The sequence below is a fragment of the Somniosus microcephalus genome, chromosome 3 (assembly GCF_052327205.1).
Source record: "Somniosus microcephalus isolate GS21.2 chromosome 3, FLI_Smic_1.0, whole genome shotgun sequence".
Taxonomy (NCBI): Eukaryota; Metazoa; Chordata; class Chondrichthyes; order Squaliformes; family Somniosidae; genus Somniosus; species Somniosus microcephalus.
In genome coordinates this window covers 364,837,267-364,971,946 of record NC_140989.1, presented here as the reverse complement: position 1 = coordinate 364,971,946, position 134,680 = coordinate 364,837,267, and the positions used below count along the sequence as shown (strand labels likewise).

The 134,680-nt window shown below is 46.6% G+C and overlaps 1 protein-coding gene across 1 annotated transcript; it reads left to right on the top strand.

The window, feature by feature from the left end:
- Nucleotides 1-42,114: 42,114 nt before the first annotated feature.
- LOC147122397 (vitellogenin-like) lies at nt 42,115-114,984 on the top strand. Its single transcript, XM_085983519.1, has 31 exons — nt 42,115-42,378; nt 42,474-42,622; nt 42,894-43,044; nt 44,906-45,060; nt 46,692-46,857; nt 48,571-48,696; nt 48,785-49,003; nt 51,136-51,353; nt 51,458-51,555; nt 55,808-55,932; nt 56,061-56,162; nt 57,008-57,127; nt 57,254-57,443; nt 61,591-61,675; nt 67,013-67,198; nt 68,546-68,678; nt 70,852-71,071; nt 71,165-71,316; nt 78,408-78,629; nt 83,649-83,702; nt 85,661-85,753; nt 88,708-88,920; nt 89,902-90,044; nt 90,131-90,260; nt 90,375-90,504; nt 103,640-103,832; nt 105,183-105,274; nt 112,330-112,424; nt 112,519-112,669; nt 112,771-112,932; nt 114,218-114,984. Exons 2-31 carry the CDS (start codon nt 42,612-42,614, stop codon nt 114,325-114,327), a joined length of 4,245 nt encoding a protein of 1,414 aa, XP_085839645.1. The 5' UTR covers nt 42,115-42,378; nt 42,474-42,611; the 3' UTR covers nt 114,328-114,984.
- The last annotated feature ends 19,696 nt before the right edge of the window (nt 114,985-134,680 follow it).

Below are 134,680 nucleotides of genomic sequence, written 5' to 3'. Positions count from 1 at the left end.
TTCCTTGTTTTGGTATTCAATGCCTCTACTTACAAAGCCAAGTATCCCATATGCTTTCTTAACTGCCTTATCAAGTGCCTCCTTCAGGGAGTTGTAAATATGCACCCCCAGTTCCCTCTGCTCTTACACTCTCCTCAAAATAGTACCATTTAGATTATACTGCCTCTCCATGTTGTTTCTCCCAAAGTGCATCACTTCACACTTATCTGTATTTAATTGCATCTGCCATGTGTCTGCCCATTTCACCAGTCTGTTTATGTCCTCCTGAAGTCTGCTACTAACCTGCTCACTGTTTACTACATTGCCAAGTTTTGGATCATCTGCAAACTTCAAAACTCTGCACCCTATACCCAAGTCCAGGTCATTTATATATAACAAGAAAAGCAATGGTCCTAATACTGATCCCTGGGGGTCCCCACTGCACACTTCCCTCCAGTCAGAAAAACATCAATTCACCACTACTCTCTGCCTCCTATCCCTTAGCCAATTACATACCCAAGTTACCACCACCCTTTATACCATGTGCTTCTATTTTCTGAATAAGTATTATAAGGTACTTTATCGATGCCTTTTTAAAGTCCATATACAGGAAACTTCACGATATCCGGCACCGACGGGACCGGCGTGATGCCGATCTATGAAAACTTCCGGACAGACCAGCGCTAATGTTGAAGGATACGGAGGTTTTCATCTCCGTATCTGACAACAAACACTGTTGCTTAGCAACAGCTTGTAAACAGTTGGCCCGTACCTTGGAAGCGTCTCTGTAGCTTAGCAACAGCTTCAGAGAGGCTTTCCAGAGACTGACTTTAAAAAAAAAATGCTAGGAGAAGGAAAAAAAAAGAAAAAAAACCTAACAAAACGGCTGCTGATTTCTGCCGTCAGATCGAGGTTTCCGGACATGCAACCTCCGGATAAACCAAAGTTTCCTGTATACATCTGCTGCACTACCTTCATCAACCCTCTGTTACTTCATCAAATAACTCAATCAGATTAGTCAGCTTTAACAAATCCATGCTGGCTGTCCCTTATTAACCCATACTTCTCCAAGTGAGAATTCATTTTGTCCTTGATAATGGTCATTAGTTTTCCCACCACTGACATTAAACTGATTGGCCTGTAGTTACCAGGTTTATCTCCAGTTTTATTTGAACAAGGATGTAACATTTGCAATCCTCCAGCCCTCTGGCACCACTTCCATGTCTAAGGAGGATTGAAAGATTGTGGTTCGGGCTTTGATCTCCACCTTGGCTTCCTTCAGCAACCTCGGGTGCATCCCATCTGGACTTGGTGACTTGTTAACTGAGTGATGCCAACCTATTTAGCACCTCTTCTATTTTTTTTTATCCTATCCAATACCTCTACTCACCACCCCCCCCCCCCCTCTACTGCAACATTAACTTCACCCTCTTTTGTGAAGACAGGTGCAAAGTACTCATTGAGTACCTCAGTCATGCGTACTGACTCCACAAGAAGATTTTCTTTTTTGTCCCTAATTGGCTCCACCATTCTTTTAACTATCCTTTTACTTTTTATATGTTTTATAAAAGATTTTTGGGTTCTCTTTTTATGTTAACCCCCAAATCTTTTCTCAGTCTCTCTTTCTGCCCTTGTATCCTTTTTCAATTTCACTCTCCACTTTCTGTATGCTGCCTGGTTTTCTACTGTATTCTGTACCTGATATTTGTCATAAACCTTTTTCTGTTTTTTTAACCTCTATTTCCTTTGCTATCCAGGGAGGTCTAGTTTTCAAGACCCCATCTTTCCTCCTAATGGGAATATGCTTGGCTTGTATCCAAACTATCTCAGCCTTGAAGGCCTGCCTTTGCTCATTTACTGTATTCCTGGCCAATCTTTGTCTCCAGTCCACCACTGAAATTGACTCTCTGCCAGTTGGGTATTTTTACCTTTGATTTTTCTTTGTCCTTTTCCATAACTAGTTTAAACCTAATATTACGATCACTACCCAGATGTTCTCCCACTGCACACACTCCACTTGCCCTACTTCATTCCCCAATATTTTTATAGTCGCTATCGATGCATGTGATTAAAAAGATCTGATTCTTCCTGCCAAGCTTTGTGGTATTTTTAAGACTGCTGTTTTCATGAGTTGGTGCACATGTCTTGTTTTGTGTGGCTTTCATACAGAGGGATTTGTTAGAAAGATGCCCTGAAAGTGATCCAGAGAGAAACCAACAGAGGGAGATAAAGATGAAAATAAGGAAATGTCAGGCATGTTAAATGATAACTACTGTCTGTATTTACAGTAGCGGAAGAGGATAGTATGCTGGACACCCCAAGGAAACTAAATTTGAATCGGGGCCGGGGACTCGCCATAATTAATGTAAACAACTTAACAGTAAGGAAGAAAATAATGACATCCCCAGGACCAGATAATTTTCATCCCGGGTTTTAAAGAACATTGCAGCTGCCCCAACTATGATCTTTCAAAATTCTCTCGATTTACGAGCCGTTCCTATAGATTGGAAAATTGCACGTGTCACTCCGCTATTTAAGAAAGGTGAGGGGGAATCCAGGGAATTATAGACCGGTTAACCTAACAAGGATAGAGTGAACACCTTTTTAAAAATTTCAACTGATCAGAGAGAGCCACCATGGATTTGTAAAGGGTAGGTCATGCCTGCTGAACCTGATTGAATTTTTTGAAGCGATGACTGAAGTAGTAGACAGGAATGTCTATGGATGTTATTTTATATGGACTTCCAGAAAGCATTTGATAAAGTCCCTGCATCATCCCTCTCTTCATCTCTTCACAAAAGAGTGGGACGATGCTGACACTGTAGTTAATGTGTGAAATATTAGATGAGATAAACACAATGAGAGAGGAAATATTAAGGGGTTTAGCATCTTTGAAAGTAGATAAATCACCAGGCCCGGATGAAATGTATCCCAGGCTGTTAAGAGAATTAAGGGAGGGGATAGCAGAGGCCCTGACCATCATTTTTCAATCCTCTCTGGTTTCAGGTGTGGTAGTGGAGGACTGCTAACGATGTACCGTTGTTTAAAAAGGAAGAAAGGGATAGACCGAGTAATTACAGGCCAGTCAGCCTAACCTCGGTGGTGGGAAAATTATTGGAAAAAATTCTGAGGGACAGTATTAATTGTCATTTAGAAAGGCATGGATTAATCAAGGACAGTCAGCATGGATTTGTTTAGGTAAGGTCGTGTCTGACTAACTTGATTGAATGTTTTCAGGAGCTAACGGGAGGGTTGATGAGGGTAGTGCGTTTGATGTAGTCTACATAGATTTTAGCAAGGCTCTTAACAAGGTCCTGCATAGCAGACTGGTCAGAAAAGTAGAAGCCTGTGGGATCCATGGGAAAGTGGCAAGTTGGGTCCAAAATTGGCTCTGGCAGGAGGCAAAGCGTAATGATTGATGGATGATTTTGTGACTGGAAAGATGTTTCCAGTGGAGTTTGGCAGGGCTCAGTACTAGGTCCCTTGCTTTTTGTGGTATATATCAATGATTTAGACTTCAACGTAGGGGCTATGATTAAGAAGTTTGCAGGATACAAAAATTGACTCTGTGATTGATAGTGAGGAAGAAGGATAGTGAGGAAGAAGGCTGTAGACTGCAGGAAGATATCAATGGACTGGTCAGGTGGGCAGAAAAGTGGCAAATGGAATTTAATCTGGAGAAGTGTGAGTTAATGCATTTGGGGAGGGCTAACAAGGCAAGAGAATACATAATAAATGGTAAGATACTGAGGTGTAGAGGAACAAAGGACCTTGGAGTGCATGTCCACAGATCCCTGAAGAGCCTACCAGGCTGACGAGAAAAAGGCTCTGCCAATCAAGACCCAAGACTAGGTGAGAGTGCTGACGATTTGAACGCTACCAACCGAGGTTTATCGACTTGGGCTACCTGGATAGGAAGACGCTGCTATTCCAAGGGACCAGGGGCCTAGAGAAGATTCTCCAAAGTTGACGATGACTTTAAGGACACAGGAGAAGCAACTCTTGCAACGGTCGAAGAGACTGCACCATCCAATGCCTGTCCGAGATATAACTACCAGAGCCCCAGAACGTGGGTATGGAACCAGGTCGGATTCCACATGGGCGTGTGCTTGTAAATTGTTGTTATTGTCGTTACTAGTTTTTCTGTCTGTTAATCATTGCTGTATATATATTATAATTACGCGTGTCAATTGTAATAAAGCTAGCCGCATCTTTGATCAGATGATCAAACATTAAAATTCATGACTTAACGCAGTTAACGAAAGCTTCACTACCCTAGGGTGACTTCCACGCTTGGTAGACCTGTGCTTGGCCGCCCGTATTCACGAAATCAACCCGGTCCGCCTTAACACCCACTCCTTGGCCTGTGACGGTTCGCTAGGACTTGCCCCGTGGACAAGCCACGTAAAGACTTGAAATAGACACTCATTTAATGGGGCATCTGTCCCACGAGTGTAACAAAATAGCAGGACAGGTAGATAAGGTGGTTAAGAAGGCAGAAGGGATACTTACCTTTATTAGCCAAGGCATAGAATTTAAGAGCAGGGAGGTTATGCTCGAACTATATAAAACACTAGTTAGGCCACAGCTAGAGTATTGCGTGCAGTTTTGGTCACCACATTTCAGGAAGGATATGATTGCACTAGCGAGGGTAGAGAGGAGATTTATGAGGATGTTGCCAAACTGGAGAATTTTAGTTATGAGGAAAGATTGGATAGGCTGGGTTTATTTTCTTTGGAACAAAGGAGGCTGAGGGAAGACTTCAATGAGGTGTATAAAATTGAGTGGCATAGATAGGTCCTTCCTATCCACTCTATTTCCCCCAGCAGAGAGGTCAATAACCGGGGGGCACAGGTTCAACATAATTCATAGAGGCATTAGAGGGTAGTTGTGGAGAACTTTATCACCCATAGGGTGGTCGGGGTCTGGAACTCACTGCCTGAAAGGGTGGTAGAGGCAGAAACGCTCATCACATTTAAAAAGTACTTGGATATGCCCTTGAAGTGCCGTAACCTACAGGGCTACGGACCAAGAGCTGGAAAGTGGGATTAGACTGGAGAGCTCTTTTTCGTCTGGCACAAACACAATGGGTCGAATGGCCTCCTTCGGTGCTGTAAATCTCTATGGGTCGAATGGCCTCCTTCGGTGCTGTAAATCTCTATGGGTCGAATGGCCTCCGGTGCTGTAAATCTCTGGGTCGAATGGCCTCCTTCGGTGCAGTAAATCTCTATGGGTCGAATGGCCTCCTTCGGTGCTGTAAATCTCTATGGGTCGAATGGCCTCCTTCGGTGCTGTAAATCTCTATGGGTCGAATGGCCTCCTTCGGTGCTGTAAATCTCTACGGGTCGAATGGCCTCCTTCGGTGCAGTAAATCTCTATGATTCTATAAGGGACTGTTAGCTTAAGTTGAAGCTCATGGAATTGCAGGCAAAATATTGACTTGTTTAGGAGATTGGCTGAGCGGAAGGAGGCAGAGTGTAGGGAGAAGAGGCAGCTGGATGTGTCTAGTGGCGTCCCATAGGGTTCTATGCTGAGGCCTCAACTATTCACTATTTATTAACAACTTATATGATGGGACAGAGAGCCTGATATCCAAGTTAGCCAACGACACAAAGGGCGGCGGATTCGCTGATTCCAGGAGCCAGTTGAACAGAGGCAGCAAAGGTGCTCACCTTCCCAAAATGCAGCACGGCAGAGAAAACATAGAAACAAAGAAGATAGGAGCAGGAGTAGGCCATTCGGCCCCTCAAGCCTGCTCCGCCATTCAATGAGATCATGGCTGATCATCCAAATTCAGTACCCTGTCCCTGCTTTCTCCCCATATCCCTTGATCCCTTTAGCCTTAAGAAATATATCTAACACCTTCTTGAATATATTTAATGAATTGGCCTCAACTGCCTTCTGTGGTAGAGAATTCCACAGGTTCACCACTCTCTGGGTGAAGAAATGCCTCCTCATCTCAGTCCTAAATGGCGTACCCCTTATCTTTAGACTGTGACCCCTGGTTCTGGACTCCCCCGCCATCGGGAACATCCTTCCTGCATCTAGTCTGTCTAGTCCTGTTAGAATTTTATAAGCTTCAATGAGATCCCCTCTCATTCTTCTAAACTCTAGTGAATATAAGCCTAATCGACCTAATCTCTCTTCATACATCATTCCTGCCATCCCAGGTATCAGCCTGGTGAATCTTCGCTGATCTCCTTCCATGGCAAGAACGTCCTTCCTCAGATAAGGCGACCAAAACGGCACACAATACTCAAGGTGTGGTCTCACCAAGGCCCTGTACAACTGCAGCAAGACATCCTTGCTCCTGTACTCAAATCCTCTCGCTATGAAGGACAACATACCATTTGCCGCCTTAACCACCTGCTGCATCTACATGCTTACCTTCAGCGACTGGTGCACAAGGACACCCAGGTTTTGTTGCACGTCCCCTTTTCCCAATCTATTGCCATTCAGATAATAATCTGTCTTCCTGTTTTTGCCACCAAAGTGGATAACCTCGCATTTATCCACATTAGGCAGATGCATGGCAGATGCAGTATAATCACCCAACCTGTCCAAATCATACTTGAGTTTCTCTGCGTCTTCCTCACAGCACACATGCCCACCCAGCTTTGTGTCATCTGCAAACTTGGACCAGGAAACCATCCTGTATACACTTTAGGAATTCCTCCTCCACGGTATTGTTACTAATTTGGTTAGCCCAATCTATATGTAGATTAAAGTCACCCATGATAACTGCAGTGCCCTTATTGCATGCATCTCTAATTTCCCATTTAATGCCATCCCCTACCTCAGCATTACTGTTTGGGGGTCTGTGTAAAACTCCCACTAACGTTTTCTGCCCCTTGCTATTTCTCAGCTCTACCCATACAGATTCCACATCGTCAGAGCTAATATCCTTCCTTACTACTGTGTTAATCTCTTTAACCAGCAATGCTACCCCACCTCCTTTTCCTTTTTGCCTGTCCTTCCTGAATATTGAATACTCCTGGATGTTGAATTCCCAGCCTTGGTCACCCTGGAGCCATGTCTCCGTAATCCCAATTATATCATTTTACATCTGTTTGCGCAGCTAATTCATCCACCTTATTACGAATGCTCCTCACATTAAGACACAAGCCTTCAGGCTTATTTTTATAACACTCTTAATCCTTTTAGAATTATTATTTACTGTGACCCTGATTGATTTACACCCTTGATTTCTCTGCCTTCCACTTTTGCTTTTCTCCTTCCTGTCTTTTGCTTCTATCCTTGCTTCCCTTTCCTCTGTCTCCCTACACAGGTTCCCAACCCCCTGCCATTTTAGTTTAAACCCTCCCCAACAGCACTAGCAAACAATCCCCCTAGGACATTGGTCCCGGTCCTGCCCAGGTGCAAACCGTCCAGTTTGTACTGGTCCCACCTCCCCCAGAACCGGCTCCAATGTCTCAGGAATTTGAATCCCTCCCCCTTGCACCATTCCTCTAGCCACGTATTCATCTGAAATATCCTTCTATTTCTACTCTGATTAGCACATGGCACAGCTAGCAATCCTGAGATTACTACCTTTGAGGTCCTATTTTTAAAATTTACCACTTAACTCCCTATATTCAGCTTTTAGGACCTCCTCCCATTTTTTACCTATATTGTTGGTACCTATATGCACCATGACAACTGGCTGTTCACCCTTCCCCTCCAGAATGCCCTGCAGCTGCTCCGAGACATCCTTGACCCTTGCACCAGGGAGGCAACATACCATCCTAGAGTCTCGTTTGCGGCCGCAGAACCGCCTCTCTATTCCCCTTACAATAGAATCCCCTATCACTATAGCTCTCCCGTTCTTTTTCCTCCCATCCTGTGCAGCAGAACCACCCATGGTGCCAGGAAATTGGCTGCTGCTGCCTTCCCCCGTTAAGCCATCTCCCCCAACAATATCCAAAGCGGTATATCTGTTTGAGAGGGGGATGGCCACAGGGGACCCCTGCACTACCTGCCTGCACCTACTACTCTGCCTGGTGGTCACCCATTCCCTTCCTGCCTGTGCCACCTTTACCTGTGGTGTGACCAACTCCCTAAACGTGCTATCCACGATGTCCTCAGCATCGCGAATGCTCCAGTATGTATCCATTTGCAGCTCCAGCGCCTCAATGCGGTCTGCCAGTAGCTGCAGCTGGATACACTTCCTGCACACATGGTTGTCAGGGACACAGAAAGTGTCCCTGATTTCCCACATAGTGCAGGAGGAGCATACCACAGGGCCGAGCTGTGCTGCCATGACTTACCCTTTAATTAATTCAAATTAAATTAAATCAAATCAATACCACTAATTACACTACAATTAAATGATATACTCAAGGGCCCTTGTTTACTGGCACTCCCCGCTACACAACAGAGACCTTAGAAACGATAAACCACAAAAATTAATACCTTCTAAACTTTATAAACTATTAACCTTAACTGTCAAACTATAGAGTAGTATAAATACTCACCTGGCCGTACTCACCCAATCAGCTGCTTCCTCTTGCCCGCGTCACTTTTTGCATCACGACATGGCTCTGGAACGCCGCCGCTGGTCTGCGAGATTGGTAATCCTCAGAAAAAAGCCCGCGAAAGTGAGTTGAAATACTCACTGTAACGCCACTCTCCTGTTGCTCCCAACACCGGCCTCTGAGGAAAAAATCCCGCGAAAGTGAGTTTAAATACTCACTGTAACGCCGCTCTCCTGCTGTTCTCGACACCGGCCCCATCGATGGTCAGCTCAGGCCGCGCTGCACTCTGGGAGATCGAGTCACCTGACCTGGACTGGGGGGAGGCACCGGTGGCCACCTTGGCTTCCAATCTATGCGGTGAGATGCACTGAGCCCACAGGTCCCACCACTCTCCCCTCCCCCCACACCCACCCCCAGACACAGACACATAGTGGAAAATCTTTGAAAAAATAATCTGTGGGAATTGTAAGGAAACAAATAACTTAGATTTATCTAGATAGGATTCACCAAACTCCATGCCTAAGGGTGTGAGGTTAATTTTGGGGTTGATGTACAGACACTGAGATTTCCTCTGGTTCCTCTGTCTATTTATTGGAGACGAGGGTGAACCTTAATGGCCAGACTAGATGGGCTGAATGGCATGTTTCTGCACTCATTAAATCTTACCATTCTTTAACAGGGTCATTCTTTTCTCCGGCCAAATGTTACTGGCATCCTAAAGAAAGAAAAACTGAAACAATTCTCATTTCATTAAGAATAGCAAATAGAAATTAGGAGAGCGAAGAGGGGGCGTGAAAAAACACTGGCGGACAAAATAAAGGAAAATCCCAAGGTGTTTTATAAGTATACTAGCTGGGGGAGCCCGGCTTTGCCAGGGCTGTTTTGGGCCGGGCGGTTTAAATCGAGTGGCAGGCTTTGGGGCCTCTCTGTGTCCCTCTGTGAATCTGGTGCCGGGCAACATTTTAAATCGAGTCCCAGGCTTTTGGGCCCTGTCTGTGTCCCTGTGTGAATCTGCTGCCGGGCAACATTTCTACCTTTTAATACCTTGAAAGATGAAAGTGAAAGTACTTATAAAAGGTTTTTGGTAAATCTTATGTTATTTTTAAAAGAGAAACTAACTTTTTCAAAGCTGGATGATCAAAGGGCTTTCAGGCCCTGTCTCTCTCTCCCTGTGTGAATCTGCTGCCGGGCAACATTTCTACCTTTTAATACCTTGAAAGATGAAAGTGAAAGTACTTATAAAACGTTTTTGGTAAATCTTATGTTATTTTTAAAAGAGATACTAACTTTCAAAGTAGTTTGAGCTGGAAGCTGAAGTCATGGCAGTGAAACAATGGCTGCCAGATCCCCGAGATGAAAACGATTAGTCCTGCCCACACACACACACACCGATTGGCCAACCATCAGGGGACCGTACTGTAGGATTGGTCAATCGTGACGGCACAGGATTGGTCGAACCTTGACGTCAGTCAATCAATGCTAGCAGATAATGAGTTTAATTTTGAAGGTTTTTTGCATAAGGCGCGAACAATTTTCGTCCGACCGAAAAGTAAATATGCTTACGAGCGTCCCGGAAGCGTAAGCTTTCTTTGGAGGTAACGCGCGCGTAGGTACGCCGTATAACTTTCGAGCGCATAGCCGGACAGACGCACACCCGAGGACAGACAGACAGAAGGACAGACAGATAGACAGACAGACAGATCGATTCCTTTATATATATAGATTAAGGGCAAGAGGATAACCAGGGAAAGAGTAGGGCCCATTAGGGACCAAAGTGGCAATCTGTGTGTAGAGCCGGAAGATGTAGGTGAGGTTTTAAATGAATATTTTGCATCTGTGTTCACTATGGAGAAGGACGATGTAGGCATAGAAATCAGGCAGGGGGATTGTGATATACTTGAACAAATCAGTAGTGAGAGGGAGGAGGTACTATAGGTTTTAGTGGGTTTAAAAGTGGATAAATCCCCAGGCCCTGACAGGATGTATCCCAGGCTGCTGTGTGAAGCAAGGGAGGAGATTGCAGGGACTCTGACACAAATTTTCAGAATCTCTCTGGCCACAGGGATAAACCAGGGAATTACAGGCCAGTGAGCCTAACATCAGTGGTAGGGAAATTATTGGAAAAAAATTCTGAGGGACAGAATTAGTTTCCACTTGGAGAGGCAGGGATTAATCAGGGATAGTCAGCATAGCTTTGTCAGGGGGAGATCATGTCTGACCAATTTGATTGAATTTTTCGAGGGGGTGACTAGGTGTGTGGATGAGGGTAGTGCAGTTGATGTGATCTACATGGACTTCAGTAAAGCTTTTGACAAAGTCCCACATGGGAGACTGGTCAAGAAGGTAAGAGCCCATGGGATCCAGGGCAATTTGGCACATTGGATCCAAAATTGGCTTAGTGGCAGGAGGCAGAGGGTGATGGCCGAAGGTTGTTTTTGTGACTGGAAGCTTGTGTCCAGTGGTGTACCGCAGGGATCGGTGCTGGGCCCTTTGCTGTTTGTAGTGTACATTAATGATTTAGATATGAATGTAGGAGCTATGATCAGTATGTTCGCAGATGACACGAATATTGGTGGAGTGGTAAATAGCGAGGAGGGAAGCCTCAGGCTACAGGACGATATAGACGGGATGGTTAGATGGGCAGAACAGTGGCAAATGGAATTTAACCCTGAAAAGTGTGAGGTGATGCATTTTGGGAGGACTAACAAGGCAAGGGAATACACAATGAATGGTAGGACCCTAGGAAGGACAGAGGATCAGAGGGACCTTGGTGTGCATGTACATAGATCCCTGAAGGCAGCAGGACAGGTAGGTAAGGTGGTTAAAAAGGCATATGGTACACTTGCCTTCATTAGCCAAGGCATAGCATATAAGAGCAGGGAGGTTATGATGGAGCTGTACAAAACGCTAGTTAGGCCACAGCTGGAACACTGTGTGCAGTTCTGGTCACCACACTATAGGAAGGATGTGATTACATTGGAGAGGGTGCAGAGAAGATTCACCAGGATGTTACCTGGGCTGGAACGCTTCAGCTATGAAGAGAGACTGGACAGGCTGGGGTTGTTTTCCTTAGAGCAGAGAAGGCTGAGGAGGGACCTGATTGAGGTGTACAAAATTATGAGGGGCATAGGTAGGGTAGATAGAAAAGAACTTTTCCCCTTAGTAGAGGGGTCAATAACCAGGGGGCATAGTTTCAAGGTAAGAGGCAGGAGGTTTAGAGGGGATTTGAGGAAAAACCTTTTCACCCAGAGGGTGGTTGGAATCTGGAACTCACTGCCTGAAAGGGTGTTAGAGGCAGGAACCCTCACAACACTTGAAACGTCATAGCATACAAGGCTAAGGAATCAAGTGCTGGAAAATGGGATTAGAATAGACAGGGCTTGATGGCTGTGATGCGCCTCAATAACTCCAAGACTCGAAGTTAGCAGAATAAAACAAGGCTTTTATTAGCAAAGAAAAGATGCCGGTGTCTGCACCTAGCTTCACCTAGCGTGCTGCTGTTCTACTGCAAGACAAGCCTGGGCTTGTCTTAAGTAGGGCCAGGTATGGGTGGAGCCGACACACAAAGGGGGCGGTGCCCTATACACAATACAAGGTGCAAACACCGGAGCAGGCAATACAATATATACAGTTAACTACAGAGTCTGATGAATGGCATATTTCATCACATTCACCCCTTCTACAGATTTAGTCTGTCCGGGGGTGTGATAGTCCTCTGTGGCCGAAGTAACGGTTGCGGTGCCGCGGGTGCCGGCTGGGTGTCCCGGGTGGTCTCCTGGGTCTCTGCCGGGGGCGCCACCGGGGTTGTTGAAGGAGTAGGTGGTGGGGGTACTGTTGGCTGGTGTTCTTCCGGGGGTGATGAAAGAATAGTGGGTGGAGTGGGTGGGTAATAGTTGTTGTGGTCGTTGTTGCTGTTGTTACCGGCTGGGGCGAGGTCTTTTATGGACACAGTGTCCTCCCGTCCGTCGGCGTGCCGGACATACGCATATTGTGGGTTGGCGTGGAGTAGGTGCACTGGCTCCACGAGGGGGTCCGTCTTGTGGCCCCTCACATGCTTCTGCAGAAGTACCGGACCTGGGGTGGAGAGCCATGACGGTATGGATACGCCTGAGGTGGATTTCCGGGGAAACACAAACATTAGCTCATGAGGCGTGGCATTAGTGGCGGCACACAATAGTGACCGTATTGAGTGGAGCACATCTGGGAGGACTTCCTGCCAGCGGGAGATAGGGAGGCCCTTGGTCCTTAGAGTTAGGGTGACTGCCCTCCATACTGTCCCGTTCTCTCGCTCCACCTGACCGTTACCCCGGGGGTTGTAGCTGGTGGTACGGCTCGTGGCAATCCCCTTGGACAGCATGTACTGGCGTAGCTCTTCACTCATGAAGGCCGCCCCCCTATCCGTGTGGATATAGCTTGGCATACCGAACAGGCAGAACAGGCTGTTGAGGCATTTAATGACCGTGGCGCTGGTCATGTCTGGGCAGGGGAAGGCGAATGGGAAACGGGAGTATTCATCCACAATGTTCAGGAAGTAAACATTGCGGTCGACGGACGGGAGGGGGCCCTTGAAATCTAAGCTAAGCCGCTCAAAGGGCCGTGTAGCTTTGATTAGGTGGGCTCTATCCGGGCGGTAGAACCGAGGCTTGCACTCAGCGCAAGTGCGGCAGTTCCTGGTCAGAGACCGAACTTCCTCAATCGAGTAGGGTAAGTTGCGGGACTTTATGAAGTGGAACAGCCGTGTGACCCCTGGGTGGCAGAGGTCGTTGTGGAGGGTCTGTAGCCGATCCCCGGTGGCATTGGCACACATCCCTCGTGAGAGGGCATCGGGGGATTCGTTAAGGGCCCCCGGCCGTTATATGATGTCGTACTCGAAGGTGGAGAGCTCGATCCGCCACCTAAGAATCTTATCATTTTTAATCTTCCCCCTCTGTTTATTATTGAACATAAACACTACCGACCGCTGGTCGGTAAGTAGGGTGAAGCGTTTGCCGGCTAGGTAGTGCCGCCAGTGGCGCACTGCCTCCACGATGGCTTGGGCCTCCTTTTCCACGGAGGAGTGTCTGATCTCGGGCCCCTAGAGGGTCCTCGAGAAGAAAGCTACGGGCCGCCCTGCCTGGTTGAGGGTGGCCGCCAAGGCAAAGTCAGACGCATCACTTTCCACTTGAAAGGGAGTGTTCTCGTCCACTGCCTGTAGCGTGGCCCGCTCAATATCCTGCTTAATGCTTTTGAAGGCAGCATGGGCCTCAGCAGAGAGCGGGAAAGAGGATGCTTTCAAGAGGGGACGGGCTTTATCGGAGTAGTTAGGGATCCATTGGGCATAATACGAGAATAACCCCAGGCACCTTTTCAGGGCTTTGGGGGTGTTGGGCAGGGGCAGCTCCTGTAGGGGGCGCAATCGGTAGGGGTCTGGTCTGATTTCCCCATTCTCCACCATGCTGCCTAGTATGCAGAGGCGCGTGGTGTTGAAAACGCACTTGTCCTCGTTGTAGGTGAGGTTGAGTTTTTGTGCGGTTTTCAGAAACCTCGCGAGGTTTGAGTCGTGGTCCTGTTGGCTGTGGCCGCAGATGGTGACGTTGTCGAGATAGGGGAAGGTTGCCTGCAAGTGGTGGTCATTGACCATGCGGTCCATCTCTCTCTGAAAGACCGAGACCCCATTCGTCACCCCAAAGGGGACTCTGAGGAACTGGTAGAGGCGTCCGTTTGCCTCGAAGGCAGTGTACGAACGGTCCTCTGGTCTGATAGGGAGCTGGTGGTACGCTGACTTGAGGTCGATGGTGGAGAACACCCGGTATTGGGCGATTTGGTTCACCATCTCGGATATGCGGGGTAGCGGGTAGGCGTCTAGTTGGGTATAGATGTTGACTGTTCGACTATAGTCAATCACCATCCGCTTCTTCTCGCTACCCCTCACCACCACCACTTGGGCACGCCACGGGCTGTTGCTGCGTTCGATAATGCACTCCTTCAGGAGCCTGTCTACCTCGGTCGCGATAAACCGCCTGGCCTCCCAGCTGTACCTCCTGCTTTTGGTCGCTATTGGCCGGCAGTTAGGGGTAAGGTTCGCGAATAGCGAAGGCAGCTTTACCTTCAGGGTAGCCAGACCGCACACTGTGAGGGGTGGCTGGGTCCCACCGAAATTGAGCGTGATGCTTTGGTGGTGGCACTGAAAATCCAGGCCCAAGATCACGCTCACACATAAATCCTTCATAATTAACAGTTTAAAATTATTATATACAGTGTCTTTAACAGACAATCGTACCGCGCAGTAACCCGCAATAGTCGATATCTGGGTTTTGTCGGCCATAGAGATCCTGCCCTGAGTAGGGACTATAGTTAGAGAGAGTCGTTGTACCTGATGTGCCTCAATAATTCCGAGACTCGAAGGTAGCAGAACAAAACAAGGCTTTTATTAACTTAGAACAAAACACGTAAGCGAGAGAGATGTCGTCCTTCTGGAGATTGGGGCTAGACTGAAGCTAGCTTACAAACGGGGCCAGGTATGGGCGGAGCCCTACACACAGCACATTCCAGCACATTCCAGTATACAATACAGCACATTCCAGTACACAATACAATGAGGTCTGGGGGAAGGGAAATGACACTGAAACCGATCTCAGTCACAGGCAGTGATGAATGGAAATATTTCATCACATTCACCCCTTCTATAGATTTAGTCTGTTCGGGGGTTTGATAGTCCTCTGCGACCGACGTGGCTGTTGCGGTGCCGCGGGTGTCGGCTGGGTGTCCCCGGTAGCCTCCTGGGTCTCTGCCGGGGGTGCCGCCAGGGTTGTTGAAGGGGTAGTTGGTGGGGGTGCCGTTGGTCGGTGTTCTTCCGGGGGTGATGAAAGAGTAGTGGGTGGGTAAGAGTTGCTGTGATCGTCATTGCCGCTATTGCCGTGGTTGTTGTCGATGCCGGCTGGGGCGACGTCTTTTATGGACACGGTGTCCTCCCTTCCGTCGGCGTGCCGGACATATGCGTATTGGGGGTTGGCGTGGAGTAGGTGTACTGGCTCCACGAGAGGGTCCGTCTTGTGGCCCCTCACATGCCTTCGCACGAGTACCGGACCTGGGGTGGAGAGCCATGACGGCATGGATACGCCTGAGGTGGATTTCCGGGGAAAGACAAACATTCGTTCATGAGGCGTGGTATTAGTGGCCGTACACAATAGCGACCGTATCGAATGGAGCACATCCGAGAGGACTTCCTGCCAGCGGGAGATAGGGAGGCCCTTGGTCCTTAGAGCTAGAGTGACTGCTTTCCATACTGTCCCGTTCTCTCGCTCCACTTGGCCGTTACCCCGGGGGTTGTAGCTGGTGGTACGGCTCGTGGCGATCCCCCTGGACAGCATGTACTGGCGTAGCTCTTCACTCATGAAGGACGCCCCCCTATCCGTATGGATGTAGCTCGGCATACCGAACAGGCAGAACAGGCTGTTGAGGCATTTAATGACCGTGGCGCTGGTCATGTCTGGGCAGGGGAAGGCGAATGGGAAACGGGAGTATTCATCCACAATGTTCAGGAAGTAAACATTGCGGTCGACGGACGGGAGGGGGCCCTTGAAATCTAAGCTGAGCCGCTCAAAGGGCCGTGTAGCTTTGATTAAGTGGGCTCTATCTGGGCGGTAGAACCGAGGCTTGCACTCAGCGCAAGTGCGGCAGTTCCTGGTCAGGGACCGAACTTCCTCAATCGAGTAGGGTAAGTTACGGGACTTTATGAAGTGGAACAGCCGCGTGACCCCTGGGTGGCAGAGGTCGTTGTGGAGGGTCTGTAGCCGATCCCCGGTGGCGCTGGCACACATCCCTCGTGAGAGGGCGTCAGGGGATTCGTTAAGGGCCCCTGGCCGGTAAATGATGTCGTACTCGAAGGTGGAGAGCTCGATCCGCCACCTAAGAATCTTATCATTTTTAATCTTCCCCCTCTGTTTATTATTGAACACAAACGCTACCGACCGCTGGTCGGTAAGTAGGGTGAAGCGTTTGCCGGCTAGGTAGTGGCGCCAGTGGCACACTGCCTCCATGATGGCTTGGGCCTCCTTTTCCACGGAGGAGTGTCTGATCTCGGGCCCTTGGAGGGTCCTCGAGAAGAAAGCTACGGGCCGCCCCGCCTGGTTGAGGGTGGCCGCCAAGGCGAAGTCAGACGCATCACTTTCCACTTGAAATGGAGTGTTCTCATCCACTGCCTGTAGCGTGGCCCGCTCAATATCCTGCTTAATGCTTTTGAAGGCGGCGTGGGCCTCAGCAGAGAGCGGGAAAGAGGATGCTTTCAAGAGGGGGCGGGCTTTGTCGGAGTAGTTGGGGACCCATTGGGGATAATAAGAAAATAACCCCAGGCATCTTTTCAGGGCTTTGGGAGTGTTGGGCAGGGGCAGCTCCCGTAGGGGGCGCAATCGGTCGGGGTCTGGTCCGATTTCCCCATTCTCCACCACGCTGCCTAGTATGCAGAGGCGCGTGGTGTTGTAAACGCACTTGTCCTCGTTGTAGGTGAGGTTGAGTTTTTGTGCGGTTTTCAGGAACCTCTCGAGGTTCGAGTCGTGATCCTGCTGGTTGTGACCGCAGATGGTGACGTTGTCGAGGTAGGGGAAGGTTGCCTGCAAGTGGTGGTCATCGACCATGCGGTCCATCTCCCTCTGGAAGACCGAGACCCCATTCGTCACCCCAAAGGGGACTCTGAGGAATTGGTAGAGGCGTCCGTTCGCCTCGAAGGCGGTGTACGGGCGGTCCTCTGGTCTGATAGGGAGCTGGTGGTACGCTGACTTGAGGTCGATGGTGGAGAACACCCGGTATTGGGCGATTTGGTTCACCATTTCTGATATGCGGGGTAGCGGGTAGGCGTCTAGTTGGGTGTACCTGTTGATCGTTTGGCTATAGTCGATCACCATCCGTTTCTTCTCGCTACCCCTTACCACTACCACTTGGGCGCGCCACGGGCTGTTGCTGTGTTCAATAATGCGCTCTTTCAGGAGCCTGTCTACCTCGGTCACGATAAACCGCCTGTCCTCCCAGCTGTACCTCCTGCTTTTGGTCGCTATTGGCCGGCAGTTAGGGGTAAGGTTCGCGAATAGCGAAGGCGGCTTTACCTTCAGGGTAGCCAGACCGCACACTGTGAGGGGCGGCTGGGACCCACCGTACTTGAGCGTGATGCTTTGGTGGTTGCACTGGAAATCCAGGCCCAAGATCACGCTCGCACATAGGTTCTTCATGATTAATACTTTAAAATTATCATATACAGTTCCGTTAACGTACAATTGTACCGTGCAGTAACCCAGAATGGTCGATGTCTGGGTTTTGTCAGCCATAGAGATGGTACCCTGAGTAGGGACCACCTTTAGGGAGAGTTGTTGTGCCAGTTCTGGGTGGATAAAGCTCTCCGTGCTTCCACTGTCAATTAAGCATTTAACCCGGCACCCGTTTACCTCGATGTCCACCATTGATCTGGATAGCGGGTGCGGCCTGGTCTGGTCCACTGTGACCGATGCCACTGTAGGGCCCTGATCGATACAAGATGGCGTCCACACTGTCTGCTCACAAGATGGCGGACCCCACGAGGTCGGGCAAGATGGCGTCCAAGATGGCCGCTCCCACGGCGCACACGCGGCGGTGGCGGGTTTTCCGGCGGGGTTCCCTCTGCACACCTTCCCGAAGTGCCCCTTCTTACCGCACTTAAAGCAGGTGGTGCCTTTCGCCGGGCACAGGTTTCTGGTGTGCTTTGGCTGCCCGCAGAAGTAGCAGTTGGGTCCCTGACGCGTCGCGGCTGTCGTAGGGCTTCTGGGGGGAGAGCGGGGCCCAGCCGGTGTCGGGCTGTCAGGCGGGGAAGATGCCTTCCAAGATGGCGGCGCCCTCGGTGCACTCGTGGCGGCGTGGACGGCGCGGGCTGAAGAGTAGGCGTCCGAGTTTCTCTGGGCCACATCCAGGGATCGCGCGGTGTCCGCAGCCTGTTTCAGGTCCAACCCCGTTTTTTCCAGCAGTCTTTGCCGGATGTAAGTGGAGCTGAGGCCTGTGATGAAGGCATCGCGAACAAGCTCGTCCGTGTACACCGCGGCTTTTACATCTCGGCACTTGCAGTCTTTGCCAAGCATTTTCAGGGTGCTTAGGAACTCCTCCACCGATTCCCCAGGTCGCTGTGCGCAGGCGGCGAGCAGGTGCCTAGCATACACCTCATTCGTAGGCTGCTGGTAATGCACCTTTAAGATGTCGCAGGCGGCCAGGTACGTCTCGGCGTCTTGGATGAGGGGGTAAACCCGGTGGCTTACCCAATTCCGCAGAATTCCGAGTCTCATCCTTGCAGCGTCCGTAGCGTCTTTGACGGCTGCGGAATTGTCCAGGAAGAATTCCATACACTCAAACCAGTGTCCGAAGCGTGCTGATGCGTCCGGAGCATGTTGATCCAAATCCAAACGTTCGGGTTTCAGGAGTTGATCCATAGTGTTGAAAAATAAGTTAATAAAATTGATGTGCCTCAATAATTCCAAGACTCGAAGGTAGCAGAACAAAACAAGGCTTTTATTAACTTAGAACGAAACACGTAAGCGAGAGAGATGTCGTCCTTCTGGAGATTGGGGCTAGACTGAAGCTAGCTTACAAACGGGGCCAGGTATGGGCGGAGCCCTACACACAGAACATTCCAGCACATTCCAGTATACAATACAGCACATTCCAGTACACAATACAATGAGGTCTGGGGGAAGGGAAATGACACTGAAACCGATCTCAGTCACAGGCAGTGATGAATGGAAATATTTCATCACATTACCAGATCAGGGTGAATGAAGCTCTCTGTGCTCCCGCTGTCAATTAAACATTTAACCTTGCACCCGTTTACCTCAATGTCCACCATCGATTTGGATAGTGGGTGCAGTCTGGACTGGTCCACTGTGATCGACGCCACTGTAGGGCCCTGATCGGGACAAGATGGTGGGCCACACGAGGCCGGGTAAGATGGCGTCCACGCTGTCTGCTCGCGAGATGGTGGACCCCACGAGGTCGGACAAGATGGCGTCCAAGATGGCCGCTCCCACGGCGCGCACGCAGTGGTGGCGGTTTTGCCTGCGGGGTTCCCTCTGCACACCTTCCCAAAGTGCCCCTTCTTACCGCACTTAAAGCAGGTGGTGCCTTTCGCCGGGCACAGGTTCCTGGTGTGCTTCGGCTGCCCGCAGAAGTAGCATTTGGGGCCCCGATGCGTCGCGGCGGTCGTAGGGCTTCTGGGGGGAGAGCGGGGCCCCGACGGTGTTGGGCTACCGGGCGGGGAAACAGAGGCGGCGTGGGCCGCGCGGCCTGCTGAGTAGGAGTCAGAGTTCTTCTGAGCCACATCCAACGATCGCACTGTGTCCACAGCCTGTGTCAGATCTAGGCCCGTTTTCTCTAGCAATCTCTGCCGGATGTAATTAGAGCTAAGGCCTGCGATAAAGGCATCCCGAATCAGCTCATCTGTGTATACCGTGGCTTTCACGTCTTTGCATTTGCAGTCTTTGCCAAGCACTTTTAGGGTGACTAGAAAGTCCTCTAGCGACTCTCCGGGTCGCTGTGTGCAGGTAGCAAGCAGGTGCCTGGCGTACACCTCGTTGGTAGGCCGCTGATAGTGGGCCTTTAGAATGTTGCAGGCATCCAGGTAGGTGGCGGCGTCTTGTATGAGTGGAAAAACCCGGTGGCTTACCCGATTCTGCAGGATCCCGAGTTTCACATCTCCGGTGGCTGTAGAGGCTGTGACGGCTTCGGAGTTGGCCATAAAGAATTCCAAGCACTGGAACCAGTGTCCAAACCGTGCTGATGCATCCGAAGCATGCGGGTCCAAATCCAAGCGTTCCGGTTTCAAAAGTTGATCCATCGTTAAAACTTTGCTAATAAAATTGATGCGCCTCAATAACTCCAAGACTCGAAGTTAGCAGAATAAAACAAGGCTTTTATTAGCAAAGAAAAGATGCCGGTGTCTGCACCTAGCTTCACCTAGCGTGCTGCTGTTCTACTGCAAGACAAGCCTGGACTTGTCTTAAGTAGGGCCAGGTATGGGTGGAGCCGACACACAAAGGGGGCGGTGCCCTATACACAATACAAGGTACAAACACCGGAGCAGGCAATACAATATATACAGTTAACTACAGAGTCTGATGAATGGCATATTTCATCACAGGCCGGCGCGGACATGATGGGCCAAAGTGCCTCTATCTGTGCTGTATAACTCTATGGGGGAAAGATTCAGTTGGTTTGCGCCTCCCGTTAGCACCTTAAGAGGGCGCTAATGGAGCGCAAAGCAACTAGCGCCCAGGCGAGGCGATATCGGCACCTCTCGCGGAATTGACCGGACAATTTGCGGCAGCGCTAAACAATACCGCCCGATCTCCTGCGCACACAGATCTTGACGTCATTCGAGCGTGCAACGCCCTTGTGACGCCCCGGAACGGAAATTGAGTGGCGCCCCCCTCCTTTCCGCCTGGCGCAACCAACGACAGGTATACTGGAACGCTTCCCAGTCGCTGGGGAGGTGCTATTTAAAGGGGGCATCTTCCTGGCTTTTTCTGTGGTAGACATTTTTGCACCACTTGTTCTGAGAGAGAGAGAGAGATTTTGAGAGAGAGAAAGAGAGACTTCTGCATTGAGTCAACGCTGTCTGAAGTAGTTTTGGCTTCTGACCATAACTTTGCAGGTACTTTGGTTTTTGACCTTCATTGCTTTGATTGCCAAGATACTATGGGGGCTGCACTGATTGGGGGTGTCGTCCTGCGCCATCAGATTCAGAGGCCACAGAGACGCAGAGAGAGAGTGGCAATCGTGGCCAGATGGAGGAGGGCCAACAGGCCTCTGTAGAGGAGACCTTACCCTCCCAGGGTATTTCGCCAACAATTCTCCGACATTAATATGACTGAGCAGCAGTATTTGTGAAGGCTGCGCTTCAGCAAGGAGGTGGTCACTGAGCTCTGCCACCTGCTTCAGCCAGATCTGCAGCCTCAACTGAGGACCAGGACGTCTCTGTCGGTGGCAGTGAAGATAACAGTGGCTCTCAACTTTTATGCCACCGGCTCATTTCAATCAGCTACTGGGGACATCGCCAATATCTCCCAGTTCACGGTGCATTGCTGCATCCATCAGGTCACAAATGCCCTCTATAAAAGGAGACGAGAGTACATCTCTTTCCCCATGACCCCGGACAAGCAGCAAGAACGCGCAATGGGCTTTGCTAGGATAGCGGGCTTCCCCATGGTGCAGGGCACCATTGACTGCACGCATGTGGCTTTGCGTGCTCCGCATCAGAATGCCGAGGATTTCCGCAACCGAAAGGGGTTCCATTCCTTAAACATTCAGTTGGTCTGTGACCACAGACAGCTGATACTCGCTGTCAATGCCCACTATCCTGGCAGCAGCCATGGTGCATTCATCCTGCGCCAGACTACTGTGGGAGACTCGGCGGCGGCGGCAATAAAAGCGGCAGTGAGGCCAGGAGAGGCCTCAGAGCAGCGGCGGCAGGCAGCGAGAGGCGGGACCTGTGGGAGACTCGGCGGCGGCGGCAATAAAAGCGGCAGCGAGGCCAGGAGAAGCCTCAGAGCAGCGGCGGCAGGCAGCGAGAGGCGGGACCTGTGGGAGACTCGGCGGCGGCGGCAATAAAAGCGGCAGCGAGGCCAGGAGAGGCATACCAAACTCCAGTCTGTGAGCTCGGTAGTTGCAGGGAGGTAAAAAGTAATCGGGGTGTGACGTCACCAGGGAGCAGGTAAGTGATTGGTTGGTGAGTATTTCTCTCTTTTCATTACAAGCTTGAATTCTGTGGTGTTAAATTTCTAGGGGCTCTGTTGTGGTGAGGACAGTTGGTAAATAAAGCGCCCTAGAGTATACCTGTAACTGGGGTATTGAATAAATTTTTAGATTAATTAAAGGAGTAAGTCATGGCAGGAGAGCTCAGACCCGTGTTCTGCTCCTCCTGCTCTATGTGGGAAATCAGGGACGCTGCCAGTGTCCCTGGCGACCATGTGTGCGGGAAATGCATCCAGCTGCAGCTACTTGTAGACCGCATTGTGGCGCTCGAGCTGCGGGTGGATGAATTTTGGAGCATACGCGATGCTGAGAGGCTCGTGGATAGCACGTTTAGCGAGTTGTTCACGCCTCAGGGTAGGGCAGCACAGGGGGTGACCATCAGGCGGAGCAACAAAGGCAGGCAGGTAGTGCAGGGAACCCCTGCGGACATCCCCCTTTCAAACAAGTATACCGCTTTGGATACTGTTGAGGGGGATGACTCACCAGGGGAAGGCAGCAGCAGCCAACTTCCTGGCACTGGCGGTGCTCCTGCTGCCCAGGAAGGGGGGAAAAAGAGTGGGAGAGCAATAGTGGTAGGGGATTCTATAGTAAGGGGAACAGATAGGCGTTTCTGTGGCCGTAGACGTGAATCCAGGATGGTTTGTTGCCTCCCTGGTGCCAGGGTCAAGGATGTCACTGAGCGGTTGCAGGGCATTCTGGAGGGGGAGGGTGAACAGCCAGTGGTCGTGGTCCACATTGGTACCAACGACATAGGTAAAAAGAGGGATGAGGTCCTGCAGCAAGAATTTAGGGAGCTAGGTGAAGGATTAAAGAGCAGGACCTCAAGGGTTGTAATCTCTGGATTACTCCCGGTGCCACGTGCTAGTAAGTATAGGAATAGGAAGATAGAACAGATGAATGCGTGGCTAAAGGGATGGTGCAGGGGGGAGGGCTTTAGTTTCCTGGATCACTGGGTCTGCTTCTGGGAAAGGTGGGGCTTGTACAAGTCGGACGGTTTACACCTGAACCAGAGGGGAACCAATATCCTTGCGGGGAGGTTTGCTAGCACTGCTGGGGGGGGTTTAAACTAACTTGGCAGGGGGATGGGGTACAGAGTGGAGCTACAGTAGGGGGTGATTTACAGCCAAATACAGAGGGAAAAACAAGTCAGCTGGGAAGGCAAAGCAAATATGTGAAGGCAAAAGAGAATATGGCAGGGCTGGAAGGCATTTATTTTAATGCAAGGAGTCTTGCAAATAAGGTGGATGAACTGAAGTTGTTGTTGAACACATGGGAGTACGATATTGTTGCTATCACGGAGACATGGTTGAGGGAGGGTCAGGACTGGCAGCTCAATATTCCGGGGTATAGAATCTTCAGGCGAGACAGAGGGGGGTGTAAAAGGGGAGGGGGTGTTGCAATATTAATTAAGGAGTCAATTACTGCTGTAAGGAGGGATGATATATTAGCGGGTTCCTCTAATGAGGCCATATGGGTAGAACTTAAAAACAAAAAGGGGGCAAGCACTTTGCTGGGAGTGTACTATAGGCCCCCAAACAGTCAGGGGGAGATAGAGGAACAGATATGTAGGCAAATCTCAGAAAAGTGCGAAAATAATAGGGTAATAATAGTGGGGGATTTCAACTTCCCCAATATAAATTGGGATAGTCAGAGTGTGAAAGGCTTAGAGGGTGCAGAATTCTTAAAGTGCATCCAGGAGAGCTTTTTGAGCCAACATGTAGAAAGTCCTACAAGAGAGGGGGCGGTACTGGACCTAATTCTGGGGAATGTAGCCGGGCAAGTGGTGGAAGTGTCAGTAGGAGAGCATTTTGGCGACAGTGACCACAATTCGGTGAGATTTAAGGTGGTCATGGAAAAAGACAAAGACGGCCCGGAAATAAGGGTTCTAAATTGGGGGAAGGCCGATTTTAATATGATAAGGCAGGATCTGGCCAAATTGGACTGGGAGCAGCTACTTATAGGAAGATCCGCATCAAAACAGTGGGAGACTTTCAGAAGGGAAATAGAGAGAGTACAACGCCAACATGTTCCTGTAAAGGTCAAGGGTGGGACCAACAAGCAAAGGGAACCTTGGATGACAAGGGATATACAAAAATGCATTAGAAATAAAAGGGGGGCTTTTGGCAGTTACAAAAGACTAAAGACGGAAGAAGCCCTAGAGGAGTATAAAAAATGCAGGGGCATACTTAAAAAAGAAATTAGGAGCGCGAGGAGGGGCCATGAAATAACACTGGCGAGCAAAATAAAGGAAAATCCTAAGATGTTTTATAAGTATATTAAGGGCAAGAGGATAACCAGGGAAAGGGTAGGGCCCATTAGGGACCAAAGTGGCAATCTGTGTGTAGAGCCAGATGATGTAGGCGGGGTTTTAAATGAATTTTTTGCATCTGTGTTCACTATGGAGAAAGACGATGCAGACATAGAAATCGGGCAAGGGGGCTGTGACATACTTGAACATATTAGCATCGAGAGGGAGGAGGTGCTAGCGGTTTTAGCAGGCCAAAAAGTGGATAAATCCCCAGGCCCAGACGAGATGTATCCCAGGCTGCTGTGGGAGGCAAAGGAGGAGATTGCAGGGGCTCTGACACAAATTTTCAGAACCTCTCTGGCCACAGGGGATGTACCAGAGGACTGGAGAACAGCTAACGTAGTACCATTATTCAAGAAGGGTAGCAGGGATAAACCAGGGAATTACAGGCCAGTGAGCCTAACATCTGTGGTAGGGAAATTATTGGAAAAAATTCTGAGGGACAAAATTAGTCTCCACTTGGAGAGGCAAGGATTAATCGGGGATAGTCAGCATGGCTTTGTCAAGGGTAAATCATGTCTGACAAATCTGATTGAATTTTTCGAGGGGGTGACTAGGGGGGTGGATGAGGGAAATGCTGTGGATGTGGTTTACATGGACTTCAGTAAAGCTTTTGACAAAGTCCCGCATAGGAGACTGGTCAAGAAGGTAAGAGCCCATGGGATCCAGGGTGCCTTGGCGCGTTGGATCATAAACTGGCTGAGTGGCAGGAGGCAGAGGGTGATGGTCGAAGGTTGCTTTTGTGACTGGAAGCCTGTGTCCAGTGGGGTACCTCAGGGATCGGTGCTGGGTCCCTTGTTGTTTGTGATCTACATAAATGATTTGGATGAGAATGTAAAAGGTATGATCAGTAAGTTCGCAGATGACACAAAAATTGGTGGGGTGGTAAATTGTGAGGAGGAAAGCCTCAGGCTACAGGACGATATAAACGGGTTGGTCAGATGGGCGGAAAAGTGGCAAATGGAATTTAACCCTGAAAAGTGCGAGGTGATGCATTTTGGACGGACAAATAAGGCAAGGGAATACACAATGAGTGGTAGGACCCTAGGAAGTACAGAGGGTCAGAGGGACCTTGGTGTACATGTACATAGATCCCTGAAGGCAGCGGAACAGGTAGATAAGGTGGTTAAAAAGGCATATGGGATACTTGCCTTCATTAGCCGAGGCATAGAATATAAGAGCAGGGAGGTTATGATGGAGCTGTACAAAACGCTGGTGAGGCCACAGCTGGAGTACTGTGTGCAGTTCTGGTCGCCTCACTATAGGAAGGATGTGATTGCTTTGGAGAGGGTGCAGAGAAGATTCACCAGGATGTTACCTGGGATGGAGCGCCTCAGCTATGAAGAGAGGCTGGACAGGCTGGGGTTGTTTTCCTTGGAGCAAAGAAGGCTGAGGGGGGACCTGATTGAGGTGTACAAAATGATGAGGGGCATAGATAGGGTAGACAAAGAGGAACTTTTCCCCTTAGTAGGGGGGTCAATAACAAGGGGGCATAGATTCAGGGTAAGGGGCAGGAGATTTAGAGGGGATTTGAGGAGGAACTTTTTCACCCAGAGGGTGGTTGGAATGTGGAACTCAATGCCTGAAAGGGTGGTAGAGGCAGGAACCCTCACAACATTCAAGAAGCATTTGGATGAGCACTTGAAATGCCATTGCATACAAGGCTATGGACCAAATGCTGGAAAATGGGATTAGACTGGACAGGGATGGATGGGCGGCGCAGACACGATGGGCCGAAGGGCCTCTTTCTGTGCTGTAAAACTCTATGACTCTATGACTCTATGACTAACTTTCCCAGGCACCACATCACCCAGGAGGTTGGCTTCTCGGGGACAAGGGATATCTACTGTGCACCTGGCTGATGACACCGCTCCGTACGCCCAGCACCCCTGCTGAGCTGCGGTACAACGAGAGCCATCAAGCTACCAGGAACATCGTTGAGCACACAATCGGCGTGCTCAAGCAATGGTTCCGCTGTCTGGACCATTCTGGAGGAGCCCTGCAGTACTCGCCTGAGCGAGTCTCCCACTTCGTTGTTGTGTGCTGCATGCTGCATAACCTGGCAATCCTCAGGACCCAGCCAATGCCACCAGGCCTTGGAGCACCACCAGAGGAGGAGGAGGAAGATGAGGAGGATGATCATCAGCAGCACCAAGGCGGGAGGGAGACACACAATGTACAAAGTGGAAGGGCCGTCCGTCAACGGCTGATAGCAAGCCGCTTCTAGGCCCCTGCTGAGGAAATGGCTTCTGCCATTGAGAACAACATGAATGAAACCAACCCGCAACCCCTAAGCTGGCCAAGGCAACAATGATTGCAAAGACCAAATATGTACATTTTGAATACAAAAACGTATTTATTTTATAAACTCTGTGTGTGTCATTTCCGCATGACAAACTAATAGAAAGAAACACAAAACAACAGTCATTAACATAACTGGTTCTCACAACCTGGAGATAATGTCCAAAACACTGAACAAAATTTGACCACGAACCTCTTTCTGCCTTTAATAAAAAAATGAACAATATTTTGTCACACCATCTACTTTTTGCCCTTCGAGGGTGATCTCCTTTCCTTGCGCACTTCCCCCCTTCCCACCCTACTGCTCCTCCGTAATGGGACCCCAGTGGCTGCAGCAAGGCTGGGGGAAGGCTGCTGATTGGCACAACCTGAGACTGCAGATGCCCTTGAAGGACGGCCTCGACCAGCTCTGGGCCTGGAGGGCCCGGCTGCAAACTGCACCAACTCTGCGTGGGCGGCAGCAGTCTGTGCTACAGGCGGTGGCAAGTGCAGTGGAGCAGTGACAGTGGTGGCAGCAGGAATGCTGTCATCTTGAGAGAGGACAGCAACTCCCTGCTCGACCGACACACTGGCACTCCCACGGGGCATCACTTCAGCATCCGGAGCAATCTGCTGGAGCACAGATTGCTGGGCTGCTGCGGCGCGGTGAGAGCCCCGGGGAAATGTGTCCGAACCAGCGAGGATGGCAGCAGTCAGTGCTCGCGTGGCCTCAATCTGAGTCTGCATGAGAACAGTCAGAGACGGGGCCATGGCAGCCAGTGACTGAATTGCAGCACTAAGCATTTGCGTGGCATCCGCCTGTGCTACAGCGAGGTGCTCCACACTCCTTGCCATTGATTCAATGCATTCGGGCACCCTTCCCACTGCACCCATGAGCTCAGTGTGCATGTCCACCGCCTGGGTGTTCATTTCAGCAATGAGCCGCTCCTCCTCTGCGTCCAGTGCAGCAGGACTCACTGGCATACTCTCCCTCCGGGGAGAAGGCCCCCGAGCTTCCCTACCCCCACCGCATTGCTGCAGCCCGCTGGGTCCTGGAGCTTCACCCTCATCAGACCCTTCCCCCCTGCTCCCCTCCAGGGAAGGCGTGTTTCCAGTGTGGGCATGGGCTTCCTCGGGAGAGAGTGGTGCTGATGCTCCAGCTTCCTCTTCCTCCTCGCCTGCAGCTTCACTCCCACTGGCAGCTTGAGGGCCCATCTCCTCAGCTGGTGAATCACCATCTGAAAGCAGGGAGGTACAAGAGTGGCTTTAGCGTGAGGACAGGGCGGCAGCAAGGGAGGAATGAGTGCAGCGATTTAGTAAGTTGGATTGAAAGTGTCAAAGGCTGGTGTTGTGAGGGACAAGTGGAAGGAGAGAGGACAAAAAGGTGATGACCTTACCATTGCTGTCCAGAACGGGGTTGGCATCTCCAGTGGCGACGGGACTGATCACCCGGCTTGCCACAATCCTGTGGACGCGCACCTCAAGATCGCTGAGGGGTTGCAGCTGAGGCCGCCCTCCACCCGCCCATTGCTGCTGTCTCCTATTATGAGATAGCTTGGCCTGCAAGAAAAAGGACGGCATCTGAGTAAATATACAGCCATGGTCTTGCCTCATGTGCCTCCCATAGTTGAATAGCCCTTACTGTATGCAGCCATGGTCTTGCCTGATGTGCCTCCTGTATTGATTTCTTTGTGGGTTCAATGGCGAGACATTTATGAAAGAGAATGTCTTTTAATCTAAAGTCTGTTCAACTCTTTATACAGCATTTACAGGAGACATCAAGCTAGTGATGCATCTAGAACAAAACTGAAACTAAACTCAACTGCTTGTCTCTCACATGACCTCTGCTGGTCAGGCATAAGTAATCAATACATGCAACTATGCTGGTAAGGCATGATAACCAAACAGGCAAATAACATCACTATTTGCTGATATCATTACATCTCCCTTTCTTAAAACAAAAGTATTTTACTTTTAACTAACAACATGTTTTCTTTGTATTAATCTGCATTTTAACTGTAACACTTAATGAACTTACATTAACATTATCATGATCAAGGTTTTTTAACCTTGCTTTGTGTGTTCACATGAAATATGTAAATGCACTAGAACTTGAAGAAAGAATAAGATAACATTACTTCCTTCTCTAACAATAGTCCTTAAATTTGCTCAATGAGTCTCTCAGGAGGCTTCACATGTCTTGAGGATTTTCTGATTGATTGTCCTTGAATCTGAGTTGTTGCCTCCGATGATGGTTTCTCAGCTGTGTGATCAGGTTGTTCAACAGTATCAGTCTCTTGACCTGCTGTGTGATCAGGTTGTTGAACAGTATCAGTCTTTTGACTTGCTGTGGCTGGTCCCATGAGAAGATCTCGACGATTTCTTCGCAGAACAGCACCCTCATCTGTCTGAATGGTGTATGATCTTGGTTGAACTTCACTCAGGACAGTTCCCTTCTGAGTCCATGTGTTTGTTTTGTCTTTGAACCTTACTTGGTCACCAGTGTGGAGTTCAGGTAGGTTTTGTGTTCCTCTGTCATAGTAGTACTTTTGCTTTTCTTTCTGTTGTTCTTTGAACTTCCTCACTTTCTCCCCCTCTTTTGTTTTCAGGAGGTTCTCCGGGATGGGTAGGTTTGACCTTAGCATACGTCCCATAAGGAGTTGGGCTGGTGACATACCACACTCGAGCGGCATTGTGCGGTATACAAGCATGCTCTGGTAGAAGTCAGTTCCACTGTCTTTTGCCTTGTACATCAGTCTTTTCACTGTGTTTGCAGGCTCTCCTGGGTCAACAGCTCTGGACAACGTGTCTGCTGTATACATCAGCTTACCCGGTGTGTACGCAACATTCAGTTTATCATAGACTGTCTCTCCTTCGCTTTCCACAACGAGGACTCTCTTTACCAGGTTCAGTCTCTCACAGGCTTTTAAACCTAGTATGGCTTGCACATCCTTTGGCACCACCATTAATGCTAGCGTGTGCTCTCTGTCCTTGTGTGTTACTTTGACAATGCATCTTCCTTTCACTGGTCTATCAGTACCTGTGTATCCTGTCACTTTCACTTTGATTCCATGTATCTTTGGTCTGGGTCTAATTTTCTTAAAATCAGTCTCTGATATCACATTAACTTGTGCTCCAGTATCCAATTTAAATGGAATGTGTATGTCATTCACTTTTAGTGTCAACATCCAGTCTCTTTCTTCTTTTTTGTTTTCAGACACAACATCTACATAGAACTCCTCTATGTCGCTTTCATCTACTGCATGGACCTTGCTTTGTTGCACTTGGTTCTTGCAGCAACGGGCATAATGGTTGTTTTTGTTGCAACTATTGCATGTTTTACCATATGCTGGACACTTTCTTGGTGGATGCTGTGTACCGCATCGACTACATGACTTTCGATTGTCCCTTTCATTTTCGTTCGTTGGCCACGCCTCTTTTTTCACATTGGCGCTCTTTTTGTTAAACGGTTTGTATCCGTTCTTTCTCACTGCATCCACGTTGCCACTATTGTCACTGAACAGCTCCTTTGCCTGCAACTTCACAGTCTCTGTAGCCCTACACAGTGCTATGGCTTTTCCCAGGTCTAGATCTTGCTCTCTTAGCAGTCTTTCCCTTAGACCATTATCTGGAGTACCACATACCAGTCTGTCTTTTATCAGCGAGTCTGTCAGTCCCCCAAATTCACACGATTTGCTTCTGTTTCTCAGTTCAGTCACCTACTGATCAATAGTCTCACCCGTTTTCTGTACACGTGAAAAATCTGTGCCTCTCAAACGTCACGTTATGTTTAGGTATGCAGTAGGCCTCAAACTGTTCCATTATTTTATCTAGCTTCATTTTGTCTCCATTAGCAGCGAATGTGAAGTTATTATACACCTCCAGCGCTTCATCACCCACGACATGTAAGAACAGTGACAATTTCTTCTTATTACTTTTCTCGTCAGCTCCGATTGTTGATAAATACAACCCCACACGTTGTTTGAATCTCCTCCAATTTTCAGCCACATTACCTGTCAACTGAAGCTTCGCCGGTGGGAGTAAACCTTCCATTTTTCACTTCGTTAGCTATTCTCTAATGGTAAGTAACGATGTTCTCTTTTGGCTTGCTAATCTGTGGAGAGCTGATTTAACTTCAGATTTTTCCTCTTCATCTCTTTCAATCACTTCTGACACCATGTATTGATTTCTTTGTGGGTTCAATGATGAGACATTTATGAAAGAGAATGTCTTTTAATCTAAAGTCTGTTCAACTCTTTATACAGCATTTACAGGAGACATCAAGCTAGTGATGCATCTAGAACAAAACTGAAACTAAACTCAACTGCTTGTCTCTCACATGACCTCTGCTGGTCAGGCATAAGTAATCAATACATGCAACTATGCTGGTAAGGCATGATAATCAAACAGGCAAATAACATCACTATTTGCTGATATCATTACACCTCCCATAGTTGAATAGCCCTTACTGTATGCAAAGTGTGGAATGTGCGTGTGTGTTTCATGAGAGGGCCATAGGTCTTGGATGAGTGTTGGGCATTGGGGTTTTAAGACCTTCTGGCCATAGAGTGAGGTTGAGATGGAGGGATGGAGAGGCATTCAAAAAAAGCCACTCACCCTGACAACCCGAGTGAGGTCATTGAACTTTTTTCTACATTGGATATGGGTCCTGGGCACCATGCTCCTTGAGGAGATGCTCTGAGCCACCTCCCTCCACACTCTTCTGTACTCGCATGGCAAAGGCCTCCTGCCACTCTCTGGGTACAGTATGGATCTTCTGCGCTCCACCGCGTCAACCAGAGCCTCCCAGGCCCGCTCGCAGAAGCGCTGTGCTCGCTCCCTGGCCCTCTCCATAGTCCTTGCCTGCAAGATTTAGCCACAGGTCTGTCCAGGCCGAGATTCAAGGCTCCAATGAGCAGAGCAAGATCGACCCTCTCCTTTAAGAACTGGCCGGCGCCAGTGTGTCTGTGTTCAATCGCTAACTGACAGCACCTGTGCTGCGCCTGCGCTCTGAGGTAGCGCCTCGCTCCTCGGCCTTTGCGCCTTAAGAGAGGTGTGTAGCACCTGATTTAGTGCTCCAATCACCTCCAGGGGCGATAAAAGCCAAGTTTGCCGTCGGAGGCGATAATAAGCGCCAGGCGCTAAATTTTGCGCACGGCCGATAACGGCGCCCCAAACAGGGTGATACTGAATTTTTCCCCCATATGACTCTATGACTCTATCTAAGTAATTTTCACCAATGCATTTATTGGGTTGCTGCTACTCATGGTGACCACCAGAGATATTTGCCCTTCTCAATATGGGCAAAATATATATGGGATCTTTTATGTCCACCTGTGAGGGCCTCGGTTTAATGTTTCATCCAAAAGGCAGCATCTCCAACAGCACAGCTCTTCCCCCAGTACTGCGCCTCAAGGCGCTTCACAGGAGCGTGCGTTATCAAACAAAATTTGACTGGTTTAGGCAGAGCCATCCTGCTGACTTTGAGAGTGTGGGAAGGAGGGCCTGTACCCTCTGAGGGATCTCCCCTCCCCGCCCCAGCACTGTTTAAAGCAGGAGCAAAATACCACGGATGCTGGGAATCTGAAATCCAAACAGAAAATGTTGGAAACACTCAGCTGGTCAGGCAGCATCTGTAGAGAGAGAAACAGACAAGTTACCATTCGGGTGCAGACTCGACTTTTTTGAGTTGGTTTATAAGAGACGACCAAACCCAAATGAAGCATAAAACCCTGGACATAAACATAAACCCTGATCCATTTCCCTAGATCTTGTACCAGGAGAGATAACGGCCCATAATTTCCGATAGGAGGCTTCCTGCGTGCAGATGCCTCCTATCGGAAAAAAATATACGCTCTTACCTGAGGGCTCCCGAGGTCCGGACACTTCCAATGCTGGGCCTGTCCATAGTCGAAATGCGCAGGGCCCAGGTATCCCAGGGGCGCAGGCAGTTTGCAAGTGTCCCTGGGATCACGTGGGCCAGATAGACCTGTCAAAAATATGAATGGGGATCTCTGAAAAAAGACACTAAACCATTAAATACATTTTTTTAATCACATTTTTAAAATCAGTTAAAATTACATTAAATTAAATATTTTAAACAAAAATTTAATTTTTTGAAAGAAATAATTAAAGTTTTTTACAGGCCTGAAAATAAACTTACCCTTTTTAAAAGTATTTTAAAATTATAAATGAGTGAAAAATAATTTATTTTTTACTTTTTTAAACTCTTATGCTGGTAAAAGCAGGCGTAAGATTTTTAAGTGATTTCAGCGGGCGGAGGTTCTGCAGAAAGCAGAACACTCCACCCGCAGAGGCCCTTCTCCAGGGCAGGGGTCCGATCTGTCAAAATGCTGGTTTTCAGCACATGTGCTTTGCATGCCTGAAACCGGCATTCCCGATGTCCCTACGGATGTGTACACAGCTCGTACACACCCGTAGGCATCGGAAAATACAACATGTTCCATCCAAAGTTAGTATGATTGTAACTCAAAGATACGGACTGTGTCTTTTGCATTGGATGATGGACCTGGTTAATCTGTGTGAGGAGTTCTGCCTCATATGCCTTTGTTGCGAAATCTGTAATAAATTCCTGGTCATATCGTGTGTCAAAAAGTCAGGAATTCAGAGTAAGACCATGGATAAAACCTGCGGGATAAAATTGTCACCACTTCCAGGAGAGGAGTGAAGAAAATTGGCTTTACAAACAAGAATAAAAAGAAACCAACAGTAGCTTTATAAAAAGCCATGTAAATCACAGCAACACAAGAAACTATTCTTTCCAGACTTTCACTCTGCTGTGTGTGTATAATTCACTTATTTCTAAACTTTAATTTTATTTGTTTATACAAGATAACGCAGGTTAAATCTGACTCTGTTTGCATTGGATGCCTACCCAAGGGTAAACACAGCACAATGGCCTAACGTATTGATTTTTATGTATTGCTGTCTCACATTTTACAGTCTGGTTCATTTTAGCTTCTCAATTTCTTTCCCTGTATTTTGCAACCCATATTGGAATAAACGGGTCTTTTTCCAAGTGGCAGGCAATGACTAGTGAAGTACCGCAGGGATCGTTCCTTGGACCCCAGCTATTCACAATATATATTAATGATCTGGACGAGGGAACTAGATGTAATATCTCCAAGTTTGCAGACGACACAAAGCTGGGTGGGCGTGTGTGCTGTGAGGAGGGTGCCGAGAAACTACAGGATGATTTGGACAGGTTGGGTGATTGGGCAGAAACATGGCAGATGTAATAAAACGTGGATAAATGCGAGGTTATCCACTTTGGTGTCAAAAACAGGAAGGCAGATTATTATCTGAATGGCAATAGATTGGGAGAAGGGGAAGTGCAACGGGACCTGGGTGTCCTTGTGCACCAGTCGCTGAAGGTAAGCATGCAGGTGCAGCAGGTGGCTAAGAAGGCAAATGGGATGTTGGCCTTTGTAGCGAGAGGGTTTGAGTACAGGACCAAGGATGTCTTGCTGCAGTTGTACAGGGCCTTGGTGAGACCACACCTTGAGTATTGTGTGCAGTTTTGGTCGACTTATCTGAGGAAGGATGTTCTTGCCATGGAGGGAGTGCAGCGAAGATTCACCAGGCTGATACCTTGGATGGCAGGAATGACATATGAGGAGAGATTGGGTTGATTGGGCTTGTACTCGCTGGAGTTTAGAAGAATGAGAGGGGATCTCATTGAAACTTATAAAATTCTAACAGGACTAGACAGACTAGATGCAGGAAGGATGTTCCCGATGGTCGGGGAGTCCAGAACCAGGGCTCACAGTCTAAGGATAAGGGGTAAGCCATTTAGGACTGAGATGAGGAGGAATTTCTTCACCCAGAGAGTGGTGAACCTGCGGAATTCTCTACCACAGAAGGCAGTAGAGGCCAATTCATTAAATATATTCAAGAAGGAGTTGGATATATTTCTTAAGGCTAAAGGGATCAAGGGATATGGAGAGAAGGCAGGAACAAGGTACTGAATTTGGATGATCAGCCATGATCGCATTGAATGGCGGAGCAGGCTCGAGGGGCCGAATGGCCTATTCCTGCTCCTATCTTCTATGTCTATGTTTCTATATACTTCTGACATATAGGGAGTGGGTACGGTGGGGTGGGGGAGGTGCCCACTCATCCTGCTGGCAAGTATGTCGTGCAAAGGACATCAGGTCAGGATAGGAATGAGCCGTGATGCCTCTACACTAAATGACAGAAATTCCAAAGCTCCACTTTCAGGAGTCTCGCTGGACACGGGGAGGAATCAGGCCTACAGCAGTGTGGCCCTATCTCCTTCCCACACACGCATCGAGCAAGATTCTGCACCAACCTCTGAGGCATCCTGCTTTCTGTTCTCTGCTGTGCTCAGTGGGCAGCACTCTCACTCCTGAGTCAGAAAGTTGTGGGTTCAATCCGCCCTCCGGAGACTTGAGCACGTAATCCAGGCTGACACTCCCAATGCAGTACTGAGGGAGTGCTGTCTTTCGGATGAGGCGTTAAACCGAGGCTCCGTCTTCCCTCTTGGGCAGATGTGAAAGTTCCCGTGGCACTATTCAAAGAAGAGCAGGGGAGTTCTCCCCTGTGTCTTATGTGTCCTGGCCAATATTAATCCCTCAGCTAACTTCGATAAAACAGATTATCCGGTCATTTATCCTTGCTGATTGAGGGACCTTACTGTGCACAAATTGGCTGCCGGGTTTCCTACATTGCAACAATGACTACACTTCAAAAAGTACTTCACTTGGCTATAAAGCAATGAGACATCCTAAGGTTGTGAAAGGTGCTATATAAATGCAAGTCTTTCTTTTCTTATGCTCACGTGGGAAGAATGGCCACTTGGGTGAGATACTAAAGATCTGCTGGTGTCCATAGAGCTGTACCTCAGCAATAGTAATAATTTTCAGGAGGAGCTAGGAGAAGTAGGTGAGGTGAGAATGACTGCCCTTGACATCAAGGCAGCATTTGACTGAGTGTGGCATCAAGGAGCCCGAGTAAAACTGAAGCAAATGGGAATCGGGGGAAAAACTCTCCACTGGCTGGAGTCATACCTAGCACAAAGGAAGATGGTTGTGGTGGTTGAAGGTCAATCATCACAGCCCCAGGACATCGCTGCAGGAGTTCCTCAGGGAAGTGTCCTAGGCCCAGCCATCTTCAGCTGCTTCATCAATGACCTACCCTCCAACATAAGGTCAGAAATGGGGATGTTTGCTGATGACGGCACAGTGTTCAGCGCCATTCATAACTCCTCAGATAATGAAGCAGTCCATGCCTGCATGCAATAAGACCTGGATGATGTTCAGGCTTGGGCTGATAAGTGGCAGGTAACATTTGCACCCACAAGTGCCAAGCACTGACTACCTCCAACAAGCGAGAGTCTAACCACCGCCCCTTGACATTCAACGGCATTACCATGGCGGAATCCCCCACCATCAACACCCTGGGGGTCACCATTGACCAGAAACTTAACTGGACCAGCCACATAAATACTGTGGCAACAAGAGCAGGTCAGAGGCTGGGTATTCTGCGGCGAGTGTCTCACCTCCTGACTCCTCAAAACCTTTCCACCATCTACAAGGCACAAGTCAGGATTGTGATGGAATACTTTTCACTTGCCTGGATGAGTGCAGCTCCAACAACACTCAAGAAGATCAACACCATCCAGGACAAAGCAGCCTGCTTGATTGGCACCCCATCCGCCACCTTAAACATTCACTCCCTCCACCACCGGCGTACCATGGCTGCAGTGTGTACCATCTTCTTCGGCAGCACCTCCCAAATCCGCGACCTCTTCCACCTAGGACAAGGGCAGCAGGCATATGGGAACACCACCACCTCCAAGTTACCCTCCAATTTACAAACCATCCTGACTTAGAAGTATATCGCCGATCCTTCATCGTCGCTGGGTCAAAATCCTGGAACACCCTCCCTAACAGCACTGTGGGAGTCATACTTTACATGGATTATCATTGTGCAGATACTTCAGTGTGCCATTGCTGCTTTAATATGCATATGTGTGTATGCCCCAGAGACATGGACCATGTACAGCAGGCACCTCAAAGCACTGGAGAGGTACCACCAATGCTGCCTCCACAAGATCCTGCAAATCCATTGGCAGGATAGGCGCACCAACATCAGTGTTCTCACTCAGGCCAGCATCCCCAGCATCGAAGCTTTGACCACGCTCAATCAGCTCCGATGGACGGGTCACATCATCCGCATGGCTGACACGAGACGTCCGAAACAAGCACTCTACTCGGAGCTCTGACATGGCAAGAGAGCCCCAGGTGGGCAGAGGAAATGCTTCAAGGACACCCTCAAAGCCTCCTTGAAAAAGTGCAACATCCCCACCGACACCTGGGAATCCCTGGCCCAAGACCGCACAAAGTGGAGGAGAAGCATCCGGGAAGGCGCCGAACACCTCGAGTCTCTTCGCCGGGAGCAAGCGGAAGCCAAGCGCAAGGAGCGCAAGGAGCACACGTCAACCCAAGCACCCCACCCACCCGCCCCTTCAACCACCGTCTGCCCCCACCTGTGACCAAGACTGTTGGTCCCGCATTGGACTCATCAGTCACCTGAGAACTCATTTTTAATGTGGAAGCAAATCATCCTCGGTTTCGAGGGATTGCCTAAGGAGAAGAAGGAGTATGCACAATAGAGCTGTGTTAGTTTGAACTGAAGGGTAACTTAGGAACATGGGAACAGCAGTAGGCCATTCAGCCCCTCGAGCCTGCTCTGCTATTCAATTAGATCTTGGCTGATCTGTATTTCAACTCCATTTTCCAGCCTTTGCTCCATATCCCTTGATCCCCTTGACTACCAACATGCACAACCTTTTGGGAGAGAGTATTGCACATTTTCACTGCTTTCTGTGTGAGAAAGTGCTTCCCGATTTGAATGCTAAATGGATTGTTCTGGATTGCCCCACCACCAGAGGAAATGATTTCTCTCTATCTACATTACCAAATCCCTATCATTTTAAACATCTCGATTAGATCACTCCTCAACCTTCTAAACTCAAGAGAATACAAATTGAGTTTATGCAGCATGTCCTCATAATTTAACACTTTAAGCCCTGGTATAATTCTGGCGAATCTGCGCTGCACCTACTCCAAGGCCAGATAATTATACACTGAGCACAGTACTCGAGATTTGGTCTGACTAAGGCTCTGTACAATCAAAGCTTCACTTCCTCACTTTTGAATTCCAACCACCTTGAGATAAAGTCCAACAATCCATTAGCCTTTTGATTACTTTTTGTACCTATGCACTAGATTAGAGTGATTTGTGTACATGGACACCCAAATCTCTTTGCTCCACTGGTTCTGGTCTCTTACCATTGAGAAAATATTCCAGCTTGTATTTCTCAGATCCAAAGTGCATACTTCCCCACATTGAGCTCCATCTGCCATAGTTTAACCCACTCACTTAGTCTGTCTCAGTCCCTTTGTAACTTGGATACACAACTATCTGTTCCGTCATCCAAGTCATTGACATTTGTGGTGTAAAGCTGAGGCCCCAATCTAGATCCTTGGGGGACACCACTGTCACATCCCACCAATCAGAGAATGTTCTCTTTATACTTATTCTCTGTCTCCTACCACCCAACCAATTACCAATCTATGTCAGAAAGTTACCTCCAATTCCATGGGGGAAAATTCGGTTGCTTTGCGCCTCCCGTTAGTGCCCTAAGAGGGCGCTTACGGGGCGCAATGCAACAAGCGCCTGGGCCCGGCGCCGCCAACGCCTCCCACGAAATTCAACCGGAGGTTAGCGGCGGCGGTAACCATTAGTGTCCCGCAGCGCTGCACCGCCGGCGATGCCATTTTTGTTGCCAGCACCTGCCCCCGTTGCCGTCTCTGGCCTCCTGACCAGCCCCCCCACAGAGTGCCGGCTGCGCTCCGTGAGCCCGGCACTTCTCTTGAGTGCCGGGCTCTTTTGCTGGCACTCCGATCCCCGGTGGCCCAGCTGGGCCCCAGGTTGTGCTGCGCAAGGCCCCTCCCTTTAAGAAGGGGAGGAAGGCCTGCAGTACCGCGGCACATAGCGCCACGATATTCCCTCGCAGTGCCCCAAGAGGGAGGCGGGGTGCTTCCAGTAGTGCCCCGCTTCCCTCTTGGGGCGCTACCAATAAATTTCGGCTGCGGGGGTGTTCATTTTTTGCAGGGCTCTAAAAGTAGCATCCCGGCGAAGTTAGCGCCCCAAAGGGGGCGCGACTCAATTTTGCCCCCCCATGTGTTTTCATTTTTCCTAATAATCTCTTGTGTGGAACCTCAGTAAATGCCTTCTGAAATCCAGATGCATAGCATTTATAGACGCTCCCCTATCCACCATGCCAGTGACCTAAAAAATTTCAACTAAATTAGCCAGATATGACCTGCCCTTCACAAATCCATGCTGATGTTCTTTGATCTGTTCATACTTGTCCAAGTGCTCAGTCAACAGAGAAACCTGATTAAACAAAACATGTGCCACATATGTGTTGTCCCAACAAAAACACGTTTAGCTTTAACTCCATCTAGGTCACTATAACCTGTGTAATTATACTTAATCTATGCCAAGTCAATGGTCCTTTATACCAAATCATACTATTCCAAAAACAATTTGACTTTGTGATCCATAAGAAGTCAATTATTCAACAAAAGTGCGTAGTCATGTGGCACTGTATTAACTGCTATATATCACTGGACAGGAGCCACCGAGTCTCATTCGGTGGTCAACATGAGGGCCATCATTTTCATGTTGATTGTATCCCTTGTGGGTGAGTTCATAAAATTGTTTGTGTTGCACATATCCAATGTATTTTTATCCTCATTTTAAAAGGTAGATTTTGAATATTTAATATCAAATTATACTCACTCTTTTTCGTTTGTTCTTCTAGGTAGTCAAAAGTTAAAGTATGGTAAGTGCCACTTTTCTTAGTTAAACAGAGGAATGTTTTGAACACAAGTTTCATAATAGATTTTGCTACCAATATCTTACTGCTACTTTAACTTGCCTGCAGAGCCCAGTTTCACCGAAGGCATGATGCACGTTTACAGGTATGAAGGTATTATTCTGACGGGACTTCCAGAAAGTGGTTTAAACAGAGCTGGTGTGAGAATAAATTGTGGACTGGACATTATTCCACTGGGGCATAGCATCTACCTCCTTAAGGTAAATATAGGAATATGCTTGTAACTGTCATACCATTAAAGTAACGTGTATGGACATAAGAACTTAAGAAATAGGAGCAGGAGTTGGCCATTCGGCCCCTCGCGCCTGCTCTGCCATTCAATAAGATCATGGCTGATCTTCTACCTTAACTCCACCTTCCCACACTATCCCCATATCTCTTAGTATCCAAAAATATATTGCTCTCTGTCTCTTGAATTTCTTTTTTGATAACACTCCTGTGAAGCGCCTTGGGACGTTTTATTACGTTAAAGGCATTATATAAATATAAGTTGTTGTTGTTGAATATACTCAATGACTGAGCATCCACAACAGCCCTTTCACAGACGTTTCACAGGTGGTAACGGGGAAGGTATTAGGGTTTATAGGACCCCGAAGATTGAAGGAAGGAAGAAGTTAACCCAAAGAGATCAGTCTTTTATAGACACAACAGTTAGTTTGACTGTGGCACTGGCCCATATTTCCATTGCCAACAAACAGGAATGTCTGAGGACAGTTACTGCATTTTGCCCACATCCATAACTCGTTGCACTCTATCTTTTTCAAGAAGATTGCTGATAGGTTGAATATGAGAGTAAAATTTGTCCAAAGCATCCATTGTTAACTCCCAACACAAGCAATGCTATTGCTTATTGTTCATCCTGTAACGCCCCAGTCCATATATTTTGTGTTTACGATCAAGTTTAAATTCATGGGAAGTGCAGGCTTGCCTATGGAAGTTAACTTTGGTAGAGAGCACAATTAAAAAGTATTGGGAAATGGCCCAAATTGTAAAAGAAACATCTAAATTTTGAAATATATTGTGGTTTCAGCCAATATGCCCCTCCATTTTGAAATTCCCTTCTAAAATCCATCCACGTCTTCAAAAGTCTCCTTAAAACTCATCTCTGAATACACCTTTGATTATCTCCCCTAATTTCTGCTCAGTGTCCATTTCTCTCCACCTTTGTAACGTGCCTTGGGAGGTTTCACAACATTAAAAGGTTCTGCGTAAGTTCTTTACTAACACGCGGACAACCTTTGAGTCTGTCAGCGCCCCACACCTTTCAGCATCTGTATTAAACATGCAGTTTCTTAAATTGTTTCTCAGATCACAGACGTTAACATTCTGGAGTACAATGGCATTTGGCCGAGGGACCCCTTCACCTCAGCACGTAAACTGACGCAGAAACTGGCTCCAGAGCTAATTAAGCCCGTGAGGTTTGAGTACAACAACGGCCGGGTGGGAAATGTCTACGCCCCTGCGAACTTGCTTGAAGATGTCCTGAACATCCACAGAGGAATCCTCAACATTTTTCAAATCACCATGAAGAAGGCACAAAATTTCTACGAGTTGCAAGAGGTACCTTTTCCCCTTACATCAGTATCCCTTGCCCTGGTACTATTTCAAGTATTTCACAATAAACTACATTTGCTTTCTTACCTACAGGCTGGAATTGAAGGTGTCTGCCTCACAAATTACATCATTCAGGAAAACAAGAAAGCTCACCGAATTACTGTCACCAAGTCGAAAAACTTGAACAACTGTCAGGAGAAGGTTATGACGTACACTGGTGCGGCCTACGCAGAACTCTGCCCTATTTGTCAAGAGGTAAACCTCATCAATTAAGATTTTTTTCCCCTTCCTGACAACTCCAAATGTTATCTACAAAGCTCACAATAAAGACAAGGTGGAAATTGCACCCAAAATGCGCTCGAAATTGCACTGGTTAGGTTAAGCTTCAAGTTTCCAGTAGAATCATTTGCATAATCAGGAATGTAAATTCTTCCATGAACCAGTGCAATCGGACAGCGGAATAGAATGTAATCGTTTCTGTTTTTCCATTAAGAAGTATTCCTTGATGTAACCTGAGCGGTAACCCGGTGCAGTTTTATTAATACAGCTGAAAATGGGTGGATCAGCAAACATGAGCATTTCGAATCAGGGTGTCTAGTCCTCCACCTGCGAGTAACCTGATTTAAAATCACTGAAAATGACTTTAAAAAACTATACTGAACCATTTAATTGTTTGATTGGTGTACACTAGTCAGTTTCTTAGTAAATTAAATATATTTTGATAAGAAAACAAGTTTAAAACGTGCTGACTAATGCCCGTGCGCCTCAGAAAATGAGCGCAATTTCAAGAGCCTTCCTGAACCGGCGCAATCTCGCAATTTCAACCTGGGTCGTGGCCAGTTTTATGGGCGGAGCCTGATCCAGGCGAATTGAGCCTAGAACCAGTGTAAAAGATCGCGGGAAAACACGAACACAAGTGGTTTTGGGCGTAACTCACTCACGTTTAAAATTCCCCGATTTTTTTGCGCTGGCTCGGCCGATTTCACCCAGGTTGTGCTGTTATTGCTGGAGTAAACGAGCGGAAACTCAATCCCAAGATCATTCTATATTCTGACCCATTTCCCGAGTGAAAACTCCACTGTTTTATCTCTGAGGTGGGTTGGGGGAGTTAGAGGCCTGACCCTGTTTTTTAAACCTATTAATGGAAGTACACAGAATGGTAACAATGATGCTGTTTTCCTATCTTCAGAGAAGCAGGAATATACGTGCGACTTCTACTTCCACCCACATCCTAAAACCTGCAGCAGCTGGTGCAATCCTTCAGGAAGCCAAGGTTCGAGAATTGCATCAGTTCACACCATTCCATGAACTTGACGGAGCTGCAATAATGGAGGCAAGGTTAGTCCCATTGTACCATTAATTTTCATTACTTCACTTAACGTTTTAATTTCTCATGATATCTGTAACTAAGTATGCTTCCTTCTGTTTTGGGATTAATTCTGATCGTAAGTTGTACCCGAAGCTCAGGATGGTTTGCCGCTAAAACAAAATCTTATTGGTTTTCCCCGTTTCTAATAATCTACTCCTGATTTTCCCTGTAGAATGCTGTTTGAATTTCTCCTATTGCCACAGTGCCTATAACTTTTCTTACGTACCATTCGATTTACAGACAAAGCCTCGTGCTGGTTAATATCAAGGCTGCAGTAATACATCTGCCGCAAGTTCAGTTTGTGGAACGAGGAACCTTGAAATATCGCTTTGACGAGGACGTACTTCGGAAACCAATACAATTAAGAAAACTCCAAAATGTGGAAAATGCGGTAAATATCACCAAAATACTATTTGCGTCTTATTCCCTCTGGTAAAGCTATAAATACATAAAAACATAAGAAATAGGAGCAGGAGTCGGCCATACGGCCCCTTGAGCCTGCTCCGCCATTCAATGAGATCATGGCTGAACTTTTACATCAACTCCACTTTCCCGCCCAATCCCCATATCCCTTGATTCCCCTAGAGTCCAAAAACCTATCGATCTCAGTCTTGAATATACTCAACGACTGAGCCTCCACAGCCCTCTGGGGCAGGGAATTCCAAAAATTCACCACCCTCTGAGTGAAGAAACTTCTCCTCATCTCAGTCCTAAATGGCCGACCCCTTATCCTGAGACTGTGACCCCTGGTTCTAGACTCTCCAGCCAGGGGAAACATCCTCCCTGCATCTACCCTGTCGAGCCCTGTAAAAATTTTGTATGTTCCAATGAGATCACCTCTCATTCTTCTAAACGCTAGAGAATATAGGCCTAGTCTACTCAATCTCTCCTCATACGACAATCCCCCCCATCTCAGGAACCAGTCTGGTGAACCTTTGTTGCACTCCCTCTATGGCAAGTATATCCTTCCTTAGGTAAGGAGACCAAAACTGTACACAATACTCCAGGAGTGGTCTCACCAGGGCCCTATATAATTACAGCAAAACTTCCTTATTCTTACATTCTAAACCTCTTGCAATAAAGGCTAACATACCTTATTTGCTTTCCTAATTGCTTGCTATACCTGCATGTTAACTTTCAGTGATTCGTGTACAAGGACACCCAGGTCCCTCTGAACACCAACATTTCCCAATCTCTCACCTTTTAAAAAATATTCTGCTTTTCTATTCTTCCTACCAAAGTGCATAATTTCACACTTCCCCACGTTATACTCCATCTGCCACCTTCTTGGCCAATCACTTAACCGGTCTATATCCCTTTGCAGCCTCTTTGCGACCTCCTCATAGCTTACTTTCCTTAACTGACCTTAATATCACATGACTTCTAACACGCACCACCTGTAAGAGGCTGACGGGTGACGTAATAGAGGTATTTAAAATGATAAAGCAATTCAATAGGGCAGGCCCAGAGCAGATGTTTCCACTTGTGGGGGGGAGACCAAAATTAGGTGTCATAAATCAAAAAGGGAATTCAGGAGAAACCTCTTTACCCAGAGAGTGGTGAGAATGTGGAACTCGCTCCCACAGGGAGTGGTGGAGCCGAATAGTATAGACACATTTAAGGGGAAGCTAGATAAGCACATGAGGGAGATAGGATTAGATGAAGCGGGGTGGGAGGAGGCTCGTGTGGATCATAAACACCGGCACGGACCAGTTGGGCCGAATGGCCGGTTTCTATGCTGTAGAATCCTGTGCAATCAGACTGATACCTGGGATGGCAGGAATGACGTATGAGGAGAGATTGGGTCGATTGGGCTTATGCTCGCTGGAGTTTAGAAGAACGAGAGGGGATCTCATTGAAACTTATAAAATTCTAACAGGACTAGACAGAGGAAGGATGTTCCCGATGGCGGGGGAGTCCAGAACCAGGGGTCACAGTCCAAAGATAAGGGGTAAGCCATTTAGGACAGAGGTGAGGAATTTCTTCACCCAGAGAGTGGTGAACCTGTGGAATTCTCTACCACAGAAGGCAGTTGAGGCCAATTCATTAAATATATATAAGGAGTTAGATATATTTCTTAAGGCTAAAGGGATCAAGGGATATGGGGAGAAGGCAGGGACAGGGTACTGAATTTGGATGATCAGCCATGATCTCATTGAATGGCGGAGCAGGCTCGAGGGGCCGAATGACCTACTCCTGCTCCTATCTTCTATGTTTCTATGTAATTTTATATAACTTCCCTCCTTTTATAGATACATGAAACCCTGAAAAACTTGGAACAGCACAACCTGGAGAAAGCCCATTCCGACGCCCCAGCTAAATTCCTGCAGCTTGTACATCTTCTTCGTTCTGCACCAGAAGAAACTATTGCAGCCGTGTGGGGAAATTACAACAGCAACCAGTTCCGGTAAATGACTCGCTTGCTGTGTTGTTAATTTACTAGTTTAAACAGAAAACGGAAACATTCATTCAGAGGCACTGACAGTCTGTTCTGACCGTCAATAAGATTATGGCTGATCTGTATCTAAGCTCCATTTACCTGTAACACTTAACATCCCTGCCTAACAAAAATTGATCAATCTCAGTTCTGAAATTTTCAATTGACCACACAACAGATTTTTGGGGGAGGGAGTTCCTGGTTTCCACTACCCTTTGCCTGAAGAAGTGCTTCCTCACATCACCCCTGAACGGCCCAGCTCTTTTTCTTGACTCCCCCACCAGAGGAAGTAGTCACTCTCTATCTACCCGATCAAATCATAGAATCATAGAAATTTACAGCACAGAAGGAGGCCATTCGGCCCATCATGTCTGTGCTGGCCGACAAAGAGTTCTCCAGCCTAATCCCACTTTCCAGCTCTTGGTCCGTAGCCCTGTAGGTTACGGCACTTCAAGTGCATATCCAAGTACTTTTTAAATGTGATGAGGGTTTCTGCCTCTACCACCCTTTCAGGCAGTGAGTTCCAGACCCCCACCACCCTCTGGGTGAAAAAAGTTCTCCTCAACTCCCCTCTAATCCTCCTACCAATTACTTTCAATCTCTGCCCCCTGGTTATTCACCTCTCTGCTGTGAGAAATAGGTCCTTCCAATCCACTCTATCTCGGCCGCTCTTAATTTTATACACCTCAATTAAATCTCCCCTCAGCCTCCTCTGTTCCAAAGAAAACAACCCCAGCCAATCCAATCTTTCCTCGAAGCTAAAATTCCCCAGCCCAGGTAACATTCTCGTAAATCTCCTCTGCGCCCCCTCTAGTGCAATCATATCTTTCCTCTAATGTGGTGACCAGAACTGTAGGTAGTACTCTAGCTGTGGCCTAACTAGTGTTTTACACATATCTAGCATAACATCCCAATCATTTAAATCATTTTAAATACCTCAATTAGATCACCCCTTAATCTTCTATACTCAAGGGAATACAAGCCTAGTCTATGGAAACTGTCAATGTAACCCCTTTAGCCCAATATCATTCTGGTGAATCTGAGCTATACCCCTCCAAGGCCAATATATCCTTCTTGAGGTACAGTGCTGAATACGGGACACCGTACTCTAAATGGTGTCTAACCAGAGCTTTACACAACTATAACAAGCAGAGGAAGATAGTGGTCAATGGGGGAGAGAGTGGATTACTTTTAACTTACTTGAGCAAAGAGCCAACACAGACACAATGGGGGCAAGTAGTCTCTGTTTATGAGATAAATGTCTGTGGTTCTACATGTGTGCTGGGGTATTTGTTTCTACAGGTAGTATGTTGTGCCAGTTTAGAGCGAATTTTACTGAATCTTCAGTGTGGTCATCCCTCTGCTTGATCACTGCAACATTTTCAACAACTTAGAAGTGGCCTATTTGCCCACACAGACAGTTGAACAAATAATTGCTGATATAGGAACAGAGGAACAGGAGGAGGCCATTCAGCCCCTCGATCCTGTTCCGCCATTGAATTAAGATCATGGCTGCTCTGTATGTGAATGTGATAGGAGGAAATTAAACCAAGTATACAGATAAAGCAAGAAAATGTTCTCATTTTGTTTTGTGACACTAGGCGCTGGATTATGTTTGCCCTTCCTGCTGTCGGAACAACCGGTGCACTGAGATTTCTCAAAACCAAAATTCAGCGGGTTGAAGTCACAAAGGCTGAGGCAGCTCAGGCTTTAGTTGTCGCAATGCATCAAATCTCAGCTAACCTTCAAAGCCTATCAGTAGTCAGAGTGAGTATGAACCTATTTTACTCATAGAATCATAGAATGATACAGCACAGAAGGAGGCCATTCGATCCATCTTTGAAAGAGCTATCCAATTAGTCCCATTCCCCTGCCCTTTCAATAAATCAAAGAATGGTTACAGCATGGAAGGAGGCAATTCGGCCCGTCGAGCCCGTGCCGGCTCTCTGCGAGAGCACGTCAGCTAGTCCCTTTCCCTGTAGCCCTGCAAATTTCTTTCCTTCAGATACTTATCCAACTCCCTTTTGAAAACTGTGATTGAATCTGCCTCCACCACCCTTTCAGGCAGTGCATTCCAGATCTTAACCACTCGCCGAGTAAAAAAGTTTTTTCTTACATTGACTTTGGTTCTTTTGACAATCACCTTAAATCTGTGTCCTCTGGTTCTCGTCCCTTCCGCCAATGGGAACAGTTTCTCTCTATCTACTCTGTCCAGACCCCTCATGATTTTGAACACCTCTATCAAATCTCCTCTCAATCTTCTCTGCTCCAAGGAGAACAACCCCAGCTTCTCCAGTCTATCAACGTAACTGAAGTCCATCATTCCTGGAATCATTCTCGTAAATCTTTTCGGCACCCTCGCTAAGGCCTTCACATTCTTCCTAAAGTGTGGTGCCCAGAATTGGACACAGTACTCTAGTTGGTGTCGAACCAGTGTTTTATACAGGTTCATCACAATTTCCACACTTTTGTACTCTATACCTCTATTCATGAAGCCCAGGATCCCATAAGCCTTTTTACCTGTTTTCTCAACCTGCCCTGCCACCTTCAATGATTTGTGCACACATACCTCTAGGTCTCTCTGTTCATGCACCCCCTTCAGGATTGTACCCTTTAGTTTATATATCCTCTCCTCATTCTTTCTACCAAAATGTATCACTTCACACTTTTCTGTGTTAAATTTCATCTGCCACGTGTCCGCCCATTTCACCAGCCTGTCTGCCTTCCTGAAGACTATCACTATCCTCCTCACTGTTCACTATACTTCCAAGTTTTGTGTCATCTGCAAATTTTGAAATAGTGCCCTGTACACCCACATCCAAGTCATTAATATATGTCAAGAAAACCGGTGGTCCTAGAACCGACCCCTGGGGAACACCACTGTCTTCCTTCCTCCAGTCCGAAAAACAACCGTTCACCACTACTCTCTGTTTCCTGTCACTTAGCCAATTTCATATCCATGCTGCCACTGTCCCTTTTATTCCATGGGCTTCAACTTTGCTGGCAAGCCTATTATGTGCAGGGCTATTCCCCATAGCCCTGCAAATGTTTCCTCTTGAAGTATTTCTCCAATTCCCTTTTGAATGTTACTATTGAATCTGCTTCCACCGCCCTTTCAGGCAGCGCATTCCAGATCACAACAACTCGCTGCGTAAAAAGAAAGTCTCCTCATCTCGCCTCTGGTTCTTTTGCCAATCACCTTAAATCTGTGTCCTCTGGTTACCGACCCTCCTGCCACTGGAAACAGTTTCTCCTGATTTACTCTTCCAAAACCCTACATGAATTTGAACACCTCCATTAAATCTCCTCTTAACCGTCTCTGCTCTAAGGAGAAAAATGACAGCTTCTCTCCAGATAATTGCAGTCCCTCACCCCTGGTCCCATTTGTGCATCTTTTCAGAAAACAGGTGGCAAAAAAATTGTTTTGGTGCTCACCTTTCCCCTAAAAAGTAACAGTTAACTTGATTGTTTCCTTTGCAGGAACTATTCGGTATTGTTCAAGTGCAACAGTCCACTATTCTTCGTCAGATTGTTTACCTTGGATATGGCTCTATGATTTTCCGATACTGTGCAGAGCAGTCAACGTGCCCCGACAATATACTTAAGGTGAGCTGCTGTGACTCATTGACCGCCCATTACTGTATTGTCTTGACGCCACTTTTACGTATTTCCTACCGAAGCTCTCTTCTTCCAGCCGCTCCATGACTTGCTCGCTGAAGCTATTGTTCGGACCAATGAGGAGGACATTGTTCTCGGCCTCAAAGCGATCGGCAATGCGGGGCAGCCAGCCAGCATCAAGAGTATCGTGAAACTGTTACCTGGATTCAGAACAGCGGCTGCGAGTCTCCCACTGAAAGTCCGAGTTGATGCTATCATGGCGCTGCGCAACATTGCAAGGAAAGACCCAGGAAAGGTAAAGCAAAAAGTTAAGCAGTTCTACACGAATCAAGAACTAACAATAATGGGGTTGGAGTTTGTGGTGGTCACCTGTTTTTTCTTTATCTTCTCAGCACTAACGCATCTGCTGTATTTTGGCAGCATTTCTGTTTCAAGTTCAGACCTGTATGCTTTTGAAGTTTGCCATTTTTTCTCCTTCTCCATTTTCTCACCTATTTTGTTTGTCTTTCCATCCTCCACTATTTGCATTCCATTGTCCTTTTTTCATCGAGGAACACAGGAGCAGGAGGAGGCCATTCAGCCCCTCGAGCCTGTTCCGTCATTCATTGGAACACAGGAACAGGAGGAGGCCATTCAGCCCCTCGAGCCTGCTCCACCATTCAGTAAGATCATGGCTGATCTTCTACCTCAACTCCACTTTCTTGCTCTATCCCCATATCCCTTGATTCCCTTAGTGCCCAAAAATCTATCAACCTTTGTCTTGAATATACTCAACGACTGAGCCTCCACAGCCCTCTGAGGTAGAGAATTCCAAAGATTCACCACCCTCTGAGTGGAGGATGGAAAGACATACTTGCTCTCGAGTCAGTACAAAGAAGGTTCACTCGGTTAATCCCGGGGATGAGGGGATGGACATATGAGGAGAGGTTGAGTAGATTGGGACTCTACTCATTGGAGTTCAGAAGAATGAGAGGCGATCTTATTGAAACATATAAGATTGTGAAGGGGTTGGATCGGGTGGATGCGGGGAGGATGTTCCCGATGATGGGTGAAACTAGAACTAGGGGGCATAGTCTTAGAAAAAGGGGCTGCTCTTTCAAAACTGAGATGAGGAGGAACTACTTCACTCAGAGGGTGGTAGGTCCATGGAATATGCTGCCCCAAAAAGCTGTAAAAGCTACATCATTACATAAATTTAAAACAGAAATAGACAGTTTCCTAGAAGTAAAGGGAATTAAGGGTTACGGGGAGCGGGCAGGAATTTGGACATGAGTCTAGGTTCGGATCGGTCATGGCCCTGTGGGTAGCGGAGCGGGCCCAGGGGCCATGTAGCCTGATCCTGCTCCTATTTCGTGTGTCTAATTCTGTTCGATTCAGGAGATGGTTCAGTGATAGTGGATTGGCGGTTAGGATCAGATCAGCCATGATCTTATTGAATGGCGGAGCAGGCTCGAGGGGCCGATTGGCCTACTCCTGCTCCTATTTCTTATGTTCTTATGAAGAAATTTCTCCTCATCTCAGTCCTAAATGGCCGACCCCTTATTCTGAGACTGTGACCCCTGGTTCTAGATTCTCCAGCCAGGGGAAACGTTTTCTCAGCATCAACCCTGTCAAGCCCCTTAAGAATTTTCTGGGGGGAAAATTGGCTGGCGTCCCTTTTGGGTGCTAATTAGCACCCCGCAAAAGTTAGCGCCCCTCCGCCATAAATTCAGTAGTAGCGCCCCAAGCAGGAGGTGGGGTGCTACTGGAAGCGCTCCACCTCCTTCTGGGGGCGCTACTACTGAAGTTCGCAGCGCTATGTGCAACAGCGCCACGCGCGTTGGCACGTAGCGCCACGTCATTGCAGGCCTCCTCCTCTGATTAAAGGGGTGGGACCTAGCGCTGCATGTACCGAGGCCCTGCTGGACCACCGGGGAGCGGGGGAGCGGGGGGGCTGTGAAAACAGCCCGGCCCTCAAGATAAAAATGCCTGCCCGACACCTGCCCTTTAAGTAGCGCCACCGCCACTGCAAAAACACCCCTGATCCTGTCGGACATATCGTCCGGCGATAGGTCAGTGGGCGCAAGGGTAGTTTGAGACCGGGGCACAAGCGGGGCGCTGCGTACGGTGGTGACATCATTGCCAGCGGCGCAGCGCCACGGGGCGCTACTGGCTACCACCGCCGCTAACCACCCGCTGAATTTTGCGGGAGTTGCTAGCGGCGCCACGCCCGGGCGCGAGGGGAATTTTCCCCCGTTGTGTTTAATTTCAGATTTCCAGAATTTTTTTGACACTTATTTTATTTGATTTATGCTTTGTTTACTAGCCACAGTAAATTGCTCAAAGTTAATATCATACATCAGTTTCGCAAAATGCGACAAAAGAAATGATGGACCATACATATTCTGCCACTGGTGGTTTAATGGCTGTTTCTTCCTTTTGACACAGGTGCAAGACATCACTATACAATTATTCATGAATCGAAGGAATCATCCTGAATTACGAATGTCTGCTTGTGCAATATTTCTGTACACCAAGCCCCCTTTGAATTCACTGTTAGTCCTAGCAAGTTCACTGTTGAGGGAGACCAGTTTGCAAGTGGCAAGTTTTGCCTATTCGCAGTTCAGATCGCTCGCGAGAAGTTCACTCCCATCTCTCAATTCCCTGTAAGTACACAGACTTCCCACCAGTGCAGGAATTTCAAGTCATTCACAAATTACTGAACGTGATATTTTTATGGCTGCAATGCCACTGTTGTTCTTTTTAACAGGGCTGCAGCCTGCAATGTAGCTGCAAAACTCTTGCATCCCAGGTTTGACCGACTTGGTTTCCGATTCAGCCAGGTTTTTCATCCTGACCTATTCAACTGTAAGTGTGCTTCCAAACTGCTAACGGAAAGGTTTAGCTTTCCCATTGAAACTGTTACTACAGGAAACTTTTTTTTATCCGGCATGGACGGGACCGACGTGGTGCCGGTTCATCAAAAATTCCGGATAACCGAATGCTATAGTAAAAGATACGGAGCTGAGAGCTCCGTATAAAGCAACAAACCCTGTGGGTTCAGAACAATGGCCACAAGTTGCAAGCGTCTCTGTAGCTTAGCAACAGCTGCAGCCACACCCTTGCACAGCAACAGATGGAGGAAGACAAGAAATAAAAGTTACCTGAACCTACTCCTGAATTTTGCCGGTTAACCGAGATTTCCGGTTATTTAGGTGCCGGTAAATCGAAAGTTTCCTGTAGTTTAATAGAACAGCCTCTTTAAAGGAAAGCTCTAATAGGAAGAGAAAATAGTGTACAAAGAATAACAAACAGAATACTGGGGCCCAAAAAGTTCTAATCAAGGGTTTTGTTACTCTAGATATTTCAGCTTCCATATTTTAGATTACATAGAAATACATAGAAGTCACAACACTGAAACAGGACATTCAGCCCAACCAGTCCATGTCGGCACTTACCCTCCACACAAGCAAATAACTCTACTCACATTTACCTCCCCCACCCGCTCCCACATTCCTTCAACCCCTTTCCTTCCTCCACCTATCCAATCTCATCTTAATGTTGACATAGTTCCTGCCTCAATCACTGAGACTGGAAGTGAATCCCACAGCCTCACGATTCTCTGTGTAAAGACATTTCCCCTGTTTTTTGTTCTAAATCGCTTACATTAAATATTCTATCTATAGCCACTTGCCCTTTGACCCCTCAACTACTGGAAACAGTCTGCTTCTAGCGACGTCGTCCTATCCTTTCATAATTTTGAACACTTCTATCATAATCAGATTGCTATCATAGGTGAGTCTTAATTACTCTCATAAGTGAGACTGAACTTCCAATCAGCTCGAGAGTATCTACACTGACCCTGATATGCTGAGAGGTTTTGAGAGCATGCCCTGGATAATGAACAGAGAATCTTTAACTTTAGCTATAAGATTTATCCCATATCTCCACAGGATTCCTTCTCATCTTTGACAATGACAGTTTAACACTACAAAGATTTTGTTTAAATGCTGAAACTAATTGTTTCCAATACCAATATTAAGTTAAATGGTCAAATAACTTTATACTTATGTAGTTATTATCTTTTATTATCTCACCAACTACAGAAGAATCTGGTTAACTTTTCTTATCAGTGGTTCTCTTGAAAAAAATTCTCTTTGTAGCTTCCAGATATTTCTGAATGGCTCAGGGCTAATAAATACACCCAAAAGAGTTACTGGTGCTCACTGGAATTTGAAGAAGTGACTCCTAAATTCAAAAGGAGCTGCCAATCAGCCCAATATCTCAATCAATCACACAACAAGTTTATGTCTGAACTGCGTGGATTGGTTCCTCCATCAAGCAAGTTTGGCCAGAGCCAAATGGCAATCTCAACATTGTGTCATTTAGACTGGGGTTGGTTTCTGTGAAGGCAGCAGGTTTTTAACTCCTTATATATTATAAAGGATGCAATAACTGGGCACTTAGAAACTAATAGTAAGATTGGGCAGAGTCAACATGGATTTATGAAAGGGAAATCCTGTTTAACAAACCTATTGGAATTGTTTGAGGATGTAACTAGTGGAGTAGACAAAGGGGAACCGGTAGATGTGGTGTATTTGGATTTTCAGAAGGCCTTCGATAAGGTCCCACACAAGAGGTTGGTGAACAAAATTAGGGCACATGGAATTGGGGGTAATATATTAGCATGGATTGAGAATTGGTTAACAGACAGAAAACAAAGAGTAGGGATAAACAGGTCTTTTTCACGATGACAGGCTGTGACTAGTGGGGTACCGCAAGGACCGGTGCTTGGGCCCCAGCTACTCACAATCTATTTCAATGATTTGGATGAGGGAACTAAATGTAACATTTCCAAATTTGCTGATGATACAAAGCTAGGTGGCAGTGTCAGTTGCGAAGAGGATGTGAAGAGGCTTCAAGGGGATCTCGACAGGCTCAGTGAGTGGGCGAGAACATGACAGATGCAATATAATGTGGATAAATGTGAAGTTATCCACTTTGGTAGAAAAAACAGAAAGGCAGAGTATTTGCTAAATGGTGAAAGACTGGGGAATGCTGATGCTCAAAGGGACCTGGGTGTCCTTGTACACAAGTCACTGAAAGTGAATGTGCAGGTGCAGCAAGCCATTAGGAAGGCAAATGGTACGCTGGCCTTCATTACAAGAGGATTTGAGTACAGGAGTAAAGAAGTCTTACTCTAATTATATAGGGCCTTGGTGAGATCACACCTGGAGTACTGTGTACAATTTTGGTCTCCTTACCTAAGGAAGGATATACTTGCCATAGAGGGAGTGCAACGAAGGTTCACGAGATTGATTCCTGGGATGGCGGGACTGTCATATGAGAAGAGATTGAGTAAACTAGGCCTGTATTCTCTTGAATTCAGAAGAGTGAGAGGGGATCTCATTGAAGCATACAAAATTATTATAGGGCTTGATAAGATGGATGCTGGGAGAATGTTTCCCTTGACTGGGGAGTCTAGAACCAGGGGCCACAGCCTCAGGATAAAGGGTAGGCCATTCAGGACTGAGATGAGAAGAAATTTCTTCACACAGAGGGTGGTGAATCTTTGGAATTCTCTACCCCGGAGGGCTGTGGCGGCTCAGTCATTGGGTATATTCAAAACAGAAGTCGATAGATTTCTGACTAGTAAGGGCATCAAGGGATATGGCGATAGGGCCGGTGAATGGAGTTGAGGCAGAAGATCAGCCATGATCTGATTGAATGGTGGAGCAGGCTCGAGGGGCCGAATGGCCTACTCCTGCTCCTATTTCTTACGTTCTTCTACACTGTGATCGAACCAAAGGAGCCAAAACCAAGCTAAAAATAGGCAAAATTCTTCACTTTTTGTGCAGGTTGGATCTAAAATGTTCATCCATCTTTCTCTTTTAGGCACTGTCTGACTTGCTGTACATTTTCATCGTTCTCCTTTTTAATACACATTTTAAATCCTCAACCATCCTGAGTATAAAAAAAGAAGTCCATGAATGTTTTACATAGAAAGTTGATATAGATTCTAAAGGTAGAGGTAACAAAGTGGGAAAGAGACCCTGGTTTTGGAGGATAGATCATTAAAACCATTGGTTCAGTGTTTGCAGAACAGAAATTAAATGTTTGGGATGTATAATTAGGGATGGGAGTTAGAAGTCTAAGGAGATGATGCTTGGAGGTGTATCTGGCCTTACTGAGTAGAGTATTCCTCTTTGATCGCCATATTGTGGAAGATGCAGACTTATTAGAAGGGTTCCAGAGGACTGAGGCTGAGGCCTGAACTTGAACTGGTGAGTTACGGAAAAAGACTGTCCACCCTGGGACTTCGGTCTCTGGAGAAAGAGGAGGGACTCCTAAGATTTTCATGGGTATGGATGAGTTGGATCCAGGAAAATTCTTCTGTTGAGTGCAGGGTTAATGGACACATTCTCAAATTAAGGATGTCAAAAGTAAAAAGGAAATTTGGCCAATTTCTTTTCAGTAAGAGATTAATAGAACTGTGCCATAGATTACCAGTAGGGATGGTAAAATAGAAAACCATGACAAGTTTTTACAAAGAAATTGAGTGAATTCCTACTGGGAAAGGGGCTGCAGGGCTGTTGGTTCCAGAAACATGGTAAAGAGGTTAATGGATGGTTTGGAATGGTAGCATAGATGGACCAATGATCTTTGCCTGCCCAAAACATTATAATGTCACTCATTTTAAAATTCTCATTCTTGTTTTTAAATCTCTCCATGGCCTCGCCCCTCCCTACCTCTGTAATCTCCTCCAGCCCTACAATTCACCAAGACCTCAGCGCTGCTCTAATTCTGGTGGCCGTGCCTTCAGCTGCCTGGGCCCTAAGCTCTGGAATTCCCCCCCTAAACTTCTCCACCTCTCTATCTCTCTCTCCTCCTTTAAGTCGCTCCTTCAGAACTACCACTTTGGCCAAGTTTTTGGTCGCCTGTCTCCTTCTATGTGCTCGGTGCCAAATTTTGTCTGCTTACGCTCCTGTGAAGCACCTTGGGACATTTTACTACATTAAAGGCACTAGATAAATGCAAGTTGTTGTTGTTGTAATCATCATTTCTTCTTTCTTATGCTTCAGAGCAACCGGTTGACTCGTTCTTTATCTTTACGCTGTAGATAAGCTGATGGCAGGAGCATTTGCTAAAGTCATTCTGATGAATAATGCTGGCAGCCCCATCCCAACAGTAGCAGCAGCTAAGCTCACAGGTCACATTTTGGGATATTTTGCTGATCTTGTGGAGGTAATGCACCACTCAGCTGGTGAAATTCTACCTGTCGTGAAACTCTGTCTTCTCCATGGGTTTATCTTGTACGTGTGGTTTGCCCCAAATAGTTTTTTTTAATTACATTTTTTTTTTAATCTACAAAGATTGGTTTGCGAATGGAAGGTCTCCAGGAGATCATAACGAAAGGTCGTGCATCAGCCAGGGGAGTTCTTGATATGAAACAAATCCAACGCATTTTAAATAAGGTAAGACCAAGTTAGCACTGGCACTAATATAAAAACAGAAAAATGCTGGCAAGCACGCCAGCGGGTCAGGCAGTATTTGTGGAGAGAGAAACAGAGTTAACGTTTCAGGTCGATGGCCTTTCATCAGAACTGGAAAAAGTTTGAGATGTAACAGGTTTTAAGCAAGTACAGAGGCAGGGAAAGTGGGGGTGGGGAGGAGGGAAGGAAAGAACAAAAGGGAAAGTCTGTGATAGGCTGGAAGGCAGCAGTGATTAAATGACAAAAGGGATGAGGGTGCAAGGCAAAAGCGCGCGGTAAGGGGACAAGTAAAGAAGCAACTCATTGAAACTTATAAAATTCTAACAGGACTAGACAGACTAGATGCAGGAAGGATGTTCCCGATGGCGGGGGAGTCCAGAATCAGGGGTCACAGTCTAAGGATAAGGGGTAAGCCATTTAGGACAGAGATGAGGAGGAATTTCTTCACCCAGAGAGTGGGGAACCTGTGGAATTCTCTACCACAGTAGACAGTTGAGGCCAATTTATTAAATATATTCAAGAAGGAGTTAGATATATTTCTTAAGGCTAAAGGGATCAAAGGATATGGGGAGAAGGCAGGGACAGGGTACTGAATTTGGATGATCAGCCATGATCGCATTGAATGGCGGAGCAGGCTCAAGGGGCCGAATGGCCGACTCCTGCTCCTATCTTCTATGCTTCTATGTTTCTAAAAGATGGGTCCAGGGGAGGCATAAATGGCAACAATATTGGCACTCGTTGGCAGGTGCCAGCTATGCCATGTTATACTGATGTCTTGTGAACTGTTAATACCACGTATTCATACAAAATACATTTTTCTTCTTCAGTTTCCAGATTGGAAATCCTTGCCAGAAAAAATACCTCTAGCTTCAGCATACATGAAACTATTTGGTCAAGAGATAGCATTTGTTGAATTCAGAAAGGATGAAATTCACAAAGCCATTCAAGTAAGAGTGAACTATAGCAAATGCATGACTTGTTAAAAAAAAAATGCCTTTGACTGAACTGGTCTGAGGGAAATTGTGCCTGGCATATTGTGGTCACATATGAATTGCTGCACTTTTTCTTCATAGTCAGCCACTGGTGTAAATGAAAAACACAGTACATTGAGGAAACTTGTAGACCGGCTCCAAAAACCGATTGAATTACGGCCTGCCGCCTCATTACTGACGGCTGAGCTACGACGATTTGTACCGACGTGTCTGGGTCTGCCCATGGAACTGTCCTTGCATTCAGCTGCTGTGGCAAAAGCCACACTCAATAGTAAGGACTTTTGATACATTTTTTCTTTTCTTTCCTTGAAAAGCTTTTTAACTCTTCACATCCTCTTTTAGCTTGCAGGGCAGGTGGACAAGACACCAAACTCCCAATAACGTCTGCTTATTGCCACTACCCCGCTGCACTCTGCCAGTAGGAGACGACTTCATGTTTTGAGTTGAGTGCCATGCACGTTCTGACCACAGCGTTGTCCTCGGGAGGTCGGCACGGCCATATTTATTGGCCATTCCCCGATGCCGCCCCCGATATCTGAATGGCTCGCTAGGTCACTTCTGAAAACATTAATAACCCACCACGTGGTATGGATTCAAGTCATGTGTGGGCCAGACCAGATAGCACTGGCAGGTTGCTTTCCCCGAAGGACATTAGTGAACCATTTGGTTTTTGATGGTCTTTCTTTCTGATGCCAACACATAAATTAGCAGAATTATTGAATTCAGTTTCACAATTTGCAATTTGTGGCATTAGAACTCTTGACTTCCAACTGCTAGTGCCATAATCATGACTAAGGATGTTGACCAATTACAGTAGCTCTCCTGGCCGGTCTTCCTCCTTACACCCTCCGTAAACTTGAGGTCATCCAAAACTCTGCTACCCGTGTCCTAACTTTCACCAAGTTCTGTTCACCCATCACCCCTGTGCTTGCTGACCTACATTGGCTTCCGGTCCAGCAATGCCTCAATTTTGAAATTCTCATTCTTCAAATCCCTCCATGACCTTGCTACTCCCTATCTCTGTAAACCTCCGCCAACCCTACAACTCTCCGAGATCTCTACACTCGAATTCTGGCCTCTTCCGCATCCCCGATTTTCATCGCTCCACCATTGGCGGCCGTGCCTTCAGCTGCCTGGGTCCCAAGCTCTGGAATTCCCTTCCTAAATCTCTCCTTCTCTCCACCTCTCTACCTCTCTCTCCTCCTTTAAGACGCTCCTTAAAACCACCTCTTTGACCAAGCTTTTGGTCACCTGTCCTAATATCTCCCTATGTGGTTCGGTGTCAGATTTTGTCTGATTACTCTCCTGTGATGTGCTTTGGGACGTTTTACTACGTTAAAAGTGTGGTGTATGTACCTTTAAGAGGAACTATGTTTTTTTGAAGCCCCTGTGTACTGTAGTACCGGTAGTGACCACTCGGGTATATAAGCCTGTATAGCGTCTTGTATAGTTAGTTCACCCCCAGACTTTGTTCAGTAAACACTTGTTAAATCAACTCCTGCTTTCCGTGTCTCCATTAACACACGGATACAACAGTGGCGACGAGTTAGAAACGAACTTACCTGCAATTCGGCAGCACCTCAAGGAGATCGATTCCTCAGACGAAGGTCGAAGAAAAAAAAAAGCTGTGGTTTCACCAGCTAAACGGGCTGGTGGCAGGTAGTGCACTGATCCTTCCTGGGCGGCGGGCTGGGGCTCGATCGGGTAGCTCTGCAGCAGGGCCGGGCAGTGAGTCGGAAGGCAGAAGCAAACAGAGACAGAGGGTGGAGCACTCAGGAGACGGCCGGCGCTGCAAAGCAGGTCGGCGTTCGGACCAAGCAGAGGGAGGGGAAAGTCCCAGAGAGTCCGACGGGAATGATTCTCCAAGTGACGGAGAAACTGTTTAAAATATATGTGTAAATAAAAACCGCGGAGAACAGCGTTGGCAGCGGCGGCAGCGGCGGGAAAGCGCGGGAGGCGCCATCTTGACTCGGCAGGGAAGAAGGGAAAGCGTGGGAGGCGCCATTTTTGATTTTCAGGATGCCTAAGACTGGCAATATTACTGCTTTCGATAGTGATATAGAGGATTGGACCACATATGTGGAAAGAGTGGAGGTATATTGCAAGGCGAATGATGTAGCGGATGAGAAAAAGGCATCGGTACTTCTAAATCTGATGGGCGCAAGGACATACGGGCTGTTACGAAACTTGATCACTCCAGCCAAACCGATGGACAAGAATTTTAAGGAGATTGTTGATACCCTACAGGAGCACTTAAACCCAACACCGCTGCTGATAGCGGAATGATTCAAATTCTTCAGGAGGAATCAGCACAAGAATGAAAGTAACGCTGATTACCTCACCGAATTACGAAAGCTGTCAAAGCACTGCCAATTCGGGGCAGGACTGGCAGATTCTCTACGAGACAAATTCGTCTGTGGTCTCCTAAGCGAAGGAACACAGAAAAGACTACTTTCTGAGAAAGATTTGACACTGGACAAGGCTTTCAGTGTGGCTGTATCATATGAAGCAGCAGCAAGAGGAGCTGCAGAGATACAGCAAAAGCCACAGGACTTCGGCACCCATGAAATGACATGGGGTTTCGAGAGATGTTATCGCTGCGGCAGATCCACCCATGACCAGAGGGACTGCTGGTTCAAGGACAAAGCATGCAGGCAATGCGGAAAGATGGGACACATTGCATGTGTATGCCGATCTGGAAAAAAATCTGCTGACTGTAAAAAGGTCAATAAGGAAAAGTACAGAAAGGTACAAATGATGATGGACAGTAGCTCCGAAGACCAGAAGAGCGATAGCGACTCTGGAAACAAGAGACTAAGCTGTCTCAAATTACATAATGTAATTGCCAAAGAAGATTACCAGACCATTTGGGTTACCCTCACAATAGCGGGGTCCCCAGTTAAAATGGAGCTAGATACAGGATCAGCTCTGACCGTCATGAGTCGACGGGATTATGAGCGGCTATTCCCGCATATACCTTTGAAAGACACATCCATTATCTTGAAGACATATACGGGGCAGAAAGTATACCCCAGAGGGAAAATAAGGGTGCCTGTTGTATACAACGGCAAGGAAATACAGAAGTTGTATTTATACGTTCTGCAAGATGGTGGTCCACCGTTGTTGGGACGTGAATGGATCAGAAAGATATGTTTAGACTGGCACTCCATTCAGGCACTGACGGTGACCAGTAAGAAAAAAAATGATGATGACGTCATACCTGAACGATTAAAAGAAATCTTGGCTAACGCCAAAGAAGTGTTTCAACAGGAACTAGGAACCCTGAAAGGCGCCACCGCCTTAATAAAAGTGGAAGATGCGGCAATTCCCAAGTTTTTTTAAGGCAAGGCCGGTGCCATACGCAATTCGTCCAGCAGTCGAGGCAGAGCTGGAGAATTTGGAAAAAGCAGGCGTGTTATCCAAGGTAGATTGGAGTGAGTGGGCAACACCCATCGTCCCGGTCATGAAGAAAACGTTGAATAATGATAAATCTGAAGAACAGAGAAAAATTCGCATCTGTGGGGACTTCAAGGTGACTGTAAACCTGGTTCTTCATACGGTACAGTATCCTCTTCCGAGGATAGAAGATATTTTCGCCTCACTATCCGGAGGGAAACGTTTCACAAAAATTGACTTGGCACAGGCATATCTACAGATGAAGGTTGAGGAGGCCTCTAAAAAGTATCTCACGATAAACACACACAAAGGTCTGTACCAGTACAATCGACTGGTTTTCGGAGTAGCATCAGCTCCAGCTATCTGGCAAAGAGCTATGGAGCAAGTCCTGCAAGGGATTCCGGGGACTCAATGCTACCTAGACGACATCCTTGTAACAGGAGAAAATGACAACGAGCACCTTGCCAATTTGGAGCAGGTGCTCACGAGGCTGAGAGAACGGGGCCTATGAGCAAATCGCCCCAAGTGCGAATTTTTCCAGAAACAAATATCATATTGTGGCCATGTCATTAACGAAGAAGGGATGCATAAGTCACCTGAAAAAATTGAAGTGGTCGTAAAAGCCCCAGCGCCTGAAAATGTCTCACAATTAAGGTCGTTCCTGGGATTAATAAATTACTTAAAATGTTATGTACTATTTATCTAAAAGGGGAGGAATTGTGGTGTATGTACCTTTAAGAGGAACTATATTTTTTTGAAGCCCCTGTGTACTGTAGTACCGGTAGTGACCACTCGGGTATATAAGCCTGTATAGCGTCTTGTATAGTTAGTTCACCTCCAGACTTTGTTCAGTAAACACTTGTTAAATCAACTCCTGCTTTCCGTGTCTCCATTAACACACGGATACAACAAAAAGCGCTATATAAATGCAAGTTGTCGTTGTTAGAGAAGCATGTGGTTGTATGTCAGGAAATAAATAATGCAATTGTGACTGACACTTCTCACTCCCTTTTTTCAAATAGTTGAACCAAATGTCCCTTCTTCCATCTCTACTCTTTCTCAGTTGCTCAATGCCAACATTCAGCTGAAGGCTCAGATCAACCCAAGGTATTTATTTCAAACTATTTTTTTTTAAGTATCGTAAGTTCCAAATGTAGTGTATGTGCTTTAAGTCAGAACTACTTTTTACAGCTCCTGTATACTGTAGTACCGGCAGTAACCACACCGGTATATAAGCTGTGCGCATGCCTCTGTACTCCAGTCTAGAGATGACCCTCCTCCAGTAAAGACCTGTTGTTTGTTTATGTACAGCATCCGTGTAATTATTTATCCACTGAACCATGGATCTAACAGTGGCGACGAGTGTTGATGCGAATCTACCTGCAACATAAAAAAAAAAATAGTCGAGTCCAGGAACACGGGCGTCGACTGCGAGCAACCGCCCAGCAGTCAGGCAGAGATCCAACTTCGCTGGGGAGGCTGTGGAGAGCCGGGCTTGGTTCCCCAGCCGCAACGAGCAGTAAGAGACCGACGACAGGTCCAGAGCAGACCCTTCCCGAGCAGCGGCGGCTGGAGCCGACCGATGGCAGAGAGAGAGAGCCGGGCAGCGTCGACGGGGTAAGAAAGAGGGTGAAGAGAGCAGGGCGCAGCCAGGGATTGATCACCGAGCGGCGTCGAGGAAATACTGCAAACCGGAGAGAGAGAGAGGGTAAGAAAAAGCCGGGTTCTAGACTGAGCGGCGTCGACAAATATCAGGAGAAGAACGCGCAGAGCACAGCCAGGGATCACGGGCTGATCAGGGTCCACGGGGCGAAGCAAGGGGAGATGCCATTGAGCCGCGGAGAAGCAGGGAGCACGCGGGAGGCGCCATTGAGCCGCGGAGAAGCAGGGAGAGCGCGGGAGACGCCATTGAGCCATGGAGAAGAAGGAAGAGCGCGGAAGACGCCATTTTGCGAAGCCGCAGCGGAGAAGACGGGTGAGCGCGGGAAGGAAGGAAAGCGCGGGAGACGCCATTTGGTGCCAGCGGAGAAGAAGGGGAAGCGCGGGAGGCGCCATTGGGGATAGTTAACGCACAACCAAGGATGCCGAAGAGTGGCAGTATCTCTACGTTCGACAATGAAGTCGAAGATTGGGCGACATATGTGGAACGTATTGAGGTGTACTGCAGGGTGAATGAAGTGCCAGATGCTAATAAAGCGCTGGTTCTGTTAAATTCCATGGGTGCAAAAACTTATGGGTTACTGTGAAATCTAATAACCCCAGAGAAGCCGGTAAACAAGGATTTTGGAAGCATAGTAGAAATCCTACAGGACCACTTAAGCCCCACACCACTGCTGATAGCAGAACGATTTAAGTTCCATAAAAGGAACCAACACAAAGACGAAAGCAATGCTGAGTACCTAACGGAACTGCGCAAGCTATCGAAATACTGCCAGTTTGGAGCGGGACTAGCAGACACGTTAAGGGACAAGTTTGTGTGTGGGCTACAAAGTGAAGGAACCCAGAAACGGCTTCTATCAGAAAAGGACCTTACGCTGGACAAAGCTTTCAATATGGCAGTATCACATGAAGCAGCCGCAAGGGGCGCTGCAGAGATACAACGGAGACCGCAAGAATACGGCACCAACAAAATGACCTATGGAACAGGGAAGTGCTATCGCTGCGGCAGAACAACACATGACCAGAAAGATTGTTGGTTCAAGGACCAAGTGTGCAGACAGTGTGGGAAAGCAGGACACATAGCAAGAGTCTGCAGGTCTGGGAAGAAAACCAACAGTAAGAAATCTCCACAGGAGAAGTACAAAAAGGTACACCAGGTGATGGACAGTGGTTCAGACGAACAGAAAAGTGACACAGACTCCGGAAGCAAGGAGCTGGGTTGTCTGAAACTACATAATGTAACCGAAATAGAGGATCACCAGACTATCTGGGTTACACTCACGATAGATGGAGTCCAAGTGGAAATGGAATTGGACACAGGGTCAGCTCTAACAGTCATAAATCAAAGAGACTACAAGCGGCTATTTTCACACATACCCTTGAAAGCTACAGAGATTGTCTTGAAGATGTATACGGGGCAAAAGGTCTACCCCAAAGGAAAAATAAGGGTGAAAGTGACATATAAAGGTCAGGAAATACCTAAAATGGATATATATGTATTGCCAAATGGAGGACCACCACTGCTAGGACGTGAGTGGATCTGGCAGATACATTTAGATTGGCATTCCATACAGGCACTGAAGGTGGAGGCCAAAAAGGATGACGACGTCACACCTGGACGACTGTCAAAAATGCTAACTGACGCAAAAGAAGTGTTCCAGGAGGGACTAGGAACACTAAAAGGAATAACAGCAACAATTAAAATAGAGGATAATGCAAGCCCAAAGTTTCTGAAGGCCAGACCAGTGCCTTATGCGATCAGACCAGCGGTTGAAGCAGAGCTGGAAGGGTTGGAACGTTCAGGAGTACTGTCCAAAGTGGACTGGAGCGAGTGGGCTACACCCATCATCCCTGTAATGAAGAGGTCGTTGAGTAATACGCCTGGGGAACCCAAGAAGGTCCGCATCTGTGGGGATTTTAAGGTGACATTGAACCCAGTCCTTCACACGGTGCAATATCCGCTTCCACGAATTGAGGATATTTTCGCCTCGCTATCTGGTGGTAAACGCTTCACCAAAATTGATCTAGCCCAGGCGTACTTGCAAATGGAGGTAGAAGAAGCTTCGAAACATTACCTTACGATCAACATTCATAAAGGTCTCTATCAACACAACCGGCTGGTGTTTGGAGTAGCCTCGGCTCCGGCTATCTGGCAAAGGGTGATGGATCAGGTCCTGCAAGGGATTCCAGGGACCCAGTGTTATTTGGACGACATGTTGGTCACGGGCGAAAATGACGGTGATCACCTCGCTAACTTGGAGAAGGTGCTCGCCAAATTAAAGGAATATGGGCTACGAGCTAATCGCCACAAGTGCGAGTTTTTCCAGAAACAGATCTCGTATTGCGGCCACGTCATTGATGAAGAGGGGTTACATAAGTCCCCTGACAAGATTGAGGCAGTAGTCAAGGCTCCAGCACCGGAAAATGTGTCACAACTGAGGTCGTTCCTCGGGCTGGTAAACTATTACCACAAGTTCTTACCAAATTTGTCTACGGTATTACACCCGCTGAACACCCTACTGCAAACAGGGGTACCATGGAAGTGGGATGACGAACGTAGACGAGCTTTCCAGAAGTGTAAAGAATTGATCACATCAAAAGAGGTGTTGGCCCATTTCAACCCAGCACTACCAATTCGTTTGGCATGTGATGCATCACCCTACGGCATTGGAGCGGTGCTGTCGCACAAATTCCTGGACGGTTTGGAGAGGCCAGTAGCCTTTGCGTCTCGGTCACTAACCTCAGCCGAGCTCAACTACGCCCAGATTGACAGGGAGGCCCTCAGCCTAGTATGGGGAGTAAAAAATTTCAACCACTATCTGCATGGACAGAAGTTCACCTTGCTGACTGACCACCAACCACTTGTCTCCATCTTTAATCCTAAGAAGGGCGTGCCAGTAATGACTGCACAGCGGTTACAAAGATGGTCCCTGTTTCTAGGGGCGAATCAATATGAAATAGAATATAAAGGCACGAGACAGCATGGGAACGCTGATGGGCTATCGCACCTGCCACTGCCTACTGTGGAGGAAGCACCAGCAGTGGACCCTGTTGAGATATTTTATTCGTCGATAATTGAGCGATTGCCAGTAACAAACGCGGATATAGAGAAGGAGACCCGCAATGATCCGACGCTGTCACGGGTATATGAATTGACGGTGAGGGGATGGCCAACACATGGCGACTCACTGTTGCCAGCATTCTCATCCAGAAGAGAACAGCTGTCAGTATGCCAGGGGACAGTGATGTGTGGATCCAGAGTGGTGATTCCACCCAAGTTAAGGGAGAGAGTGCTAAATGAGCTACATGAAGGTCATCCGGGGGGAGTGAAAATGAAAAGCCTAGCTAGGGCTTATGTGTGGTGGCTGGGAATCGATCAACAAATCGAAGACCTAACTAAGAGCTGCTTAGGATGCCAGAAGGTCCAAAATGCACCACCACATGCCCCTTTACACCCATGGGAGTGGCCCTCCTCTCCATGGCAACGGGTGCACATTGATTTTGCTGGTCCATTCATGGACTCAATGTTCTTAATAGCAGTGGATGCTCATTCGAAGTGGCCTGAGGTGATAAAGATGTCTTCAACCACTACAGAGAAAACAATTGCAGTCCTACGGACCATATTTGCCAGAAACGGGTTGCCAGAGCAGATCTGCTCTGATAATGGACCACAGTTTGTGTCCGATGAGTTCCAAAAATTCATGAAAAGGAATAGGGTAAGGCATTACACATCCGCCCCGTATCATCCAGCCACCAATGGATTGGCTGAGAGGTTCGTACAAACCTTTAAGAAGGCGATAAAGGCCATGTGCGATGAGGAAATTCCACTACAGCATAAGATGGACAATTTCTTATTAGTCTACCGAAACGCGACACATGCAGTTACCAACCAGACCCCGGCCATGATGTTCTTTAACCGAAGGTTGAGATCTCGTCTGGACTTGCTCAGACCAAATGTGCGAAGAAATGTTGAGGACAAACAATTCCAGCACATCAACGAGAAGCCGACAAGGAGCTTCAATGTAGGGCAACCAGTCTTGGCCCGGGACTATCGAACAGAGAAATGGCAACCCGGAACAATATGTACAAGGCAGGGGCCATTAATGTACACAGTGGATGTCGGGGAGAACATTGTGAGACGCCACGTCGATCAGATCTTAGCATCACAGGAATGCGTTAACCCCATGTCTTGAGTACCTGGGGATGAACCCGACATACCGGTAGTATCTACTTCAGACCCAGTAGCAGTGGAACCCGATGAACTACCCGATGAAAGGGGGTCAGAATCGCCTCTGCACCAAGAACAAGAACCTCCGGAAAGGCGCTATCCCGAAAGGGTCAGGAAGCCGCCCCAAAGACTGAATCTATAAATGGACTTTTGTTATTGAATGTACATGTAAAAATGTAATTGTTATTTGAATATTAAGGGGGTATTATTAATCTAAAAAGGGAGGAATTGTAGTGTATGTGCTTTAAGTCAGAACTACTTTTTACAGCTCCTGTATACAGTAGTACCGGCAGTAACCACACCGGTATATAAGCTGTGCGCATGCCTCTGTACTCCAGTCTAGAGATTGCCCTCCTCCAGTAAAGACCTGTTGTTTGTTTATGTACAGCATCCATGTAATTATTTATCCACTGAACCACGGATCTAACACCAAAGACTAGATGTTATATAATCCAAATTACCTTAGGAATTATTATTCACCGTTGCAGTCTGATAGTTTCAACAGCCTCCCCAAGCTTCTACTGTCCGGTCCAGTTTAATGTTTCTCTTTTTTTCAGTGTGGCTGTATATAGTAGAGCTGTCATGGGAATAAATATGCCCTTCATCCAGTCCGGCCTGGAACTGGAGGCAAAATTCCATTCAGCTTTGCCGGTAGATGTATCTGCAACGATAAATGTAAAAGAAATGTATTTGAAGATTGAGAGTGCACCTTCTCAACAGGAGAATCGGATATTATCTTTGAGGTAATCGATGCTAAATTTATTTTTCTCTACTTGCCTTCCTTTCCCCTTCCTACCGGAAAGCAATGACTCATCCTAGGATAACGATCTAGAGGAAGCTTTCCTTGGCCGTAGCTCTCCGTGTGTAAGTGTGGGCACTGAAGCTCATCAAACCGCACTCAGTCCTGTCCTCTCACAATGTCCGCATGTGCGCATTTCTACGGGTGATCAAGAGGAGGAAATTGCTGCCCAATTTCTGCCACAGTTTAGCGGGGAGGGGGGTTTGGTAGGCGTGAGTGGTCAAAGCTAATGACATTTTCCTCACTCAGCGCAGACCAGGGAATAAACTTGGAACTTGCTTGGTCAGTACAGCCTTCTGTTGCTTAGGCCCTAAGCTCTGGAATGCCCTCCCTGGACCTCTCCGCCTCTCCACCTCTCTCTCCTCCTTTAAGATGCTCCTTAAAATCTACCTCTTGGACCAAGTTCACTCGTAGAAATGTGCACATGTGGGCATTGTAACAAACTAAATATATTATTGACTAGAGAAGCTGGGGTTGTTCTCCTTAGAGCAGAGAAGGTTAAGGATCGATTTGATAGAGGTGTTCAAAATTATGAAGGGTTTTGAGAGTAACTTAGGAGAAACTGTTTCCAGTGGCAAAAGGTACACAAATCTTTGATGTTGGCAGGAACAGTTAAGAAGGCTGTTAAAAAGGCACATGGGATCCTTGGCTTTACAAGCAGAGGCATAGAATACAAAAGCAAGGAAGTTATTCTAAACCTTTATAAATCACTGGTTAGGCCCCAGCTGGAGTATTGTGGCCAGTTCTGGGCGCCACACTTTAGGAAGGATGTCAAGGCCTTGAAGAGGGTGCAGAGGAGATTTACTAGAACGGTACCAGAGATGAGGGACTTCAGTTATGTGGAGTGACTGGAAAAATTGTGGTTGTTCTCCTAAGAGCAGAGAAAATTAAGAGGCAATTTGATAGAGGCGTTCAAAGTCATGAAGCGTTTTATAGAGTAAATAAGGAGAAATTGTTTCCAGTGGCAGGCGGATCGACAACCTGAAGACACAGGTTTAAGGTGATTGGCAAAAGACTCTGAGGCAATGTGAGGAAACATGTTTTATGCAGCGAGTTGTTGTGATCTGGAATGCGCTGCCTGAAAGGGTGGTGGAAGCAGATTCAATAGTAATGTTCAAAAAGGAATTGGATAAATACGTGAAGGGGTAAAGGGTAAAGAGCGAGGGAGTGGGACTACTTGGACAGCTCTTTCAAAGAGCCGGCACAGGCACGATGGGCCGAATGTCTTCCTTCTGTGCTGTAAGATTCTATGATTCTATTGTTCATGACCAATGTAACATTTGACCTACAGATCAGCAGTGTTTGCTGTTTCAAGAAATATTGAGAATTTGGCTGTAGCAAAATTGACGCCAATTTTACCTGAAACAAAAGAAGCGAGCATTACAAGGCAAAAATTCAAGTCTTCATGGCATAGCCAGGCAAATGTAAGTTTTGTTTTACATTAAATAGCATGAACTAAGCCTTAACTGTAGGTGTCTATTGCTGCGGACTTATGCTGTGTCTATCACACAAAGGTTAGTAGAAATCTGGAACACTCACCCCTCAAAAGGCCGTGGCTGCTGGGGAACGATTGGAGCTCTCAAGCCTGAGGCCATTAAATTTCTGTTTGGTAAGACAATTCGAATCTGACAAACCAAATATGGTTGCAACCTAATCCATTTATTGTGTTTGACCAAGTCCAGACACATACAATTATCTTCAAGCAGTAGACCTACAGAGAAATTAATGCAATTATCCCGTTTTTCCCTGGGTAGAGAGATAACATTCATTGATCCTTTCGATCCTGCCTTTACAAATTGTTAAGAAACGTTTATAGGCCCCTCGTCCCGCACACCGTCCTTGCTGATTCTCTATGGCATGACAAATGTTATTGTGAGCAAGACAGGGTGTAGTTGAGGTGAAGAGTATAGATAGAAACATAGAAACATAGAAGATAGGAGCAGGAGTAGGCCATTTGGCCCCTCGAGCCTGCTCCGCCATTTTATGAGATCATAGCTGATCATCCAAATTCAGTACCCTGTCCCTGCTTTCTCCCCATATCCCTTGATCCCTTTAGCCTTAAGAAATATATCCAACTCCTTCTTGAGTATATTTAATGAATTGGCCTCTACTGTCTTCTGTGGTAGAGAATTCCACAGGTTCACCACTCTCTGGGTGAAGAAATTCCTCCTCATTTCTGTCCTAAATGGCATATCCCTTATCCTTAGACTGTGACTCCTGATTCTGAACTCCCCGACCATCGGGAACATCCTTCCTGCATCTAGTCTGTCCAGTCCTGTCAGAATTTTATAAGTTTCAATGAGATCCCCTCTCATTCTTCTAAACTCCAGCGAGTACAAGCCCAATCGACCCAATCTCTCCTCATACGTCACTCCTGCCATCCCAGGTATCAGCCTGGTGAATCTTCGCTGTACTCCTTCCATGGCAAGAACATCCTTCCTCAGATAAGGCGACCAAAACTGCACACAATACTCAAGATGTGGTCTCCCCAAGGCCCTGTACAACTGCAGCAAGACATCCTTGTTCCTGTACTCAAACCCTCTCGCTACGAAGGCCAACATACCATTTGCCTTCTTAACCGCCTGCTGCACCTGCATGCTTACCTTCAGCGACTGGTGCACAAGGACACCCAGGTCTCGTTGCACTTCCCCTTCTCCCAATCTATTGCCATTCAGATAATAATCTGCCTTCCTGTTTTTGCCACCAAAGTGGATAACCTCTTATGGATTAAAGGGAAAGCTAGATATGCATATGAGAGAGAAAGGAATAGAGGGTTATGCTGATAGAGTTAGACGAGGAAAGATGGGAGCGGGCTCGAGTGGAGCATAAATGCCGGCATGGACTGGTTGGGCCAAATGGTCTTTTTCTGTGCTAAATATCCTATGTAAAAACATGAGATGCAAACTTGTTTATCGTGCTGGCTTTTTGTCTCACTTCGTGTCTCAAGACTATCTTGGATATCTCGTTTCACAAATGTGGCTACAAAAATAAGCCAACAGGCATGAAACACACATCTTGCACTTTCAGTAGAAGCTGAACAGCACGGTCAGCTAAATTGTACCCTGACACATCAAACCCTAAAGCACCCTGGGAATGAACAACACTTAACCATTTCATTATTTCTTGCTAATGTACAAATCCACAAGTCATTTATAAGTAAATAAAAAGAAAGCAAAACCCTAATCATATGAGATTAAACCAGATCCTAATCCTACGTATATACGTATACATGACTCGAGTATTTTACAGCATCAAGGGATATGGAGCAAAGGTGGGAAAATAGAGTGGAGGTGTAGGTCAGCCAGGATCGAATTGAACTGCGGAGTCGGCTTGAGGGGCTGAATGCCCTACTCCTGTTCCTAATGTTCTTGTGTATTAGTTGATGTTCAGAAAGAAAGAAACAACTTGCATTTATACAACGCCTTTCACGACCTCAGGACGTCCCAAGTGGTTTCACAGCCAATGAAGTACTTTTAAAAAGTAGTCACTATTGTAATTACATGCATTTTTTTGCATATGTCTAAACCAGTTGTGATATGAAATCAAAATAAAACTCATGCCACTCTCACGATTGAATTGTTTTTTGCTTGCCTACAGCCACTGCTTTATTCAGGACTAGAAGCAGAGGGAGCTGAATACCCTCAGGAAAAGCAACGGCCAGCACCAAGGCCCTCAATGTTCAACACTTGTATGGAAATGACTAAATTTGGCTTTGAGGTGTGTCTGGATGCAAAACTGGCAAATGCTGTTTACGTTCGACATAGTCCACTGTACAGTCTGATTGGAGTCCACGCTGCCAAAGTATTAATCAGACCAGGTAAAGATGTGTCAAAAAAGATATTCCGCTGTGATCAGAGCTACTCATTGCGCACATCTCGCAATTTATAACAAAACCTTTCTTGTTTTCCAGTCCATCCCGAGACAGAAATTGAGAGGCTGGTGCTAGAAATACAGACAGGCCCCAAAGCCGGTTCAAAAATGATTCGCCAGCTGGAGAAAGAGGAACTTCTACCTGAAAGAATTCATAGACCTACGGTTCTGATAAAAGACACCGGCTCACAGGTACCATGTCTACCTATCATGTATTTAACACATTTAGTGCAGCTTTAAATAACACTTCCAATTTAACAAAAAAATAGAAAGAATTGCATTTCCCTAGCGCCTTTTAGGACCTCAGAACATCCCGAAGCGCTTTACAGCCAATGAAGTACTTTCTTGTAGTGTAGGCACTGGAGGTGAGAATGGGAGAGGGGGAAGAAGTGAGTCATTGTTTTATCTTTACAAGGTCCCTCCTTTGTGGATTAAGAAAAAGGTTTGGGTTGAGGAAATTTGATTTTTCGTCCCTTTCCGGATCACAGGACTATAACATAGTCTAAGGCAGTAAAGTTACCGGGGCTGCGAGTGTGAGTTTGGAGGTGGGTCTGCTGTCAAAATGGCAGTGATTGACAGCGAGGCGGAAGTCCGCTTTGAACCCGCCTCCTTGTTAATTTCCCAAGTGCCAGCTCTGCCTGCGGTTTGCAGACCCGGCACTAAGCGGCGGGTCAGGCAACTGAGATACTTAAGTATCTCAATTTATCAGGTCCTAATGACTTTTCCATGTTTTTTACGAGGTTCCCAACACTCAGGGATCATGTCAGGTAAGAGTGTCGGGTTCTCAATGACTGCATTGCTGTGAGTAGTTGACAGCTGCAAAAGTGGTATAAAAGCTACCATTTCACAGCTGTTCAATTTCCAATCTTAGAAGCTGGAGCCTTCAGGATTTGGAATACACTTTTCATTTTTATGAAGGTTTGAAGTATTTGGAGCAAACTCTCTATCCAGTGTCATCTCTTTGGAGCAACCTCTCTCACCATTGACAGATCGCTTCTGTCATCTCAACTTCAGCTGCCATCTATTCCATCAGCATCGGTGCCCTTGAAAAAATCTCACCTTGGTCCTCAGAATCCCACCACACTTAGCCCCAATGCCAACACCACCAGGCACACCAGCATCACCAGGCACACCAGCAGCACCAACAACAACACCAACCTTCTCCGCAATCACCGGAAGGCCAGGGATGGCCTCACCATGGCCAGATTTACTTCACTTGATGCTGTACACCCTGGCAGCCACATGATGTGCCAGGTTGGCACCACCCCACACCAACGCCATAAAGCATCCCTACAATGCCCAAGCCATTCCTTTCACAATCATCACCATTGGGGGTGTACCATTATGTCTCACTCAGCCACTTCCAGAGGTGCACACAGATCTGTCCAAGAAGGCAAAGTGTGGAAAATAAAGATTTCCATGTTTGACAACACATTACCAGAAACTTTACATGATCATTGGCGATAACACTCAACTGCCTACCATTGTGTGTTTATAGTAATCTTGGATGTAATGCTTAAGTTATCCACCAGATGGAGACAAATATTAAAGGGTTCATTTACCAGTGTTTTAAGGTAATGTCCTGCTACACAAGTATTTAGGTAATGTGGCATTGTGGGTATGACTCAGAGCTTCTTCCTCCATCTTGGCTCGTGCAGTAAGAAATAGGTTGTTTGCCTGCAGCTGTAAGAGCTATGTTCTCTCCTAATTCTGTCCAATTAAAAAGTTAAGTTTTGGTTCGTGAAGTCTGGCTTATCTCAGTTATTGGACCTTACTACTCGGATATCACATTTGGCGACGAGGATTAACAGATCTCAACTTGAAGAAGGGGAAATACAAGAACACTGCATCTGAATCATGGCTACTCGAGTAGGAGAGATTTCTGCTTTTGATGTTCAAAATCAAACATGGATCGAATACTGTGAGTTGCTGGAGCATTTCTTTGTGGCAAATGATATTGTTGATGTTGGAAAAAGGAGAGCTATTTTGCTCACTTCCGTGGGAAGTCTGACACATAGTTTACTGAGAAACTTATGCAGTCCTGCAAAGCCTGGAGACAGATCATTTACTGAATTAGTGGACTTGTTAAAGGAACATTTCAATCCCAGACCGAGTGAGATTGTGCAGCATTTCAAGTTTAATTCACGGAACAGGAAACCGGGAGAGACTGTTTTCGATTATGTAGTGGTGTTGAGAAAACTGGCACATGATTGCAATTACGGGAACAGTTTGAAAGACATGCTGCGAGATAGGCTGGTTTGCGGGATAATGGATGCTCGAATGCAGAGGAGATTATTGTCTGAGACTGGGCTTACGTATGAAAAAGCATTGGAACTTGCTCAAGCCATAGAGACAGCTAACCGTGATGTGAAAGAAATACAAGGTTCAGACTGGGCTACTATGAGGCAGGTTGCAGGTCCGCTGGTGCACAAGTTAAATATGAGTCGGAAACCACAATGTGAGCATGTAAAGGCATGTTATAGATGCAATGGAGATCACCTGGCAAGGGAATGCAGGTTTCTGGAGGAAAAGTGCCACAAGTGTGGGAAAAAAGGACACATAAAATGTGCATGCAGAGCAAAAGCTACCCTGGAGGTATACAAACCTAAAGGGGGAGAGAAGCAAAACCTGGTAAGAGAAGTGAAAAAACAGGGAGCACATCACATCAGCGGAGAAGCTGAGAAAGAAGACGATGTGTTCATAATGCATAGTATGGTAGAGGACATTCCTAAAGTGGATCCTATCACTTTGCAACTGATTGTAAATGACACTAAGGTCAACTTTGAGGTGGATACTGGATGTGGCATTACCATAATGAACAGGGAGGAGTACTCAAAATTGTGGAACCGTGCAAAAGTTCTAGAGTTAAAGTCTTGCTCTATGAAGCTTAAAACGTATACCGGTGAACGAGTGGCGACCTTGGGTACAGCTATTGTAACTGTGAAACACAGGAACACCGTGGAACAGCTACCTGTAGTTGTAGTATCGGGTTCTGGACCAAACTTGTTAGGTTGGGGCTGGATACGAGAACTTAAATTAGATTGGGGAGCAGTAAATCAAATGGAGAGAGACAAACAGTTGTCTTTGCAAGACGTGTTGATTGAACATGAGAACGTGTTCAAGGAAGAACTTGGAACATTTAATGGCCCCCCAGCTAAGAATTATGTCGACAAGGAGGCACTGCCAAGATTTTTTAAACAACGACCTGTGCCGTATACCATGAAACCGAAGGTAGAGGCTGAGCTTGACCGTCTTTTGAGAGAGAACATTCTGGAACCCGTGAAATGTTCAGAATGGGCAGCTCCCATTGTACCTGTTTTAAAACCGGACAATTCGGTGAGAATCTGTGGAGATTATAAAGTGTCTAAACTAGAACCTATTCCTAAAACGGAGGATCTTTACGCAAACCTGGCTGGAGGGAAGAAATTCACGAAGCTGGATATGAGTCATGCATACTTGCAGATTACGCTAGATGAGGAATCAAAGAAGTATGTCACCATAAATACACACAAGGGTTTGTTTACCTATAACCGCTTGCCATTTGGTGTCTCATCTAGTCCAGCTATCTTCCAGAGGACAATCGAGGGTGTACTGCAAGGGATTCCACATGTTTCAATTTATCTGGATAATATTCTGGTGATGGGAAGAACCAACCAGGAGCATCTGAGCACTCTGAGAGAGGTACTTCAAAGGTTGGATAAGGCTGGGTCACGGCTCAAGAGGAGTAAGTGTACTTTCATGGGGAATGAGGCCGTGTTCCTGGGACACAGAGTGGATGCCACCGGGCTCCATCCAATCAAGGAGAAGGTAAAAGCGCTGCAGGAGGCCCCAGATCCTACAAATGTGACTGAATTAAAAGCTTACCTGGGACTGCTAAACTATTATAACAGGTTTTTGCCAAACTTGTCAACAGTGTTAGCACCTCTTCACAAACTATTGCGCAAGGAGACACAGTGGCAGTGGGAAGAGGAACAGAGGGTTTCATTTGAACAGTCCAAGAAACTGATGCTGTCCTCGGATGTGCTGGTGCACTACAATGCAGAGAAAGACATCATTCTCTCTTGTGATGCTTCACCTTATGGGGTGGGGGCAGTTCTTTCACACTGTATGGAAGATGGAACAGAAAGACCGATAGGGTTTATGTCTCGAACTCTGACCCCAGCGGAAAAAAACTATTCCCAGTTAGATAAAGAGGGATTAGCAGTAATGTTTGGGTTACAGAGGTTTCACAAGTACATATATGGCAGGAAATTCACCATATGCACCGATCATAAACCTCTTCTATCTCTTTTTAATGAGATGAAAGCAATACCACAGATGGTGTCACCCCGAATCCAGAGATGGCAGTGACGTTAAGGGCATATGAGTATGTCATCGTTTACAAAGCGGGCAAGTACCATGGGAAAGCAGATGCCTTGAGCCGTCTTCCACTACCAGGTACACCTATCTGTGCAGCTCCAGAGGACAGAGTTTTGATGTTGGAGGACACGGACACGGCAATTGTGACCGCAGAAAAAGTAAGGACTTGGACTGGTAAAGATCCAGTACTGTCTAGGGTCCGAGAATATGTAATGTGGGGTTGGCCACAACATCCGGAAGGGACTGATTTCACACCTTACAGTGTCAGGAAGACAGAGCTGAGTGTGCAGGATGGTTGCATGTTGTGGGGAGCTCGAGTGATTATTCCACAGCCAGCATGACAGTCTATCCTGGGGCAACTACATCAGTGTCATCCTGGAGTTTCGCATATGAAAGCATTGGCAAGGAGTTACTTGTGGTGGCCAAAGCTAGATGAGGAGATAGAAAATCTAGTCAAGACATGCAGCACTTGTCAAGTACACAGGAAGGCACCAGCAGCGGCTTCACTCCACCCCTGGGAGTGGCCGGATAAACCATGGAGAAGATTACATGTAGATTATGCGGGTCCATTCATGGGAAAGATCTTCCTCATAATCATTGATGCACATTCCAAATGGATGGATGTGTATCCTGTAAATTCTGCTTCATCTACTGTTACTATAGACTGCCTGCGTAGGAGTTTTAGTAATCAAGGGATACCGGAGATCATAGTAAGTGACAATGCCACGTGTTTTGTGAGTACAGAAACAAAAGAGTTCATGAGAAACAATGGCATAGTGCACGTGACTTCAGCTCCATATCATCCGTCTTCAAATGGGCTTGCGGAGAGAGCCGTACAAACATTTAAGGAGATGATGAAAAAAAGTGCGGAAGGGAGTTTGGCAGCAAAGGTGTCATGACTTCTGTTCAGCTACAGAATAACACCTCAATCTACCACAGGACTCTCTCCTGCTGAGTTATTGTTAGGACGTCGACTACGCTCCACTCTTGACCTGTTCACCCAGATCTAAAAAGGAAGGTGGAAAACCGACAAATCAAACAAAAGGAGAACCATGACAAAAGGACAAAGAGCCGCAGTTTTGGAGTAGGAGATGCGGTCCTTACCAGAAATTTCAGTTATGGTCCAAAATGGATTCCTGGCATCATAGACTCAATGACCGGTCCAGTTTCATATACGGTCATGTTGGGAACTGGTCAGGTAGTATGCAGACATGTGGATCAGATACTGACCAGACAAGGGAAATTGAACTGGAGGTTCCAGAGGAAATGTTGGAGGACAAGTTGGTCCCCAGTTATCCAAATGCCTTGGCGGTACCAACACCATGAACAGAGACAGTTATACCTGGACCCCTTAGTCAAGAGGAAACCATCATAGCAGAGTCAGATACTCTGAGTACTGCTCAGGAGCAGCAGGTGGCTTTACCAGAACCAAGCAGGGACTTGACTGTAAGACGTTCACCAAGGTTTCACAAGCCACCAGAGAGATTGATCACCACCTGCTAGATTCGTTCCGTATGGACTATCGTTAAAGGAGTTTCCTTATGGATTTTTTAAGAATGTTGTTAAGAATTATTGTAACTTAAGAGTGGGGGGATATAGTAATCTCGGATGTAATGCTTAAGTTATCCACCAGATGGAGACAAATATTAAAGGGTTCATTTACCAGTGTTTTAAGGTAATGTCCTGCTACACAAGTATTTAGGTAATGTGGCATTGTGGGTATGACTCAGAGCTTCTTCCCCCATCTTGGCTCGTGCAGTAAGAAATAGGTTGTTTGCCTGCAGCTGTAAGAGCTATGTTCTCTCCTAATTCCGTCCAATTAAAAAGTTAAGTTTTGGTTCCTGAAGTCTGGCTTATCTCAGTTATTGGACCTTACTACTCGGATATCACAGTGTTGTTAGTTGGTATGATTGGACAAGGGTGAGGGTAAGTGTGAGGGGTGGCTAGTGAGATGGGGAAGTGATAAAGTAGATAGGGATGGGTGGAGGGGGAAGGTAAGTTGATGTGAGTAAGGATGTGCAGGAGAAGGGTAGGGAAGGCAGAGTGATGGGGATGTGTTGAGTGGCACAGCAGGATGAGGTTGAGTGTGGCTTTGCAGTAATGTTTTGTGATCTACTGAGATCATTGAAAGGTTTGCGCCACTGCAGCCAGGCCCTCCAGATGACATCCCTGTTTGTGCCCTCCTGTGCAATGTGCAACCAGGCTGCATTGGTCTCCTGGGGAGCTCTCTTCCGCCCATTGGAAGGGAAGAGAACCTCCCTGCGTGCTGTGACTCCCTCCATAAGCATATGGAGGGAGTCATGGGAGAGCCTGGGTGCAGGCGTGCACCTCTGGGCAGTGCTTGTCAGTGTTTGCAGCACCTCAATGCTGCAGAACACTGACAGCACAACTGTCAAAATGAATGTGGGCATGGCCCCTTTAAGGAAACCAGCTGATGACGCATCATCAGATGACGTCATCAGACCCGCTTCCTTTTAATTGGCCGGGAACCTCGCAGGACGGGCTTAACAAACCCAATCATCATAAAATCATGTCGGAGGCCGGGATCGACACAGCTGCGGAGTCGGGACTCGCCAAGGATGTCTCCCACCCCGGACCCACCAAGGTTGGTAAAATCTAGCCCTAATTATTAAGGGGGAAGTATGGGAGGCGGGGGGAGTGTGGTGGGCAAATGGACTAGTTTCCACCTCACCATTATAGACTTCCTACAAAATGAACTGAGGACAGCTTGGACCTAATTCGATTTCAGATTAGAGAAATGAAGCTAATGTTACATTTCACACCCTCGCCAATGGTGCTTGTATATTAGATCTCTTGAAGGAATTCATATGTCCTCCAAACATTCTTCGTTTCTGCTGCTTTCGTCTCCACCGTGGGACACGTACATATCTGTCCTATTACCTATAATGGTGTCTTGTTTACAGGCTAAAATGCAAAACCACACTTGGACCAAAAGTTCCTCGTCCAGTTCATATTCCAGAAGCTCCTCGGGAAGCAAGGCCATCTCTCAAAGCTCTTCATCGTCAAGTGACCAATCACTCAGTCGGCACCACAAAGTTTACGAGAAAGACAGCCAACAGGGTTGGGTACCCAGAAAGAGAAACAACAGCACAAGTCATCATTCAATCTCTAGCAACATTCCATGGGTGCAGATTCTTTTTCTTATCAGTTTTCAATTGAAACATTATTTTGAAACGGGTGCACACTTGTAGGGGAGGATTGGGTTGTTAACTTGTCTGTGCATGCACTGGGAGCAATATTTAATGTTTGAGACAACTTATTCCATCTTTATCTCCAGGGATTGATTGGGTAAGGGGATGGGAAAGCCTGATGCTTTCACCTGTGACCATGCTAGCAGAGGATGCTCCCCTTGCTTGCATGCACGTTCAAAGCTGCTACTGGCTTAACTTCCCCTCCTACTGCGATATGGTTTGATGTTTGTTCTGGGGTTCGGCAAGGAACAGACGTGGTTGCGCCGTTTATGCCAATAGGAAAACGTCAAAACCATGAGATTTTATTGCAACCAAAGCCTGAACATCACGTTCTCTGATCACCGTAATGAGGATGCACCTCCTTACTATTTAAACACCTTAAATTCCATCCTGGATGATTGCATACTCTCATAGAATGATACAGCACTGAAGGAGGCCATTTGGCCCATCGTGCCTGTGACGAATGCACACATTCTAGTCGTGTCCTACATCCAACTATGCTGAGCAGCAGTCTAGGAGGTCAAAAAGACCAAGAATGATCCGCCCATCTAGCCCATGCCTACTTACGGTGACTATAGAAACGTAGAAACATAGAAGATAGGAGCAGGAGTAGGCCATTCGGCCCCTCAAGCCTGCTCCGCCATTCAATGCGATCATGGCTGATCATCCAAATTCAGTACCCTGTACCTGCTTTCTCCCCATATCCCTTGATCCCTTTAGCCTTAAGAAATATATCCAACTCCTTCTTGAATATATTTAATGAATTGGCCTCTACTGCCTTCTGCGGTAGAGAATTCCACAGGTTCACCACTCTCTGGGTGAAGAAATTCCTCCTCACTTCTGTCCAAAATGGCTTACCCCTTATCCTTAGACTGTGACCCCTGGTTCTGGACTCCCCGACCATCGGGAACATCCTTCCTGCATCTAGTCTGTCCAGTCCTGTCAGAATTTTATAGGTTTCAATGAGATCCCCTCTCATTCTTCTAAACTCCAGCGAGTATAAGCCCAATTGACCCAATCTCTCCTCATACATCATTCCTGCCACCCCAGGTATCAGCCTGGTGAATCTTCACTGAACTCCCTCCATGGCAAGAACATCCTTCCTCAGATAAGGCGACCAAAACTGCACACAATACTCAAGGTGTGGTCTCACCAAGGCCCTGTACAACTGCAGCAAGACATCCTTGTTCCTGTACTCAAACCCTCTTGCTACGAAGGCCAACATACCATTTGCCTTCTTAACCACCTGCTGCACCTGCATGCTTACCTTCAGCGACTGGTGCACAAGGACACCCAGGTCTCGTTGCACTTCCCCTTCTCCTAATCTATTGCCATTCAGATAATAATCTGCCTTCCTGTTTTTGACACCAAAGTGGATAACCTCGCATTTATCCACATTATATTGCATCTGCTATGCCTCTGCCCAATCACCCAACCTGTCCAAATCATCCTGGAATTTCTCAGCATCCTCCTCACAGCACACACGCCCACCCAGCTTTGTGTCGTCTGCAAACTTGGAAATATTACATCTAGTTCCCTTGTCTAGATCATTAATATATATTGTGAATAGCTGGGGTCCAAGGACCGATCCCTGCGGTACCCCACTAGTCACTGCCTGCCACTCGGAAAAAGACCCGTTTATTCCAACTCTTTGCTTTCTGTCTGCCAACCAGTTCTCTATCCAAGTTAATACCTTGCCCCCAATCCCATGTGCCTTAACTTTACACACTAATCTCTTATGCGGGACCTTGTCAAAAGCCTTTTGAAAGTTCAAATACACCACATCCACTGGTTCTCCCTTATCTATTTTACCAGTTACATCCTCACACACACACACACACACACACACACACACACACACACACACACACACACAGAAACCCCACAGTGCAGATAGAGGCCATTTCGGCCCATCGAGCCTGCACCGACACATATCCCGCCCGATCCCCGTAACCCCTACACCAACACATATCCCACCCTATCCCTGTAACCCCACGTATTTAATCCCCCTAACACTAAGGGTCAATTTATCATAGCCAATCAACCTAACCCGCACATCTTTGGACTGTGGGAGGAAACTGGAGCACCCGGAGAAAACCCACGCAAACACGGGGAGAATGTGCAAACTCCACACAGACAGTCGCCCGAGGCCGGATTCGAACCCGGGTCTCTGGCGCTGTGAGGCAACAGTGCTAACCACTATGCCACCGTGCTGTCCTCAAAAAATTCCAGTAGATTAGTCAAGCACGATTTAACTTTTGTAAATCCATGTTGACTTTGTCCGATCCTGTCACTGTTTTCCAAGTGCTCTGCTATTACATCTTTTATAATGGGCTCTAGCATTTTCCCCACTACCGATGTCAGGCTTACCAGTCTGTAATTCCCTGTTTTCTCTTTACCACCTTTTTTGAACAGTGGGGTAACATTAGCTACCCTCCAATCCATGGGTACTGTTCCAGATTCCATCGAATGTTGGAAGATGATCAGCAATGCATCTACTATTTCTAGGGCCACTTCCTTAAGTACCCTAGGATGTAGATTATCAGGCCCTGGGGATTTATCAGCCTTCAATCCCGTCAATTTCCCTACCATTTCCCTACAAATACTGATTTCTTTCAGCAAGCACAGGCTATGTCTCCAGAGATTGGGAAGTCAGTCATGGTCCTCCTATTCCACCACTACCCACTTGCTGCAGCATTCAGGCTAGCATAAATCTTATTGTTAACTACAAGGAGGTAACTGTGCTTAATGGAAACGAATCTGGCCAAATCAATGTATATGTGGAAAGATCTGCACCGTACTATAGGGCAGGTACCATATGTAAATAGGTCTGTAAATGTTGTGAAAGGTTTGTGTGTGGAAGCATAAGATTAAGTTTCCATGCAGTTTTATAGATTGTTTAGGTTAGGCAATGAATTGGAATTTTGAGTTGTCAGCCACATAATAGAAATATTCATTTATCGAGGTCGACACTCACTTTTGTGGAATTTATGGCACCTCATTAATTTGCCTGAATGAATTGAAATTGTAGGAATTACCGGGGGAAATTTAACAATCCAGGCTCCCGGTTGGGGTGGGGGGGGTGGCGGGCAGGGGGGCAGGGGGAACTATGCTCCAAGGGTGAGCAGGTCGGAGAATTGCAGCTAGAGTGGAAGAACGTCCTGACTCCAACCTACAGCTGGGAGCGGGGGAATCACTGAATTAATGCACCTCTATTATTTGGCCAAGGCTGTTGATTGTGACATATCAATGTATCTTCATCCTGGTTTCAGCGTTTCAAAAAACACGCACTTCTTGAACCAGAAGTCGAATGGCTTACTTAAGATCGGACATTTAAGCCTGAATTTTCCTCTGCTTCCACCCCCAAATCGGGCGTGTTTAGTAACAGAGACAGCGGGGAAAATGGGCCAGTGAGGTCTATTGCCACTTCTCCATCCCGACCTTAATTTTCCTCAGCCCCCGCCCCCACTTCCAGGAAGGCTAATGGCCATCCAGGTTCCCCACGCTCTGCAAGTTAAATTCTGGCAGCGAGCTGGGACCTAGATTTCCTGCCTGATTTCCTTTGTCATTGCTGCTGTCTCTGCCAGCCCTAGGTGACTGCCAGGAGAAGGTTACCAGTAGATGCTTGGGTAGTGGAGGCTACCTCCCCCTCTAGAGGGAGGGAGGAGGCCCAGTAGAGGCTTCCACTCCCATTTCTCACATAGGCCACAAATACATACTTGCTGAAGGCCTCGATCCAATCCAAGGAGGGGTACAGTAAAAAGTTGCTGCAGTCTTCGCTGTGCTATGCCCATCCTTCCTCTTCTCGTGCAGCGGTGGAGTCCCTACTGGTGATGGTTGTCCCACTAGGAGCCCATCCTACAGAGATAATGGGCTCGATTTTCAGTGTGCCGTGGAGTCGGGATTGGAGGCGTGCGGGGGGTTAAAATCCTGAAATCGGGGGTCCCGACCCCATCCCGCCCCCAACCTGCCTCCATGCCAGTTTCAAAGGAGGCGGGTACCCGCCCCACACTGGGACCCGCCTTCCCGAGGCGGGAATGGATTAGTGCCAATTAACTGCCTATTAACAGGTAGTTAACAGGCAGTTTTTAGCCTAATCCCTATTTTTAAACTTGAACTGTGGGATTCCCGACGTCCAAACCACACCAAGTTAGAGGAGTCGGGCTGTCGGGTTGAAGGGCTTGGAGGGGTCGAGATGTCGGTGTTCAGGTGAGTGATGTGTGCATGAGTGCAAAGGTAAGTGTGTTTGGTGTGTCTAAAGTGATTAAAGAAGTGTAAATGACCTTTTCTTACCTTTTCAGCCTTCCTTCCTTTAGGTTCGGGGAGTCCCTCATCTCACCGGCACAGAAAGCAGAATGGCTGCGATCTGTCAAAAGTGACAGCCTTCAGCTTTCTGTGCCGGAGAGATTTCTAACTGAGTCTGTGGAGAAGGACTCATGTTAGAAGTAAGACTGTCAGTGTTTGACAGCTTCAAACAGCTGTGAAATACTGATATTTCATCTGTCAAAACGTCTTGACAGATGAAATTTCAGTCTGTGACGTCACCTGTTGCCGAGTGGCCCTTAATTGGCCTGCTGAGCCCGCTGAGTGGGCTCAACAAGGTCAATCAAGTTAAAATTGCATGGATTGGCCGCATCTCAATGGAGGCGGGACTACAACCCCAAAAGTTGTAGTCCCACCTCCAACCCGACTCCTGAATGAAAATCCAACCCAATAAGTCCCAACTCAAGAAACTGAGCCAGGGTCACGGTGCAGTCGGAATAACAGTTGGAAGTCCTGCCCCAACTCTCGGGACAGGATTAGAAAAATCCAGGCCTTGGTTTCTAAGGAAGGCCTAGTTTTTCCCACAAATAAATATGTACCAAAGTGTTGATGATTACCATGTGAGTAGCATTTGATGGATTCTGTAGAAAAGAATGAGCATTTGATTTGATTTTAAATACATTTTCACAGAGAACTAACCGGGAGCTCTTGGAACTTGAGTTCAGATCAGCCCGAAACAGCGAGGTAAGAGAATATTCAAATTTACATTTTTTTCCTTGTGCATTCCTACTTCAGAAACCGGAGCACAAAATCTAGGCTGACACTCCCAGTGCAGTACTGAGGGAGTGCTGCACTGTCGGAGGTGCCGTCTTTTGGATGAGACGTTAAACCGAGGCCCCATCTGCTCTCTCAGGTGGATGTAAAAGATCCCACGGTACTATTTCGAAGAAGAGCTAGAGAGTTCTCCCCAGTGTCCTGGGCCAATATTTATACCTCAACCAACATCTCAAAAAAAGCAGATTATTTGGTCATTATCACATTGCTGTTTGTGGGAGCTTGCTGTGAGCAAATTGGCTGCCTCGTTTCCCTACATTACAACAGTGACTGCTCTTTAAAAATACTTCATTGGCTGTAAACCGCTTTGGGACGTCCTGAGGTTGTGAAATGCGCTATATAAATGCAAGTCTTTTTCTTTTTCTTGGAAATTTATGCAAATTTTCAAAAATTGAAACGCTGTAGCCTAATTGCAGTCCCTCTGAATTAACCTCATCTCACTGACTCGCAAACCTTTTCAGATTGCATGCAACTTTTGTCCAATGCTACTGTTTGAATCGGTTGCTGTGTCCTCCTGTGGCTAATGTAGAAAGAGCCCTCTAAAACATGGTCCCTCTTTCATCATTTTATTCCACCGCTACCTGTTTGCACAGCTCATTTAATTTCTGAGTAGCATATAAAATAATTGCTCAAACCCTTGGTCGTAGCATCTTGTGCAAGCTCCTTTTCTTCAATAAAGGAAAGCGCCCCACCTCGCCTCCCTCTTGGGGTGCTGCGGCACGTCGTGCTGCGGTATTGCAGGCCTTCCTCCCCTTCTTAAAGGGGAGGGACTTTGCGCAGTGTGACCCGGGGCCAAGCTGGGCCACCGGGATCGGAGTGCCGGCAAAAGAGCCCGTCACTCAAGAGAAGTGCCGGGCTCACGGAGCGCAGCCAGCACTCCGCGGGAGGGGGGGGGTGCTCAGGAGGCAGGTGCTGGCAGGCGGCCAGCAACAAAGATGGCCGCCTGGCACCTCGCCTTTAAATAGCACCACCCCGGCCGCAGGTAGGCCCCCCCTGACCCCGTCGGACATAGCGTCCGGCGGTAAGTCAGGGGGCGCTACCGAAGATGGTGGCCGGGACGTGAGCGGGGCACTGCGCATGGCAATGATGTCATTGCTGGCGGCGCAGTGCCACGGGGAGCTAACGGTTACCGCCACCGCTAACGTCCCAATGAATTTTGCAGGAGTCGTTGGCGGCGCCGCGCCTGGGCGCTAGTTGTTTTGCGCCCCGTTAACGCCCTCTTAGGCACAAAGCAACCGAATTTTTCCCTCCACGTCTTTTAAACCTGTTTTAATAATTTCTTTTCATAAAAAATATGATGGTGAGTTAATGTGCAAAATTTTATGGGCACCATGGTTCCTAGCATATTTGGACCAGCATTTATAGAAGTGACCAATCAAAAAATGGGAATAGAAAAAGGAAAACCAGGCAGCATTAACAAATTTATTGCACACCATCAACTTTTTCAGCAAGCAGGAAGATACTGAATTTACACCCTACTCGCTCAGCAGAAACCTGGTGGGTGAGCTGTTAAAATCGCCCTGGTTCTTACCTGTCCGAGAGCTGCCATGGTCGCAACATCTGCAAATTTAACCTGCTCTCCTGAGCAGGCAGCAAGGACACATGCCCGGAGCCAATGGGGTCCTTCTTTACATAAGCATGTTGCGGCCCAATTACATCATTGAGACCCGCCTGTAATTTTAACTCGGGCCTGAGCGGTGAATCCGCCTGGAGGTAAAATCGGGGCCATTCCTTCACTGTCAAAACATTCAAGAGAAACAAAATGCTGCATAATTAACATAGCTATAAAAGATGTGAAGGCGTTATTCTCTGGTTCATGATCTGCTCTTCAGAACTCAAATTTGTCATTATTAAATTTGTGAATTCAGCGTGCAAGCAGAAGACTATCCAGTGGGACAAGGCCAAGCTCCAGGCTAAGACACAGACAGAGCAGTAGTAGCACCAGACGATCTTCTGAGCAGGTTTGTCTTGCACTCAACAGCCTTTATCTCTAGCGGGTTAGAATGCAAAGGGGTGGAAGTTATGCTACAGTTGTATAAAGCTCTGGTTAGACCACAATCTGGTTCATAGAATCATAGAATCATAGAATGGTTGCAGCACAGAAGGAGGCCATTCGGCCCATCGAGCCTGTGCCGGCTCTCTGCAAGAGCATTTCAGCTAGTCCCACTCCCCCGCCCTTTCCCCGTAGCCCTGCAAATTTCTTTCCTTCAGATGCTTATCCAGTTCTCTTTTGAAAGCCGTGATTGAGTCTGTCTCCACCACCCTCTCAGCCAGTGCATTCCAGATCCTAACCACTCGCTGCGTAAAAAAGTTTTTCTTCATGTCACCTTTGGTTCTTCTGCCAATCACCTTAAATCTGTGTCCGCTGGTTCTCGATCCTTCCGCCAATGGGAACAGTTTCTCTTTATCTACTCTGTCCAGACCCTCATAATTTTGAACACCTCTATCAAATCTCCTCTCAACCTTCTCTGCTCCAAGGAGAACAACCCCAGCTTCTCCAGTCTATCCACATAACTGAAGTCCCTCATCCCTGGAACCATTCTTGTATGTCTTTTCTCCACCCTCTCTAAGGCCTTCACATCCTTCCTAAAGTGCGGTGCCCAGAATTGGACACAATACTCCAGTTGAGTCCAAACTAGTGTTTTATAAAGGTTCATCATAACTTCCTTGCTTTTGTACTCTATGCTCCTATTTATGAAGCCCAGGATCCCGTAAGCTTTTTTAACCGCTTTCTCAACCTGCCCTGCCACCTTCAACGATTTGTGCACATGTACCCCCAGGTCTCTCTGTTCATGCATCCCCTTTAGGATTGTACCCTTTAGTTTATATTGCCTCTCCTCGTTCTTCCTACCAAAATGTATCACTTCGCACTTTTCTGCGTTAAATTTCATCTACCACGTGTCCGTCCATTTCACCAGCCTGTCTATGTCCTCACTATACTCCTCACTATTCACTATACTTTGAAGTTTTGTGTCATCTGCAAATTTTGAAATTGTGCCCTGTACACCCAAGTCTAAGTCATTAATATATACCGTATCAAGAAAAGCAGTGGTCCTGGTACCGGCCCCTGGGGAACACCACTGGTTACTATGTACAGTTCTGGTTACTGCACCTTAGGAAGGATAACCTGTAAATTACAGGCATCTTAGGAACTGGCATCAGCTGTCTTTTCTTTGCCGGTGTCCTTATTTTCAAAATGGTCATTGAATGCACTGCAAAAGTTTTCAGTAGAATGGCGAGTTCTTTACCCAGCATCCATAGTGGCTGAGAAACTGCTCTACCCCGGGACAGAGCCGTGCAAGTATTCAATCCCACAGAAAGAGCGGTTTCTCTGCTGCTATGCGTGTTGGGGAAAGAGCTCCCCATTCTACTAAAGCCGTTACTTTCACAAAACCCGTTGCCGCCTCGCGCTGAGCGGAATACACTGACCTCACGAGGCTTTGGGAGTAAAAGGGAAGCAAACTGCAAGGGAAGAACCAGTGATCCCAACTCGGCGAAAGGGCCTGGTGCATTGCAGGCTATCCGTAGTTGGTAGTTTCAGGCTATCTGTAGTTTCAGAGTGCCTCTTCTATATTTTACCATGTAAGTTATTTGGGTCTCTCGATAAGAGTCCATTTTTTGCAAGTGTCCGTTCCTTGGCGGTGTCCATTTATACAGTTTTCACTGTATTGGCCTTGGAGGGGGTGCAGCGCAGATTCACCAGAATGCTCTTAAAATTAGAGCTAGGCAGTTTGGGGTGATGTCAGGAAGAACTTCTTCACACAAAGAGTAGTGGAAATCTGGAACTCTCTCCCCCCAAAAGCTATTGAGATTAAGGTCAGGATCTTACCTGAAGAGGCGCATTGGGAGCGGGTTCTAGTCCCGCCCCCAGCGATGTCCGCGCACAGGTGCTATTTTGGGTTAATTTGCCATGTTAAGGCCGCCCTGCGGGCTTGCTGGCCAATTAAGGGAAAGCCAGTGTCAGGTGACGTCTGTTGATGACGCGTCATCTGCTGGTTTTCTTAAAGGGGCCACCACCATTTCTTTTTGACGGATGATTTGTTCAGTGTTTGACAGCATTGAGGTGCTGCAAACACTGACAACCATTGTACAAATGTGAGCCCTTGCACCCAGGCTCTCCAGTGACTCCCTCCTTAGGCTAAAACAGGTGACAGCTGCAGGTGAGGTTACAGAAGCGATCTGTCACTGGTGAGAGAGGTTCTCCCAATGAGGTGGGACTACACAAACAAACACTTCAAAGCTTGTCACGTACCAAAAATGCTAGACACATTAAAAATGACTTTCCCAACATTTTCTTACCTCTACAACTCACCAGTGTCCCATTGGATCCTTCACACGACTTCTGCAGCTGTCATCTATACACAAACATTACAGTAGACCCACAGCACGCCACACATATCCTGGCGGGGTTTCCCGACGTCGGGAAGCCCGCAGTAGAAATGTCAAAATTGGAAAAAGCCTCTTAACTGCCAGTTGACTACCTGTTAACAAGCAGTTAAGTGGCTATAATCCTCTTCCCGCCGCTAGGAGTCGGGTCCCTGCACAAATCGGGGACCCAACTCCCGGGAAGATTGATTGGAGGCAGGTTGGAAGCGGGTTCGGGACCCGCTGCCAATCTTTCTGATTTTGCTAGCAGTCCCACCTCCAAACCCGACCCCTGAGCGCCGGCAAAATCGCCCCCTAAGGGTCAGTTGAAAATTTCAAAATGGAGATTAATAGATTTTTATTCGGCAAGGGTATTAAGGGATACGGAACCAAGGCGGGTAGATGGAGTTAAGTTACAGCTCAGCCGTGAATTAATTGAATGGTGAGACAGATTTGAGGGGCTGAATGGTCTACTCCTGTTCCTAGTTTTATGGTGCTTGTTTTGTTACCTGCTTATTCATTTTATGTCAAAGTTTGTTTGTAATTCTAGCGTTATCTCATTGGAGACTTGGATGCTCCAGCACTCATCATCCTTGCTCGAGTTAGAAGGACTGACGGCAAGCAGCAAGGCTATCAGGTCACTGGGTCTGTGCAAATCTCAGATGGCAAGCCTAAAATGCACCTCCGTATTGTCGAGCTGGCGGAAGACAGCAGATGGAAGATATGTGTCGATGCTGCCATCCCTAAAGCACACAAAGCAATGGTAATGTATAAATCATAGAACCATACAGTACAGAAGGAGGCCATTCTGCCCATCGTGCCTGTGCCAGCTCTTTGAAAGAGCTCCCCAATTAATCCCACTCTCCTGCTCTTTCCCAAGAGCCCTGTAAATGTTTACTTTTCAAATATTTATCCAATTCCCTTTTGAAAGTTACTATTGAATCTGCTTCCACCGCCCTTTTAGGCAGCGCATTCCAGATCACGACAACTCGCTGTATAAAAAACATTCTCCTCATCTCCTCCCTGGTTCTTTTGCCAATTTTTGCCTCTCCCAGGAGATCAAATGGTTTTGAGTGGGGTGCAGTGTATATATTGTGATGCACAAGGTATCGCAATTCTGTGGGACAGGCTGGATGGACCAGAGGGTCTTTACCAGTCCGTCATTGTTCATATGTTTGTATGTATCTTAAATGTATGTCCTCTAGTTACCGGCCTTCCTCCCAGTAGAGGCAATTTCTCCTCATTTACTCTTGTCAAAACCCCTTACATTCTATTGCAATGTTAATGTCTTCTGTACACATTCTGAAGCACAGATATTCAGGCAGAAATTCTACTCCTCCGTGGGGTAAAGTTCTGGCGCAGGCTTGGCGGAGGAACCAGGAGTTGGAGCAGAACTCAAGGAAATTGTGAGCTTCTTCCCTCTCCCGCCGCCCCCACCCCCCCCCTGCCCCCTCCTCCCCACAGGCTTGACAGCAGTTTGACGTGCCCAGGTGAGCCCCACCAGGTGTATTGTCAGCTGGCTCACTGCAAACAAGGCCAAGGGTGATTGAGGAGCAATTAGTCCAGGGTGGGAAACTTAGCAGCATGGCAGACTCAGTGAGGCACCTGGCAGATGAGCTGACTGGCCTGTAGCACCCACTCTTGGACGGGTGGGTGGCCCCTGTTGCAAATCACAAGCTCTGGAAATTTTACCCTAAAAATGTCTTATTGAGTGTGAAAAACGGTGTCTTTTTTAATTTCCTAGATAATGTACAGATGGGGTGAAAACTGTCAGAGATATAAGATTTCTTTTGAGGCATCGATGGGATATCTAGCAAATCACCCGGCTATGAAAGTTAAGACTGAGTGGTCGCTGATTCCTGATCTGATGATAGCTGGTGGAAGGATGTAAGCATTGTGCCATACAATTATCTTGCTCTGCTGTTTTCTTGGTACCCGATACACAACACTAAGACAATGCTCTTTTTAACCAGGGTTGAGTCAGGAGTTGCCTATCTATTAGGATTTTCCAACAGATTTGTAAGTAATCCTTCTCATCAGATTACAACACTGATGGCTCTAACATCACCACGGACCATCGATACAGTCATTAAACTACCCAGGGTACTGCTATCTTTTTTCACTTTCATTTAGCTGTGCTCCAAGTCACATTTTTTAAATTATAGAGCTGATATTTCTTTACCTGTATAATCCTGAACCTCTTTGTTTCTGTTCCAGTTTACAATCTATTATCAAGGCTTCGAGCTCCCTTTGCCAGTGCACATCCATGCAATCGCCCCAATAGTACAGGCACGAGGATTCAAAAGCATCGCTGAAATTCCAAAACTGCTTCTGACTATGAACCAACGTAATTATTATTTCCGCGTCTTCCCTCCAAACTTTTCCGCGCGTGATTTCACCTGACAGCCTATTCTTGTTTTAAATCGGAAAAGCCACATAGGAAAGCATTGCTATCCTGAACGGTTCCTACTGTGATAGTTAGCCAAGGAAAAGACGCTTGGTGCTGAACTGGTACATCAAAGAGTAAGCTCAATCATCCCATGAGCCCAAGTAAAGAGAATTCTTCCGATGGAGCACAGGCCAGAGAACCAGGGGTTGGGTACAATGCTGTAGCCTCCATCTCTGACCTGCGTTGTATCTGAGCATGTCTTCTCCACTGGGAGTGAGGGATTGTTCAATTAATAACTGCTCTTTTCCTCTTTAGAAAGTTTATTTTTCTGAAGTATGGATCGCGACAGTTGGTTTGGAGAAGTACAAGGCTAGATTTTTCTCATCGTGGTTAGTTACAGCAACAATTTGCATTTATATAGCACCGTTAGCATAGATAAACATCCCAAGGTGCTTCGCAGAAGGATAGAATTAAAAGGTGTAATGATATCAGCAAATAGTGATGATATTTGTCTGTGTTTGATTACTTATGCCTTACAGCATATTTGTCTGTGTTTGATTGCTTGTGCCTGAGCAGCAGAGGTCATGTGACACAGACAAGCAGGCTGAGGTTTCGGTTTCATTTTGGCTGCAGCTGAAGCAGCATGGTCTCCTGAAAAGCTGTATGAATTCTTGAACAAACCTTAGATTAAAAGTTATTCTCTTTTATATAAATGTCTCATCATTGAACCCACAAGGAAATCAATACATGGTGTCAGAAGTGGCTCGATTGAAAGAGATGAAGAGAAAAAATCGGAAGTTAGTAACTCGATGGGACAGTGAAAGGAGTTGTGGCAAGTAAGCGAAATCAGCTCTCCACATATTAGCAAGCCAGAAGAGAACATCGTTGCTTACCATTAGAGAATAGCTAACGAAGTGAAAAATGGAAGGTTTACTCCCACCGGCGACGCTTCAGTTGTCAGGTAATGTGGCTGAAAATTGGAGAAGGTTCAAACAACATTTAGAGTTGTATTTAGCGGCAACCGGAGCTGACGAGAAAAGTGATAAACAGAAATCGTCCGTGTTCTTACATGTAGTGGGTGATGCAGCGCTGGAAGTATATAATAATTTCATATTTGCCGTTGATGGAGACAAAATGGAGCTAGATAAAATAATGGAACAGTTTGAGGCCTACTGCATACCTAAACGCAACGTGACCTTTGAGAGGCACAAATTTTTCACATATGTACAGAAAATCGGCGAGACTATTGATCAGTATGTGACTGAACTGAGAAACCGAAGCAAATCGTGTGAATTTGGGGGACTCACAGACTCGCTGATAAAAGACAGACTGGTGTGTGGTATTCCAGATAATGGTCGAAGGGAAAGACTGCTAAGAGAGCAAGATCTAGACCTGGGAAAAGCCATAGCACTGTGTAGGGCTACAGAGACTGTGAAGTTGCAGGCAAAGGAGCTGTTCAGTGACAGTAGCTGCAACGTGGATGCAGTGAGAAAGAACGGATACAAACCGTTTAACAAAGAGAGCGCCAATGTGAAAAAAGAGACGTGGCCAGCAAACGAAAATGAAAGAGACAATCGGAAGTCATGTAGTCGATGCGGTACACAGCATCCACCAAGAAAGTGTCCAGCATATGGTAAAACATGCAATAGATGCAACAAAAACAACCATTATGCCCGTTGCTGTAAGAACCAAGCGCAACAAAGCAAGGTCCATACAGTAGATGAAAGCGAGATAGAGGAATTCTATGTAGATGTGGTGTCTGAAAACAAAAAAGAAGAAAGAGACTGGATGTTGACACTAAAAGTGAACGACATACACATTCCATTTAAATTGGATACTGGAGCACAAGTTAATGTGATATCAGAGACCGATTTTAAGAGAATTAGACCCAGACCAAAGTTACATGGAATACAAGTGAAAGTGACCGGATACTCAGGTACTGATATACCAGTGAAAGGAAGATGCATTGTCAAAGTAACACACAAGGAAAGAGAGCACATGCTAGCATTTATCGTGGTGCCAAAGGATGTGCAAGCCATACTAGGTTTAAAAGCCTGTGAGAGACTGAACCTGGTAAAGAGAGTCCTCGTTGTGGAAAGCGAAGGAGAGACAGTCTATGATGAACTCATGAAAGAGTACAAAGACCTATTTAAGGGTCTAGGCTGCATTCCAGGAGAACACACGATCAGAGTAGATAAAAGTATGACACCGGCCATACATCCATGCAGAAAAGTTCCGTTTGCTCTTCAAAAGCAACTGAAGGCAGAGTTGGACAGGATGGAAAGCCTGAACGTGATTCAGAAGATAGATGAGCCAACTGAGTGGGTGAGTTCCCTCGTCGTAGTGGACAAAAAGAATGGAAAGCTCAGAATTTGCCTGGATCCAAGAGATCTAAACAGAGCAATAAAGAGAGAGCACTTCAAGCTTCCTACACGTGAGGAAATCATGGCACAGTTTGCAAATGCAAAATATTTCAGCAAGTTAGATGCATCCTCAGGATTTTGGCAGATGAAGCTGGATGAAGCAAGTTCAAGACTGTGCACGTTCAACACTCTATATGGCAGATACAGATTCCTAAGGTTACCATTTGGCATTGCCTCAGCTCCTGAAGTGTATCACAAGACTATCCATATGATCTATGAGCACCTGGAGGGAGTTGATACATCAATGGATGACATCATAGTATGGGGAACCACGAGAACTGAGCATGACGAGAGACTGAAAAAAGTGCTGGAAGCAACAAGGAAAACAAACCTGAAGCTGAATAGAGAGAAATGCCAGCTCGGGGTGACAGAACTGACATTCGTGGGAGATATCCTTAGCAGTGAGGGCATCAGACCAGATCCCAGAAAGGTGTCCGCCATTGAGAATATGCCAAGGCCACAATGCAAAAAGGACGTGCAGAGGTTTAATGGAATGATCAACTACATGGGTAAATTCATACCCAACCTCTCAGGAAAAAATAGCACCACTGAGAAGACTAACTGAAAAGAACATAGAATGGAAATGGAATCATGAGCATGAGAAGTCATGGAGCGATCTAAAGAAACTGCTCACAGAGGAACCAGTTCTGAGGTTTTATGACCCATCAAGATATCATCAGATGCATCACAGAGTGGGCTCGGTGCCGTTCTTCTGCAACAATATGACTACTGGCAACCTATTGCATATGCATCGCGCTCAATGACAGACGCGGAGACGCGATATGCTCAAATAGAAAAGGAGCTGCTCAGCATCACATACGCCTGTGAAAGATTTCACCAGTTTGTGGCAGGACAAGCAATCAATGTAGAGACTGACCATAAGCCCTTGATTGCATTGTTCCAAAAGCCACTAAATAGCTGTCCGCTTAGAATACAAAGAATGATGATCAGGCTGCAACGCTATACACTGAATGTTGCGTACACACTGGGTAAGCTGATGTATACAGCAGACACGTTGTCCAGAGCTGTTGACCCAAGTGAGCCCGCAAACACCACAATGGATGAAAAAGTGAACGCCTACGTGGACATGATCACAAGTGCACTGCCCATAGCAGATGCAAAAATGGAGCTCATAAAGACTGAGACAAACAAAGATGAAACAATGAGACGACTGAAGAAAAGCACCTTGGATGGATGGCCCAACATGAAGCAAGACTGCTAACCTGACATAGCAGAGTACTGGAACTGCAGGGCGGAACTATCAGTGGTCGAAGACATCATCTACAAAGGAAGTAAAATAGTTATCCCAAAGAGCCTGAGAAAAGAGATGCTAAAAAAGATCCATGGAGGACATCTGGGAATCAAAGTGTAAGAAAAGAGCACGAGAGGTGATGTACTGGCCATGAATGAACCAAGATGTGACAAATGAGGTGTCAAACTGCACAATATGCCTGAAATATCGAGCAAGCAATCCGGTAGAACCACCAAAGCCACACCCAGCACCAGACAGACCTTACCAGAAGGTAGGCGCTGACCTATTCGTATGTCAAGGGAAGGACTATCTTGTCGTCACAGACTATTACTCCCTGTATCCAGAGGTTTGTAGAATGTACACCACCACTGCAGAAGCTGTGATAAGAAGTATGAAAGCCATATTCTCCAGACATGGCGTGGCAAGCGGGGTCTTCACAGACAACGGACCCCAGATTAACAATGCAAATTTCCGACACTTTACCAAAGAGTGGGACTTTGTCCACACAACGTCAAGTCCTCACTATCCACAGTCCAATGGACTAGTGGAAAAATCGGTCCAGACAGTGAAAAGACTGATGTACAAGGCAAAAGACAGTGGAACTGACTTCTACCAAAGCATGCTTGTATACCGCACAACACCGCTCGAGTGTGGTATGTCACCAGCCCAACTCCTGATGGGACGTCGGCTAAGGTCAAACCTACCCATCCCGGAGAACCTCCTGAAAACAAAAGAGGGGGAGAAAGTGAGGAAGTTCAAAGAACAACAGAAAGAAAAGCAAAAGTACTATTATGACAGAGGAACACAACACCTACCTGACCAAGTAAGGTTCAAAGACAAAACAAACACATGGATGGAGAAGGGAACTGTCCTGAGTGAAGTTCAACCAAGATCATACACCATTCAGACAGATGAGGGTGCTGTTCTGAGAAGAAATCGTCGAGATCTTCTCATGGAACCAGCCACAGCAGGTCAAAAGACTGATACTGTTGAACAACCTGATCACACAGCAGGTCAAGAGACTGATACTGTTGAACAACCTGATCACACAGCTGAGAACCAATCATCTGAGGCAACAACTCAGATTCAAGGACAATCAATCAGAAAATCCTCAAGACACGTGAAGCCTCCTGAGAGACTCATTGAGCAAATTTAAGGACTATTGTTATAGAAGGAAGTAATGTTATCTTATTCTTTCTTCAAGTTCTAGTGTATTGACATACTTCATGTGAACACACAAAGCAAGGGTAAAAAACCTTGATCATGATAATGATAATGTAAGTTCATTAAATGTTACAGTTAAAATGCAGATTAATACAAAGAAAACATGTTGTTAGTTAAAAGTAAAATACTTTTGTTTTAAGAAAGGGAGATGTAATGATATCAGCAAATAGTGATGATATTTGTCTGTGTTTGATTACTTATGCCTTACAGCATATTTGTCTGTGATTGCTTGTGCCTGAGCAGCAGAGGTCATGTGACACAGACAAGCAGGCTGAGGTTTCGGTTTCATTTTGGCTGCAGCTGAAGCAGCATGGTCTCCTGAAAAGCTGTATGAATTCTTGAACAAACCTTAGATTAAAAGTTATTATCTTTTATATAAATGTCTCATCATTGAACCCACAAGGAAATCAATACAAAAGGCAGAGAAGTTACATTAAGCTTGTGTAGAATCCTGGTTACACCACACCAAGTGCACAGTTTTGGTCTCTATATTACAAAAAGAATATAGAGGCACTGGAAAAGGTGCAAAAAAGATTTACAAGGTTGAACTTGGTTAGACCACACTTAGAGTACTGTGCACAGCTCTGGTCTCCATATTACAAGACGCACTAGTGCAAAAAAGACTTACAAGGATGGCACCAGAGCTGAGAGGTTGTAACTACAGGAAACTCTCGTTTAAACGGCACCTAAATATCCGTAATTCTCTATTAACTGACAAAGTTCATACTTCGAAAACAACACCTCAATAACCGGCAATGTTGCCGAGTCCGAGTCTCCCGCGGTGGCCGAGTTAGTCAGTGGGGGCAGTTCTCCAAACTGCCGCTACTCGGCTTCTTGGCGCTGTCGGAAGTCCGAACACCTCAATAATAGGAGTCTGACTCTCCCGCGGTGTAGGTGAGTACCCAATTACTGTATACTGCACATTTCTTGATTTTTTTATTTTTGTTTGTTAAAAATAGCCTCGGTAGATAACCCTCTCCGTCATCCGGAATTTTTAATCAACCGGTACCATCGCAGTCCGGCCGGTGCTGGATACCAAAGAGTTTCCTGTATCAGGAAAGACTGAGCCGGCTCGGGTTCTTTTCTCTAAAAAAAAAAAAAGAAGGCTGAGAGGTGACCTAATAGAGATCTTTAAAATGATGAAGGGTCTCGATAGGGTAGGTTTAGAGATGTTTCCACTTGTGAGAGAGTCCAAACAATTGGGGCCATAAATTGAACATTTTGGACAGTCACCAATAAATCCAGTAGGAAATTCAGGAGAAACTTCTTTACCCAGAGAGAGTGGTGAGAATGTGGAACCACTGGCAGTAATTGAGGTGAATAGTATAGATGCATTTAAGGGGAAGCTAGATAGTGAGGGAGAAAGGAATAGAAGGATATACTGATAGGGTGAGATGAAGTGAGGTGGGAGGAGGCTCGTGTGGAGCATAAACACCGGCACGGACCAGTTGAGCTGACTGGCCTGTTTCTGAACTGTAAAATCTATGTAATTCTATGACATTAAACAAAAATTTACACCGAGCCAAAATCTTGTCAAAACTAGATTTTAAGGAGGAATTTAAAGCCAGAGAGAGAGGTAGAGAGGCAGAGAGATTTATGGGGAGAATTTCCGAGCTTAGATAGCTGAAGGCACGGCCACCAGTAATGGGGTGGAGGGAGTGAGGAATATACAAGAGGCTAGAGATGGAGGAATGCAAAGTTCTCGGTTGGTTGTAGGGCTTGAGGAAGTTACAGTCATAGGGCGGCCATAAAGGGATTTGAACACAATAAGGAGAATTTTAAATTGGAGGCATTGGGGACCAAGAGCCAATACAGGTCAGTGAGCATGGAGGTGATGGATGAATGGGACTTGGTGCTGAATAGGATACAGGCAGCAGAGTTTTGGACGAGGTGGTGTATGGAGGGTGGGGACCAGCCAGGTGAGCATTGGAATCGTTTTCAACAGCAGATAGGCTGAGGTAGAGAATGGAGACAGGAGATGTTTTGGAGGTAGAAGTAGGCAGTCTTTATAATGGAGATAATATGGCGTTAGATGGCCTAACTTGCCTGGATCTCTGCGTAAACCCTTCTTTTCTATCAGGCAGGCGAATTCCTATTGGGAAACACATTAATGCCAGTAATGTTGCTGCAGAAAAGAATGAATAATTTACATCAATTGGTAAACTTATGAGAGCCCAAATGCCAACAGAGGAGCCTTAGATTGCGGTGTCCTTTCCATTGATCTCTAGGATACCTACTGCTGTCTAAGACACCCTGGTGTCCATTTCAAATGGACATTCTTTATGTCAGGCATCCGGCCCACCAGAATGATATTATAATGAAGCTCCCACAGATCCCGTCCACTGGAATGTGTTGGAATACAAACTGGCAGGGTGGGACTTGTGCCCATTTTCTAAATTCACCATCCAGGTCAAAGCAGCCCGCTTGATTGGCACCCCATCCACCACCTTAAACATTCACTCCCTCCACCACCGGCGTACCGTGGCTGCAGTGTGTACCATCTACAAGATGCACTGCGGCAACTCGCCAAGGCTTCTTCGGCAGCACCTCCCAAACCCGCGACCTCTTCCACCTAGAAGGGTGAGGGCAGCAGGTGCATGGGAACACCACCAGCTCCAAGTTCCCCTCCAAGACACGCACCATCCTGACTTGGAAATATATTGGCCGTTCCTTCATCGTCACTGGGTCAGAATCCTGGAACTCCCTCCCTAACAGCACTGTGGGTGTACCTTCACCACACGGACTGCAGCGGTCCAAGAAGGAGGCTCACCACCTTCTCGAGGGCAATTAGGGATGGGCAGTAAATGCTGACCTTGCCAGCAATGCCCACATCCTTTGAACAAAAATTCACCTGCCGCAGTACCACCCAAAAATTGTGGTAACAGATGAGAAAAATTGAGGCTATTGTGCCCTACAAGCAAACTTTGGACATTGCACAGTGTAATGTATGTACCTTTAAGGGGAGAACTACTTTTTACAGCTCCTGTATACTGTAGTACCGGCAGTGACCACACCTGTATATAAACCCTGAGTAGTGATCTGTACAGTGAGTTCTAGAGTAACCCTCATTCAGTAAACACCTGTTGAATCATTCCCTGCAGTTTGTTGTCTGATTATTGAAGGACACAACATTAAGATACACGGATCTAACATTGGCGACGAGCAGATTCAAACCTACCTGCAACTCTGTATCACCTCCCAGGGATTCACTCCTGGAGAACAGTGGAAGAAGGCCGAGTCCAGAAGCACGGGCGTCGACCACGGGAAACCCCCCAGTCATCCAGCGGAGATTTGAGCATCGCAGGGGAGGCTGTCGAGAGCCAGGCTTGGCTTTCCAGTCATGGTGGTCCAGCGAAACGGGCTGGCAACAGGTACTGCGCAGACCCTTCCCGGACAGCGGCGGCTAGAGCCGACCGAGCGGCACAGAAAAAGGCCGAGCAGCGTCGATGGGGGAGAGAGGGAGGGTAGAGCGCACAGGGCGCAGCCGATGTTCAGGACCGAGCGGCGTCAACGGGGGAGAGAGGCGAGAGAGAGCAGAGCGCAGCCGGTGTTCAAGGGCCGAGCAGCGTCAACAGGGGAGAGAGGCGCACAGGAAAACGCACAGAGCGCAGCCGGTGTGCAAGGGCCGAGCAGCGTCAGCGGGGAAGAAAGGAAAGCGCGGGAGACGCCATTTTAAGCCGCAGCGGGGAAGAAAGGAAAGCGCGGGAGACGCCATTTTAAGCCAGTCTAACCACACCCAAAAATGCTGAAGAGTGGCAGTATCACAGCGTTCGACAATGAAGTCGAAGATTGGACGACATATGTCGAACGCATAGAAGTATACTGCAAGGCGAATGAAGTGCCAGATGACAAGAAAGCGCTGGTATTGTTGAATTCAATGGGTGCAAAAACGTATGGCTTACTACGAAACCTAGTAACCCCAGAGAAGCCAGTAGAAAAGGATTTTGAAAACATAGTGTCAATCCTACAGGACCACTTAAACCCCACACCGCTGCTGATAACAGAAAGATTTAAGTTTCACAAAAGGAACCAGCATAAAGATGAAAGTAATGCTGAGTATTTAACGGAACTGCGCAAGCTATCGAAACACTGCCAGTTTGGAACGGGACTAGCAGATACTTTAAGGGACAAGTTTGTGTGTGGGCTTCAAAGTGAAGGAACCCAGAAACGGCTTCTATCAGAAAAGGATCTTACGCTGGACAAGGCTTTCAGCATTGCAGTATCACACGAAGCAACAGCACGGGGCGCTGCAGAGATACAACGGAGACCGCAAGAATATGGCACAAATGAAATGTCATACGGAACAGTGAAGTGCTATCGCTGCGGCAGAACAACACACGACCATAATGATTGCTGGTTCAAGGACAAAGTGTGCAGACAGTGTGAAAAAGTAGGACACATAGCAAGAGCCGGCAGGTCGGGAAAGAAAACCAGCAGCAAGAAATTTCCACAGGAGAAGTACAAGAAGGTACATAAGGTGACGGAGAGTAGTTCAGACGAACAGAAGAGTGATACAGACTCCGGAAGCAAGGAGCTGGGTTGTCTGAAACTACATAATGTGATCAAAATGGAGGATCACCAAACTATCTGGGTCACGCTCAAGATAGCAGGAGTCCAAGTGAAAATGGAATTGGACACAGGATCAGCCCTAACAGTCATAAACCGAAGGAACGACAAGCGGCTATTCTCACATATACCCTTGAGAGATACAAAGATTGTCTTGAAGACGTACACGGGGCAAAAAGTCTACCCCAAAGGAAAAATAAGGGTGCACGTTATATATAACGGCAAGGAAACACCAAAAATGGACCTATATGTATTGCCAGATGGAGGACCACCACTACTAGGACGTGAATGGATCCGGAAGATACAGCTAGATTGGCATTCCATACAAGCACTGACTGTAGATGCCAAAAAGGATGACGACGTCACACCTGGACGACTGCCAAAACTGCTAACTGACGCACAAGAAGTGTTCCAGCAGGGACTCGGAACACTAAAAGGCATAACAGCAATGATCAAAATAGAGGAAAATGCAAGCCCAAAGTTTTTTAAGGCCAGACCTTAAGGCGGTACCTTATGCGATCCGCCCAGCCATCGAAGCAGAGCTGGAAGGTTTGGAACGTTCAGGAGTACTGTCCAAAGTGGACTGGAGCGAGTGGGCTACACCCATCGTTCCTGTAATGAAGAGGTTGTTGAGTAATACGCCTGGGGAACCAAAGAAGGTTCACATCTGTGGGGACTTTAAGGTGACAGTGAACACAGTCCTTCACACTGTACAATATCCGCTTCCGCAGATTGAAGATATTTTCGCCTCGCTATCTGGAGGGAAACGCTTCAGTAAGATTGATCTGGCCCAGGCGTACCTGCAAATGGAGGTAGAAGAAGCCTCGAAACAGTACCTCACGATCAACATTCATAAAGGTCTCTACCAATACAATCGGCTGGTGCTCGGGGTAGCATCAGCTCCGGCTATTTGGCAAAGGGCAATGGAACAAGTCCTGCAAGGGATTCCAGGGACCCAGTGTTATTTGGATGACATCCTGGTCACGGGTGAAAATGACAGTGATCACATCGCCAACCTGGAGCAGGTGCTCACTAGATTGAAGGAATATGGGCTCCGAGCTAATCAGCACAAATGCGAGTTTTTCCAGAAGCAGATCTCGTATTGTGGCCACGTTATTGATAAAGAGGGGTTACATAAGTCCCCTGAAAAGATTGAGGCAGTAGTTAAGGCTCCAGCACCGGAAAATGTGTCACAACTGAGGTCGTTCCTCGGGCTGGTGAACTACTATCATAAGTTCTTGCCGAATTTGTCTACCGTACTACACCCACTGAACACCCTACTGCAAACGGGGGCACCATGGAAGTGGAGTGACGAATGTAAATGAGCTTTCCAGAAAAGCAAAGCATTGACCACATCAAAAGAGGTGTTGGCTCATTTCAACCCAGCACTACCAATTCGGTTGGTGTGTGATGCATCACCCTATGGCATTGGAGCGGTGCTGTCGCACAAATTCCCAGACGGCTCGGAGAGGCCAGTAGCCTTTGCGTCTCGGTCACTAACCTCAGCCGAGCGTAACTACGCCCAGATTGACAGGGAGGCCCTCAGCCTAGTGTGGGGAGTGAAAAAGTTCAATCACTATCTGCACGGGCAGAAGTTCACCTTGCTGACTGACCACCAACCACTTGTCTCCATCTTTAATCCAAAGAAGGGTGTTCCGGTGATGACTGCGCAACGGCTACAGAGATGGTCCCTTTTTCTAGGGGCGCACCAATATGAAATCGAGTATAAGGGCACGAAACAGCATGGAAACACTGATGGGCTATCACGCCTGCCACTGCCTACTGCGGAGGAAGCACCAGCAGTGGATCCTGTCGAAATATTTCATTCGACTATAATTGAATGCTTGCCAGTAACTAACGCTGGTATAGAGAAGGAGACCCGAAATGACCCGACACTGTCTCGGGTATATGATTTGACGGTGAAGGGATGGCCAGCACATGGCAACTCACTGTTGCCAGCATTCTCATCCAGAAGAGAACAGCTGTCAGTATGCCAGGGGACCTTGATGTGTGGATCCCGAGTGGTAATTCCACCCAAGTTAAGGGAGAGAGTGCTCAATGAGCTTCACGAAGGTCATCTGGGAGGGGTGAAAATGAAAAGCCTTGCTAGGGCTTGTGTGGTGGCCGGGGATCGATCAGCAAATCGAGGACCTGACAAAGAGCTGCTCAGGATGCCAGAAGGTCCAAAATGCACCAACACATGCCCCTCTACACCCATGGGAGTGGCCCTCACCTCCATGGCAACGGGTGCATATTGATTTTGCTGGTCCATTCATGGACTCAATGTTTTTAATAGCTGTGGATGCGCACTCGAAATGGCCTGAGGTGGTCAAAATGTCCTCCACCACCATGGAGAAAACTATTGCAGTCCTACGGACCATTTTTGCCAGGATCGGCTTGCCAGAGCAGATTTGCTCTGATAACGGACCACAGTTTGTGTCCAAAGAGTTTCGAACATTTATGAGACGGAATGGGGTAAGGCATTACACATGCGCCCCGTATCATCCAGCCACAAATGGATTGGCTGAGCGGTTCATACAAACCTTTAAAAAAGCAGTAAGGGCCATGTGTGATGACGACATTCCACTGCAGCATAAGGTGGACAATTTCCTGTTAGCCTACAGAAATGCGACACATGCAGTCACCAACCAGGCCCCGGCCACGATGTTCTTTAACCGAAGGTTGAGATCTCGTCTGGATTTGCTCAGACCAAATGTACGAAGAGATGTTGAGAATAAGCAATTCCAGCACATCAATGAGAAGCCGACAAGGAGCTTCAATGTAGGGCAACCAGTCTTGGTCCACAACTACCGAACAGAGAAATGGCAACCAGGAATGATATGCACACGGCAGGGGCCACTAATGTACATAGTGGATGTTGGGGAGAACATTGTGAGACGCCATGCTGACCAGATCCTAGAGTCACAGGAACGAGTCAACCCCATGTCTCGCGTACCTGGTGATGAACCCGACGTACAGGTAGCATCTACCCCAGAAACAGTAGCATCGGAAGCGGATGAACCAACCGACGACAGGGGGCCAGAATCGCCTCCGCACCAAGAGCAAGACACTCGGGAAAGGCGCTATCCAGAAAGGATCAGGAAGCCTCCCCAAAGACTGAATTTATAAATAGACTATTTTCAACTAATGTTGCATGTTAAAACTTTTAATTGTAATTAGTTTGATATTTAATTGTTAAATGAGTGTTATGAACTGTTAATCTAAAAGGGGAGGAATTGTAATGTATGTACCTTTAAGGGGAGAACTACTTTTTACAGCTCCTGTATACTGTAGTACCGGCAGTGACCACACCTGTATATAAACCCTGAGTAGTGATCTGTACAATTAGTTCTAGAGTAACCCTCATTCAGTAAACACCTGTTGATTGTTCCTTGCAGCCTCTTGTCTGATTATTGAAGGACACAACAACAAGATACACGGATCTAACGCACAGATATCAATAAGTAAATTCAACCCCGGTAACAATACTAAATATTGACAGTAACTGTGTATGACGTATTCGCTAAGTAGGAAGTCAATGGAACCGTTGATCGGAACCTGTCAACATAGTAGGAGCAACGCTTCCCGGAGACCAACATTTCTGTAATCTTTTATTTTTTTTCCGCAGGGGAGTGTGCTGCAGAAAATGAGCGTGTTGTCACATTTGACAGCAATGAACTAAAATATAAAATATCTAATGATTGCCACTACATTCTGACCAAAGATTGTTCGCCTACTCCAAAGTTTGTTTTAATGATGAGACGCGCTAATAATCAGCAGACAAAGAAGGCAATAAAGCTACTTATCTCAGTGCCTAATATGTAAGTAGCCATCACAAATCATCTTTACCTTAAGCAGTAATCAGATGTAAATGTCCTTAATGTAAGGTTGATTTATGTTTCTATAGGGATCAAGGGATATGGGGAGAAAGCAGGGACAGGGTACTGAATTTGGATGATCTGCCATGATCGCATTGAATGGCGGAGCAGGCTCGAGGGGCCGAATGGCCTACTCCTGCTCCTATCTTCTATGTTTCTATGTTTATAGTACAGGAAGGGGGTGGGGGCTGCAGTGCATAGGAAGATAGCCTGCTCCACCATTCAATTAGATCAAGTCTGATCTGTGCCTAAACCCCATTTAACTGTCTTTGCTCAATACCCTGAGATACCCTTACCTAACAAAAATCAACGGATCTCAGTCTTGAAAGGTTCAATTGACCTCCAGCATCCACAGCCTTTTCGGGGAGAGAGTGTCAGATTTCCACTACCCTTTGTGTAAAGAAGTGCTTCCTGATTTCACTCTACAACGGCCTGGTTCAAATGTTATCCTTTGTAACGGGTTTGATACAACAAAATGCTTTGCTAGGACACTTCAGAGGGCAGTTAAGATTCAACCAAATTGATGTGGGACTGGAGTCACATATAAGCCCAGACCGGGTAAAGATGGCAGATTTCCTTCTCTAACGGGCATTAGTGAACCAGTTTGGTTTGTACAGAATGAAAGACTTGCATTTTTATAGCACCTTTCATGACCTCAGGACATCCCAAAGCATTTTACAGCCAATGAAGTACTTTAGAAGTGGAGTCACTGTTGTAATGTGGGAAACACGGCAGCCAATTTGCGCACAGCAAGCTCCCACAAACAGCAATGTGATAATGACCAGATAATCTGTTTTTGTGATGTTGATTGAGGGATAATTATTAGCCCCAGGACACCGGGGAGAACTCCCCTGTTTTTCTTCAAAATAGTGCCACGGGATCTTTTACGCCCACCTGAGAGAGCAGACGGGGCCTCAGTTTAACATCTCATCAAAAAGACGGCACCTCCAACAATGCAGCACTGGAGTGTCAGCCTGGATTTTTGTGCTCAAGTCTCATGGAGGGGGACTTGAACCCACGACCTTCTGACTCAGAGGCACGTGTGCTATCAACTGAACCATGGCTGACACTGTGCAACAATCTGATACCAGCTTTTGATTGTTAAAACTGAATTCAAATTCTTAAAATGTCGTGGTGGGATTTGATCTCACATTTTCTGTATTATTAGGCCAGGCCTCTAGATTACTAGTCTAGTAACATAACCAATACATTACCACACCCACTTTTCGTTTGTTCCACCTTTCCTAATGGTGCTATGCTGTTTCAATAGGATTTGTGTTTTATTTTTAACAGTGTAATTGAAGCACATCCTACACGGGATGGAATAAAACTCTTGGTGAACAATGCTGAAACCACTCTGAGTAATCAAGAAAAAGTGATACAAAGTGAGTAACTCTTTTACAAAGGGAGGAGCTGGTATACCCCCAGTCAGTATCCGAGACAGAGTTGGGCTATGGGAATCATGTAATGCAGAGATTTCTTTTGGTACAAAATTCAGTTTCAAAAAGCGGCACCAATTTAAAAATTGTGGGAATACTCCAGAATAGAAAAATCAGGCCAGAACACAAAAGAGTAATTTACTGTAAAAGGGAAAGTATAATTTGGTTAAAAAAAAATCCAGTGGGGAATTCAGAAGAAACCTCTTTACCCAGAGAGTGGTGAGAATGTGGAACTCGCTACCACGGGGAGTGGTTGAAGCGAATAGTTTAGATGCATTTTGTAGTGTATGTACCCGTCTACCTTTAAGAGAACTATTGTATGTAACCGTTCACCTTTAAGAGAACTACTTTAGGTGTGGCACTACTTGTTTGGCTTCTGTATACTGTAATACTGACGGTGACCACACCGGTATATAAGTGTTGTGGCATGATTCATTGGGCAGATTCGCCCTGACCTTCGAATAGTAAAGACCTGTTTGTTTGTTATTCCTGAAGTCTGTGTCGTTATTAACTGTACAACCCACAGACTTTACAGTGGCGACGAGTCCGATCGTACCCTGCGGCAAGACTACCAAAGCAACTAAAGAGCGTCGAAGAGAGGCAACCGCCCTCGTCGTTATGCTGGGAGAAAACACGAGGCTGCAGCAATAGAAAGGAAGAAGACTTTAGCAACAAAAGCTTCCAGCAGCAACAGGCACTGACTACCCTTCTACCACGGTGCGGAATGAGCCGATCAGCAGGGAACAAGGCGGCCGCGGAGACTGTGAGTAGGGGAAAGTGTAACGAAATCCGGAGGATAAGGGCTGTGCACTCGACCACGGTCGAGGGGGAGCAGAGCTGGTCAGGAAGTCGGGTCCAACGGCGTCGTGAGATAGCCGGACCGCGATCGGCGGGAAAAGCCGGGCAGCGACCGAAGCCACGAAGCGCTGAGACCGGGAGCAGGCGCGGGAAGAGAGAAACTCAGCCGCAGCCGGGGAGGGAAGCACCAGACTGCGTGAGGGCTGGGAGGCGAACGGGAGCCGAGCGTGTGGGAGAGGCAGAGCCGACCAAAGGAGGCTGCGCGAGAGCCAGTCCAGCGGCTGAACTGTTCTCCACCAACGGGGTACCCAGCGCCGGTAGAGCCGAACGTGTGGGAGAGAGACGGAGCCGAGCAAGGGGAGAGGGACTGCGTGAGAGCCAGTCCAGCGGCTGAACTGTTCTCCGCCAACGGGGTACCCAGCACCGGTAGAGCCGAACGTGTGGGAGAGAGAGACAGAGCCGAGCAAGGGGAGAGAGACTGCGCGAGAGCCAGTCCAGCGGCTGAACTGTTATCCGTGAACGGGGTGTACCCAGCGCCGGTAGAGCCGTGCGAGCGGGAGAGGAAGACAGAGCCGAGTAAGGGGAGCTGTGCGGAAGCCAGCCAGCGGCTGAACCTGTCCACTGTGGGGAAAGCGTACCCCTTCCACCAGGGAAGAAACGCGGGAAGCCGCCATTAGGCGGAGAAGACGACAGAAGCGGGAAACCGCCATTGAAGTGGGCGGGGAGAGAAGGAAAGAGCGGGAAACCGCCATTTTCGCGGGAAAACCGCCATCTTAACTGCCATTGAAGTGGGCGGAGAGAGAAGGAAAGAGCGGGAAACTGCCATTTTCGCGGGAAAAACCGCCATCTTAGAAATAAATAAATAATAAATAAGAATTTAAAGAAATACTTGTGCTGTTCCCAAGGAAGGAAGATGCCTAAGTGAGGGAATATTAACGATTTTAATTCTGAGATAGAAGACTGGGCCACGTACGTGGAACGCATCGAGATCTATTGTGAAGCCAACAAAATAGAGGAAGACGACAAAGCGATAACATTGCTAAACTCGATGGGCGCAAAGACATACGGGCTCTTGAAGCATCTACTAGCACCAGCTAAACCGGCGGATCAGACTTTCGAAGAGATTGTGGCTGTTCTGAAGGACCACTTGAACCCCACACCGTTGATGTTGGCTGAACGATTCAAATTCTATGCAAGAACGCAACGGAAAGACGAAAGCAACGCGGAATATTTGGTCGAACTGCGTAGGCTAGCGAAATGCTGCCAGTTCGGAGGGAATCTGACAGAGGCACTGCGAGACAAGTTCGTATGCGGATTGTCCAAGGAAGGGACGCAAAAGCGACTACTCGAAGAGAATGACCTCATACTTGACAGGGCTGTCCTTATAGCCGCATCGCACGAAGCCGCAGCGAAAGGAACGGCGGAAATGCAGCTAAAGGCGGCGGCACTCGGGGTGGACCAAATTACCTCAAGTACAACAAAATGCTATCGTTGTGGGAAGACAACACACGACCAGAATCAATGCTGGTTTAAGAACCAAGAATGTAGGAAATGTGGCAAACTGGGCCACATCGCTAAGGTATGCCGGTCAGGGAAGAAGACCAACAACCAAAGGAAGCCACCACAAGAAAAGTACAACAAGGTACACAAGGTGGCTGAGAAGAGTTCAGATGAACAGAATTCAGACTCAGACCCAAACAGCCAGGAGCTGGGTAGTCTGAGAATTCACAATGTGAGTAAGGAAGCTGACCTACAAACTATCTGGGTCATACTAAAAATAGCTGGAGTCCAAGTAAGAATGGAGTTGGATACTGGGTCAGCTCTATCAGTCATAAATCGAAGGGACTACCACCGGCTATTCTCTCACATACCCTTAAGAAATACCAAGTTCCTATTGCAGACATACACGGGGCATAAGGTATACCCCATGGGGAAGATAAGAGTCAAGGTGAGAGATAGGGGTAAAGAACACCCAAGAATGAACTTGTACGTATTATCTGAGGGAGGACCACCACTTCTAGGACGAGAGTGGATCAAGAAAATAGACATGGAATGGCACTATCTAAAAGCCATAATGAGTGAGGACTCGGTGCAAGCTATCAGCTCAGATTCTGAAACGGATGACGATAAGACCAACTCAAATATGGAAGACAAGGCTAAAATGAACTTGCCGACTATGGTGGAGAAAACGAAGACATGCATAAAGGCTTATGCTACCGAGAAGAATAAAGCTTCAGAGCAGAACTCCAGTTTGACAGAGAATTCTGAGCCTGTTCAAGTTAAGGACTTATCCACGACGGAAGAACACCGAACTCGGACTCAAACTTATTTCAAAGTACGACAACAATTAGAACAGTTGAGTTACCGTCTCGTACAAGAGATGAAAACAATGGAAACGTTCTGGGACACCGAATGGGAGAACCTGGAAAGACAGCAGAGGCAGCTAGCTCAAGCAAAGAGCAACCATAGAGCCATCGTGACCAAGTACCGATCACATCTCCCTTATGATGTTCAGGAGTTAGAATATTTGCATGATCTAGAGATACAGCATAAAGGCAAACCACGCTACACTGAGGATTTTGTTCTGCAATTGGAGACAGAGCTAGTGCAGGCAAGGTTAAGAGAAGCTGAATCGCAGTGTGCACTTAAAGATATGCAGAAAAAAATCTTGGACATGGAAAAGAGAAACGCTTCTTTACCTGATGTGAATAATGTGGCCATGTTGCAAGAGGAGCTTATAGGGGCGAAACTGAAAGAAGCTAAGCAAAGGATGTTGGAACTTGAAACACAGAACCAAATCAGCAGTAACCAGCTATGTCGAGCAGAGAAGGAGTGCTATGGTCTACATGAGAAGGTGCAATATCTCTCAGCCCAGAATAAGGGACTACTCACTCAGTTAAATGAAAGTAAACGGAAAATGGCTGAGATAGACTGCAAGAATAAAGAAGATTTGATGGCAGTGAGACTTCGAGAGGCAGATAGCATAGCAGCCTTGGCTGAACTCCAACAGGAAATTGCGAAAGAAGCAAATGAAGAGGAATCTTCAGGAAGCCAGGATGTTATTCCAGTTCTTCTCTATGACTCCTTACAAGCAGAGTGTGAGAAGTTGAAAGAACAGTATGAACAGGCCCAGGCTACAATTCTGGAGGGGGTTAACTCGGCAACCTCCGAAAAGCTAGTTTCAGTAGAAGCATATGAACAACTAAAGGTTGAACATGAGCAAGAAGTCCAAAGGCTGCAGGAAATTCTTGATGAGCTCAAGGCCAAGACAGACTCATCGGTAGAAGTTCCATCCATAGATGAGAAATTAGAGGTGAAAGACATGGCAGAACATGAAAGACAAGATGTCCAAGAACTCATAAAAATATTGAAGGAAACCCAAGACAAATATGAGGCGGCAATGACCGAGGTTCAACAACTTGAAGAACAGATTCAACTGGGAATCCTTTCAGTGGAAGAAAAGGAAACTGTAAGAAACACAGAGACTGTAAGAATGGTCCCTGAACATGAGCTAGAGAGCATCAGGGCGCAACTTTTCCGAGCGCTGAAAGCCAAAGTACAAGAGGAACAGAAGGTGGAAGCATTGGAGGAAAAGGTGGATGAAATGGAGAAGACTCTGATCCACAGTGTTCCCGTGGAAGAGTTAACGGTCAGCCAACTCCTTCATATGCTGAGGGAAAAGACTCTGCAATGGGAACAATCTGAACACGAGCTTCAATCTTCAACGGGGAGGAGTTCGGAGCTCTCAAAAGTTTGGGAAATAGCTGAGGTTGCAAAACAGACTTTACTGGGATGCCAAAAGTACGCTGAATCACGTCTATGTGAACAACAGAATGTTGAAACAGCTGCCCCAGTAGAAGGATTGAATAGCCCGATCAATCAATCCCCGAGGGAAGGGGAAGTATTGAAATCACAAATGAGGTCATTAGTGAAGGATTTGCAGGAAACCCAGGAAGAGCGGGATGAAGCTGAATGCATGAAGAAGTCTTTTCAAGAAAGATGTCTAGGGAAGGAACCACAGTCAGCTAACGTCCAGATGGGTAAGGAGGAAGTAGAAGGCCCTCTCGCTGGCCTAACTCAGGACGAACCCGAATATTACCATGACCTGTTGAGTGACACTGAATATTACGAGGATGTGGTCTGCCCAGTTTGTGATGAAAACTCCCAAAGTGCCGAAATCAGGATGAAGCACTTAAAGTCGAAGGAACATAGAGAGTTGGTGGCGCTACTGCTGGCAGCTGATAAGGGAGCCCCGAGAGTCTCCAAAAAAGCAGAAAAGAAAAAGAAGAAGCAGAAGATGATAACTATTGCAAATATTATCACTTCTACCAGATCATGCGTGGACCCTACGAAAGGAGTTAAATCAGTTGGGAAGTAGGAAAATATCAAGGCAACCCAGTTGTTGTAAAAGTCAGCACTGCTGGTTAGCAGGACGAAAGTTCAAGCTGTTACGTCAAGAAAAGGATATGGAGGAGTCACGCTAGCAATGTGAACCATCTACACCAAAGAGATGTTGTTCGGACCGAGTCATGATCAGAGACTGAATCTGGGAACTGTTTCCCACCGAGACTATGTCTGTAAATTGTTTTATATGAAGTTGAAGAGATGTTATGTTTAATGGGGACTCTGTATGTAATAAGCTAAAAAGGGAGGGTTGTAGTGTATGTACCCGTCTACCTTTAAGAGAACTATTGTATGTAACCGTTCACCTTTAAGAGAACTACTTTAGGTGTGGCACTACTTGTTTGGCTTCTGTATACTGTAATACCGACGGTGACCACACCGGTATATAAGTGTTGTGGCATGATTCATTGGGCAGATTCGCCCTGACCTTCGAATAGTAAAGACCTGTTTGTTTGTTATTCCTGAAGTCTGTGTCGTTATTAACTGTACAACCCACAGACTTTACACATTTAAGGGAAGTTAGATAAACACATAAGCGAGAAAGGAATAGAAGTTACGCTGGTAGGGTGAGATGAAGAGGGGTAGGAGGAGGCTCGTGTGGAGCATAAACACCAGAATAGACCTGTTGGGCCTCATGGCCTGTTTCTGTGCTGTAAGTTCGATGTAATATTAGACAGTAGTTTTACATTCCCTTTCGACAACTGAAAATAAATGGGTTTGACATATTAGATAATTCTCTTGACTACTTACTTCAGAAGTTTGATTTGCAGTATTCCATGTCGGTGCATTATACTGCCTGTTGCCTGTGGAAATAGTCAACTTTCACCAGCTGAAAGATTTAATTGACCATGTTACTTCTTAATTCACGACATTGTGCAATGAGAATAACTGGCTGGTGGAGGGTTCTTCTGTCTGACAGACGTCATTGAACAACGCACTATGCAACTCTGTGCAGAATGCACATTCAAAGTTGCAGGAACATAAGAACATAGGAACATTGAAACAGGAGGAGGCCATTCAGACCCTAGAGCCTGTTCCGCCATTCAATTAGATCATGGCTGATCTGTATCTTAACACCCATTTGTCCCGTAACCCTTAAAACCCCTACGTCACAAAAATCTATCAATCTTAGTTTTGAAATTTTCAATTCCCACTCCCGCACCCCCCCCCCCCTCCACCGCAGCCTCAACAGTTTATTTGGAGGAAGAGAGTTTCAGATTTCCACTAACCTTTTCTATGAAGAAGTGCTTCCTGACATCACCCCTGAACGGCCTAGCTCTAATTTTAAGGTAATCTCCCCTTTTTCTGGACTCCCCCACCAGGGGAAATAGTTTCTCTCTATCGACCCTAACACATTCTTCAATTAGTCTAAACAATTCAGTTGGATAAGTAGATTTCGGAATTTGTAAACCATGTTTGAAAAGCTGTGACAACTAAACGCCTCTAGTAAAGTTTCCCATTTCCAACCAAATTCTTCCATTGACTGAACTTCCTTCAACTCAATGCCAAATTAAGGAACACACTTTTCTAATAATGGGAGTTCATGAGGAAATAAACTTAGACTACATAGTCTGCCACCATCTACTAACACATCACTTCAATCTGTGATCTTTTCCCTCCCCACCTCACTCAATGTACAGTTCAGTCCACATACTATCCAAGTTACAATCATCTTGCAGCAGGGGGCTTGAAAGCTCTTTGCTTTTTACAATATTAACTTAGTCGTAACAAGTTGTCTCTATAAAGGGTCAGAAGATCAAAATAACTGGTTGCACAAACGGATGTCTGTCTTCTTCTAGATGTTGTAACTATTCGGCAGAAAGACACCGGAATTACTATAGAAGCACCGTCAATCAATATTGACCTCTTGTACTTTGATGGAGACAGAGTGCAGGTACCTCATGCTTATTAACAAATGAATGCTTCAAATATATCTTTGTTGAACTGTAGTTGAAATGTACTCATTTTTTTTTTGCCTTTGTGTGAAGATTGTACTTGACCAGATGATGAGTAAGACCTGTGGTATTTGTGGACTTAATAACGGTGAGAAAAAAATGATTATGCCAAATCAAGAGGAAGCCAAAGATGTTGAGGGCCTTTTCCAATCATGGACACGTCCAGGACAATCCTGCAAAGATGGTTAGCGAATCTTAACTCATTTTAAATCTTGTTCTGTCCCAAAACCACCATCTTATCTGTATTTTTCCTGCAACAATAAACTGTACTTTGTTGAATTTCAGACTGCAAAGTTAGACGAGAATTTGTGGAACTAGGAAAGATCATCGATTTTGAAGGGCAGGAATCCAAATGCTACTCAGTTGAACCAGTTCAGCGGTGCCTAGCAGAATGTTCACCAATTGAAACATACGCTCGCCAAGTCGATTTCCACTGTGTATCAGCCAGTAAGTCCACAGTGTTAACCTATGTACTTTCACCAACAAAATAACAGTAAAACAGCACTTATTATGACAGGAACAAGAGACATTACACAGTTAGGGAATTCTATTTATTGTTGTATAGATTAAAATTCTCTTGTTTCAACAATGATTGGCATCTGACCAAGTGCCCAGATCAAAATGTCCCCACAAACCCAGATGAGGTCAAATAATCCCATTTATAGGCAATGCAGAAGCAAAATTAAGCAAGGTTATATCAAAGCAGTGATTAGCAAATGACTCACAAATTACTTAAACATTCACAGATAGTAAGTTACATAAGTTTATTTTTAAATTGCATTTCATTAATATTAGATTAGAAATTCCCCTGTTGTATAAATTTTTAAGAGCATAAGAACTCTACTCACTGCATGTTGCTGAAGAAATCACCGTTTTTATCAGCAGACGGCACAGTAGTCACGAGTTCTATTTGCTGCAGTTCATAGAGGCTCTTTTTAAATAGACTCTGTAGACTGTTTGCTGTAGTGCGCTGTTTAAACGGATTCTGTTTGCTGAGTAAATAACAATACCATGCATGTTTTAAAGCAAGACTACCTTAAGGAGAAGGTTGTACTCTAGTACCGGGAAATCCACGGGGGTAATTTTAACCTAACTCTCCCGGCGGGAAATGGACTGGATTGGATCGGCCTCCCGTTTTACACCCCACCCAATTTTACCTCCCATCGAAGTTAAGTTGTGATTCCACAATTGGTGTGACAAATTTGCATGCGCAAAACTCATTTTAAAAGTGGACATCGTGTTTTATAATGGAAAAAAATGGACACAAAAAGTGTGGCAAAAGAGGAAATTTGCAGGATTATGGGCAGAGCAGGGGGAGTGGGCCTAACTGGATAGCTCTTCAAAAGAGCCAGCACAGGCACGATGGGTTGAATGGCCTCTTTCTATGAAAACAGTGACAATGAGAAGTTAAGTGCTGCAGACTTTTAATATAATATAGATTAAATATGCACATGGAAGCAAGTATTTCCTTTAAACTAAAGTAACAACAGAAAATGCTGGAAATACTCAGCAGGCCAGGCAGCATCCGTGGAGAGAGAAACAGAGTTAACGTTTCAGGTCTGGGACCCTTCATCAGGACTGGAAAAAGCTGGAGATGTACTGCCTGTCCTGCTGAGTATTTCCAGCATTTTCTGTTGTTACTTCAGATTTCCAGCATCCGCAGTATTTTGCAATTATATTTCCTTTAAACTAGTTCTACTATGACTCAAGCATTGTATTAATATATTAACAGATCACCCAGTGGATGCAACTGCCATATTCAGTCTCCGTAAGAAGCCTGTGGACATTAGTCACCCTGTGGATTCCCACACTGACTGTTCATGTCACTGTACTGCAGCATGAAGACACCTTGTCCACATGGAGAATGACAGTGCTCGCCATCCAGCGATGTTATAAATTCGTTGACTGTAACGGTTGTGAATGTGAAACTCATCGCTACACTGATTCTCTTAAGAACATCAACTAGAGTATTAACTTTCAACAGTAACTGTGCAGTTCATTATTCTGGAGTGTTAATATTTTCTAATGAAGCTTTTATTTCTCAGGAAGTGCAAGTAACAAATGTGTGTGGATTATTTACTCAGATGCTGACGCCAATCACTGAAATTATTAAGACAGTGACTGAATGAATTAAATTTGCTGACCGACCTTTCAGAATCAAGGTGGCATTAACGAAAGATGTGATCTATCTGTAATTTCTAAATGATTTGATTTTACATTGAATTTGACAAGGTCGGAGTCCTAATATCTGTAAGAACACTGACTGATTACACTTTAATCAGAAATATTGTTCTGTGGCCTTTCCTGTAATTCTCCCCAATGAAAATATTCACAACAATAACTTGCAATTATAGTGAGTCTTTAATGTAGTAAAACATTCCAAGGCGCTTCACAGTAACAATTATCAAACAAAATTTGACACCGAGCCACATAAGAAGATATTAGGACAGGTGAAGAGGTAGGTTTGAAGGATTGCCTTAAAGGACGAAACATAGAAACATAGAAGATAGGAGCAGGAGTAGGCCATTCGGCCCCTCGAGCCTGCTCCGCCATTCAATGCGATCATGGCTGATCATCCAAATTCAGTACCCGGTCCCTGCTTTCTCCCCATATCCCTTGATCCCTTTAGCCTTAAGAAATATATCCAACTCCTTCTTGAATATATTTAATGTATTGGCCTTCACTGCCTTCTGTGGTAGAGAATTCCACAGGTTCACCACTCTCTGGGTGAAGAAATTCCTCCTAATTTCTGTCCTAAATGGCCTACCCCTTATCCTTAGACTGTGACCCCTGGTTCTGGACTCCCCAACCATCGGGAACATCCTTCCTGCATCTAGTCTGTCCAGTCCTGTCAGAATTTTATAAGTTTCAATGAGATCCCTTCTCATTCTTCTAAACTCCAGCGAGTACAAGCCCAATCGACCCAATCTCTCCTCATACATCATTCCTGCCATCCCAGGTATCAGCCTGGTGAATCTTCGCTGAACTCCTTCCAGGGCAAAAACATCCTTCCTCAGATAAGCCAACCAAAACTACACACAATACTCAAGGTGCGGTCTCACCAAGGCCCTGTACAACTGTAGCAAGACATCCTTGTTCCTGTACTCGAACCCTCTCGCTACAAAGGCCAACATACCATTTGCCTTCTTAACCGCCTGCTGCACCTGCATGCTTACCTTCAGTGACTGGTGCACAAGAACACCCAGGTCTCGTTGCACTTCCCCTTCTCCCAATCTATTGCTGTTCAGATAATAATCAAGAGAGAGGTAGAGAGGCGGAGAGGTTTAGGGAGGGAATTCCAGAGCTTAGGACCAGGCACCTGAAGGCATGGAGGCCAAGGATAGAATGATTAAAATCGGGGATGCACAAGCAGCTGGAATTGAAGGAGCACAGAGATCTTGGAGGGTTGGAGGGCTGGAGGAGGTGGCAAAGATAGGGAGGGACGAGGCCATAGAGGGATTTGAAAACAAGAATTTTAAACACTATCACCTATGTGCATAACATTGCACCTGGATGGTGCACATAATGTCCTCCAACTAATATAAGTTATTAAGGGCACGGAAGCATGGTGGTTATGTTACTGGACTAGTAATCCAGAAGCCTGGACTAATAAACCGGAGACATGAGTTCAAATCCCACCACGGAATTTAAATTCAGTTAATTAAATAAATATGGAATAAAAAGCTAGTATCAGTAATGGTGACGATGAAAATATTAGATTGTCGTAAAAACCCATCTGGTTCACTAATGTCCTTTAGGGTAGGAAATCTGCCATCCTTACCTGGTCTGGCCTATATGTGACCCACAGCAATGTGGTTGACTCTTAACTGCCCTCTGAAATGGCCTAGCAAGCCATTCAGTTGTACACAACCACTACAAAAACCAATAATAATAATAAAACCGGATGGACCACCCGGCTTCAAATATGACAACAACATGCCCAACCCAGTCGACCCTGCAGTAGTCCTCCTCACTAACATCTGGGGACTTGTGCCAAAATTGGGAGAGCTGCCCCACAGGCTAGTCAAGCAACAGCCTGACATAGTCATGCTCACAGAATCATACCTTTCAGTCAATGTCCCAGACTCCTCCATCACCATCCCTGGCTATGTCTTGTCCCACCGGCACAGTGGTGTACAGTCAGGAGGGAGTGACCCTGGGAGTCCTCAACATTGACTCCGGACCCCATGAAATCTCATGGCTTCAGGTCAAGCATGGGCAAGGAAACCTCCTATTGATTACCGCCCTCCCTCAGCTGGTGAATCAGTACTCCTCCATGTTGAACACCACTTGGAAGAAGCACTGAGGACAGTAAGGGCACCGAATGCACTCTGGGTGGGGGACTTCAAGGTCCATCACCAAGAGTGGCTCGGTAGCACCACTACTGACCAAGCTGACCAAGTCCTGAAGTACATAGCTGCCAGACTGTGGCAGGTGGTGCGAGAACCAACACGAGGGAAAAACCTACTTGACCTCGTCCTCACCAATCTACCTGTCGTAGATGCATCTGTCCATGACAGCATTGGTAGCAGTGACCACCGCACAATCCTTGTGGAGACAAAATCCCGTCTTCAGACTGAGGCCACCCTCCATCATGTTGGGTGGCATTACCACCGTGCTAAATGGGATAGATTCAGAACAGATCTAGCAGCTCAAAACTGGGCATCTTTGAGGCACTGTGGGCCATCAGCAACAGCAGAATTGTATTCCACCACAATCTGTAACCTCATGGCCTGGCATATCCCTCACTCTACCATTACCATCAAGCCAGGGAACCAACCCTGGTTCAATGAGGAGTGTAGAAGAGCATGCCAGGAGCAGCACTGGGCGTACCTGTGTGGCATCAAGGACGACCAAGTGTAACATCAAGGAGCCCTAGTAAAAGTCAATGGGAATCAGGGGGGAAACTCTCCACTGGCTGGAGTCAGACCTAGCACAAAGGAAGATGGTTGTAGTTGTTGGAGGTCAATTATCTCAGCCCCAGGTCATTGCTGCAGGAGTTCCTCAGGGCAGTGTCCTAGGCCGAACCATCTTCAGCTGCTTCATAAATGACCTTCCCTCCATCATAAGGTCAGAAATGGGGATGTTCGCTGACACACTTCCCTCTCGCTTGCAGGATAAGGTGGCTCATAACCGAAGGTAGCAGGGGCTACCCGAAGGGAGACAGGTGCACCTGCATGACCTACCCCCCATGGAGGAGAGGGTGTTGGAGATAATTGGAGCAGCCATTGCTGAGCCCGTGACCAGTGGTGGGGCTGAGACAATCCAGGATGACGATATCTTCATACCTAATTCTCCTCCTCACATCCCACTTCCCCCACATCCCACAACCTCTTCTGATTTACAAGCTGCAGATGGTGTAAGCACGCACCCCTTGCTGCTTCTCCCCTCCCCTCACTGCACCACCACCCTTGTGCCTTTTTCCTTTCAAATACCCAAGAACTGCAACCACCCAGCCAGTGGTGAAGGAGCAGGAAGTGCAAGAGGAAGAAGACAGTGACACACCGTCACTCGATTTAACACTCGCAGCCACCAGCTCAGATACTGACATGCCACGTACTTTAGAGGATAGGTTGGTGATGTAACATTTGCATATTGATTTATCATTGGCCCGCAGGCATCTGTAAGGAATACCTATTATATTCACATGTGATCACATGCTGAGTCGTCATTGGCCTGCAGGCATCTGTAAGGACTGCTATTGTTTAGAAGACCCAGGGGGTCCTGACTCCATCTTGTCCACACAGTGCTGTACTGCTGTGAGTCAGAACAGACCTAATGCTTCATTGAAAGAGTTTAAACTGTAATACTCCGTTGTCCTACAATTTATTATTTTTGTACAAAGTGTGCAAAACAAGACATGGTGTCAGAACAGGGATTTGAAATGGACATCGTTGGAGCTCCCTTACCTTGAATGAATTGGGAATCTTTGAACTTACCTAGAGAATGGAGCAAGTTCAACAACATGTGTAGTTGATGTTTTCGGGTCCACTGAAAAGCAAAGGGAAGGAAGAAAGATGCAGTTACCTACTCCTGTGGATTGAAGCAAAAGGGAGAGACATTTTTAACACATGGTCTCTCACCGCGGATGAAGCAAAGGTACTGAAAAGTTATTTTGACCGTTTTGAAGCATATGTGATGCCCAAGACAAATACGATATTCGCTAGGTACAAGTTTCAGAAGAAAGTACAAGGAGCTAGTGAGTCCTTTGAACAGTTCGTGACTGAGTTAAAACTGCTGGTAAAAGACTGCATATGCAGATAAAGATGAGATGGTCAGAAACCGCATCATGTTTGGAATACATTCAGCTAAAGTGAGAGAGAAACTTTTGAATGTTGGGTCCGGGCTAACGCTGGACAAAGCTATGGACATAGCTAGATCGCACGAGATAGCCCAAGCACAGTTGAAAACCATAACCGGCGCCACGAACAGCTTGAGTGAACAGACAGTGCAGGCAGTTAATAGATACACACCAAAGAACACTGCCCAGCAAGCGTGTTTCAGAACAGAAAGAACAGCGAGAGTTCTAAAAATGGGCGACACAGACATAAAACGCTTCAAAAACTGTGGATATTGTGGCAACAACTGGCATGGAGAAAAGGAGTACTGCCCTGCCAAAGGAAGGCAATGTACTAAATGTGGTAAACGGAACCACTTTGCTAAAGTTTGCAAGACTGTTTTCGGAAAAACAGTACACACAGTGAGTGACAGCCAAATGCCAGATAGAGAGCCAAATGCAGAGGAACTGTTTATTGATTCTGTGTCACAGAAAAAACAGATTTCAGGGACTGAGCAAGCCTATGCCAAAATTGAGATAGGAAAACAGGGCACAGAGCTTAGGTTTAAACTAGACACTGGATCTCAGGTTAATGTAATTCCTCTGAGTGAGTATCACAGCTTGAAGGATGAGTGTGAGCTACAGCCCACCTCACGCAGACTGACCAGCTATGGGGGTGAGCAGCTCAATGTAAAAGGCACATGTGTGATGAAATGCAAGTACAAAGAAAGCGACATGATGTTGAACTTTTACATTACTGACACTCAAGCACCTCTAGTGCTAGGTCTAAAGGCATGTTTAGACATGGACCTCATCAAGCTAGTGCTATCATTGACAGCACCAGTTGAGAAGCAGACAGTCATGGAGGAGTTTGCTGACATTTTCAAAGGAATTGGACTATTCCCAGGTGAATGCACTATTCACCTTGACCCAGCAGCAACCCCTGTGGTTTGCCTACCGAGAAGGATACCCCTTGCTCTACGTAGTCGCCTGAAGGAGGAGCTGCAGAGCATGGAGAATACAGAAATCATCGTCCAGGAAACAGAACCGACAGAGTAGGTCAATGCGTTAGTAGTGGTTGAGAAACCATGTACAGGCAAGCTCAGAGTCTGTCTCGACCCCAGAGATTTGAACAAGGCTATCAAACTCCCTCACTACCCTCTACCAACGCTAGATGACATCACACCCAAGCTAGTGGGAGCACGTTACTTCAGTGTAATGGACGCACAATCAGGATACTGGACTATCAAGCTCACGGAAGAGTCATCTAAGCTAACAATGTTCAACACACCATTTGGACGCTGCCGATTTCTGTGTTTACCATTTGGTCTTATCTCAGCTCAGGATGAATTCCAGCGGAAGATCGACGAAACCTATGAAGGCCTCGACGGAGTAGTCGCAATCGTAGACGACATCCTCATCTATGGCAGGAATAGAGAGGAACATGACAGGAACCTCCGTGCGATGCTACAAAGATCATGGGAGAAAGGTATCCGGCTCAACCCCGAGAAAAGCATAATTGGATCCACCGAGATCAGTTATTTCGGGCATCGCCTCTCAACTGATGGCATTAAGCCGGATCCAGAGAAAATCTCCGCCACCAAGAAGATGGAGCCGCCGAAGAACCGCGCAGAGCTAGAGACAGTACTAGGCATGGTTAACTACTTAGCCAAGTTTGCCCTGAGCCTCTCCGAAATCAACGCACCCATGCGTCAGTTGCTCAAACAATCCAATGAGTTCCTATGGGACAAACAACATGACACAGCATTTCAGAAAATGAAAGACCTAATCACCAGAGAACCAGGACCAGTTCTTGCCTACTTCGACCCCAACAAAGAGCTCAGACTACAAGTAGACGCGTCAAAGTACGGACTAGGCGCAGTATTACTGCAAGAAGGAAAGCCCATCGGCTACGCTTCCAGATCTCTCACAGACAGTGAAATCAACTATGCTCAAATCGAGAAAGAGCTATATGCAATTCTGTTTAGATGCAAGCGTTTCCACCAGTACGTCTATGGCCGACAAGTCATTGTGGAATCCGACCACAAGCCCCTCGAGTCAATCATGAGGAAACCACTAGCCGCAGCCCACCAAGGCTACAGAGAATGATCCTTCAGCTACAGAAGTATGACTTCACAATCATTCACCGTCCAGGCAAAGACATTCCTGTCGCAGACATGCTCTCCAGAAAGTCTCTTAGCTACCAGGACAGGAGCCTCAGTGAAGGCATGGATGTGCAGGTGCACATGGTGTACAACAGCTCACCTGTGAGTGACTCAAAACTGAAGGAGATCCAAGCAGGAACAGAGAAAGATGCACAACTCACACTGCTGAGCAAAGTCATACATGAAGGATGGCCTGAGGAAAGGAGGAAATGCCCTCAGAGCATATCTGAATTCTGGAGCCACAGAGACGAACTGTCACAAATCAACGGAATCGTCTTCAAAGGGGAGAAAATCATCATTCCTACCAGTCTCAGAGAAGAGATGTTGACAAAAATTCATGCTGGACATATGGGCATGGAAAAATGCAAACAAAGAGCACGTGACATTATGTTTTGGCCCAGAATGTGCAAACACATTGAGGACATTGTCGGAAAATGTTCCATTTGTCTAAAATACCACCCATCAAATGTCAAAGAGCCCATGATACCTCACTGTATCCCAAACAGGCCCTGGCAGGTCGTCAGCTGCAAGCAAGTGCAGGCAAAATGGGTACAGAGACAGCAACACCAAAAGAGATACTATGACAGGTCAGCTAGACTACTGCCGCCGCTGCACAATAGAGTTATCCTTGACTTGTGAACTGTCAAAGGGTGTAGGTGGATCGCTGCCCTAAAAACAACTGTACATCGTTATTGAAACGTTGAGATGTTTTCAGTGCTAGTTAAATGTTGAGTTTACTTATATGTTGATGCTACTGAGAACATTATGTAGAATAAAGGTTCAACAGTAATGCATAACATTTTTCTTTTAAAAGAAAGGGGATGTAACATTTGCATACTGAATTATCATTGGCCCGCAGGCATCTGTAAGAAATACCTATTATATTCACATGTGATCACATGCTGAGTTGTCATTGGCCTGCAGGCATCTGTAAGGACTGCTATTGTTTAGAAGACCCAGGGGGTCCTGACTCCATCTTGTCCACACGGTGCTGTACTGATATGAGTAAGCACAGACCTGATGCTTCATTAAAAGAGTTTAAACTGTAATACTCCATTGTCCGACAATTTATTATTTTTGTACAAAGTGAGCAAAACAAGACAGGTGAGACACCAGGCACGAGTGGGCTGCAGCCAGGGCAGGGGGAAAGGGTGGCACAGGTGCCAGCTCCCCGGAGGACGAGGTCGCACACGAGTTCTGCTACAGAGGACTCAGATGAGGATTTGGTGGGGCGGCCTACAGTAGAAAGCTGATGGTTATGCTTGGTGCATTGGCAGGCCTGCCAGAAAGCCTGAGTGCAATGTCAAGGAGCATGGAGGAGTCCAGCACCAACCTTCCACAGGGCTTTGCACAGACCATGGAGCCCATCATGTGCAACTCCATTAATGCATTTGTAGACCCAACCATGATGCAGCATCTGATGGCCCATGTCTCAGCTTCCATTGCAGCACAAGCAGAAGCCACCCAATGTTTGGGTGCTGCAGTGGAAGCTCAGACTTCTATCATGCACCGTGTCTGCGGTTACCAGTGTTGAAAGGGGCTTGACGGGTTTCACAGCAGTCCAGCATTCCAACAGATTACTAGGATTGCTTAGGCCCTGCCCCGGGAGAGTGGCAGTGGATCCGTGGAGCACGACCTTGCGGTGCTCTCTCAGGATGACAACATTCGTGCTCACACCACTGCCACTCTGCCAGCGCAGTTGCTTTTGCCTGTCGGCCAGCCAGCCCAAACTGCTGCTGCCCATGACGAGGTGGTGCAGTCTGAAGCCAGGTCTTCTAGGCCCAGAACTACTCGAGGTCATCCTCCAAGGCCATCTGCAATGTCCCCCACTGAAAGTCAGCAGCCTTCAACCAGCCATGCTGCAGCCAGTGGGGTAGCACTGCGTAGGAGCACTAGGACAGGCAAAGGTACAGGGAAGGCAGGCACTAAGGGAATGTACAAGGGTGATTAGCTGACTTTGGTATGCAATATTGGATGGTTTTATTTCTAAATTTGGTTTGGAATGTTTGTTTTGTGGTGGCTTTTATTTCAGCATCATGGACAAGAGGACGCTGTGATGGTGAGTAACAGAGGGAAGGTAAGGTGTGGGACTGTTGGTGAATGGGGAATTGGGGTTGTATTCACTGGGGCCACAGACGAATGAGTCGATCACGGACAGCCCAACGGAAATGGGCTGTGTTGGTTGCCTCCTCCTTTCCTCCTCCTCCTCCTCTTCCACCTCCTTCCTCCTCCTCTTCCTCCTCCTCCTCCTCTTCCACCTCCTTCCTCCTCCTCTTCCTCCTCCTCCTCCTCCTCTTCCACCTCCTTCCTCCTCCCCTTCCTCCTCCTCTTCCTCCTCCTCCTCCTCAGCTCTTTGCAGTACACGTGGTGGCAAGGGCTGTACCCCCATGATGGCGAGGTTGTGGAGCATGCAGTAGACTACGACAGGTGTATTTGTGACTGGAAGACTGTTTCCAGTGGGGTTCTGCAGGGCTCAGTACTAGGTCCATTGCTTTTTGTGGTATATATCAATGATTTAGACTTCAGGACAAAGCAGCCCGCTTGATTGGTACCTCCCAAACCCGCGACCTCTTCCACCTAGAAGGACAAGGGCAGCAGGCGCACGGGAACACCGCCACATCCAAGTTCCCCTCCAAGTCACACACCATCCTGACTTAGAAGTATATTGCCGTTCCTTCATCGTCGCTGGGTCTAAATCCTGGAACTCCCTCCCTAACAGCACTGTGGGAGCACCTTCACCACACGGACTGCAGCGGTTCAAGAAGGCGGCTCACCACCACCTTCTTAAGGGCAATTAGGGATAGGCAATAAATGCTGGCCTTGCCATCGACGCCCACTTCCCATAAAGAATTTTTAAAAATATTAGCTGAGGTATAGAATACAGAGCAGGGAGGTTATGCGAGAACTGTATAAAACACTAGTTAGGCCGCAGCTAGAGTACTGTGTACAGTTCTGGTCACCACATTACAGGAAAGATGGGATTGTACTAGAGAGGGTACAGAGGAGATTTACGAGGATGTTGTCAGGATTGGAGAATTTTAGCTATGATGAATGATTGGATAGGCTGGGGTTGTTTTCTTTGGAACAGAGGGGGCTGAGGGGAGATTTAACTGAGGTTAAACTAAGGGAAATAAGTCCTTCCTATCCACTCTATCTAGGCCCCTCATAATTTTATACACCTCAATTAAATCTCCCCTCAGCCTCCACTGTTCCAAAGAAATCTCTCTGAACACCAAGATTTAATAGCTTCTCACCATTTAAAAAAATTATGTTTTTCTGTTTTTCCTACCAAAGTGAATAACCTCACATTTCCCCACATTATACTCCATCTGCCTCCTTATTGCCCACTCACTTAACCTGTCTATATCCCTTTGCAGGCTCTTTGTGTTCTCCTCACAGCTTACTTTCCCACCTAGCTTTGCATCATCAGCAAACTTGGATACATTGCACTTGGTCCCCTCATCCAAGTCATTAATATAGATTGTGAATAGCTGAGGCCCAAGCACTGATCCTTGCGGTACCCCACTAGTTACAGCCTGCCAACCTGAAAATTACCACTTTATTCCTACTGTCTGTTTTCTGGCCGTTAACCAATCCTCAAGCCATGCTAGTGTATTACCCCCTATCCCATTAGCCCTAATTTTGTGTAATAGCCTCTTGTGTGGCACCTTATCAAATGCTTTTTGAAAATCCAAATACACCACATCCACTGGTCCCCTGTTATCTACCCTGCTAGTTACAGCCTCAAAAAACTCTAATAGATTTGTCAAACACAATTTCCCTTTCATAAATCTGTGTTGACTCTGCCCAATCCTATTATGATTTTCTAAGGGCCCTGTTACCATGTCCTTAATAATAGATTCTAGCATTTTCGCCACTACCGATGCCAGGCTAACTGGTCTATAGTTCCCCGTTTTATCTCTCCCTCCTCTCTTTTGAAGCAAACAATTTTCACACCGTATCATCCTACAACGAGTTAATCTGTTTTTGATGATGTTTTTAACTATTGGTTAGGACACTGGAGAGAACTCCATGGATAGTATCATGGGATCATTTACATCCACCTGAGCGAAACAAATCGGGTCTCAGTTTAACGACTCATCTGAAAGCCAGCACCTCTATCAATGCAGCACTCCCTCAGTACTGCCCTGAAGTGTCAGTCTAGATTACATTTTCAAGTCCTGGAAAAGAAAGACTTGCATTTATCCAGCACCTTTCACAGCTTCAGGATGTCCCAAAGCACTTCACAGCCAATTAAATACTTTGTAGTTTATTCACTGTTGTAATGCAGGAAACACGGCAGCCAATTTGTGCACAGCAGGATCCCACAACCAGCAATGAAATCATCTGTTTTTAGGTGTTGGTTGAGGGATAAATGTTGGCCGGGACACCGGGAGAACTCCCCTGCTGTTCTTCACAGAAATGGTTGTGGGATCTTTTACCTCCACCTGAGAGAGCAGACGGGGCCTGGGTTTAACGTCTCATCAGAAAGATGGCACCTCTGGCAGTGCAGCACTCCCTCAGTATGGCACTGAAATGTCAGCCTAGATTATGTGCTATAGTCTCTGGAGTGGGACGTCAACCAGATCCACCTCAGTCAGGTGGTCAGGGTGATTGAATGCTTCAACAAATGCTACATCCCACCATCTGTACCACAAGTTTCACACACTGCCCAAAGCACCAGACCCGCAGCGCTCACCCACCAACAATCTCTACCTACCAACACTCACACCCACATCTCACATCTTGCACACAATGACAGCTATTCAGCTATGGTAGGCACAAGGGTCATTAGTTAATAGAATGAATGTGATATGTGTGATATATTTATGCATAAATTTAGTAATGGAGTTTGCAATCTTTTGAGGTCTCTCTCATTTCACCTTTGCGCCCAGGAGGATGCTGTGATATGACATGACACAGGGATGGTATGATGGGCATGTGGTGAGCAAAAGGGAACTGGGGTTTAACTCATCCTGGTGTGAGGCCAGAGATCTGTTTGGAGGAGGTGGCAGAGTTCTGTGACCACCACCTTGGTGATGCGGTGCCATATAATACACTGCTCATCGCTTAATTGAAGGTAGGAGAAGTCCTGTCGGAATACCCTCGGAGGGTAAGGCTTCCTGGTGAGAGCCCTGATGTCCCTCCTCATCCCTCTGCGCACATGTTCCCGTATTTCTTGCTGCCTACGCTCCCTGTGCTGTAGATCCTAGAGGGTGAGGCGGCATGCCAGTACAGTCCCAATTAATGTTGCCAAGTGTAGCAGTTTGAATCTTTGAACAATAAATGTAGCTACTTTGTAGTTGCCAGAAGACTCCTGATACAAAGGAAGCTTGAAATTACTCACACAAACTGCTCCACTGGCTGAAACTGACAACACTGAAACTAACCTGCCCTGACAGCTGGGAGTGATTCGTGCTGATGCCTTCAAATAACATCGCTGGAGCCAGCTTCCTGAAGCTACATGCCAGCTCTCCCTGTTGCTGTCTGGTCGAGGCGCAAAGGTAAGTGGCGACAATGAACTTTCCAGATCGGGCAGCCAGTCAGCGTTGCACACTCACTGACATCACGATCTGCCTGGTGTTGATGTCCCCGGTGGTACCTCATACCGGTGGCGCAACGGGGAGGCCAGATTTGCCGTGAATCACTGGATTTGCCCCCCTCGGCGCTACTGCATCAGCACCCCGTTAGTGCCATAAACATGAATGGGACTCTCTTCTGTCATTCGTTGGGCCGGCTCATGTGATCCCAGGGGCGCTCGCGCACCGTCTGCGCCCCTGAGATATGTGGGCCTCTGCACACGGATACCCGGGGAGGCCCAGGACCGCGAGTCTCCGTACCTCCCAGACCACCAGGTAGGCGTGGATTTTATTTGAGGATCGGAGACATTTCCCCGCGCGAAGCCTTCAACCACAAACTCAGGAACATCGTTTTTAAACATTTAGCAGACAGCTAATTTTGAAAACAGATTCAGATGGGTTGACATTATTTTGCCATTTACAGTGTACTTACAGGCATAAACAGTGCAAGGTGACTAGTAAGCAGATGCCATAAAAATCACTGGCTGCAATCGCACACCTCTGTGAACGGTCATTGACCTGAAATGTGAACTCGGTTTCTCTCTCCACAGATACTGCCTGACCTGCTGAGGGTTTCCAGCATTTTCTGTTTTTATAGCAAATTGCTTTGATTGACAAACAAATGGGTCAGAAAAGAATGTTTATCAAGAAGAGAGTCAAAGACAGATGGAACACCTCTAATAGAATAATTCTGGGCATGCAGGACAAGCACATACTTAAGGTCAACAAGCTCAAGGTAAACAATCGTGACCCTAAAAGGATTTATAAACTAATTTATCGTGATATACAGAGTAAAAATTACCTCTATAAATCCTGCAGGGAGAAAGGAGAAGGGGCTCATCAGGTTAGTCCTTGTCACCCAATAGCCAGCCTGTGACCTGATGGCCTGGTTGGAATAAAGGTGGCACCGAGGACTGGCACAGGATGGTGTCGGGAAACCAGTCAACGAGCTGCATGATGCACTGCCTGTTGTCGTAAAACAGCTGGATGTTGAGTGAGTGGTATCTCTTTCTGTTGAGAAAGATGCCTGGATAGTGATGGGGGAGCATGTAAGGCAATGTGGATCCAGTCTATAGCGCCCTGCAATGTGCTCGAAGCTTAAATGTTCAGGATGAGCAATCATTTTCTCCAATTGAATATTGGGAAGGCCGAAGCCATTGTTTTCGGTCCCCGCCACAAACTCCGTTCCCTAGCCACTGACTCCATCTGTCCCTAGCATCTGTCTGAGGCTGCACCACACTGTTTGCAACCTTGGTGTCATGTTTGACCCTGAAATGAGCTTCCGACCACATATCTGCAGCATAACAAAGACCGCCTACTTCCACCTCTGTAACATCGCCCGTCTCCGCCCTTGCTGTAATGTATGTACCTTTAAGGGGAGAACTACTTTTTACAGCTCCTGTATACTGTAGTACCGGCAGTGACCACACCGGTATATAAACCCTGAGTAGTGATCTGTACACTTAGTTCTAGAGTAACCCTCATTCAGTAAACACCTGTTGCATCATTCCCTGCAGTTTGTTGTCTGATTATTGAAGGACACAACATTAAGATACACGGATCTAACATTGGCGACGAGGTAGATTCGAACCTATCTGCAACTCTGCATCACCTCCCAGGGATTCGCTCCTGGAGAACAGTGGAAGAAGGTCGAATCCAGAAGCACGGGCGTCGACCACGGGCAACCGCCCAGTCATCCAGCGGAGATTTGAGCATCGCAGGGGAGGCTGTCGAGAGCCAGGCTTGGCTTTCCAGTCACAGTGGTCCAGTGAAACGGGCTGGCAACAGGTACTGCGCAGACCCTTCCCGGACAGCGACGGGCTAGAGCCCGACCGAGCGGCACAGAAAAAGGCCGAGCAGCGTCGACGGGGGAGAGAGACAAGAGAGAGCAGAGCGCAGTCGGTGTTCAAGGGCCGAGCAGCGTCAACGGGGGAGAGAGGCGAGAGAGAGCAGAGCGCAGCCGGTGTTCAAGGGCCGAGCAGCGTCAACGGGGGAGAGAGGAGTGCAGGAAAACGCGAGGTGCTGCCATTGCCACGAGAACCGCAGAGAGCGGTATTGGCAGCAGTGCAGGAGCAGCGCACGAAACCCACAGGGCATCGCCATTTGCCACGAGGACCGCCGAGAGCGGCGTTGGCAGCAGCGCGGGAGACGCCATTTTAAGCCTCAGCGGGGAAGAAAGGAAAGCGCGGGAGACGCCATTTTAAGCCGCAGCGGGGAAGAAAGGAAAGCGCGGGAGACGCCATTTTAAGCCAGTCTAACCACACCCAAAAATGCCAAAGAGTGGCAGTATCACAGCGTTCAACAATGAAGTCAAAGATTGGACGACATATGTCGAACGCATAGAAGTATACTGCAAGGCGAATGAAGTGCCAGATGACAAGAAAGCGCTGGTATTGTTGAATTCAATGGGTGCAAAAACGTATGGCTTACTACGAAACCTAGTAACCCCAGAGAAGCCAGTAGAAAAGGATTTTGAAAACATAGTGTCAATCCTACAGGACCACTTAAGCCCCACACCGCTGCTGATAGCAGAAAGATTTAAGTTTCACAAAAGGAACCAGCATAAAGATGAAAGTAATGCTGAGTATTTAACGGAACTGCGCAAGCTATCGAAACACTGCCAGTTTGGAACGGGACTAGCAGATACTTTAAGGGACAAGTTTGTGTGTGGGCTTCAAAGTGAAGGAACCCAGAAACGGCTTCTATCAGAAAAGGATCTTACGCTGGACAAGGCTTTCAGCATTGCAGTATCACACGAAGCAGCAGCACGGGGCGCTGCAGAGATACAATGGAGACCGCAAGAATATGGCACAAATGAAATGTCATACGGAACAGTGAAGTGCTATCACTGCGGCAGAACAACACACAACCATAATGATTGCTGGTTCAAGGACAAAGTGTGCAGACAGTGTGGAAAAGTAGGACACATAGCAAGATTCTGCAGGTCGGGAAAGAAAACCAGCATCAAGAAATCTCCACAGGAGAAGTACAAGAAGGTACATAAGGTGACGGAGAGTAGTTCAGACGAACAGAAGAGTGATACAGACTCCGGAAGCAAGGAGCTGGGTTGTCTGAAACTACATAATGTGATCAAAACGGAGGATCACCAAACTATCTGGGTCACGCTCAAGATAGCAGGAGTCCAAGTGAAAATGGAATTGGACACAGGATCAGCCCTAACAGTCATAAACCGAAGGGACTACAAGCGGCTATTCTCACATATACCCTTGAGAGATACAAAGATTGTCTTGAAGACGTACACAGAGCAAAAGGTCTACCCCAAAGGAAAAATAAGGGTGAACGTTATATATAACGGCAAGGAAACACCAAAAATGGACCTATATGTATTGCCAGACGGAGGACCACCACTACTAGGACGTGAATGGATCCGGAAGATACAGCTAGATTGGCATTCCATACAGGCACTGACTGTGGCTGACAAAAAGGATGACAACGTCACACCTGGGCGACTGTCAAAGATCCTAACTGACGCGAAAGAAGTGTTCCAGCAAGGACTCGGAACACTAAAAGGCATGACAGCGATGATTAAAATTGAAGAAAACGCAAGCCCAAAATTTTTTAAGGCCAGACCGGCACCTTATGCGATCCGCCCAGCCATCGAAGCAGAGCTGGAGAGTCTGGAACGTTCAGGTGTACTGTCCAAGGTAGACTGGAGCGAGTGGGCTACACCCATCATCCCTGTGATGAAAAAGTCGTTGAGCAGCACGCCTGGGGAACCAAGGAAGGTTCGCATCTGTGGGGACTTTAAGGTAACAGTGAACCCGGTCCTTCACACCGTACAATATCCACTTCCGCGGATTGAAGATATTTTCGCCTCGCTATCTGGAGGGAAATGCTTCACTAAGATTGATCTGGCCCAGGCGTATCTGCAAATGGAGGTAGAAGAAGCATCAAAAAAATACCTCACAATCAACACCCATAAAGGTCTCTACCAATACAACCGGCTGGTATTCGGGGTAGCATCAGCTCCGGCTATTTGGCAGAGGGCAATGGAACAAGTCCTGCAAGGGATCCCAGGGACTCAGTGTTATTTGGACGACATCCTGGTCACGGGCGAAAATGACAGTGATCACCTTGCCAACCTGGAGCAAGTGCTCACTAGATTGCAGGAATATGGGCTCTGAGCTAACTGCCCCAAATGCGAGTTTTTTAGAAAACAGATCTCGTATTGTGGCCACGTTATCGATAAGGAGGGGTTACATAAGTCCCCAGAGAAGATTGAGGCAGTAGTCAAGGCTCCAGCACCGGAAAATGTGTCACAACTGAGGTCGTTCCTCGGGCTGGTAAACTACTACCATAAGTTCTTGCCAAATTTGTCTACAATACTACACCCACTGAACACCCTACTGCAAACTGGGGTGCCATGGAAGTGGAGTGACGAATGTAGACGAGCTTTCCAGAAGAGCAAAACACTAATCACATCGAAAGAGGTATTGGCCCATTACAACCCGGCATTACCAATTCGGTTGGCATGTGGTGCGTCACCCTACAGCATTGGAGCGGTGCTGCCGCACAAATTCTCAGACGGCTCAGAGAGGCCAATAGCCTTTGCGTCACGATCACTAACCTCAGCCGAGCGTAACTACGCCCAGATTGACAGGGAGGCCCTCAGCCTAGTGTGGGGAGTGAAAAAGTTCAATCATTATCTGCACGGGCAGAAGTTCACCTTGCTGACTGACCACCAACCACTTGTCTCCATCTTTAATCCAAAGAAGGGCGTTCCGGTGATGACTGCGCAACGGCTACAAAGATGGTCCCTTTTTCTAGGGGCGCACCAATATGAAATCGAGTATAAGGGCACGAAACAGCATGGAAACGCTGATGGGCTATCACGCCTGCCGCTGCCTGCTGCGGAGGAAGCACCAGCAGTGGATCCTGTCGAAATATTTCATTCGACTATAATTGAATACCTACCGGTAACTAACGCTGGTATAGAGAAGTAGACCCGAAATGACCCGACACTGTCTCGGGTATATGATTTGACGGTGAAGGGATGGCCAGCACATGGCAACTCATAAGAACATAAGAACATAAGAAATAGGAGCAGGAGTAGGCCAATCGGCCCCTCGAGCCTGCTCCGCCATTCAATAAGATCATGGCTGATCTGATCCTAACCGCCAATCTACTATCACAGAACCATCTCCTGAATCTAACAGAATTAGACACACGAAATAGGAGCAGGATCAGGCTACACGGCCCTAACTCGCACCAAGTCCCGTTTGCCCATCACCCCTGTCTTATGTTCATTAATTAATAGACATTCTTATTATGAACACAGCTAGCTTTTGCTAGTTACTTTATTGAGCACATGTGGACTAGGTACAGTATCTGTAGAGGCTTCCATCTTGACTGCTGCCTTGTGGGTAGCCTAGTGCCTCATGGGTAATGTAGTCTTAATATACATACAGCTGGGTAGTGTAGTCTTAATATACATACAGCTATATACAGCTCTACACAGCTCTACGGCTCCACCTAGTGTCCACTATAGAATGACATGTTATTGATCATTACATCCCCCTTTCTTTGAGGTTTAACTAAATCAATATCAATCAACTTTCAAGAAAACAATAAAGATAATATCAGTAACACTTTTGTTAGTGCTCTATTAACATAAACATTTTCAAAAGAGTCAACACATTTTCAAAGCTTTACATTGTACTCAAAGATTAAGTCTATCAGGCTTTTTTACTTCACGTGTGGATCTTCTCAACACGGGTAAGTCTGATGTGTCTTCATGAGATTGTTCTGGTGGTGAATGACAAGATGCAGTTGCGGCATTGTCATCGATCTGCTCTTGTATAGATCGAGGTCTCCTTGCGATCTTTGCTTGGAGAGGGTTTCAGTGTTTCCTTCACTCTTCATGCCATAACTCTCAATGTAGTCAATGCACTCTCGAAAAACTGCTGGCAGCTGGATCCCATCATACAGCATAGTCCTCTCAGCAGCCTCGGCTAATGGAACACCAAAGATTGGCCTGAGGGAAGAAGAAGTATCCACCGGAACTGCTTCCTGCTCTGGTGCAGGCTTCTTTTTCTTTTTCTCTTTCCACTGCTTAACAACATCTGCTGCGGTTATATCTTTGGACTTTTTCTCCTCGTGTTTTTCCTCTTTGTGCTTTTCTTCCTTTGGCTTCTCTTTGACCTTAAAGTCTTTTTCTTTCTTCTTGGAGAAACTAGGCTTTTTGAAGACATACCCTTTGGCCTTTTCATCCTTGATGGGCTCTCTGCTTCATCACCTGAGTCATCTGGTCTGCTTATGGCACAGTTTATACGGTAGACTCTCTTGACCAGTTCTAAGTCTTCACAAGCTTTGTCACCTAGTATCGAATCAAGTCTTTCAGCCACAACAGAAAACATGAGATGATGCACTTTGTCTTTGACTGTCACTTTAAGTCTGCATACACCTAAGCTATCTATTTTCTGTCCATTATAGTCCTTCAGTAGTACTGACTTTTTCTGTATTTTGGGCTTTTCTTTCATATTTTTTATGTCACTCATACTCCATTTATCTGCAGTGGGATCATCCATTTGTCCACTTTTACTGCATTGACTTTATGTTCAGCATTGTCCATTTCTGAGGGCTGCACATTTTCTGTATCTTTTTTGATATCGTCACATGACACCATTCCTACAAAAAATGTCTCACTTAAATCAGTGTCCTCAATCACATTAACTTGTTGCCCTTTCGTTGTTTTTACTTTTGAAAAGCATTGTTTGGCAAAGTGATTCTTTCCATTACACTTTGTGCACATTTTTCCAAACGCTGGGCATTGTCTTAACTGGTGCTTGTAACCACAGCCTTTACAATTAAAAATTTCATCCTCCAATTGCTTTTCATTTCTGTTCTGCCCACGTTTCTTCCCCTTGTAGGACACAGCACCGACAGCAGCATTATCACTCATTACAATCGCATCATTATTGATTTCACTGAAAGTCTTCGCATGCTTTCGAGCTAGCTCGCTGGCTTGGCATATTTTCACTGCATTTTCCAAATTTAGTTCGGTTTCTCTCAGCAGACGTTCCCTGACTTTTTTTATCATGAATACCAAACACAATCTGGTCACGAATCATGGATGCTTTGAGCTCAGAGAAATTACATGTCTGTGCTTTCAGTTTCAGATCAGTTATAAAGCTATCAAAAGTCTCATTTTGCTGCTGTGTCCTTGAACAGAACATGTATCTTTCATAGATCTCATTCTTTTTGGGAGAGCAATGTGCATCAATTTTTTTTAGCACATCTTCTAATTTTTCTCTGTTCTCCTCTGGATTAAATACAAATGTATTAAATACCTCTATCACCTGTGGGCCTGCACCATAAGCAGCAACGCTATTTTTCTTGCGTCTGGCTTTGTACCGAATCCGATGGCAGCAATGTAGAGTTCGAATTGTTGTTTAAAAATCCGCCAATTGCAGTCGACATTTCCCTCGAGATTCAAACGCTCTGGTGGCTTCAAATTCTCCATGTCGCTTTTCACAATTTTTTAGCAGATATTTACAACTCTTGGTATCCTGGTACCATCTTATGTTCATTAATAAATAGACATTCTTATTATGAACACAGCTAGCTTTTGCTAGTTACTTTATTGAGCACATGTGGACTAGGTACAGTATTTGTAGAGGCTTCCATCTTGACTGCTGCCTTGTGGGTAGCCTAGTGCCTCATGGGTAATGTAGTCTTAATATACATACAGCTGGGTAGTGTAGTCTTAATATACATACAGCTATATACAGCTCTACACAGCTCTACGGCTCCACCTAGTGTCCACTATAGAATGACATGTTATTGATCATTACACCCTGTGCTCACTGACCTACATTTCCTCCCGATTAAGCAGCGCCTCGATTTCAAAATTCTCATCCTTGTTTTCAAATCCCTCCATGGCCTCGCCCCTCCCTATCTCTAATCCTGCCCTCTTGAGCATCCCGGATTATAATCGCTCAACCTTTGGTGACTGTGCCTTCTGTTACCTAGGCCCTAAGCTCTGGCTGCCTAAATCTCTCCAGCTCGCTTCCTCTCTCTCCTCCTTTAAGACGCTCATTAAAACCTACCTCTTTGACCAAACTTTTGGTCGCCTGCCCTAATTTATCCTTATGTGGCTCGGTGTCAAATTTTTTGTCCTAAAATACTCCTGTGAAGCGCCTTGGGATGTTTTA

Excerpts from the sequence above, each read along its gene's own strand:
- LOC147122397 (XM_085983519.1), top strand. Across the intron at positions 51,556-55,807 it reads TCATCCTGACCTATTCAACT|ATAAGCTGATGGCAGGAGCA; the intron begins GTAAGTGTGCTT and ends TTTACGCTGTAG. Across the intron at positions 71,317-78,407 it reads TAAAAGACACCGGCTCACAG|GCTAAAATGCAAAACCACAC; the intron begins GTACCATGTCTA and ends TCTTGTTTACAG.